Source organism: Mytilus californianus, unplaced genomic scaffold (genome assembly GCF_021869535.1).
Source record: "Mytilus californianus isolate M0D057914Y unplaced genomic scaffold, xbMytCali1.0.p SCAF_23, whole genome shotgun sequence".
In the NCBI taxonomy this organism is placed as follows: Eukaryota; Metazoa; Mollusca; class Bivalvia; order Mytilida; family Mytilidae; genus Mytilus; species Mytilus californianus.
In genome coordinates, this window is record NW_026262672.1 from 3361955 (window position 1) to 3506133 (window position 144179).

At 33.2% G+C, this 144179-nt stretch overlaps 4 long non-coding RNA genes and 1 pseudogene across 5 annotated transcripts; 1 reads left to right on the top strand and 4 right to left on the bottom strand.

The window, feature by feature from the left end:
* Positions 1-10207: 10207 nt before the first annotated feature.
* LOC127732329 (uncharacterized) lies at positions 10208-11547 on the bottom strand. Its single transcript, XR_007996189.1, has 3 exons — positions 10850-11547; positions 10373-10467; positions 10208-10252 (listed from the first exon to the last, which is right to left on the bottom strand). It is a non-coding gene; the product is annotated as an uncharacterized LOC127732329 (long non-coding RNA).
* Positions 11548-16313: 4766 nt separating this feature from the next.
* LOC127732317 (uncharacterized) lies at positions 16314-28732 on the top strand. The gene is made up of 3 exons (XR_007996177.1): positions 16314-16699; positions 27077-27224; positions 28266-28732. It is a non-coding gene; the product is annotated as an uncharacterized LOC127732317 (long non-coding RNA).
* A 24554-nt stretch (positions 28733-53286) lies between these two features.
* LOC127732327 (uncharacterized) lies at positions 53287-61956 on the bottom strand. Its single transcript, XR_007996187.1, has 3 exons — positions 61934-61956; positions 58100-58168; positions 53287-53873 (listed from the first exon to the last, which is right to left on the bottom strand). It is a non-coding gene; the product is annotated as an uncharacterized LOC127732327 (long non-coding RNA).
* A 21-nt stretch (positions 61957-61977) lies between these two features.
* Positions 61978-70243, bottom strand: LOC127732324 (uncharacterized). 2 transcript variants are annotated; one of them, XR_007996184.1, is made up of 4 exons: positions 70129-70243; positions 66365-66574; positions 65020-65111; positions 61978-62210 (listed from the first exon to the last, which is right to left on the bottom strand). It is a non-coding gene; the product is annotated as an uncharacterized LOC127732324 (long non-coding RNA). The 2 variants fall into 2 exon arrangements; XR_007996185.1 differs by lacking the exon at positions 70129-70243 and having other exon boundaries at positions 66365-66591.
* A 23421-nt stretch (positions 70244-93664) lies between these two features.
* Positions 93665-96205, bottom strand: LOC127732264 (uncharacterized; annotated as a pseudogene).
* Positions 96206-144179: the final 47974 nt, after the last annotated feature.

Sequence of the window (144179 nt, forward strand, 5' to 3'; positions counted from 1 at the left end):
TTTGACAAATTATTAAAAATTTCTATGGATTTTAATTAAGACAACTCCCTTCCAATCCACCTTAAAACAATTACAAATTAGAATTTACTACTTAATGCATTTCACAATTATATACAAAATTTAATACAATTGGAGAGATAGTTCTGTATTTTATAAATATAACTGATAAAGTTATATTCAAATTTGTATATTTTTGAAATGTTGAAATAATTAGAATTATTTTTAAATCCATTGGTAATATGTACAATACTAGAAATGCTTTGTTTCATAATTAATCATTTTGTTGTATATGTACCATGTGACCTAATCAGAGTGAGACCACTAAAAAATTTAACAAAATATTAATGTTTCTAATCTGATGTACAGTAGTTGTCGTCTGTTTATGTAGTTCATACGTGTTCTCGTTTTTATATAGATAAGACCGTTGGTTTTCCCGTTTGAATGGTTTTACAATAGTAATTTTTTGGGGCCCTTTATAGCTTACTGTTCCGTGTGAGCCAAGGCTCCGTGTTGAAGACCGTAATGTGACCTATAATGGTTTACTTTTATAAATTTTGACTTGGATGGAGAGTTGTCTCATTGGCACTCATACCACATCTTCTTATATCTCTTTAAGGTGGTTCCTACAGTTGCATATTTTGTATATAATCTACCTATCTACCATTATAAGTTTTAACTTAAGAAATATGTTATTCGAATGTTCTATCAAACTGAAGTGTTTTGATCAAAATTATTTACCCGAAAAGTCATATTTTATGTATCTAAACTAATATTGTGTTGATTGGCAATTAATTTCGACTCATTCACAGTTAGGCAGCAGCAGACTTTAACAGTTGCTCTACTGGTCGACGAAATCCCACAATGCCAGTATTCTAGAAGGACAAAGTTACATTTCCTGACACCTGAAAAAGGAGTTTTCAGGGAAATGAAAAAAGTATTTCTGAAACTCTAATAAGAGATTTGGAAAATATCCTTTACACTGTGAATGAAGATGTCATTGCAATGTAAGTGCTAATGAAGACAAGTTTAGCGAATAAATGTATTGTTATTCCTCTACTGGCAAAGCCGAAAGAGACTAAAGAATAGCACGCTGTCTATCTATCAGTCAATACAAACAGTTAAGAATATAATTGTATTGTGTTATTTTAAAGATATTTTTAAGGTTTAGATGAGTTTCAACACAAACACCCCCAAGGGTGACTGGGGAATAGAAATATGGTCACCATTGGTCTTCCTCCGACCGGCGGTAAAACCCTCGCTAAAGTGGGGCGTCCGTTTGGCTGTGCGGGATGTACAAATTCGCAGTCACGTCCGGTCAGAATGGGGACGTTAAATCCGATGCCTCGTGTAAAGAGAGTGCCACGCTCTTTGCACGTTAAGAACCCTTGCAACAACTCTTTGAGGGGTCCGTAGGTGACCTGTTGCAAGGCTAAATTTCTGTCCCTATCCAATACACCCTCATTTCCCGTGGCAGTCTAAATTTCTCCGACCATAATCCCTTAATCTATTACAGAACCTACCTATTGTATTTATTGTGAACTTGTTCTCGTCCTGAATATGCATGAAATATTTGCCACTGGACGTTAAGCAACCAACAATCAATCAATCAATCAACACAAACATTCACCACTCCTTATTTTCTTTACACGTTTAAAGATGAATGATAATTTATAATGATTTCTAAAGCATTAATTTTAATTTGAAAACAAATTATATCAACTCTTGTGTTCATTCGAAAAAAAATGCATTGACGAAAATATGCCCACACTCACTGTTTTCCATGATTGTTAGAACTCTGATCAAGTATAGTTGGACTGACATGCGACTGTATCAAATCGGATGGAAAATCGTATCGTGTGAACAGAATGCTGGACGATTTACCTGGGCAACATCTACTCGGATGGATTGATTGATAGATTGATTGTTGGTTGCCTAACGTCCAGTGGCAAATATTTCATGCATATTCAGGACAAGAACAAATTAACAATAAATACAATAGGTAGGTTCTGTAATATAGGCGTCCAGGATTAAGGTCGAAGAAATTTGGATTTCCACGGGAAATGAGGGTATATTGGATAGGGACAGAAATTTAGCCTTGCAACAGGTCACCTACGGACCCAACAAAGAGTTGTTGCAAGGGTTCTTAATGTGCAAAGAGCGTGGCACTCTCTTTAATTGAGGCATCGGATTTAACGTCCCCATTCTGACCGCACGTGGCTGCAAATTTGTACATCCCACACAGCCAAACGGACGCCCCACTTTAGCAAGGGTTTTACTGCCGGTCGAAGGAAGACCAATGGTGACCATACTTCTATTCCCCAGTCACCCTTGGGGGATACTCGGATGGAAAATCGTATCGTGTGAACAGAACGCAGAACGATTTACCTGGGCGACTGTATCAAATCGGATTGAAAATATTACCGTGTCAACGCACCTTTGGTGTTAAGTCTCTATTTCTCATATTTGGTATTCAATTAATGAGAAATTCAAAAGCCCAGAAATGACTAATATAAATCAATTCAAACCAAAAAACTAACGACTGGGACCAATATTTGGGTAGGTTTTTGTTTTTTTCACCATTATTTTTATATTCTATTGATATGAAGTGCTGCCACCCACAGGTACACGTTACCTTCATATTAACAGCTTTCAGAAATGCATTGAAATTCAGAATAAATGTCTACATGCTGACAGTCTACCGAATTTAGACAGAATTGTCATTAGTGAAGAGAACTTTTTTTTACTCCTAGTGATTTCAAGGTCAGTATTAGACTGAAAAGGGAAAAAAACATTGCCCTTTTTTTTTGGAACAAGAGGCTCTCAGGATCCTGTGTCGCTCACCTGATTCTACGTTGGTTTTTGGAAATCATGTAAAAATAGATTACAATCATAACAGATACCCAAATAATTTGAGGCCAAATTTGGTTCAATGTTGGTCCTGTAATTTATTAAAAAAAAATCCTGGTGGTCATCTTGAATAGTAAATCGGCAACAAAGTAGCAACACTTCATCAGCACCTCATAAGGAACATTTATGCCATGTTTGGTTTCATTCCATTCAGTGAAACTCTAGAAGAAGCATTTGTATTTATTTCCCATAGGGTCCTTTGTTAAACTAAGTCCCTCGTCAGCACCTCATAAGGAACATTCATGCCATGTTTGGTTTTGAAGAAGTTCTTAACATCTGATGTATTTCACATAGGGTCCTTTGATAAACTAAGTTCCCCGCTGGCAGACATTTTGGAGGATTTATTGGCTACAAAGTAACAACACTTTGTCAGCACTTCATTCTGAACATTCGTGCCATGTTCGGTTTCATTCCATTCAGTGGTTCTCTAAAAGAAGACATTTGCATGTATTGTACACAGTGTCCTATGTTAAACGAAATCCCCTGCTGGCGGTCATCATGGATGATGGATCGGCATCAAAGTAACAACACTGGGTCAGCAGCTCATAAGAAACATTCAAAGCATGTGTGGTTTCAATCCATTAAGCGGTTTTCTAGAAGAATTAATTTGTATATATTTCCCTTAGTGTCCTTTGTTAAACTAAGTTCCCCGCTGGCATCCATTTTGGTTGATGGATTTGCTACAAAGTAACACCACTCGGTCAGCACCTCATAAGGAACATTCATGTCATGTTTGGTTTCATTGCATTCAGTGGTTCTCTAAAAGAAGACATTTGTATGTATTGTCCATAGGGTCCTATGTTAAACGATGTCCCCCGCTGGCGGCCATCTTGGAAAGAATAAACAAAATAAAAACAAATGATTCGTATTTCTGTACCAATACCATTAAGTGTTCATTATATGTTACTTCTGGTAATGAACTCTTTTCTTTGTAGGGTTGTTTCTATTGAAAGAGAAATGAGCATGATAAATATTACTGAAACATGAGCATAATAAATATTACTGAAACAAAGTATGATGCAAAGAAAACAAATAAATGTGTTTATGTTTACGTGTTACAGATCATAAACTTCGTGCTTTTATTGGAAAGGAAATATCGGGAAAAACCTCACTTGATAATCCGTTATTCATGTATACGGTTACCAAAATGTACATGTTGTTTATTTTTATGATCCATTTCTATTTTCTTAATTAATACACAAATCAAATATTCACCTTATTCATGGAAAGGTTGATGTCACTATTTTCTCTTCGCATTTCTAATTTTGTTGGTCATGGTTGTGTTAAATACCACAGCTGACACACTTTCCCAATTGTTTGATTTGAAATTATAATTCATATATTCTCCAATAAAATAGATAAAACACATTAAGATATGTTGATTGGAAAACAACTGCGACTGAACATCTATAATTGTGTTAATGTCCTACCATGCATATAATAGTACATGTACCTGTCTTAAACAAGGAACATTAAATCATATAAAACACGCATTCACTAGAATAAAGAATGGAAACGACATAAGTTACTGATACAAAAAAGGCATTAGTCGATGAAACTCTTAAAACATTGGCCATAAGTATTCTGTCCAGGATTCAACCAATTTTGAAGTCATTGATATGCTTATATCAACAAAAAGGAAAGCACCTTACAGCAAAAGTGCAAAACCATCAATTATTGAATCATAAAATTCCCCAGTCGACACAGTCAAGGAAACTTCAACTTTACAAATCATACCTTATGAGGCAAGTGAACAGTTCTATAACAAGTTAGGAAGGTTAGCAGCACTGGATGAAAGTCGTAAGAAGAATAGAAATTTTAATCCAACTACTCAATACTCAACAAACCAAAATATAAGTGTAAAGAGATCAAAATTATATGAACGTACATTTGTAGAAGCTCTGAAATTCGTAAAGAAACGCATGCTAAGTTAAGTAACAAAGTCAAAGCGCAGTCATCTAGGAGGAGTTATTGCTTGTGGCTAATTTATACTAGACATTGGGACACAGAGCTTATGTAACCCTTTGAATGGAAGTACTGAGGTTCTCAAGTAGCAGCACATAAACAGAAGCTATCGATTGAACTGTTAGAAACACTTTCGAAGTACCTGCATGTTACGCAAATTTACATTAATGGAACTGGGTTCAGAATGGAATCAAGAGAATGTGATGTTCAGGAATTTGTTGAAACCATTGCTATAGCCATAAATCATAAAGAATTTGAAAACAGAAATGTAGAACACGCATTGGAAAATTAGATAGACTACCTCCATTATACAGATACAGAGATAATACATTTTACGAGCAAATCGTATGCAGCAGATTTCTGTGAATGCACTGATTAAGATTGAAGGGTCAAAGTACAAGCAGCCATTTGTAAGAGCTAGAGATGTAATTCCCAGAAAAATGCATGCATTCAAAATTTTAAAACAAAGCTTCTGACGGTTCAGAATGATTTGACAAACAAACAGCAGCAGTTATAAGGCTTTTCAGGAATGTGCTCACGGATTTTCAGATAAACTTTCGTTATTAAAAATTCTTAATTCACTAGATAGTTAAACCCACGAATCGATTCATAAACACTAACTAGAAAATGACTACATTGCCCACAGAGCAATACATGATGTCTTACATTTGGAAAGTTTCATAAACAAGTCTGAAGAGGGGCTACTTTAATTTGTAAATATTCATTCACAACAAAGTCTACATTTCAACAATCAAACTATTCGCTAGAAACAAAGATTGACGACTTTAGACAACTTGAAAAATGGAAAGTTTGCGTCAACAGGAATTATCCACCGGATGGCAGAGTCTGGGTTGAAGTTTCCTCATTTGAAGTTTGCCTTCTTTTTCTAACTATCAAAACAAAACAAATATTTGAACAGAGAAAAACAATAAGGCATATTCAATTGATTGCACCTGTCCTAAGTCAGGAATCTGATGTTCAGTAGTTGTCGTTTTTTGATGTGATTCATAAGTGTTTCTCGTTTTTTATATAGATAAGACCGTTGGTTTTCCCATTTGAATGGTTTTACACTAAATATTGGGGCCCTTTATATCTTACTGTTCGGTGTGAGCCAAGGCTCCGTGCTGAAGACCATTACTTTAACCTATATTGGTTTACTTTTATAAATGCTGACTTGGATGGAGAGTTGTCTCATTGGCATTTATACCACATCTTCTTATATCTATATAGACAGAGCAAATTAGCAATACGAAAGACTAGAATACAATAGAAGCAAACAAAGGAAACACGGCCTAAACTAATACCAGATCTAGTATCTAACCTTACCTCAACTTCAGGAGGAGTATCAGTATTGGTCCCTGTATTTGATGTTACAAATTTTATCCTTTAATTTAGTGTTCCGTCATACACCTAGTTACTCGCCAAGCCTTGACGATGACATAACATTACATTTTTGTCAGAATTGAAGACAAAAAAATCATAGGGGCAAGTATGTCGATTTGGCTCTTCTAATACACAACTCTGTAATTGATTGATTGATTGATTGTTGGTTGATTAACGTCCAGTGACAAATATTTCATGCATATTCAGGACGAGAACAAATTAACAATAAATACAAAAGGTAGGTGCTATAATAGAGGCGTCCGGGATTAGGGTCGGATAAATTAAAACGGCCACGGAAAATGAGGGTATATTGGATAGGGACAGAAATTTTGCCTGGCAACAGGTCACCTACGGACCCCTCAAAGAGTTGTTGCAAGGGTTCTTAACGTGCAAAGAGCGTGGCACTTTCTTCACACGAGGCATCGGATTTAACGTCCCCATTCTGACCGGACGTGGCTGCACATTTGTACATCCCGCACAGCCAAACGGACGCCCCACATTAGCAAGGGTTTTACTGCCGATCGGAGGTAGACCAATGATGACCATACTTCTATTCCCCAGTCACCCTTGGGGGCTGATTAATTGAATGAATGGTCTAATTCTAAGGACCATAACAAAATCATCAGACCGGAACAAAGTTTGAAATTGATCTTAAACATGTCATGATCATACAAAACACAAAATATCAAATCAATATCATCAACCACGAAGAAAAATAGTGTGAAAAACTGATTTGCATGAATGACGGATGGACAGAAGAACGGAGTGCAAACCTTAAGTCCCCTATGACTTCGTCAGTATGGGACCAAAAAGATCAATAACATACAAAACAAAATGAGCCAAGGCTTAGTCTGTTTTATATACGAGAGGTAATTAAATCGAACCTGTGTGATGCAAAACTAGATTACCTGCGTTCTGAGGACAAAAAGTGAATGTTATCAAGTTTTCATAGTTCATAAACACGGAGAGAAGTTTGGCTATGGGCTGCCTGTACCATCAGTAGAAACACACAGAAAAAATGGATCCAATGAAATTAGACAGCTTCTTGGATTTCACAACATAGTCACATATTATCCGAGATCTATCATATGGTAAAAGAATCTGAAATTATCCGATTGAACAGTACAAAATGTGCCAAACGTGATTCGACACATGGGCTCCACACATATTATTCAACAGTTATATTGTGAAGGAAACACTAATAAAGTCAACAAGTTTCAAGTAGCCTCTTCTATAATATTGCGGCATGGTAATTATGGTAATTACCAAAGGTTAAATGCTTATCTCCAAACATGGAATAAGTTTGAGTGTTACTTTAATGATTGATTGCTGGTTGCTTAACGTCCAGTGGCAAATATTTCATGCATATTCAGGACGAGAACAAATTAACAATAAATACAATAGGTAGGTTCTGTTATAGGGTCGTCCGGGGTTAAGGTCGGAGAAATTTAGACTGCCACGGGAAATGAGGGTATATTGGATAGGGACAGAAATTTAGCCTTGCAACAAGTCACCTACGGACCCCTCAAAGAGTTGTTGCAAGAATTCTTAACGTGCAAAGAGCGTGGCACTCTCTCTACACGAGGCATCGGATCTAACGTCCCCATTCTGACCGGACGTGGCTGCAAATTTGATACATCCCGCACAGCCGAACGGACGCCCCTCTTTGGCAAGGGTTCTACTGCCGATCGGAGGAAGACCAATGGTGACCATATTTCTTCCCCTCAGTCACTCTTGGGGACATGTTTCAAATGACCAGTCTCTTAAAATGTTACTGACACACGAATAAAAAGAAGCGCAGGGGTACACATTAAAACCTAGTCCACAACACAAATAGGTAAACAGTCAACAAAAGACTGATGCCATGCTTGTTTTCAATTTTAACTTGATGCATATTTGTTTAGTTCTGTGTATATGAAGTTACGATTATTATTTTTCTCTTCAGAATTAACACAAGTTATTGGCCAGACAGTCTCAAAAGACGATGTTTTGTTATCAACCGCATCTCCGCCGTTATATTTTGTTCATCAAATCGCCAAATCGCTAAGGTACGAGGTTAAAGCATAACATCGAGGTTGATTTCTCATATGCTATACCGAAAATTTTCGAATATGATAAGTTTGGCGATGCAACGCATATGAGTATCGCTGCTCTTGTAAAAGCTGTTACAAACTTTAAGTCTGTTATACACAGAAATTATAAAGTTTCTTATTATAGTCAGTCGTTGCCACCCTCTAAGGTAAATCTAAGGTAAAGATTTGGCACCTATTAAATCGTAAGACAATGGGTGATAATTTATCCTTTCAAACTATACAAAAAAGTATTCCTGTTAAATAAGTTTGTTTCTTGGGAATCATAAGCAATAGGTCAACTAATTATATTTAGTGTATTGAATGATTTAAAGGTGTACATGTATTTCCTATTTGGTTTATCAATCTTCCTAGCTACAATTTAGAAAGATAATGAACATTTGTACAAAGCTTCAGGTTGAAGTGACTTCACCTACACATAACCAACCACCTTGGACTCCAGCTAATTCATAATCAGCTTCTGTACCCTAGAAACAATTTAAAAACATACATGAAACAATTTTACCATACATGATTCAGTATGAAACACTAAATTTTAAATGAAAAAAAGTTATGTACACAATTGATTACAATCATCATTTATCGTTGATACAAATCCGAATTAAGAAACTAAATGGGCATATCAATACCCACGCTACGTCAATTTTTAAAGACCCAAATGTTGCAAAATTTCATAAAAAAGAATGGCGAACGTAGATACAAGTATCTTGTCTTGGGGAGGGATAAATCCTACTTTGAAAAGTATAACTCTGATTCAAACAGAAAATTCTCTGAAACTGACATCAAGATGCTTGATTTCTTGATTGACAACATATTTATTACGTTTGGAGGACGTGTTTTTCAACAGACTGTCGGAATTCCAATTGGAACCAATTGTGTCCCTCTTCTTGCCGACTTGTTTCTTTACTATTATGGGGCTGACTTCATACAGGAACTTCTTAGGAAGAAAGATAAAAAGTTAGCAATATCCTTTAACTCTACGTTCCGCTATATAGATGATGTTCTCTCACTAAATAATACAAAATTTGGTGACTATGTTGAACGAATCTATCCCATCGAACTAGAGATAAAGGATACTACAGATACAGTTAAGTCTGCTTCATATCTTGACTTACATCTATAAATTGACAATGAGAGTCGGTTGAAAACAAATCTTTACGACTAAAGAGATGATTTCAGCTTTCCAATTGTGAACTTTCCATTTCTATATAGCAACATTCCAGCAGCGCCTGCATACGGAGTATATATCTCCCAATTGATACGATATTCCCGGGCTTGTGTTTCCTATCATGATTTCCTTGATAGAAGATTGCTGTTCAAAAGGAAGCTATTAAACCAAGGGTTCCAAATGGTGAAGTTGAAGTCATCCCTTCGTAAATTTTACGGACGCCATCACTAGTTGGTTGACCGTTATGGATTAACCGTTTCACAATATCTTCTTTTTACAGTATTATTTGTATACAAAGAATTATAGTTACATGTAGTAACTTCGCTAAAATAAATAATAAAATTAATTTTCATTACATTACCAACTTTAAATTGTATAAATTTCAAGATTATGCAGGTTCAAATCTTCAATGCATAGTCGCGATATATGATGCCACTACTAGAATAGGCAATAGTACTATAACCATCAAGAATAGCTAGACAATGCCTTTGGGCGAACTCAATTTACAACTTAGCCACAAAAAAGCCTGTTGACAGGTTGATCAAAGATGAATGCTTCCATTTAACAGATCGAGGTGTAGTGACACGTAAGTTTCCATTCTATTCTACGACATGGACTCCATTTGGCACAATGTGTTCCTCCGCTTCTACTTCATCATCTTGTTCATGATTGGTGGTGCTGCTGATGGTGAAACTGGTGCTGGTGCTGATGGAGACAATGGTAGAGTTCCAGCCTGTATCTGGAAAATAAAGAAAGTTATTATTTTTAAGACTTGTTATAATCAATAATCAATCAGTAATAGCTGCATCCATATAGTGTGTGCATGATTTGTGTTTAACTGCGCTAATAATAATGTTACCTGATGGTTTCCTGGAAGATGTAATTGAAACTCCTCTCTCCGTCTGTACACTTGTCGCAGGTGTATGTTGTCTGCTGTGCTTCTTGCCTGAATAACTATAAAACAAGATATACAATTGTGTCAAATTCGCCCAGATGTTAACTGATGACATATTATATAATAGATTAGACGTTTGGTTTGAATTGTTTTACACTAGTCATTTTGGGGCCCTTGATAGCTTGCTGTTCTGTGTGAGCTAATGCTCCTTTTTGAAGGCTGTACATTGTGACTTGGATGGAGAGTTGTCTAATGGCACTCATACCACATATTCTCATTTCTATATAGACTGAGTATACTAGTATGTTGGACAATGTCAAACCATTTAAATAAAAGAAGAATATAAGTGGTAATTGTTTCAGTTGAAATCATCCTTATGAAAGCATTGTCATGACCTAAAACAATGATGTTTTATATATAGAAAATCTGATATTTCCATACCTCTGGATGCAACTTCCTCTTGTGAACCATTAAGGAGTCTGTTCGTTTATACTCCTTTCCACGCACGTCACAAGGATACTTGATGAGTAAATGTGTGCTTCTAACATGCTTCGACAAGCTCCCTGAGCTGGCATACACAAGCAAACAATGTCTTATTCTGGTGCATAGCATCTTGCATTTGTCTTATGCTTATAGTACGTCTTGAAATAATTCCGATTCAAGAAAATAAAAATAATAACAGAGTTAAATTATTCTATAATTACGAGTAAAGCTATTAACAAAAATACACCCCCCCCCTTTTCAAACCTAAAATATGCGTTACCATTTTAATTACACAGCAATACTTTGTTGAAAAAAAGCGAAAAAAGTAGTTTCATTTGAAAAGCCTTACTATTATCTATGAACTTGTCTGCATTTTGAGAGTTGAACTTTAATTCAAGTACATGTGTTACAATTGCCGATCGTCACACTCACTTAGACCCCAAGGGCGACTGGGGTATAGAAGTATGGTCACCATTGGTCTTCCTCCGACCGGCAGTAAAACCCGTGCTAAAGTGGGGCGTCCGTTTGGCTGTGCGGGATGTACAAATTTGCAGCCACGTCCGGTCAGAATGGGGACGTTAAATCCGATGCCTCGTGTAAAGAGAGTGCCACGCTCTTTGCACGTTAAGAACCCTTGCAACAACTCTTTGAGGGGTCCGTAGGTGACCTGTTGCAAGGCTAAATTTCTATTCCTATCCATTATAGCCTCATTTCCCGTGGCAGTCTAAATTTCTCCGACCTTAATCCCTTAATCTATTACAGATCCTACCTATTGTATTTATTGTGAACTTGTTCTCGTCCTGAATATGCATGAAATATTTGCCACTGGACGTTAAGCAACCAACAATCAATCAATTAATCACACTCACTTATTCATATTAGGCCAAAGAGAATATTATTTCTGATGACTTTCAAGGTTGACCAGAATCTACTGCTTATAGGTCAAGGTAGTCATTTGTAACATGAATATCAAGAAGCTATTTCATTTGAGTTCATGAAGTGATTTTGCTTTCAGCAACCATTTTCTTAATACATTTCCCTCCAAGGGTGACTGGGGAAAAGAAGTATGGTCACTATTGGTCTTCCTCCGACCGGCAGTAAAACCCTCGCCAAAGTGGGGCGTCCGTTTGGCTGTGCGAGATGTACAAATTTGCAGCCACGTCCGGTCAGAATGGGGACGTTAAATCCGATGTCTTGTGTAAAGAGAGTGCCACGCTCTTTGCACGTTAAGAACCCTTGCAACAACGCTTGGAGGGGTCCGTTGGTGACCTGTTGCAAGGCTAAACTTCTGTCCCTATCGAATATACCCTCATTTCCCGTGGCAGTCTAAATTTCTTCGACCTTAATCCCAAACGCCTCTATTACAGAACATATCTATTGTATTTATTGTTAAATTGTTCTCGTCCTGAATATGCATGAAATATTTGCCACTGGACGTTAAGCAACCAACAATCAATCAATCTTTATACATTTCGTTATCCTCTCATCAAATGGCTGTATCGGCATACATAAATAAAGAAAAATAAACAATTTGTTGTGCTTTTAATATGTCTTAGTAACTGGTTAGAATATCTAAATGACTGGTTGTGATATTTAAGTTATTGATTAGTTTACATTGTATCTAAGTGGTTTGGATATAACCAATTTTTATTGTCTCGTTTGACGGAGTCGAAAAGCAAGACATAGGTATGCTGTTTCCGGAGTCGGCGGCGGCGTCGACATTGTATTAGTTTGTGATTAGGTCTAGTTTGTGGTGAACCACAAGTGGTAGGTCAATCATATTTGGTATGCAGTTGTATTAGAATTGGCACATCTCATTTCCATGGAGATAATTTTGCCCTGACCCCTCAGTCATGGTCTATTGACTTTAAAACTTTTGCTTATTTTACATGTATTAGTTTGTGATTAGGTCAGTTTATGGGGAATTACTAGTGGTAGGTCAATGATTTTTTGTATGCAGTTGTATAAGCACTGGCATATCTCATTTCCATCGAGATTATTTGACCCCGTCCCCTCAGTCATGGTCTATCGACTTTGATTCTTTTGCTTTGTTTACATGTATTAGTTTGTGATTAGATTAGTTTAAGATGAACTGCTAATGTTAAGTCAGTGATACGGGCATTTACAAGTATCGTTTCCATGGAGATTATATAGCTCCACCGCCTCTTCATTGTTCATTGACTTCAGTTTGAAACTTTTACATAGATTACAAGTTAATATTTGTGTTTAGGTTTGTTTAAAGGGAACGACTTATAATAAGTCAATGACATTTGGTATGCAGTTGTATTCGTATTGGCACATCTCATTTACATGGAGATTGTTTAGCCATGTACCTCAGTCATGGTTCATTGACTTTGAATATTTGCCTTTTTTGTAACATGTATTGCTGTTTTAATTTCAACATTTGCATATTCAAAATTACAAGAAAGTGAGACATATCTCTGTGATAACAGTTTATATTAGACTAAAAAGTAGAAATCCGCAGTAATGAGAAACGATTTTTAACAGAATCATATGACAGACTTTGCAAGCACATTAACTTCTGTTACATTTTGTATTTTCTTTTTGTGAAAGTTGAATGTTCGTCTAAATACATAACAACTAACAAAATCACAGTTATTTTATTATAACTAAAGACGTATGCGAAGAAGGAACGCTTAGAAAAAGACAGTTTTAGAGGTCCTCTATATCTTCTTCGTCACTACTCTCTCCTCAACTGAAAATGATATTTGATCTCCATAAATACAAAAAAAACGGAAACAAACCCTCTTGTGATTGAACAACATTTTGCTGAAATTAAGGCAAATTATTCAGATTTTTCAACTGTTTATACAGATGGATCGAAGGATGGTAACCGAGCTGCATCTGCTGCTGTCTTTGGAGACATAGCAGCGACTCGCCGTTTGTCATCAGCCGCATCCATATTTACTGCTGAAGCAAAGGCAATAATTTTAGCTCTAAAATATTTTGCTACTTCAGACAAATCCGAATTTATAATATGTTCTGATTCACTATCATGCTTACAAGCTATACAACATACTAAAATTTAAAAACCCGATAATTCTCAAGATTTTGTATTTAATGAGGAATTTAAAAATTCTTCATAAAAAAATAATTTTTCTATGGGTTCCGAGTCATGTTGGAATCCATGGAAACACGGTTGTAGACGAAGAAGAAAAAATGCCCTGGATGATCCATTATCTAACTGTGATATACCATATACCGATTTTAGATCTAATATTAGAGAATATGTTTTTAATATATTGGAAAATGAATGGAGTAAATAAGTTGATAATAAATTACATGAAATTAAACCTAAATTAGGTAAAACTTTTAATACTTTTATGTGCAGAAAAGATCAGTGTGTTATTTCTAGATGCCGTATTGGTCATACTAAAATAACACACGAGTATCTTTTGAAAAATGAAGAAGAACCACAGTGTATACATTGCAACTGCAAGTTTACTATTAAACATGTTTTAATTAATTGTATTGACTTTGCTGATATTCGTAGGAAGCATTTCAATGTCAATAATATGTATAGATTATTTGATAGTGTTCCAATTACAAATAGTATTTCATTCTTAAAAGAAGTTGGAATATATTATAAAATATAAAAATGTTGTTTAAATTGCAAATGATTTTAATTTTTATCATCTTATCTTAGTGTTGAATTTTATTTGTAAATAAACATTTTTATTTTAGACTTGAGTTTTAGTATATTGAAGGACCTTTTGTCTGATTTTAAAAATATACTTTAAATTGTTAAATGTTCGAATTAGCTCTCGCCGCGATATAGCCTTTTTGCGCTATTAAACCTAATAATCACCATTTCATAGTACATCTATGTCTTTTATTAAAATGCAGTTTGTCCTGCAGTTGGATGTTCCCCTAGTTTCTCTTTCACAATATTGTACTGATTTTTGGGCCAATAGATGACATACTTCATTTCTTGCTTGAGCAATATTTGTTCTACGACGGATGTATCAATGAGACATTTGAGTTGAACAACTTCCTGTTTTATCGTAATATTTTAGTTTTTAAAGCACTAACAGCAGAATCCCACTTCTTGCTCTTTTTTTGGTGGATCTGTTTCACAATATCGATGTTTTTTCAAAACCTTGACCAGAAAAAAATTTTCAATGGCCCAAAGTTTTCAGTAAATGATAGACAAAACAATGCATATAATGAGTGTCATTGTGTAAATTATAACCAATCTTTAAAAAAAATGTATACAAGAAAAGAAAATCCTTCCATCAACTCACAACATCGTTTCTTGTCTCGTCAGGAATAACACCATCTTTCAGCAATAACTGAACTGGAAGCTGATTTAAAAGTTTAACTTTCTCTGAACCAGACAAACTTGTCCAATCTAAATCACCCGCTTAATCTGTTTTATTGGTCTAAATGAAAATGTCACCCCACATCCCTGTATTAATTATGTTATTTTTTTTTTAATTTGTCTGTGGTAAACGTTTAAGTTTAAAATCAGCATCTAGATCTTTTGCGTTATTGATCAGATTTCTTAGCAAGATATGTTACTCTGAGCATTAAAGGTAGCTCATCAGTGATATACTGCTCGACACTCAAATTAAAAAATTGGGCATGTTTGCAGCCAAATCTCCTTTTATTCTGCTTTGCTTTATGAGCAATTTCTTCAACTGTGCTAGCAATGCTAGGCTCATGGTGAAAGTTCCAATGAAATGGCAAATTGGATCTTTCATTTTTGCTAACCTTACACCAAGGGCAAGCGTATTCCCCAGTAGAGGAACCTAACCCTATAAATAGTTGAATAAACTTCATATCTGAACGACAAAATATTTGACATTAATATCCGTACCAGATAATTTGATTTAAAAACAGGTAAGCAGCATTTTTTCAGACTTTCATGATTTTTTGAACATTTGACAAATGCAAATGTTTGCTTTTGTTGAAAAGATGTAGTTTTTGCTATAGAGGCATTTGGTAATGAAAAATTACAAAGTTGGAAATTCATCAGAAAATTTAAAATAAACCTGGATAACATCATCATGCTTATTTACATGTCTCTCTTACAATTTTTCAATTTCAGAGCTTATATTGATAACAGCACCTGGTACAATATCGGGTAACCTTTCTATTTCAAATTATTAACTTCATTTATACACTGTACCAATAAATAAGATCTTGGCATGTCATTGTGAACCCTTGTTAATTCGTGGTAAGCAGCATCACTAACACAGAACCTATTTATCAAAAATACCAATATCTCGTCTTGATCTTTAAGTGTCATGCAATTAAAATCTGAATAATTCTTTTCTTGAAAATTTAAAGAAATATATTTTCCTTTAGCGCTGGTCATAGTAATGCATTTTGGATTCAAGCTGAAAGTGTTAGAACACCAAAGAGGTATGTGCGCAGTGATGTTAAGGCAATTTCGATTAGATTTGGTCAGGGGGAGGTAACTCCGCAAAGACCTCATTTAATATTCATATATTCATTAATGGCGATGAGCCCGAAAGCTGCGTCTATCGGTAAAAATGTATGATAACAAATCACATACATGCATTTGAATTAAAAACGGGTATCAATATGATTTAATTTATTTACTGAAACGCGAATATTGTATGTTTGTGTCTTAATTATATTGTAAACGGTTACAATAGCTGTTTTTCTTGCGGAGATTGTCCGCTTGCGAGACTCGCCTCCTTTTGAGGATCAACCAATCAGAAGACGATCGCCGTCGTAAAGATGTTTGTGGTTTGCAGAATGGAAAGCACCTTGCTGCGGAAAATATTTTCACTTCTACGTGAAAATCTAACATGAAAAGTAAGTTTAAGACACGAAATATGTAAAATTTATGAAACATACATTGTTTCTTTTGGTGATCATTCCTTTCAGATGGCGAAAAATGGCACAGTATAAGAAAAAAACGAGTTCAGTGTTAGCAAGTATGATATACACGTGGTCAAAACGAAAGTAGACTGCAAAAAATATATGAAATTAGAATAATTTATAGAATCTAGTCAGTAAATGAACAGAATATCGTATGAAATAAGTTTTCTGCATCTTGTCAAAATCCCATTCTCAACACTCGCCCTGTAATTCGTTCCTAATTTACGTTTTGTAGGCAACCTGTCTGGTAAATTTAAACACTGTTTCCACAGTTGCTTCGGAGCCCGGTACCCACATTGCTTGAGCCGGGATCTCTACCTCCAAAGCATGGAGACCGAACACGGGAGCCTTGGGCACACAACCTTCAGTCAGGGGTACTACTTGTACAAGTAATTTTTATTTACTTGAAGAAGTAATTATAATATACTTATATAAGTAAATTTGTAGGATACTTATACAAGTGTATTTTATTTACTTGTATAAGTAAATTTTTTTTTGGCCTAGTTATGTCCCTTAGACATTCAGATTTTTTTACTTATACAAGTAAAAAAGTCATCCTATCTTCCTTTCTTGAATTCTTAGAACTTCTTTGCTCTAACAGAATTTTGAATTGTCTGTCCTTTGCAGATGTCTTTACTATTCATTTAAGTGTAATTTCATGCACAATGAAAATCTCATTTGTATGTTATCTTTAGAACACTGCTCATTTACAAGCCCCCAAGGAGCAATTTTTGAAGGCCTTGCGCAAATACTTAAGATCTTTGCTCAATCAGTTTCTTTGTTGAATTAATGAGATGAAACATTGAACTCTTATCAAAAATTATGAGCTAACCTGAGAAAAATTGTTAAAGGCATGATTTTACATCTCAAAACTTGAGAATTTTTGTGGGATTGTAAAAAAAATTTACTTATACAAGTAAATTTTTCAGAAAATTAAGGGGAGATTATTCAAACATTATAATTAACTTGTATTGTCAACATATATTTGTTCCCCCTAACAGAAGTTCCAGTGGAAACTTTGTTATAAACAATGTCATAATATTTGTTCCTGTTGGAACAAATATTCTATACCATTTATTCCGTTAGGAACATTTACTGTAATATTTATTCCAGTGGAAATAATATTCCAGAATATTGTTTCCATTTGGAACTTATATTATGAAGGAACTTCTATTCCGTGACAGTATAAGTATATTTTATTTACTTCTTCAAGTAAATAAAGATTACTTGTACAAGTAGTACCCCTGACTGACCTTGTTCGAATGAACCATGAGCCCCTTATTTGGAGCCTGGGACACAAGGAACCCTGATCCCTTAATTAATAATTTGGAGCCCACAGACCATGATGGGATCCCCCAATTCCAGCCTCAAGTCCAGATTATAATATTTTTTGCTGAAGGCTTTGGGTATTTTTTAACGCCCTTTTTTTATAGATTCCTACTTGAAGTTGAAAGCTTCGAAAGCAAAACACAGCATGAAATCCTTTCATAATTTAGATGTCATAATTATTTGGACTAATCCCTGACCTTACACCGTTATCTGAAAAATGCCTGCACCTTGGATAAATTATCTTAGAAATAGTATTTTTCACATGTACTCAAAGTCATCAATATGACCAATAGCAAATATATATACTTGTTGAATGAATTGACCAATTTAAAAGCATAGTCCAAATATTATAATATTATGATTTCTTGAAAAACAGATTTGTTGATTTTTTACTGTGAAGCCTTCTGAAGGCATCACAGCAAAAAAATAAAGAAGCCTTTCATGACAATATATAATTGGACTAATAAATATATTATGTAGTTTGTTAATCATGACTACCCACCTTGACATGTTCTTTTAAGATATGGTTATCATCAGTATTTAAATTAAAATAACACTGCATGCATGCAGATCAGATATCTATATACATGTACCTCAGTCATAGCAAACATTGTCAAGGCAGTAAATTGTTTAGTACTGTAAATTCAGAAAGAATTGCGAGGTTTTTATGAATGTGAATAATGCGACTGAATGAGTATCACAATTATAAAAACTCACATTCGGGTATCAGCATAATTAGATATAACACTGTATAAGAAGATGTGGTATGAGTGCCAATGAGACAACTCTCCATCCAAGTCAAAATTTATAAAAGTAAACCATTATAGGTCACAGTACAGTCTTCAACACGGAGCCTTGGCTCACACCGAACAGTAAGCTAAAAATGGCCCCAAAAATGACTAGTGTAAAACCATTCAAACGGTATAAAACAACAGTCTAATCTATATAAAAAATGAGAAACGTAAAACACTTATGAACCACATCAACAAACGACAACTACTGAAAATCTGATTCCTAAATATCTGATATTGAGTTAGAAAAGTAGGGCCTTAAAATTCAGGATTTATGAACAGGAAATATTAAGAGAAAGCTTAATTTTTTACTTTGACAAGTATTGGATATGCATGTACCAACCATTCATCTTTATATTATTTTTTTGGGGGGGAGGGGAGGTTCTATCTAGGTACAATCAATTTTTAGCTGGGTATATATACTGCACAATGTAAATTTCATTTTGGTTGAATCATGAAGCAGAGCTACTGTACATGTACCTGAGCCTGTTAAGTCTTGGCTTAAATACAAACAATGTAGGCTTGCTTTATTTGAGCTTGTTGAGGTACATGTAGTTGTAAATAAACACTAAATCAGTGGCAGATCCAGAAATTTTCATAAGTGGGGGCCCACTGACTGCCTAAGAGGGGGCCCAATCCAGTCATGCTTTAAGTGATTCCCTATATAATCAACCAAATTTTTCCCACAAAAGCCACCCCCCCTAAATCCTTCTCTGTAAATATTGCTTGTATTATTTTCTTAGTGTTATATAGTTCTTGGAACATCCCAAACACTATAGGCCCTAGAGACCAACAAATTACAGAATAAATATATACAAGTACATGATATACAGTGACATATAGTTGCTAACATCTACTTTGTTTGGTCTCAGGTATATAGTTGTCTCATTGGCAAATGATTTGTAATCAAACCACATACATGTTGTATTATTTTTAATGAGGCCTGGAACTATCCATGGATTTTGTATTGCCATATAATAAAACAAAAGTCAGACAAATTTTGACTTTACAATGCAACAGAAAATGTGTGTGTTAATTTTTTGTTAAATGGTTTAAAAAATGTACCGGTAGTACTTTTTTATAAATGTTATAGGTACTTGGGAGTTTTTCATAATCTTAGGAAAGGTTAAAGTTGTTCCCTAAAAACATACAAATTACATTGGACACATGAATTGCTAAAATCTGTGGGTGTTTTTTATGCCCTGCTCTAGGCAACAAGGGTATTTAGTGTTACCCTTGACTATCTGTCAAATTTTAGTTTCCGCAATTACTTTAGTATGTCTCATGAAAAATTTTATGAAACTCATACACAATTGCTAAGAACCACAAAATGCAGACAGACTTTCGGTTGTGATTTATTTACTGTTCTAGAGTTATGCCCCTTTTCATACCTGCAAACTGTCACTATTTGTGGGGGATTTCCCCCATGAAAGCTCTCAAATAGAAATTTTGTAAGAGCAATTTAGTGTTCAATTTTAAACAAAACAGTTAATTTTACAATTGCTATAGCATGTATAGGCTTTTTAAAGTATGGAGAAGTAAAAAAAACAACATTAAAATACATTTGAAGGCCCCCTTGAAGGTTTTATCAGACTATTAGAGCCATCTTTCAGGCAAAACCCCCATGGGCATTTTGATAAGTTGGCAAGTATGCCTTTTTGTCGAGCCTTCGACTTTAGTCGAAAAAGCGAGACATAGCGATCCTACATTCCGTCGGCGTCGTCGGCGGCGTCCACAAATATTCACTCTGTGGTTAATGTTTTTGAAATTTTAATAACTTTCTTAAACTATCCTTGATTTCTACCAAACTTGGACAGAAGCTTGTTTATGATCATAAGATAGTATCCAGAAGTAAATTTTGTAAAAATAAAATTCCATTTTTTCCATATTTTACTTATAAATGGACTTAGTTTTTCTGCCGGTAAATATTACATTCACTCTGTGGTTAAAGTTTTTAAAATTTTAATAACTTTCTTAAACTATCCTGGGTTTGTACCAAACTTGGACAGAAGCTTGTTTAGGATCATAAGATAGTATCCAGAAGTAAATTTTGTAAAAAAATAAATCCATTTTTTCCTTATTTTACTTTTAAATGGACTAAGATTTTCTGCCAGGAAACAACACGTTCACTCTGTGGTTAAAGTTTTTAAAATTTTAATAACTTTCTTATACCATGTATACTATTTTGGATTTGTACCAAACTTGGACAGAAGCTTGTTTATGATCAAAAGCTAGTATCTAGAAGGAAATTTTGTAAAAAAAATAAATCCATTTTTTCCATTTTTAACTTTTAAATGGACTTAGATTTTCTGCCAGGAAACAACACATTCACTCTGTGGTTAAAGTTTTTAAAATTTTAATAACTTTCTTATACTATTTTGGATTTGTACCAAACTTGGACAGAAGCTTGTTTATGATCAAATGCTAGTATCTAGAAGGACATTTTGTTTTCTTCCAGTTAACATTACATTCAGTCTGCAGTTAAAGTTTTTAAACATTTATTAGATTCATAAACTATCCTGGATTTTTACCAAACTTGGACAGAAGCTTCTTACAATCAAAAGATAGTATCAAGAGGAATATTTTTATTGATTTACTTCCTCATTTTTGTTGAGCCTGCGATTAACAGAAAAAGTAGGCGAGACACTGGGTTCCGCGGAACCCTTACGAATTTTTAACTTGCAAAATTGAAAAGGTTGAGCTGGGGCATTCATGTCCACTCTTTTATTGTTGAGTGATTTTTGTTCCAAAAAGATCTATCTAGACATGGTTCCTGTTACGAAATTTTCAATCACTTGACTTTTTATACGCTTGTCGAAGACGGGACATATTAACTGTACCAATGTCCATGATGTCCATTTGTCTGTCAACACTTTGTAAGATATTACTTATGTTTGATGTAATTTGATCACAACAATATCAAGATTTTATTTTAAAACATTTTGGCTGTGTCATTCCAGAGTTACAGGTCTTTAAGAGGGTAAGAATTGGGTACCCCAAATGGCGAATGACGATAAAATATTTGTGTAAATAACGTTAAAGATAAACATTTTACTCCATTTGATACCAAGTAGCTACAAAATGAGATATGAGATAAAAAATCAAGGCTCATTTGATGCTAACGGTAGCGAAAACCATAACCCCCTCCCCTGTAAGGTAAATGGTTGCTCCCTTAGGAAATTATTTATGGTTGCTGTGGTTTTAAATGAAATATATATTTTAACAAAGGTTGGTCATGTTGGTGTACATGGTGTAGGGTTTAATTCTTACAAATAGTATTAAAATACCAGAGTTCTCATAAAGTGGTTGTCCCCAGGTTTTGACTACCAATAATTTTCAAAGGATTGAATGCAAGTTTGGTATTTTGCAATAGAAATAAAGTGAGGACCAGCAGATTTTCCTTAAGGACCACCAGGAAAAAAAAGATATCTAGAACTTTTTTGTCCAGTTGTCAGTGACTAAAATTAAACCATGACAGCCATGAAATCAGATTCTGCCAATTCTTAATGAACAAGTTAGTATTTGAAAGGGATCAATTAGAAACAGAGGCGGATTTAGATGGTTTTTCAGGGGGCCCGGGCCCCCCTTTTTGGGGAAAAATTTGGTTGATTATATAGGGAATCACTGAAGCATGACTGGAGCGGGCCCCCTCTTAGGCAGTCAGTGGGCCCCCACTTATGAAAAATTCTGGATCCGCCACTGAGAAATGTTCAAAATAAAGCCTGCAGTCCTTATACATGAACATGTACATCTGTAAAAAAAAAAGTTCAAAATTTCCACTATACATACATAGAACATCATAATTGACTTTGTGTTTAACCTACTTTATTTAATTTGTAATTTTGTAGCATGTAATTGACAGTAACCGAAAAGTAATGTAATCACTTTTGCTAAAGTAATCGATTGCAATCGATTACATACAAAAATCAGAGTAATTTTTATTAATCGATTACACAAAAATCCTTCAAGTAATCGATTATTAATACATTTGTCAGTAATCGTGCCCATCCCTGGTCGTTTATTGGTATGTCGTTGGTGTTGTCGTCCGAAGACACATTGGTTTTCGCACTCTAACTTTAGTTAAAGTGAAAGGATCTCTATGAAATTTTACCATAAGGTTCAATACCACAAAGGGAAGGTTGGGATTGATTTTGAGGGTTATGGTACCAACAGTTAAGGAATTAGGGGCCAAAAATAAGCATTTTTATACGACCGCAAAAAATTTTTGGGGATCTTATAATGGTATGATCATTGATGATGTCGTCGTTGTTGTCTGCGTCGTCGTCCGAAGACACATTGGTTTCCGGACAATAACTTTAGTTTAAGTAAATGGATCTCTATGAAATTTTTAAAGAAGGTTCAATACCACAAAAGGAAGGTTGGGATTGATTGACCCAACCGTTTAGGAATTAGGGGCCCAAAACAAACATTTTTCTAGTTTCAGGATAATAACTTATGTATAAGTATTTCGATTGCTCTGAAATTGTACGACAATGTTTAATACCACAAGTAGAAGGTTGGGATTTATTTTAGGGGTTATGGGGCCAACAGTTTAGGAATTAAGGGCCAAAAAGAGGCCAAAAACAAGCATTTTTCTAGTTTCCAGACAATAACTTGTGTGTAAGTGAATGGATCTCTCTGACATTGTACCACAAGGTTCCATATCACAAAGGGAAGGCCAGGATTGAGTTTGGGGTTCATTGCCCAAATATGGAGGAATTAGGGGCCAAAAACAAGCATTTTTCTAGATTCCAGACAATAACTTGTGTTTAAGTGTATGGATCATCTGAAATTGTACTACAAGGTTCAATACTACAAAGGAAAGGCTGGGATCGAGTTTTGGGGTTATTGCTCCAAGGTTGGTTTCAAAAAGTTGGGGGGGGGGGGGGGAGGGGGGGGTCCAATTTTTTTAGAGGATTCATATTTTTTTTTCAAAATTTTTCAAATTTTGAATTTTTGAAAAGTTTCAAGAAGAAATCTTCAATTGCACAGTATTGCGCAATAGATTTGTAAGATCTTTGACCACATTTATTTTGTGTCAGAAATCTATGTTTTGTCAAAAATTTGATCACAATCCAAATTCAGACAGTATCAAGCTTGAATCAAATTTGTACCAACTGTTCAGGGTTCGACCTCTGCGGTCGTATCAGGCTGCGCTCAGCGAAGCATTTTATTGTAACTTCCAAACATAACTTGTGTGTTACTGTATGGATCTCTCTGACATTGTACCACAAGGTTGCATATCACAAAGGGAATGCTTGGATTGATTTTGGGGGTAATTGCCTCAAAATTTTAGGAATTAGGGGCCAAAAAAGGGGCAAAAAACAAGCATTTTTCTAGTTTCATTACAATAACTTGTGTGTAAGTGTATGGATCTTTCTGAAATTGTACTACAAGGTTCCATATCACAAATGAAAGCTGGGTTTGAGTTTGGGGTAATTGCCCTACACGTTTAGGAATTTTGGGGCCAAAAAGGGGCCTAAAAACAAGCATTTTTCTAGTTTCCAGACAATAACTTGTGTTCAAGTGTATGGATCTCTCTGAAATTGTACTGCAAGGTACCATACCACAAAGGGAAGGCTGGGATTGAGTTTGGGGGTGATGAATCATAAGGGGGTTCAAAAAATTTGGGGGAGGGATTTATTTTTTCCTTTTTTTCCTTTTTTTTTTTCTTTAAGATTTTCCATTTTAAGGATGTTTGCTCCTCTTGATTTTGATTTTTTGTCAGATATTCGGAATCCTCTGGTTTTATCCATGTTTTCCATTAAGAAATTTTGTCCACTAACCCCTACTTTTCTTTTCATAATTTTATTACATATAGTTTTAAAAGCCATATTTGAAAATCTTATAAAATCCTTGTTATTTTTTCAATGTTTTTGAAAGAAAAAGGGTGCCAATGTTAAATGTATGAAAAATCTAGAGAGAATCATTTCCCGCCAAATTTTCAATGGCTTATATCTCGAAAACAAGCACACGGACCCTTCATTTTTTTCTGCTTTTTTAGTTCCTTCATTAATTTACTATCAATTTATGACAGTCTTTCAAAAAGCTTGTTATTTTGAAACAGAGTAGCGAACATCCTTAAATTGGTTATTTCTGATTTATATATAAAAGCAAATAATAATGACATGGTTTGAATATGTAAATTAAAAAATTTTAAGTTCTTAGACCACATTCATTCTGTGTCAGAAACCTATGCTGTGTCAAAAATATAATCACAATCCAAATTCAGTGCTGTATCAAGCTTGAATGTTGTGTCCATACTTGCCCCAACTGTTCAGGGTTCGACCTCTGCAGTCGTATCAAGCTGCACCCAGCGGAGCATTTAATTGTATATCATATTTGTTTTTATACGCCTGTTAACGGGACGTATTATTGTATACCGCTGTCCGTCTGTCTGTCTGTATGTCTGTCTGTCCGTCCGTCTGTCGTCAATATGTCTGCAATAACTCAAAAACACTTGAACCAATTCACATTAAACTTTGGTGAATTGTTTATATCTATTGACCTAAGCTCCCTTTCCTTTTTTAATGAATTTTAGATTTTAAGTTTCCATGTTTTGGGTTTTTTTCCATTAAAAAAGGGTGGTTTTCCAGTTTTCGGACAATAACTCAAAGACACTTTCACCAATTTGCAAGAAACTTTTGTAAATTGTTTATATCTATTGACTTGAGCTCGCTTTCTATTTTTATAAATTTTAGATTTAACGTTTCTGAGTTATGGGGTTTTATTCATTAAAACAAGGGGGATATTTAGTTATCTGACAATAACTCAAAAATAATTTCAGCAGTTTTCATGAAACTTTGGTGAATTGTTTATATCTGTTGACGTAAGCTCCCTTTTGTTTTTTTATATATTTAAGATTTTACGTTTCAGAGTTATGTGATTTTATTCATAAAAAAGGGGTGATTTTTTCATGAATTTCTGATATGACATTTAAGAAGTTATTGAAATTTATTCTTTGAAATAGCTACGGGCCTATCATGTGCACTCATGGCAAAGCTGTTTATTCATTTATTGTTAATGTTCATGTACATAAATCAGGCTGTACAGTGACCTATATGCATATATGGAGCATTACATTCATATAACAAATAGTTACATAAGAAAATCTATTAATATAAAGATAAGAAGATGTGGTATGACTGCAAATGAGACTACCATCCACCAGAGACCAAATGATGTAGATGTATGCATCTATATATAGGTTTCTGTGCTGTCTTCAACAATAAGCAAAACCAATAAAACATTAAGCTTAAGAACATGTAGAAGGCCCCCCCCTTTTTTTTCTCTAACCTTGAACAGTAGTGTATCATTACAACATAGGAACAAACTGTAAACAATGGTCAAAGATGGTGAAAAAGGCTTGACTAAATCGTCAGATCAACACGTAGTACAAAAAAAAAAGGCACAAATTACTTGCAAATTCTGAAAGCTAGTTCAAATATAATTACAAGTTATGGAAAAGGCATGTTTGTGATACAAAAAAAATCATCAGCTCACATCAATAGATTTGGTTCAAACTTAGGAGTTTATAATTAAATATTATTGAACATTTTACTATACAAATACAGGTATACAGATAATCTAAAGAGAAAGCTATAGTAGGAATATTTAATCTTCTCAGGTATCTGGCTTCTGTTGCTTGGAAACAGTTATGTTTAAACAAACTGTATATATAAAAAAGAAGATGTGGTATGATTGCCAATGAGACAACTCTCTACAAGAGACCAAATGACACAGAAATTAACAACTATAGGTCACCGTACGGCCTTCAACAATGAGCAAAGCCCATACCGCACAGTCAGCTATAAAAGGCCCAAAAATGACAATGTAAAACAATTCAAACGAGAAAACTAACGGCCTAATTTATGTACAAAAAATGAACGAAAAACAAATATGTAACACATAAACAAACGACAACCACTGAATTACAGGCTCCTGACTTGGGACAGAGATATGCATATTTTCCTGAAAGAGCAATAATTAATCTTGCACTTTTTTTCTGTTTTCAATGGTCGCAATAATAAACGCATGCAATAATTTCTGAATTTACATGATTATATATCACATATATATATATATGTCATGTATGTTCTTGTATAAATACTAGTAGATATGCTTAAATCTGGTTTAGGATAATATTTTTTACAGTTATTTGCAATTATCTATAACATTTTTTTTATTTTAGGAAACAGTAATGAATGAATGAAGATTTGTATCCCTTTTCAATTCATCTGAAAACCTGATGATTGAGCGGTCTTGCAAAAAATGTACCTAAGGAGTCAGATGGGCTAATGCATTCATTTCCATAAACTGGACTCAGTAACTGTTCAAGGGTAAGTGGTTGTAAAAAAAAGTTTGATATTATACTTATTTGTTATTTAGTAGAGACAATAAAAGAAGAAGACTTTAAAAAATTTTTGCCTTTTTCAGGGTCGAATTGAGAATTTTTCAGGTCGAATGACATACCCTGTTTCACCACTACTGTACAGTGCATGAGTGTTTTGTTTGACACCCTGCTCTTTTTAATATGTCTGTAAACTGACAGAAAATGAAAAATAATCTTAGTCAGTAAATCTTGTTAACTTTTAATTTTACCAAATTATAAAGAATAAGGCTCTGCATTAATTTCCACTAATTTCTTTTAAGAGTTATGGGACACTAAAATTTGACATAATAAGCAATATTTCATGTTTCGCACATTAACAATTTATGAAGAATGTTTTTCTTATTTACAATTTTGATTCTGCCGTTCTATAGTTCTGATACTTTCATCTTTAAAAATAAGTCTCTGTATGTTATTTTTTTAAATTTTTTTTTACTAGCTATAGCTAGGACAAATGAATATACAGGACTTGTCATTACTGCATTAGGAAAATTACTAGTTCTTGTGGAAAATTAAAGGAACATCAAAATCCTTATTATATACAAACTATTGATCTGCATATGTATTGTTAAAGAACAAACATCCTGCAAAGTAGTAAAGTTCTAATTTAAAAACTGCAAGTGTGTGCTTGAAAAACCATATACAGGTACCTAGCATGAATAATTTCACCAAATTTAAACAAATGACAAAGTTCAAATTCCTGTGATTTGAGGAAAATATAAAGAAAGAAAATGAATCCTGATAAAATGCACAACAGTAATATATTTTCTGATGCCTTTTATAATGTAAAAAGATTTTCCTCATACTTTTCCTTGAATGGGGCATAGCATGAACAGTTTGAGGTTATATTTTGATGCTCTATTGACACATTATTTGTCTTTTACCTACTTTTATGTTAAAACTGCTGTACTTGCATTCTGTTTATTGCTTGTGGGATAATGTTCTGTTTTGGTTAATGTGATTAGTAATTTTTGTATTTTTTCTATTTCAGCTTTACACAATACCTGAGTGTACATTTCCAGTTACTAATTACAATGATTTATGTGTAACCTAAATTTCATATTGTTACACTTCTTCGTCATTGGTCAGATAGAATTAGACACATCTCTGGAGAAGAAAAAAATCTTTGTAAAGTTCAAGACAGAATTAATGAAAAAGATCAAGAACTAATACAACTATATGCTTGTAGTACAGATGTAAACTTTTATGAAATGTTTCAAACTAAAGCTACACTTTAAAGCTTTCTGAAAATATATTAAACCAGGAGACATATTAGCTACAATTTAATTTTAAGATGACACTGGACATTCTTAGTTGTTTATTACTCAATGAATAGTTAGTTTATAGCATAAGGCCATAAGTTATTGTGACCCAATTAATCTGTTATAATGATATTTACTTCATTTTTTAAAAATTGCATTAATATTTGTTTATGATCAATGAATCAGAAAAACAGTGTTTGTTTGTTTTTTTTTTTATTTAGAAAATTTATTACCAAGAGTGGAGGTCTTTGAAATAGAAATCTATGGATTTTCTTTTCTATATGGAGTAAAATGGTATTTCATGTATATGTTGTATAAAAAATATAAATACTAGAAACAAAAAAAAACATGTCTCATATTATGATCTGCATTCCTTATAAAAATAAGAAAATATGGTATCATTGCCATTGAGACAACTCTCCACAAGAGACAAAAGGACACAGAAATTTAAAAACTTCTGCAGTTCACTACGGCCTTCAACAATGTGCAAATCCCATACCAATTATTCATGCTTATAGTACATCCACTTTGTACTTTTTTATTGATATTGGTTGAGCATGAAAATAATAAGGTGATATGATTGCCACTGAAAGAATCTCTAAAAATCTATTTTAAGGACAATGGTGTGATTGTTAAGTTGATCAAGGTGCACAATTGCTAAGTATACATTGTAGATTTTATATATATATATATATATATATACATGGTCTCAAAATAAAATAAAATGATATTTGTACAAGACATAAACACGGGTATAATTTGAATTCTCGCCTGCCTCATTTCTATCCTGTTTGAGCTGAGTAACAAAACAGATTAATGTTTTGTGCTCCATATACTGCAAAGAATGAGAAGTCTTATCATTGCCATTGACTAGAGTTTAAATGACGTAGATGTAAACAAATATACTTAGCCACTGTAAAAAATGAGAAAACCCATACTGTAGTATCGTCTATAAAAGGCCCCAGTCTGGTAAATGTGATATAATTCCATAAGACTGACATTAACCAACGACAACCACTGCAATAGAGGTTTGTGACTTGGAACAGGCACATAAAGAATGTGGTGGGGTTAAACATATTTGTGAGTGCTCAAACTCTAACCTGGAAGAGTAGTGGAACACAGCATAGAACAATTTCATAAATTTCACTTGAATATTGACCACATGATTTCAGTGTGTTATATTAATTCTTGAGCAGTGTAAATTTTGCTGGATCAGTGGAGTAGAAAATATAATTTAAAAAACAACTCAACCAGTTGTGGGAGTGTTATATAGTACAGCAAACAATTTGCATATTCTGAGAGCCTCGCATAGTTGCGGTTTTCTTCCTTATATTCTCTTTTCCATTACCAATTTCTGCCACTTCAAACATTTACCAAAGTACATAATTTTTTCACACTGACTTTGAGAGTGGTGTCTGCTGAAATTTTTGTTGTCTAAAAAATGCAGAATGATATATGAATGCAGGTCAACTGTTATCCGGGCAAATATCCAGACAAATAAGAATTATGACTGGAATCGGGTAGGTGTTGCACAATTAAAAAACAGAGTTTTTACGAAACTTGGGACAATTCGACAGCCAATTTTTGATTTCTTTTTCTATTTCACGAATGAAGAATTTTTTTTTTACAGTTAACATTAAGATAGTCCCCCACCTTCATAGATTATTCTTTTTATTGGGCAGATTAGCTCTTTTCTTTATATGTATGAGATAATATCTAGCAAAATTAAAATTTTTATTTTTGATACCCAACTTTACTGATGAATGTTTTTTCAGTTTACATTTTAATACATGGTGGGAAGGGGGTGCTTCATGAAATGTTGTGATTCTTGGACATTTATAGCTTCTTCATGTTCAAGAAATAGCATTTGTAGAGAACGTTTCAATATCTTAATTTTATATTTTGATAATAGTCATGAGAATCTCGGATGTGCTATAATATTTTGGAAGTCAACATTACACAGATGACCTACACACACACATACACACACACTGATGGCAGCAATCACAGGTGAGACTCAAAGGAGGGGATTCATGAGTCCTTTATACATTTTTTTCTCACAAATTTATCTTGTGTAAACGAACAATATAAAAAAAAAATGCACATCTAAAAGCAAATCTGGGAAAATACTGTTGTTTTAAGGTCTTTTAACACATTATTTTTTTATTCTTACAAGGATAAAAGTTGCAAATATATATATTTAATAAATAAATGAACAATTATATCTCCAGTATTAGTAAATACAAATAAAACATTACTTGAAGTCCGTAGTTAAAAATACGCGGCATTAATACTTTTCCGGAGTTTTGTCCGCTATTGAGTACAGCCGATCACGTCATCAAAGCGTTTGTTGATAATGAACGTAAAATATATAAAACCGTACACGATTAAAAAATTAAAAAGTCCAGCGTGTTACTGACGATGGATTTACTTGATTGGACATGATTTAAAACGACTGATATCTCTTTTAAAAGAAAACTGCTATCCAAACACTGGTATGCGTTCATATCATTGAAATATCATAGAATCAAATGGGGATTTCGTTAAAAAGTCACATTTTTCATCGGATTTACATTAATTTTTACCGTAAGACAGTATAGTTCAATCTTTGGATAGCACTTTTTAGAAAATATACATTCCAACGAATGTCTTGATACTTTGTTTCACATTCAAATATTCCTTGAACACGCTGGACTTTTGAGTTGAAAATGAAATGTACAACCTTCATTGGCAACTCGGGTCACGTGACTACTTTCACTTTCGATATGAAAAACCCATGCAAGATTAAATATAGGTCTTTATGTTTCATTCTACGATCTCTGTTTTCCTGATTTTTTTGCCATTTTCTTATGATATGAACTACCATATAACATGCAATTTTACGCATTTTTCTTGTAAAGTGCCTTAATATCACTGCGTGTGCGTCTGTTTCTAGGTGCAAGTTATCGTCTTTGTATTTTGGAAACTGTTCTAGTTTTGATATTTTGTCCGCTAAATACGAGTTATGTTGCTGCAGTGTAAAAATGTCCAAATTTTGATCACTAAAGATAACTGATCGATTGTCTGTCCCATAATACTAATCATACTAATGATTAAAAGACATTCAATATGATTAAGACATAATGTTACAGAATATATTTATTAAGATAAGCAGAAGAATACAACAAGCACAGTACATGTAGTTAGTTTTTGTTAAAAATGTAATTAGGTAAAGAGGGGGGAAGGGGTGGTCACTTGGCATTACTACAACTATTTATCATTTAAGGAAACATTCCTATGAGAGGATAACTTTTCCATAAATTCTCCGAGTTTCTGGAGTATGAAAATATCTTCAGAAGACATAGGCCAAAATAATTGTGATTTATTAAACTAAACTACTAAAATTTTTAAACCGTTGTTTTATTTCATTTAAAAAGTTGAGACGAATATTTGAAAGTTTATGGCACTGAAGAAGAAAATGAATTTCATCCTCAATCTCAGTACCACACAATTTACAGATACGTTCTGATACTGTCAGATTTTTTTTTACCTTCCCCTCTTAATCTCCAAACCGTGAGCACACATGAATAACATTTCTGAACTTCACTTCAAGTCATTCCATGGTGACAACTGATCGAACATGGTGTTCCAATAGTCGCACTGAATGAAAAAAAATTATCTTTTTCATAATGTACATTTTATTTACAACTTTTCGGTTCACAGGTAAAAAATTGTTAGTAAAATTTACCACTAGTGTGGCTCTTACTGGAAACTTCAGTGCATTCCTTTCGCCATTGTCTCTGTACAATGTGTCCCAGTTGTCACCAAGTTGCAGTTTCTCGAAATCTTCTCACCCCACGGGTGAATTGGGAACAGAAATATGGTCACTTGGTCTTCTTCCGACCGGCAGTAAAACGCTTGCCTAAGTAGGACGTCCGTTTGGCTGTGCGGGGTGTACAAGTTTGCAGCCACGTCCGGTCAGAATGAGGACGTTAAATCCGATGCCTCGTGTAGAGAGAGTGCCACGCTCTTTGCACGTCAAGAACCCTTGAAACAACTCTTTGATGGGCCCGTAGGTAGACAGTTGCAAGGCAAAATTGCTGTTCCTAACCAATATACCCTCATTTTACTGTGGCAGTCAAATTTTCCCCGACCTTCATCCCGGAAGGCCTCTATTAAAATACCAACCTAATGTATGTATTGCTAACTTGTTCTCGTCCTGAACATGCATGAAATATTTGCCACTGGACGTTAAGCAACTTACAATCAATCGAAATCTTCTTTATCTGCGATTTTTTCCTTTGTTGATTTTAATATACAAATATACAGGTCACTTGGAAACATGTCCAGTGTTTGAATAAGCTGTGATTAACTTTTCCTATGCCGTACAAAATATTAAAAAAGAAGTCCGGAAATAAAACATCAAATTTGAAAATGATACTAGCACATTACTTAATTTGATTACCTACAACATTACATAATTTCGTTTACTTTTTTATACGCCTGTATTATGGTAAACCGTTGTCCGCCCGTCGTCAACATGTCGGACAATAACTAAAAAATGCTTGAATCAATTTGCATGATTTTTTTTTGTTTGTTAAAAAAGGGGGGGATTTTCCAGTCTTCGGTCTTACTCAAAATTACTTTCACCAATTTGCAAGAAACTTTGGTGAATTGTATATATCTATTGATGCGAGCTCCCTTACTGTCAGATTGTGGAATGGATCTCGATCGATTTGAGTCCTTAGACATTATTTTAATAGCACTCACAAATTTTATTCGGGTTGACTTATTTAGTTTGTTTTTAACTTTATAATTAAGATTGTGATTGGCCAGTTTTTTCTGCGTCAAAAAGCGAGACATAAGTATGATGTTTCCGGTGGCGTCAACAATGTATTAGTTTGTGGTTAGGTCTAGTTCATGGTGAACCACTAGTGGTAGGTCAATGATATTTGGTATGCATTTCCCTAGTAACTGTATTTATTACTGAAACGGTCATTTTAAACTAAACAACTCTTAAATGCCTGAAATTACCGCAAGGAAAAACGTCAAGATCTTTTTCAGTTGTTTAGTACGTGTTCAGTACACCAACTATCGCGATCGATTAAGTACCAGTCAGTACTGGTTCAGGTAATTAAGAAAAAACGCTTAGCAGTAAATCCAAGTACATTTTAGTACATATCAGTTCATCGATAGAATTTTTGTCCAGTACTTTTCAGTGTATTAAAATTACATGAGGTTTGTTTCCCTTTGAATAGCAGAGGAATCGAAATTATAAGAAAAGAAAAAAAAAAACGCGAAAAAAATAATGAACAACCATAATCGGACTGTGGATACACCTCTTTGTTTTCTTTGTTATAACTTAACATTTGTTTCTCTTCCATAAATAGATAAAAGATAACACAAATAATAACTGTTTAAATATTTGTATGGAATAACTAAGGATTAGTATATAGTAATACTATATTAAATCCTTGCACTAACCAAGGACGTATAACTAACTAATATACGTCCTTGCAATAACCAAATAAAATTCTAATAATTATTCTTAAATGGTTACGCAAATATAAAATATTGATGAACGTAAAATGAGTCTACTATAGTACTATCCAGCTGTACGTATAAAGATTAGAATGGTGAAAACCCCCGATAGCTTTCGAAATTATTTATCCTATAATTTCGCGCCATTTGTCTGCAGTGTCCGATTAAGTATCGTAAGTATATATTTTAAAGACATTTTTACAGTTTTTATTCATATTTATATTCATTCCTCCCTTTACAAGAATTTTTGTTTGATTTGTGAACCTTGAATGATCATTAACTGTTGATATGATCGACCACTTTCATAAAAAAAGGGGTGAGGGGGTTGCTGTTCATTGAAATTCCCGTTCTTCGACATTTACATTTACAAACAAAATAATCTCAAACTAGCAGCTGATCATGGTGTTAAATTTAGCCTTAGCATGAAAATAATCATGGACAGCAAGGGCGGATCCAGCCATATCAAAGAGGGGGTCAAACCCAGGATTAAAAAGGGGGAATGCCCAATTCGATAGTATAATACTTATCGTCAAAAAAAGAGGGTTTCAACCCCTGGGAACCCTCCCCCTGAATCTGCCACTGGGCAGGTCATCGGGGTTACAATATTGACAAGCATGACATGGGAGCTTCCTGTTGGACCTATACTAATATATCTATCATGTCTATAGGTCAGGTGTCATAGTATTAAATCGGATGGATATAATTTAAAATTGTTTTTGTGGAAAAAGGAAAGCATTTGCATGAAATGGTTTTACATCATTTTATTTGTACAATCAGAAGTCAAAGTTAAATCTTTATACACCAGTATCAAGTTGTTTTGTAGGAGGGAGTTATATTACTGCACTTTTGGTTCCTACTGTGACATATTAACATAAGCGTTGACACATGAAATTTACTAGAACGTGCACACAAACTTAAAAGTTGACTATTTTGAGCTAAAAAATGGCACTTAGTTATATAAAAGTGGCACATGTGTCTCTTTCGGTTTCACACATAAACCTTAACATGTTTTTGAAATATATGAATTTTAAGTTTTACTTAACATAAATCTGCTGACTAGCTAATAAAATATAGAACCACTAATTCGGGCCCGCTCTGAAAGAACATACAAGAAAGTAGTACATATTTCAAACAAAATAGTTCCTACGCATAGCTGTAACTTTTAAAACTTGTAAAATATCTGGGTAATTTTGGTATCAAATGAAAGCTGAATGACTGGACCATTGTAGAACCTTTGTGGAATGATTCTGTTTCGACTGATTGCACGTTTCAACTTTGCAACATGACTGCGTCGATATTTGTACATGTATAATTCATACCTATCTCTCTGTTTCAGATTCATGAGTACTTTTGGTGCTGTGATTTTAACACCAAGCTCTTCAGTGAGCATGAGAAGAGAATTTGCAAATCTATGTGCACGTCCTTGCAAATTTCTGGAAAAAGTCACATTCTTCGGATTGCAACGACTTAGTGCACGATTGAATGCTTCACTTTTTTGTGTCGAGGTAAGAAACCGTACAATATTTAAACTATTGGTACCAAGTAAAATTCTTATACAGTTTTCAACTTTGACTTCTGATGTTGGACATATAATTTCAATACCCTTCCCTCTCAACCTAGTAGCAACACTACAGAGTTTATTACCCGTAAATAGTGACACAATTTGTTTGGCCGAAGTATTATTTTCGGACATTGTGCACACAATCTGAGAGTACCAGCTTGAAACGGTGTAGTGCCGCTATTTATGAGAGGGTTTTTATATCGACAGTCCGATTCAACTCTTGCAAGTTTTTCATTAAATAGACCACATAATTTATTTTCCTCAACCAAATTTCTCCTTATGTCTTGCATACTTGCTTTCCTCTACCTATTTTGCAACTTTGTTTGCAGTCTTTTGCATGCCAGATGAGGAAGGTGGAACCATATTAGAAATCATAAGAATGTCTCTAAAGTTTTTATTTGAGATCGGGGAAGTTATCAGACCACACTGAATTTGAATATTCAGCTTTGTTGACTTTGAACCTCTTTTGTTTGTTTCAACAACATCATACAATCTGTAATATTTGCTAAGAAAATTACATTTTTGGCATTTTAGCCTTTCACGCCAAACGCAACCCCACTGTTTTTCATTTTCTACATCAAATTTTAAGTCACCTTCACAATCTGAGTTATAAAGTATATGGTTTCTAATTTCAGAATTGAAAAGTGATTCTACATGTTAAAGAGTGTACAATTTATTGGGACAAGCATCAGAAGAGTTATTAACAGCCTGAAGGTACTTGTCAACTACATCAAGATTTTGGGGCTTTGGCCGAAGGATGACCTGTTCGACAGGAGTTCCATCAACATTTTCAATTGTCAATATACCATTTGAACTTTGTCTTACCATGCGGTTAAAGACACTTTGAGAATGCCGACAAAACTGATTTTTCTTAGATATTTTGATAAATTAAATTTTTTTACCTTTATTCCAAGGGACATAACCCTTTTTGTAAGCATGAATTTTTGACAACTTACTTCTGTTGCGAGTCATTATTCCCCTTAAACCTGCTAGAACTGACTTCTTCTGCTTGTAGTCAAACTATTACTCTCCAATAAAAACCATTAGAATATGTACAATATTTAATTTTTTAACAATTATAGCCTTAAATTAGACCCCTACCTCTGTTCTGATACGCCCCCAAGGGTGACTGGGGAATAGAAGTATGGTCACCATTGGTCTTCCTCCGACCGGCAGTAAAACCCTTGCTAAAGTGGGGCGTCCGTTTGGCTGTGCGGGATGTACAAATTTGCAGCCACGTCCGGTCAGAATGGGGACGTTAAATCCGATGCCTCGTGTACAGAGAGTGCCACGTTCTTTGCACGTTAAGAACCCTTGCAACAACTCTTTGAGGGGTCCGTAGGTGACCTGTTGCAAGGCTAAATTTCTGTCCCTATCCAATATACCCTCATTTCCCGTGGCAGTCTAAATTTCTCCAACCTTTATCCCGGAAGCCCCTTTCACAGAACCTACCTATTATATTTATTGTTAACTTGTTCTCGTCCTGAATATGCATGAAATATTTGCCACTGGACGTTAAGCAAACAATAATCAATCAATCAATCTGTTCTGATACATGGTTTAGAATTTATACCTACTGAGGCAAATACATCCTGAGAGCTGATTATTAATTTGATTTAAAGTGACATATGGTAGTTTAATCTCAAGATAAATTATTCTTTCCATTTAACAACTTTTTATTTAAACAAAGAAATAGGGGACTTATTTTTTTCAATTTTTTTCAGTAACCGTATAATATAAACAAGTGAAATTTAAAAACATACTCAGAAATGATTATGGAACATGACTGATGCATTGAAATCCTGTTATTTGAGCAAAAGTGCTGTTATAGGTATAGAACCACTAATTCGGGCCCGGTCTGAAAGAACATACAAGAAAGTAGTACATATTTCAAACAAAATAGTTCCTACGCATAGCTGTAACTTTTAAAATTTGTAAAATATCTGGGTAATTTTGGTATCAAATGAAAGCTGAATGACTGTGGACCATTGTAAAACCTTTGTGGAATGATTATATCAAATAATAAAAAAGTTTTATGAAATTGAAAAAGGAGGGCATTTATTGCCTGATTCTCAGATCTGAAGTAACTGTTTTTGTACTTCCGAACTTCCGGGAACCAGTGCGGTCTTATATGCAATTAAAGGTATGATGATTTTTCCAGCAAGGGTAACCAGAAAGTATTGTTTTGACATGGAATGAGTGTCACTTTATTTGAACTTAAAACGAAACAGCTGTGAAAGCTTGAAATTTAGGAATTTAACATAGAAAGCAATGGGACCATTAATTAGTGGTTTTATTCCATAAATGATCAGCGTGGACGATAGTCTCATTCGAAGTCATACCACATCTCTTTACTTTTTTAATTATAATAGTGAACCTGAGATAAATTATGATTAATTATAAAATAATCTCAAAGCTCGAGCTTTGCAATTATCAAAGTTAAAAAACTTTAGTAAAAGTGTGGAAAATATGCATCAAGGTACATATGTTTTGACGTCTTTTTGGCATATTACCATTATCATACACTTTATATTTGAGTATATATGAGACTATGCGAAGAATAAACATTATTCCCTAAATGATATTGTTTACACCAAAATGGATATAAAGGCTAAGATATTAAGAAAATATGAAAGACAGTGGAATTTATTTGTATGCCCCTGTCACTAGGTGAAGGTGGTATTAAGTGTAACTATGGTTACCTTTGATCATAACATTTGAAGAAAATTGCAATTTTTAAGATATGATAACAACCACAGTGTAACATGTTCGGATATTTAGGATTTTATTTTTTTTAAAGACGACCCCTGTAATTCAGTGGTGTGAGTTGGTTCATGGCTTTCAAGTGGTTTCCCTAAAAGAAATTAAAGAGAAGGTCGTTTGTTTTCTCATTTAACATTTTTGAACTGTTTCAAATTTTTCATGTTAAACATTTTATAACTGACTATTCATTATGGGAGTTTTCATTGTTGAAGGCCAGATGGTGACCTATTATTGCTTATATTTTTGTCACTTGAACTCTGGTGTATAGTTGTCTCATTGGCACTGAATCATGCCACATCTCCTGATTTTCAAATAAATTAGAACATAACTAATCATGCTAATCATGCTAATGGCATTAGTTTTCTCTTATGACAAGTTCAGCATTTGTCATGCCAGGCATTTTATTCTCACCGACCAAAACTGTATGGGTTATGGTCATTGTTGATTATTGTTCAGTGCCTTATAGTTTTAAACATCCTCGTCCTTTAGTCTTAGGTGGATAGTTTTCATTTACAATGATCATACAACATCTCCTTATCTAGTATTATATCCATGTTTATTACCAGTTGAAGATTTCGGGACCAAAAGCCCATAAACAAAAGGGTACAGGAAAAGTGATCATAAAGTTTTGAGATAAAGTCTTTTATTTACAATATTTATATGTTTCATGGCTGAAAACATTTTTAAGTTATATTTTTTATTTTCTTGAACCATTATCATGATTATATTAATTTTCATATAAACTTAAATGTCATAAAATTCATAATTATCTAGAAAATAAGTTAACTTTTTTTACAACATAAAGTACTATGTCTGTGAGGCCAAATAAAAAGGATGTGTATTTCCCTACCTACCCTATGTTTTAAGCTTAAAGTTAGACAAAGTCTACCTTACATTTTTCTATGTCATTTTTCAATAAGCACTGTTAAAGCCAGAATTAATCTCTCCCATAGACTCAATGTGAAATAAAATTGTAAAATCAAAAAACAATCCCTTCCTACCTACCCTATTTTTTTTTCAAATATGTAATAGGAAACACACATATCATTTTATTTGGCCTTACAATATTAATTTTAAAGTTAATTTGTTCCTCAAAAATATTTTTATTAATAATACATGTATATATTTTTTTACTATTAGTAAAATGTGAAATAGAATATGTAATAATCAGGATGTATTTGTAATAGCCAGAATTTAGAACATGTAGAATATACATGTACATACTATAATGTATACCTATAATGGTTTACTTTTTTTAGATTTTGACTTGGATGGAGAGTTGTCTCATTGGCACTCAAACCACATCTTATATCTATATATAGGTAATATACAGCATTACAACAGATGTCAACAAAACAGTAAATTGTCTTGAGAGCGAATTTCAAAGGGTCATTCATACATTAAGGTATCACACATGTAATTTACTGGATATGCAAAACATTTTTAATAAAATGCTGCGCTGGGCGCAGCTTGATACGACCTCAGAGGTTGAACCCTGAACAGTTGGGGCAAGTATGGACACAACATTCAAGCTTGATACAGCTCTGAATTTGGATTGTGATTAAATTTTTGACACAGAATGAATGTGCTCTAATAACTTTAAAATTTTCAATTTACCTATTATGGTCCAATATCCAAAATCTTAATACATGGTTACCGTAAGATTGAGCATATCAAAGAATCTAAAGAATTCAATTTTTGATGAAATCAAACAAAGCTTAATGTTGGACCCTTTTGACCTCAATGTGGACAAATTTGATAACAATGCCCAAAAATCAAAATACATGGTTAGATTCAGCATATCAAAGAACCCCATATATTCAATTTTTGTTGAAATCAAACAAATTTTAATTTTGGATCCCAATTTTGACCAACTTGAAAACTGGGCCCATAATCAAAAATCTAAACACATGTTTAGATTCAGCATATCAAAGAACCCCAAGAAATCAATTTTTGACAAAATCAAACTAAGTTTAATTTTGGACCCTTTGGACCATAATGTAGACCAATTTGAAAACGGGACCAAAAATTAAGAATCTAAATACACGGTTAGAATCAGCATATCAAAGAAACCCTATATTTTAATTTTTGATGAAATCAAATCATATCATTATTATTTGCTTTTATATATAAATCAAAAATAACCAACTTAAAATGGAAACTTTAAAGAAAAAATAAAGGAGAAAACAAAAGGAAAAAAAATCTCCCGTCCCCCAATTTTTTGAACCCCCTTATGATTCATCACCCCAAACTCAATCCCAGCCTTCCCTTTGTGGTATGGTACCTTGCAGTACAATTTCAGGGAGATCCATATACTTGAACACAAGTTATTGTCTGGAAACTGTAAAAATGCTTGTTTTTTGGCCTCTTTTCCTAAACGTTTAGGGCAATTACCCCCAAACTCAAACCCAGCTTTCCCTTTGTGAAATGGAACCTTGTAGTACAATTTCATAAAGATCCATACACTTACACACAAGTTATTGTCCTGAAACTAGAAAAATGCTTTTTTTTTTGCCCCTATTTCCTACAACTTTGAGGCAATTACCCCCAAACTCAATCCCAGCCTTCCTTTTGTGGTATGGTACCTTTCAGTACAATTTCAGAGAGATCCATACACTTGAACACAAGTTATTGTCTGGAAACTGGAAAAATGCTAATTTTTGGCTCCTTATTCCTAAACGTTTTGATCAATTACCCCCAAACTCAAATCAGCTTTCTGTTTGTGATATGGAACCTTGTAGTACAATTTCAGAAAGATCCATACACTTATCATGCTTACACACAAGTTATTGTCATGAAACTAGAAAAATGCTTCTTTTTTTGCCCCTTTTTTTGCCCCTAATTCCTAAAATTTTGAGGCAATTACCCTCAAAGTCAATCCCAGCATTCCCTTTGTGATATGGAACCTTGTGGTACAATGTCAGAGAGATCTATACACTAACACACAAGTTATTGTTTGGAAGTTACAAAAATGCTTATTTTTGGTCCCTTATTCCTTAACTGTTGGTACCAAAACCCCTAAAATCAATCCAAACCTTCCTTTTGTGATATTGAACCTTATGGTAAAATTTCATAGAGATCCATTCACTTAAACTAAAGTTATTGTGCAAAAACCAATGCGTCTTCGGACGACGCCAACGTCATACCAATATACGACCGCAAAAGTCGTATAAAAAGAAGTATGAAGCAACATGCTATATAATGCTGTTAAGAATTTGCATTTCTAAAGGTTATATTGGGTATTTAATGATCAACTTGAACATTGGTAAAAACTGCAAAACATTTGAATTATTACAAAATGTAATGAGGAAAGAAATTAAAACTCAAATGTCAAATTAAATCCAGGGTTTACTGCTAAACTTTAAAAGGAAATGATACATGTAGCTTTTGTAGTTATAAGTTGCAATATTTGTGTGTACATGGAAATTAAAGAAACAAGTTCATTCTCAATATATACATATATATATATATTTATTGTAGATGATTCCAAGCTTGAAAAAGGAAGTAGTCTACAAATATTAAATGTGCATTGTAACTTGGATGGAGAGTTGTCTCATTGGCACTCATACCACATCTTCCTATATCTACTTATGATTTGTAGGAAATATAAATGTCAATTGCTGATAGTTGCAAGATATGAAAGAGGAGATATGAAAAAATGAATATCTCAAACACCATTGTACAGTACCATGAAGTGATATTGGGATTAAACTGGACAAGAAGGAAATAGCGCATTGAATAAATAGCAAATTCATATTTTTTAAGAAAGATCATTCAACTCTAGAAGGCTGTTAATACCTTGGATAATTACTCACTTGAAATAGAAATTTGAAATTATTGGAATAGGAAGTCTTAGTGCAAATATTTGTAGTGCATCATACATATATCTGAATTTGATGAGTGCATTGGAAAAATATTTGTTTGAAAAAGCAATTGGAATAACAAGATTTCATATATTCAGTGAACATTTACATGTATGTTATAGTTAACTTTAATTTTCAGGATATGTTGCAATTGTTTACTACCAATTGACTGATTACTGTGATTAAAGTCTAAGTGTGACTACAAATGGACTGTTTTTAACAAAACTGACATTTTATTCTTGTCAAGCATATTAAACAATACTTCAAAGTATCATTTTATTTATATGACCATTGAGCTGATTTTGCTTTTAAGAAGAATCAGTTAACAATAAACATTCAATTACATAGATATAGGAAGATGTGGTATGAGTGCCAATGAGACAACTCTCCATCCAAGTTACAATTTATAAATGTACATTTAATTATATATTTAATTACATTCATGATATTGTAGTCTTGTATAATGTCAAATAAGAGATGTGGTATGATTGCCAGTGAGATAACTATCAACTAGAGACTAAATGAGATAGATGTTACATGTAGCAACATACGGTCAATGTACAATCTCTGGTTCAATAATCACAATATACATAAAAACCCTTACAGATTCATAAAAGTGTCAAACTGTCCCTTTTAAATTTGATTTTACAACTTTATAGAAGAAAGGTAAAGGATACCAAAGGGGACATTCAAACTCATACATCATTGTACATGTAAGTCGAAAATAAACTTCCAATGCGATGGCTATAAAAAAAGACAACAGACAACAGCATCAAAATTATGTGACAACTTAAAAGTTTCCAAATAGGGTAAAATTGTTCGTTTGCTGTTTAACAAGATGAATAATATATCGGTATTTCAGCTAGTTCTGCATTTCTGTGGGTTACACGTCAGTATGACAGCAACCGAACGACAAAAAAAAACAATCAAAACATGCAAAAGACATATGATAATAAGAGCAGCAAGTAGTATTCAAAAAAAGACCTGGGATATATAAACATGGTAGAATTTAGCAAGCTCTGAATCGTCCAAAGTTCATAAAAAAAAATTAAAACAACACGTTAATCCTGTAATAATTTCATGTATGATTACGTCATTATCAAATTGTGAATAAGTTAAACAAAAACAATCAAAAATCTGTGACGACGGTCAATTCTTTCTTTGAAACAGGTTTACGTCTATCAAAATCACTCACAAGAGTTTTTGTGTTGGACATATATGTGTATCAATCCAAGAAAGGTATAGGCACATAATAAATATGTGTATCAATCCAAGAAAGGTATAGGCACATAATAAACATGGCATCTTTTATTTACATCGAAATAACAAATAAATGAATGCAGATATAAAAGAATGTGAGCTGTGTGATAAACGTTTTTATGGTATGGAAGTAGCATGCTTTTTCAGCTCTTACCAGGTCACCATATTCATATTTAAATAACTCCTCCCCCCCAAAAAAATGAAGAAAATAAGATAAATATCAAATGGTTTTCCACTTTTAACATGAGTTTAAATTAATGGATTATTGATTGGTTATCTAAAATGCCTAGTGACAAATATTTCATGCGAGTTTAGGATGACCAGAGCTTAAAAGTCAGTCTTTCTATAGTTTGTTCTTATGTTGTACTGTTACAACACTGTCCCAGGTTAGAGCAAGAGTTTGGCTCGCCTAGAAACATGTTTGAGCCTGCCACATTCTGTTAGTGCCTGTCACAAGGCAGAAACATGGAATTAAGTGGTTGTCTATTCTTTTTGCTGTACATCATATTTGTTTTTCATTCATTGTTTTGTACATATATGAGGCCGTTAGTTTTCTCGTTTGAATTGTTTATCATTTGTTGTGTCGAGGCCTTTTATAGCTGACTATTCGGTGTGGTATTTTACTCATTGTTGAATGCCGTACGGTGACCTATAGTTGCTAACTTCTATGTCATTTGGTTTCTGAGGGAAAGTTGTCTTACTGGCAGTCAAACCACATCTTATGTTTATACATAATCCGTTTTAGAGAAATCTAAATAATTTCTGGATTGTTATTTGCTGAACGTCCAGTTGCAATTATGTTATGCATATTCAGGACGGTACACTAAAACCATAGGTAATTCTTGCAAGATAGACAAATCAGTTTGAAGGTCGGGTAAGTTGGACTGCCAATGGTTATTTCAACGTGCAGAAAACATTGACACCCTCTTTACAAAATACATCGGATGTAATGTGTCATTTCCAACTAGACGCGACAAGGTAGTAAAAGATACCACACAGCCGAACGTATGCCAACTGTGGCAAGTCTGACAACCAATCGGAAGAAGACCAAGGACTATTTTTCTATACCCCAGTTATCATTGGACCTCACTATATATCAGTAATATTGCAGTTTAACTATAAGTTACCAAATTACATATTTTTTATGGATGAAGGCATTGATTCAAATAAAAGATATAAAGGCATATTCTTAACGATCATATATTAAGAACAAATTCATAAGTCAACCCTGCAAGTTGGTCAGCTGGTCTGCTGGATATTTGGGATTTCGATAGCAACAAAATGAAGGCAAGTTCCATAGGGTTACTCATTTGGCCTCGAAAAAGGCAACTTACAGATATCAAAAACTGTTTTAATGTTTGCAGAAAGCGTGCCATTATTCTTCGAAAAATCATCATAGTGATATCCAAGTTCTGATCTGAAGTGGATGCGTAATTATACATCTTATATAACCAATTAAATCCCTTTCGAGGCGACACCTTACCCATCAGATTTGTATTAGTTAGTAGGGTAGCTCCCTTGCAAAACATCCTGCCGGCCAGATCTTTGCATTACCAAAATACACCATGTGCTAAGGTGTTCAATATTATTACATTTAATTTCACAAGTTTTAGTCATGACGAATATTTCACGAAACTAGAATTGAAAGCACAAACCGCAGAAGCCTCATGAGGGGTAAGCTCATAAATGATATATTGAATAATTTATTCATACATTGTGTATCAAAGTTAACTTTTTATTTGTTGTATTATTGTATTATTGTTTTTTATTTGTTATTCATTGACCTTTACGAGTGTTAATTTGCAATAAAAATTAAAAGTGTTTTGCTTTACGTCAAGAGACAAATTTTTAATTCATTTGCAAGACGAGAACAAATTAAGAATAAACTTAATAGGTAGGTACTGTATGTGTGGCACAACATAACAGTAGACCCTTTAAAGCTTGGTGCGTTAATCATATTGCTATACCGCAGTTAACCCTATGCACAGCTCATATATTACTGCAATTGTGTATCTCATTCTTAATTCCGTTCTTCCAATTAATGCCTATGGTGTGGTTCTACTTTCATTCATTTATCCAGTGGGTTGTGTTTTTATTAGTTGGTTCCAATGTTTCCGAATTATAAATGAAAAGAGATATAAACATAACACATTTGTTTGGTTTGTTTTTTAACCCGCTGCATTAGTATGTTTAATACATGACTACTAACACATTTCTGTTCCCCCAATCTCTTTCATCTATACACTTTTTCTGTTTTCCTTTTTATTATATGCGGTCTGATCATGCTAATTTCGACTTGGAGCTTTAATGAGTTTTTAAACTTGAAAATAACAAGCAAGTAAATCGATATCATTCGAAAGAGTACAAATAAGAAAGTTTGAGGTCGTGTAAGATTTAAAATTTAGCATACTTGATATTGTGCAAAACAAAATATATGCAACAACATTCAATCCTTTTCTGTAAATGACTTCACTAGAATATTACCAATTATTTTTTCGAATAATAAATTTAATGTATCATTTTCTATTTCAGAAAATATATCGACCACAACAATGTCCATTGCCCAAGCTCATTCACCTGTCAAAAAAGAACTTTCCGTTTCTGTCAATTTGCAACACGAGATAAATATCAAACCGTCAATGAATGCAAGTCAGACCATAACTAAGTGTATCAAAATCGGCAATTAATTGTTGATCGCCGACTATACAAATAAACGACCTACTATTTATAATTCAGACGGTACTGACATGCATCACATTCCTCTGTCCTATAATCCGTATTATATAGCAGAAGTAGATAGAAATACTGTAGCAGTATCATGTTATGACAGTATCATACTGATAATAAATATATCTACAGGTTCTGTGACCCGTACAATTAAAACCAGTGATGACTGCTACGAAATATCATACGATGATAATAACCTGTACGTGGTTATTAATCAGAGGATAATACAAGGCTGGACCTGACAGGTAAAACTATATGTACTATACCTTTACCTTCAGATAATATCCGCGACATTACAGTAGACAGAGACAGGCTGGTCTGTATAAACTATAAATCAATATACTGCTGTTCGTTAGATGGAAAGCTAATTTGGGAGTTTAAAAATGATAAATTTCAAGATTTACAAGGTGTGACAACATATTGTATATGTGACGGATAGATCAAGTACACTGTGGGAGTCCTATATGATGAAAGTAAACATTATAGAGAAATACTTACTAAATCAGAGGAGTTGGACAGACCGTGGGGAATTTAATTCACAAAAACGAAAATATTCTGCTTGTTAGTAATTATTTTGGCGGAACAGTTTTACATTTTGACGTGAAAAAAAACCTCGATTAAATGAAAATGGAATAGTGTATTCGGATTATGATTTGTTTTTGCATTCAGTCATTCTATTTTGTTTGTTTGTGTTTTATCTATCGAATACACATCTAACTTTATCAATTGTGATTTATTTTACAGAATTACTACAATGATATCTTATAAGTTTAATATACAAAATACAAGATATTTTATTGTGCCAATCACGGCGCCCATTACTGAGCAGAATAATGATCGTAATTACTAAACTATATACAATACAATATAAATTAAATAACAAAATGATTGGTTATTTATGATTAGTTTGATTGTTATAAAAACAGGTTTAATACAAATTTAAAGTAGAAAACAAATATAATAATGTATTGATCAAATTGACAAAATTTTGTAAGTAACGCACTGCAACTTTGACCAAATTAGTCATGAATCCATGTGTTATGAGCATTATTATTATTATTATTCTTACATATTATCTATCAGTTTTTGTTTTGTTTAAAATAGTTCTGTAAAAAGAAAGGCGAATGATACCAGAGGAACATTCAAACTCACAAGTCGAAAACAAACTGACAACGCCATGGCTAAAAAAGAAAAAGACAAACAGACAAACAATAGTACACAAAACACAACATAGAAACTAGGGACTTAAGCAACACGAACCCCACAAAAAAAACTGGGGGTGATCTCAGGTGCTCTGGAAGGGTAAGCAGATCCTGCTCCTTATGTATTACCCTTCGTGTTGTTTACGTTAGTACAAACCCGGTAATATGTCTTAATTCGGTAGGTCACATTAAGTGTTACCCTTGTCCTGTCCCGTCTCGTGCGTACGTACGTCCCAAATTGGTTTCGGTTCTCTAACTTTAGTCTGCCTCGACCAAATGTTATAAAACTTATACACAATGCTTATTACCACAAAACACATATCACGTTCGAATATGGGTAGGTAGCATCACTTTTACCGTTCATGAGTTATGCCCCTTGATAAACACAAAAAATGCTGATTTTTTCGTTTCCGTTCTCTAACTTTAGTTTGGCTCAACCAAATGTTTTTAAACTTATACACAATGCGTGTTACCTTATACACAATGCTTATTACCACAATATACAGATGAAGTTCGAAACTGGGTGGCGTCACTTTTACCGTTAATGAGTTACGCCACTTTATAAACATAAAAATTGCTGAAATTTCCGTTTCCGTTCTCTTACTTTAGTTTGCTTCAACCAAATGTTGTTAAACTTATACACGATACTTATAATCACAAAACGGTCTTAACTACGAGATTACTGCATCTGTATGTGTAAGTTGACTCATGCATATTTACAAGCAGGGCATCTTGGGGCCCATAGACATATTCTCCATTTATTTAGAAATATGATTCTAATTTTAAGTATTTAAGAATTTCTCGAATACACCCATACCATGAGTATTATTTTGGGATAAATTATATGCCATTTTTTGGTGTATGCATTGTATTATGGACGATTAACTTTTGTTGTGCGACAACAAACCAACCTTAACAATTTGTTCTAGAAAGATGCTTAGGCCAGAGATGTACTGATTTTTGTTTAATTCCACTAGCTGGTTTGGTATTCATAGTTGGTGCAAAAACTCCAAATATTTTCAAAAGTTGTTTTATGTATATATATCCCTAACTTGACTCGTTTAGAACTATTTTTATGTGTTGTATTTTTCTTATGCACATGTCATGTTTGTATTTGATTGATTGATTGATTGTTGGTTGCTTAACGTCCAGTGGCAAATATTTCATGCATATTCAGGACGAGAACAAATTAACAATAAATACAATAGGTAGGTTCTGTAATAGGGGCTTCCGGGATTAAGGTCGGAGAAATTTAGACTGCCACGGGAAATGAGGGTATATTGAATAGGGACAGAAATTTAGCCTTGCAACAGGTCACCTACGGACCCCACAAAGAGTTGTTGCAAGGGTTCTTAACGTGCTAAAAGCGTGACACTCTCTTTACCCGAGGCATCAGATTTTACGTTCCCATTCTGAACGGACGTGGCTGCAAATTTGTACATCCCGCACAGCCAAACGGACGCCCCACTTTAGCAAGGGTTTTACTGCCGGTCGGAGGAAGACCAATGGTGACCATACTTCTATTCCCCAGTCACCCTTTGGGGTTGTTTGTATTTTATTCCCACCGGGTTTTACTTTTTGCAATAAAGATTATTCTTTTAGTTTTAGTCATATGTATGTCCTTAGTATTAATATGTCCCGAAATAAATAGATTCTATACGGATGTTTAAAAAAAATAGAACAGAGATCTTTGCCACTGCACAATTATAATTTGTCGCTGGACGCTAAGCAACCAACAACCAATCGATCATCATAAATCTCTCAAGCCACAAATAAAAGGTCAGTACAATGAGTTATAACTCCAAACAAAAAATAGGTCATTTGATATTTCTCATCCTAACCAAACTGAAGTCAAAGGAAAGAAAGTTCAAGTGAATGACAAAATACTCCAACGATACAAATAATTATAAAAATATGTGGTATTTACGTCAACGGGACAGTAGACTAACGGCTCAAATAATTTCAAAAATGTGGCACATACGTCAATGAGGCAGTACTCCAAGGACACAAAACATTAAACAAAGATTTGTCACATACGTCATTAACATAGTACTCCAACGACGCAAATAATTAAAAAAAAATAAAGATGTGGCATATGCGTCAATATGATAGAAATCTAACGACTCAAAAAATTAAAAAAATGTGTGGCATATCCGTAAATAAAACAGAACACAGGACGGGAATAGAAAAACAAATGTGGCATATACGTCAATGAGACCATACCCCAACGAAACAAGTACTAACACAATATGTGTACACGTCAATGACACACTACTACTACGCCACGAATCATAAGACAGATGTGGCATATCCTTCAATAAGACCCCTAACGACCCAAATAATAGAAATGATAGACCAAAGACGTTACTCAGACAGAACCACAAAAAAAAGATTTATCAACAAATATGTAACATTTGTCATTAAGTGAGTACCCCAGTTACAAATAATACCCCAAGGGTGACTGGGGAATAGAAGTATGGTCACCATTGGTCTTCCTCCGACCGGCAGTAAAACCCGTGCTAAAGTGGGGCGTCCGTTTGGCTGTGCGGGATGTACAAATTTGCAGCCACGTCCGGTCAGAATGGGGACGTTAAATCCGATGCCTCGTGTAAAGAGAGTGCCACGCTCTTTGCACGTTAAAAACCCTTGCAACAACTCTTTGAGGGGTCCGTAGGTGACCTGTTGCAAGGCTAAATTTCTGTCCCTATCCAATATACCCTCATTTCCCGTGGCAGTCTAAATTTCTCCGACCATAATCCCTTAATCTATTACAGAACCTACCTATTGTATTTATTGTGAACTTGTTCTCGTCCTGAATATGCATGAAATATTTGCCACTGGAAGTTAAGCAACCAACAATCAATCAATCAGTTACAAATAATAAAAATAGTCTTACATATACTCCAACGAGACAGTAACCAAAGAACCCAAATAATGAATTGAAAATGTGTCATATACGTTAATGGCTACAACGACACAAATAATAAAAAAGTTGAGCTACATACGTCAATGAGACGGTATCCTAACGACCGAAATAATAAAAAAAGATTTGGAATATGCCACAATCAGACAGTGCCCTAACGACATAAGTTATTAAAGATATTTCATTTACGTCAATGAGTCTGTGCTCTAACGACACAAATAATAAAAATATGTGTCATACATGTCAATGAGACATTTCTCCAACGACACAAATATTAACATAGGATTTGTTGTATACGTCAATGACAGAATCCCAACGACACAATTAAAAAAAATTGTGGCATTTTATTCATTTTAAAAGTACCCTAATGACCCAAATTAAACAAAAAGATGTGGCTTATTCTTCAATGAGACGATACTCCTACGACACAACTAATAGGAAAGTGGCCTATATTCCAACGACAGAGTGCCCCAACGATTAAAAAATAACGATGTGGCATCAACATCAATACAGTACTTCCAAGACACACATAATCAAAAAGATGTGGCATATACCCAAACGAGCCAATAACGGAATGACATGATCAGAAAAGGTGTGTCATATACGCCAGTGTCACAGTACTTAAACGATACCAATAATAAAATAGATGGGAATAGACGTTAACGAGACACAAACAAATGCATGGCGACAACATGTTGGCTATTATCACAAAAAAAAAAAAATAGAAAAAAAACCTCGTCTATTATTATCAGCACTTCATGGTGTGCCGTTCTTAAGGTTGATCGTACTTGTTCATCACATGCTTTTTGGTATTGTCTTAAATTACTGTTTTACCCATTTTTTTCCGTTTTCTGTAATCATGTCAAAAACTATAATAGACAGATACAAACTGTACACAACAAAATGATCAATAAGACAAAAGATCTATAAATAATTTAGCAAATTGTCTTTGTAAATAATAAAGCTTCTCTTAGGATAACTGTGATTGTCATGTGTTTTAATATAATTCCGACTGGGTCACGCTAAACCTCAATTCTAACAAAAAGGAATTGAGAGTCTGGCCCTTTTCCTTATTTCACGACAGAGTAGGCGCATGTTAATTTCTCTCCAGCTCTGTGTAAAGCCATATAGTATGTACTCTTAATTAGATGCTTTTCTCGCTACCTCAGAGACTTTGATTTCATTTAAAATGTGCAATGGTGCCAGAACGAACATGGAAATTTCACTGAGACTTTTCTCTTTTCACATTTTTATCACCTCCATGCTCGGTTTGCATCTCACAAACTCCATGTTCACGCTTTAATTTACCACCAGGTAAAAGCCAACAAACTCCATGTTCACGCTTTAATTTAACACCCGGAAACTGCCCACAAACTCCATGTTCACGCTTTAATGTAACACCCAGTAAAGGCCTACAAACTCCATGTTCACGCTTTACTTCGAAACATATAAATGAACCAATATTAAAAAAAACATACAAGGTTGATTGATTGTTGGTTGCTTAACGTCCAGTGGCAAATATTTCATGCATATTGAGGACGAAAACAAGTTAACAATAAATACAATAGGTAGGTTCTGTAATAGGGGCGTCCGGGATTAAGGTCGGAGAAATTTAGACTGCCACGGGAAATGAGGGTATATTGGATACGGACAGAAATTTAGCCTTGCAACAGGTCACCTACGGACCCCTCAAAGAGTTGTTGTAAGGGTTCTTAACGTGCAAAGAGCGTGGCAATCTCTTTACACGAGGCATCGGATTTAAGGTCCCCATTCTGACCGGACGTGGCTGCAAATTTGTACATCCCGCACAGCCAAACGGACGCCCCACTTTAGCAAGGGTTTTACTGCCGGTCGGAGGAAGACGAATGGTGACCATACTTCTATTCCCCAGTCACCCTTGGGGGTAAACACACAAGACAAAGGCAAGAGGCTCCTGACTTGGGACAGGCGCAAAAATGCGGCGTGAATACACATGTTTAGTGAGATCTCAACCCTCCTTCTATACCTCTAGCCTTTGTAGAATAAACAAACACACAGCACAGTAAAACTCAGTTTAAAAAGGGGTCCGAGACCGATATCAGAATAGGTAACAGATGAAACTAAGCAAAATCACAATAATACATAAATTAACAAAGGACTACTAGCAGTTTCTGACATGCCAACTCCAGACCTCAGTTAAACTGATTAAAAGGTGTTGTCTTCATCATATAAGAATGTTAAATATTACAGTTGAATGTTGCACAACGACTGTTAAAAACTGCATTTGAATATTGAATATTAAATGTTGGAAATCTAATTAAAAAAAAATTGAATGTTGAAAAACGAGTGTTGAATGTTGAAAGCGAAAATTAAATTTTGAAATCGAAAATTAAATGTTGAATGTTGAAATCGACTGTTGAGTGTTGAAAAACGCATTTTGAATATTAAAATCGAATGTTGAAATGTTGAAAACCGAATGTTCCATGTTGAAAAACAAATGTTGCATGTTGGTAAACAAATGTTGCATGTTGAAAAACGAATATTGAAAGTTCGAATGTTGAATGTTGATTAACAAATGCTGAATATTAAAATCGAATGTTGAATACAGAAAAGCAAATGTTGACTATTGAAATCGAATGTTGATTGAATGTTGAATGTTCAAATTCGAATGATGAATTCAAAATCGAATATTGAATATTAAAATCGAACGATGAATTTTGAAAAACGAATATTGAATGCTAAAAAATGAATGCTGAATATTTAAATCGAATGTTGAATGTTAAAAAAGAAATGTTTAATGTTAAATGCTCAAATGTTGAATGTCGAAAAAGTAATGCTGAATATTAAAATGAATTGTTCGATGTTCAAAAACGAATATTAAATGTCGAAACCGAATGTTGATAGTTGAAAATTGAATGTTAACATCGAAAAATTAAAAAAAAGGGAGAAAAATTTATTCAAAACTTGTATAGACTCGGGAAGATTTAAAGATTGACATATTATGTGGATGAATGTCTATTTTTAAAGTCTGTTTAAAGCCCTATAGATATCTTTTGTTTTCATTTTTGTCAGCCTGGATGGGGTCTTCATTTCTTTATTCATGTATTTTTTAAGCCAGCTTTTCTTTTATCAGTTGTTTTGTTCACTATAATATATTCTTTATATTTCAGCACCCTTATTCTTTCTTTTTTCTTTATTCTTTATTTCTGGGCATCCACTGTATGCGTGTGTTGTCTCTTCTGTATACCCCAACCAAAACCTCGTATAATGTTGTCTCTTTTAGGAATTCCACACATCTCGTTTAATTTGTGCAGATAAAAGATGAAAGATTACAGATTGATAATTATTTAAGTACAAGAAACAAACGTTGGGTACACACAAAATATCTTATTGTCTTTTGCCATAATCACTAGTTGTGGTAGTTGGAGCAGTGGTAGCTGATGCAGCGGTGGTAGGTGCAGCAGTGGTAGCTGATGTAGCGGTGGTAGATGATGCAGCAGTGGTAGATGATGCAGTAGTGGTATCTGCTGCAGTAGCAGCTGAAATATAAAAAATGATAATCTATTTTACATCATTTCAATAATGACAGTGTATGAAAAAAAAAAAATAACAAAAATACAGAACTCCAATAAAAATTCAAAACGGAAAGTCCCTTATCAAATGACAAAATCAAAAGCTCTAACACATCAAACGAATGGAAAACGACTGTCATATTCTGACTTGGTACTGGTATTTTCTTATGTAGAAAATGGTGGATTAAACCTGGCTTTATAGCAAGCTAAACCTCTCACTTGTATGACAGTAGCATATAATTCCGTTATACTGACAACGATGTATGCGCAAAACAAATACACTTTGTAAGTGCCAAATATTGGGGTACAGCAGTCAACGTTGTGTTATAATCTTAAACACTACAAAAAACAAACAACTATGTCAACAAATAAAAAACAAAATGGCACATAGACACTCTATAGGCAAAGCACATAAGGAAACGATAAAGACAAGAACACACAAAAATGTTCATAATGGCGGGATGTATCAATACGGAGTCACGCCAAAAGGATATTACCAAAACTTGAATACTTTTGATTTCAAAATTAAAGTCGTTTCGTTAGTTATGGATTCTGGTAATGAGATGACCGCTTATGTCAAATTGGTGATTCGTGGATTGTAGTGGATTCTTTATTCCCTTTAGTGTTTTAAAAATATGAGTGGACGACTATTTTATTTTCTAGAGGAGAAATAGACTTTTATAATAAATGTATTGACCAGGTAAGAACTGTAAATAAATAATCTAAGACAGTATGAAAATACATATTTTCCCAAAAAAATCCAGGATATATTTGTGTTTATAAATAAATTTTCGAATGAAATGAACAAGTGTGACTAGCAACAGGTGAATTAGAAAATTCCGTCCACGAAAAAATCGTCATACTCTTTGCCCCACAAAATGAAACGAAGGTCACCTAATCGTGATACACATCGTTATGCATTACATTCAGTGTTACATAATGACAATGAAAGTAAAATGAATATTAACATAAATAGGATAAATATCAAAATGTTCCTTGGAACTAATTAAACAGAGAAACGAAGCATTTTAGATGACGACATTGTCGTTTAGATTTATTTCTAATATGCTTTTCTACGCTTTAAACCATTGCCGTGACGTCAGCTTCTTCATTTACCGTGGATTATTTTCCTAGAATCAATGGACTCACGTAATCATATTTAACTGTTTCCTTTGTGTGCCTAATTCCATTAAGTTTAAAATTGGCTAATTTACTGATTTCTGTTAACTAATGAAATTAATTTAAAAACGTACCTTTAACTTTTTTATATACCTTCACTGGGAAGCTAACCTTCCTTGAAATCTGTTGTGTACGACTGACATCAACACATCGACGAAACCTCGCGGCTACCGATGGGTTGCAATTTATATGTCTATTTTATATATATAATTCTAAATTCAAGAGTCTATCCTAAATTGAGGTAAATTATATGGCCTTCCAAATACCGTTTCGATTCCTAACAGCACTAAAGAGACTTAATTGTCGGAATCGGATATATTGTACTAATTTATGCACCTTTTGTTTGCGGTATACCATCTTTTCGGCAGGTTTATTGTTTTCTGTTTGGTATTAAATTAATAGTTAAAATCCATGTTGTTACATCTGGTGATCGGTTTATTTGGCAATCGCTAATGGCAGTCAGCAGGGTTTAAGAACATCCGTTGTTCGACCTGCTAGTCAAATGCGTTTTGTTAAAATATTCTTTTTCACTTTTTTGGTCTTTTGGAAAATGTTGTTTGTGCTGTATTCAGACCCCTCTACCAAGAAATTTGTTTTCCATGCACTTGTATAAAAATTTAGGTTTGAACGTTGTTTTCAATTTAGACTTATTTATAAATGAACATATGATATATATTGGTACAACGGACACACAGGGCTTGTCATTAATATATATATATAATATACAATCGTATAGTATAAGTTGATAGCCGTCAGGTTCAGATCCATGAGTCAAGTTAGAAGTAGAGACTTGTCGGTTTAGGTTCGAATCCCTGTTTTCTCTTTGTTGTCCCTATTGTTTAGTTTTTACGTTTTTCTTATTTTGTAAGTTATTGTGGATGTTTTTGTATGATTACGTTCAATATGTTCATTTTTGTTTTATAAATACTGTATGGTTTCAACATATCTTTATACATGCTTATTCGCAAATCCTTTGGCGAGTAAATCCCGTTTAATCGTAATGTGTCTCGAATAAGGTTTTTGGCTAGAAATGTCGGTAACATACTTATCATATATACTTAGAAAAAAGTTTGAATATGTCTTATTTTGTAAATTACGGATACTATTCAGATGCATAATAATTTAAGGACAGACGTGTTATGTTATATTTGTATTTCTCTAACCAATTAATTGTGAACTTTGATTTCTTAATGCATTGTTGAATATGATAACAGGGTTGTTTAAACTCACTTACAATGCCTTCTAATTAAGAAATAGCTTTAACTGTGAAAAGACATCAGCACATTCGTTCATGTTAGAGACACAATGGATATGAATCAACGCCTAATCATTGTATCTATAATCATAAATTACGCAAATTGAATAGCCTTTAGTTAGATAACTCACTAATATTTTTAGTCAGGTGTTTGTTATAAAAGTCCACGGATTTTTTTTCGTACTTAAAATGTTCATGTCCTGTATTTACTAGGACGATTCATTTTCTGAAATTGTTGTAATATCTAAATATTTTTGTAGGTGTACATTTTGTACAATATTTTTTTAAAGTATGTCCAAAAATATTTGTATTTTAAATATTTACCTCGGACTTATTTTCCTATCAAACTGGATAACAGGACTTTTATTATGTGTGTAAGTTGGAAACTTGAGTTTAATTATTTTACTTTTTATATATAAAAATTAAATAATGAGAACTGTAGAGTAAAATCCATCCTGTACCAAGTCAGGAGTATGACAGCCGTTTTCCATTCGTATGATGTGTTTCAGCTTTTGATTTTGCCGTCTTATAAAGGATTTTCCGTTTTAAATTTTTCTTGGAGATCGGTATTTTTGCATTCTTACATTTTAATCTTTTTTATAAGCTTTTTCATGTTTACCATAAATGAATGCAGATTTCATATAGAAACACAGAATTTTTACAATATTCCATGCTTGTATTTTTATAATTGATTACATTTATATTTAGTCCTGGGAAAATTACCAAAATACATGAAAGTTTGAAAGAATATGTGGTAAATATAGACGTGACAACTTTTTAGTGGGGAAATTCCCGAAATCATTTTCAACATTAGTTAAAACATATGGTAGCAAAGATATGTGCCAAACAGATCTCAACACATTTTGAAAAAAAGTCCCGAAAAAAATAATCTGCATTCAAAATGTTAAACACACAAGTCTTCAAACATTTCGGGAATTATCCCGAAAACCCGACTTATATGTAAGAATTTATGGCAATGAAAAATCGAAAATCAAATCTATAAACAAACACTTGCTGTATAGATGTCTTTACCTTTTTTGGGAAAAATCCCGAAAAACAAATTTACAAACAAAAATTTGGGTTAGAGATTTCTTTAAACAGATCGGTCAAAAATCCCGAAGAGAAAACTTATATGCAAGATTTTACAACACAGAATTCTGATACATATAAAAGCCAAACACGATGTTTTTAAAAGAGACATGAAAAATGCATAGTTTTTTTTTATATCAGTAAGGTAAATTTGTGTTTCAGTAATCATTAAACATAAATTTAAGCAGATTTTCAGGACAAAAAAGTACAAGGACCAATTTCCCCTTGAATTCATTTCACACAAGGTATATTTTCAAACTCTTACTTAAATTCAAAGTCAAATTTGTGTTCCTTGAAATTTTAACATTAATTGGCTTATTTCTAAGCAGGTACTCAAACTATAAAAGCCCGAAGAAATGTACAAAACCGCACTTTGAGAAATGATTCTCCAATTTTTAGGAACTTTATATAATCTGCCTTCAATAGCAACATGTACCATCGAATAACTTTTTTGATTAAACAGAAATATGTTAATTTGGTAAATTTAATTTTAAGTATATGATGTAGACTCTCTTATTCTCAATTTCTTGTGAGATTTGCAAAACTTAGAATTTTGATCCTGAAAGTGAAACAAATACTGAGTGAAATTAGCCTTACTCTTTATAGACTAGGACAACGTGATGACAGAAGGTAGCCGAAGACAAATTGGCTTGTAAAGATTAAAACATACATGTTACGGTTGCAGCCTTAGCAGTAGTTGTACTTGAATTTATAGTTGTACCAAGACTGAATGCCATTACTACAATAAAATATCAATTATTATTGTTAAAACATATTCAAGATGTTTTAATTGCAATAAGAATAGCGACGGAACATTAAACACTTCTGAAGATTTTTTTTTTTTTGGGGGGATAACTTTTATATGTCATACTGGTATATATGGAAAACATTTAAATTTCAAAATCAATAACTGGATAATATTGAAATGTGCCCTCCCAAAAGGGACTTTTAAATCATATTTATCTGTATAGGAAATTTAAAACATGTGTAGTTGATGTCAGATCTTTGCCTGTCAATGATTGATTTTTTTCTAAACGTATTGTGTTAAATTTAATTGTTATTGTAGGATTAGTACCACGCTCTCACCACGTGCACGATACCTTGCTAGAACTTCATTTCTGACGCCTTACAATATATCTTCATTTTATAATAGTATTTCAAATTTCCCAGCCTGCATCCCGGTAGACATACCTTGCAGAACCTACCGTAAACTTTAATTGTTAATTTGTTTTCGTCGTAGTAGAAATAATATTAACATGTGTACCCCCCAAGGGTGACTGGGGAATAGAAATATGGTCACCATTGGTCTTCCTCCGACCGGCGGTAAAACCCTCGCTAAAGTGGGGCGTCCGTTTGGCTGTGCGGGATGTACAAATTCGCAGTCACGTCCGGTCAGAATGGGGACGTTAAATCCGATGCCTCGTGTAAAGAGAGTGCCACGTTCTTTGCACGTTAAGAACCCTTGCAACAACTCTTTGAGGGGTCATAAGGTGGCCTGTTGCAAGGCTAAATTTCTGTCCCTTTCCAATTTATCCTCATTTTCCCGTGGCAGTCCAAATTTCCCCGACCTTCATCCCGGACGGCCTTTATTGCAGGACCTACCTATTGTATTTGTTGTTAATTTGTTCTCGTCCTGAATATGCATGAAATATTTGCCACTGGACGTTAAGCAACCAACAATCAATCAATCAATCAATTAACATGTGTCACCAGATGTACAATGATTTGAAAGAACAGTGGTTGTTTCCTTAAATTAGGGATGGGAGGTAGATGGTTAATATTGATTATGCGACTGTCTTTTTTAACATTTAAATAAATCTGTGCATAATCGGGTATATGTTTCCAAAAAAATAGAAAAGTTCAGGGAAAATGCTTTCGTAGTAGCAATATAATCAAAATATTGAATAGAAACATGTCTAACCCCACTATAAGTGTATACGCCTAAAACAAGAAGCCTACGTCCATTGGTTGTCGTTTATTGCACTCAGTTATTAAGTTTTTAAAAGCATTTGCTGTTGTTGTTATAGTGTATGACCATTTTTTTTATCGTCAAAATAGAGTGCACACGCTTTTTATTCCACAGTTCTTTTAAGATCGAGTAAAAGTATGTGTTTGCTTGATTTTTGTATTGAAAATTAAGTTAATTTGATTAAGCATTCCTCAAATGCAATATTTAAATGGGAGTTTAATAATTAATCCTTTTACTAAGCAATTTTGATCCGCAGAAGGTTAGGTAAGAGGTTTCATTTTCGAAATAAGTGATACAAGAAATTCAGCGGCCTCTATCGTCTACTTTCGATCCGTCTTATTACCAGTTTAAAGCGTACCGACACGGTTAATTTCATTTATTACGAATTAACTTTTACTGATACGAATAAATAGGGTATCTCTTGCATGTTTAAATATCAAAATACTTTTGTTAATTTAATCGGACTATCGAATTGGTTATCCTTACTGTGTTTGCAATTATTTATATGATTTACATGTTCGATTAAATTGATATTATTTGCATTTACAAAACTCTCGTAGATAATGATAACAACCCCCAAGGGTGACTGGGGAATAGAAGTATGGTCACCATTGGTCTTCCTCAGACCGGCAGTAAAACCCGTGCTAAAGTGGGGCGTCCGTTTGGCTGTGCGGGATGTACAAATTTGCAGCCACATCCGGTCAGAATGGGGACGTTAAATCCGATGCCTCGTGTAAAGAGAGTGCCACGCTCTTTGCACGTTAAGAACCCTTGCAACAACTCTTTGAGGGGTCCGTAGGTGACCTGTTGCAAGGCTAAATTTCTGTCCCTATCCAATATACCCTCATTTCCCATGGCAGTCTAAATTTCTCCGACTTTAATCCCTTAATCTATTACAGAACCTACCTATTGTATTTATTGTGAACTTGTTCTCGTCCTGAATATGCATGAAATATTTTCCACTGGACGTTAAGCAACCAACAATCAATCAATCAATAATGATAACAATAATAAAAATAATGGTTAAAGTGGCGATATTTAAATTCCAGAATTAAGGTTGCTATTTTGTCTACCCTACTTGTATATACTTATGTATCTGAACAGTTTGATTGGATAAAATATACAGTGACACATCGTTGTCAATATAATGGAATTTTATGTGAATGTCATACAAGTGATAGGTTTAGTTGGCTATAAAACCAGGTTTAATCAACCGTTTTCTACATAAGAAAATGCATGTATAAAGTCAGGAATATGACAGTTGTTACCCATTAGTTTGATGTGTTTAAGCTTTTAATTTTACCATTTGATTAGGGACTTTCCGTTTTGATTTTTCCTTGGAGTTCGGTATTTTTTGTAATTTCACTTTTTGAACATACTTTCCCAAACTGAGTGATGAATCAGATGTAGAAAAATATGAAACAATTTTACATACAGGTGAAAATGAATTTTTGAGATTTTTTTTAATTTTGTATTTTCTGCATGATAAAAGACTTAAAAGCACTAGTGGCCTAGGTTTATATACATAGCAAAAAAAGTCATCATATATATTCAAATTAATGTTTGCATATTATAATGAAATTACTTCAGTTAACTGTGTATGTAGAGTTTTGGGCAGTGCTAGAAAGTGGTGAAAATTCTAAAGAGGCTATCATTATCCCTGTGGGCCAGGAAATACTACCGTGCCACCTTAAGATAGATTTTCAATCACCCGAACACTCATATATATTTGCATGTTCATAAATAAATCTATCTACCATACATGTAAAATTTGGCGTGTAAATATGTATAAGATATGAGAGGAATATATCTATTTTACATAGAATTTATAAAGTTTCACTTATCTTTTATCTTGATCTAAAAAGAGCAACTAGATTTGATACACCAGTAATATTATCATCATCTCAAATTTGCCAAATACAGTAAGTAACACTTTCCGAAAATGTTTTAATGCTATGCATTTGGAATCAAGCCTTAGTTGCTTATATTTTTATTTCATGAAATTGATACCTTATCACTGTTTTTGTATGGCAATATGAATACTGTTTTTATTTTCTTGTTTTATTGCCAAAACCTGATAATTTTCCTGATAGATAGAGGATGACACCTCTATGTAACTTATATTGTAACTGAACAAACAGTGGACAACTTGATAATCACCATCAGGTACTAAAGAAACCAAGAGTTAGAAAGTCAATAAATTATAGTGTGACTGTATAATCATATCAGAATACAATGGACAGTTTGATGACCTTCATTAGGTACTATAGAAACCAAGAAAGTCAATAAGATAGTGTGACTGTATAATCACGTCAGAATATAATGGACAGTTTGATGACCTTCTAATGAAGAAATCAAGACGTAAAAACGTAGTCAGTATGCAAATTTACCATCTCTTAAACAAAACATACTTTCATGGTCAACTTTTTATGGGGAGTTTCAACGTAAGTTAAAATACAATTGCATATTTTTTCTCAACTAGAAGTGTAGTGACGCAATAAGTAGGTAGTCAATATTCTTTAAAGTAGTACTCACATAGGAGGAGTATCAATAACAGTGGTATTAATGATTCAAGTCCTCCACCAAATACATTATCAAATCCTTCGTCGTGGACCAATAAAACGATCGGTCTTTCATCAGAACGTCCTTTAACAGGAAACGGTTTAGGTACAGGAATAGGCAATAGTCTCATCCCAACGGGTGTTCCTTTTCCCTGTTGTGGTGGAAATTTATGACAGCTAACATGAACAGGAGCATGCGTCACTCCAATGAAAATTGCTACGACACAGATGGTCAGTTTGCAATTCACCATCTATTAACAAAAAAAATCTTATTAACATAAGCCTTTATGCATCGAATTGCAAAATAAACACCTTCAAAATAGATAAATGATTATTGCTTTTTTAATACAAACATTATGTAAGGCACATTCATTAACTCGAGATGTACCGACCAAAAGTAACATATTTGTAAACAAATGGCCATTTAATAGGATGAGAGAATGACAAACTATGAAGTTTCTGAATTGAAAACTGCCATTTCTTCATTTCAAGAAGATAAAAATGGAAGATTAAAATTATAGATATTTGTTTTAAACAATATACTGGTAGATGTTTATAATAAGAAATACTTAATCATTAATCCAATCAAGATTTACATGTTAAAAATAAATAAATCGGATTTCCTTGGGCTAACATTAATATGTGCTAATACTACATGTATATTGCAAGTAGGCATATGAGAAAAATTTGACCGGCCTCTTAAGTACTTAGTATAAAAAAATGGAGGCCCCTTAAATGTTATAGTTATTCGAAAAAATAGTTGATTTGATCATCGCTCAATACTTCAAGAGTACAAGACTACAAACATGGTTATTACAACGTACACTGTTTTCAATGAAGTACTGTCATTCCAAGTCAACTATAAACAGATATTTTAAGTAATCTGTAATTCTGTTATCTCACCTTTGACGTCTTTAATAGCAGAAAAACACAAAGAACATTTCACGCCCCTATTACAGAACCTACCTATTGGATTTATTGTTAATTTGTTCTCGTCCTGAATATGTATGAAATATTTGACACTGGACGTTAAGCAACCAACAATCAATCAATCATAAACATTGGATAAACATGAACACACAAGTACAATTTACTTACATCCCCACCATGATTAAGGTAAAATAAAAATATTTTAACATTTAATAGGACAATCTTTTATTTATTTATTGTTTATTATTAAAAATAACTCTGTTAATATTTCTAGATATTAATTTTATGTATTCTTATTGTATTCTTATTAAATGTTATGGTACTTAGCAAAGGTCTTTTTTTTCTAAAAAACATAAACATGAAAAAAAACCTGTTAAAGTAGCATGTTTGCATTTGCGTTAACGCGGTCAAAACGGAAGTTTCAAATGTCTACTACCCCCAAGGGTGACTAGGGAATAGAAGTATGGTCACCATTGGTCTTCCTCCGACCGGCAGTAAAACCCTTGTTAAAGTGGGCGTCCGCTTGTCTGTGCGGGATGAACAAATTTGCAGACACGTCCGGTAAGAATGGGGACGTAAAATCCGATGCCTCGTGTTAAGAGAGTGCCATGCTCTTTGCACGTTAAGAACCCTTGCAACAACACTTTGAGGGGTCCGTAGGTGACCTGTTGCAAGGCTAAATTTCTGTCCCTATCCAATATTCCCTCATTTCCCGTGGCAGACAAAATTTCTTGATTATTAAGTTGTTCTCGTCCTGAATATGCATGAAATATTTGCCACTGGACGTTAAGCAACCAACAATCAATCAAATGTCTACTCGTGTAAACGTCCGTTCACTCTGTGTACGTTTCGTCAGTAGTAAACGAGCGTTTACTACAGATTTTACATCATTACCTGTACGTGCACTTAGAAAACGCGTTTACTATTCCCGTTAACTTTTTGTTTTGGAAATTATAAATACATCTTTTTTTTCTGGCTTATTCATAAATTGCAAATGCTGAATAATTAAAGTATCGCTAAAAATATATTTTCAGAAATTATTTGGATATGTAAATAATGCAAAACATTAAAAAAAGTTTTATGTGAACAACAATATTCATTACGGTTGATTTAGATAGGCAATGTTTCAAGACTTGAAATAAAACAGACGACATCAAATGGTCTATAATATTTTGTTTTCAGACAATACACTAATTTCAAAATGTTTGCAGTAGTTCATGGTTTTCTGAATTTAAAAATGAATTAGTTGATCAATATTTATATACACGATGTATAATGTCAATCTTATCAAATCTGTTCATCCCTGCAGACATAAGGAATTTGTTTTTTTTATAAAAAAAAATCGTCGAAATAATTCCCTCTCTTTTATGTCACATAATCCATCCCAAAGTATAAAAAGAGAAATATTTGCAATCTTTATTTTTATCGTTATACACATAATTAACCGTAGACTTAAAAAGCTCTTAATCTGTGTAAAAATGTCCCTCATTATGCACCGAAAGAACAGGATTTTAATGCGGTAACATAATATTCTTACAAAAGTTAAAATATTGACACCTTATATTGATGTAACAACAAATTTTTACAATTTTAAACTTTAATTTCTTCACTTTTATGTCTAACAATCCATTCTGAGGTAGAAAAGTACTTAATTTTCAGGCAAGTACATGTAAAAGAATATTAATAAAAAAAAGAAATATTGTCACGTTTTGTGTTTATCGACATAAATATTAATAACAGTAGACTTATAGACCTCTAAATTTGTGTAAAACTATTCTTCTTTAGGGACAAAAAAAAACCAGAATTTTAATGCAGTTGTACAATATTCTAAAATAATGAAAAATATTAGCACCTTTTTTTATGCGACATAAAATTTTGCAATTTTAAACTTAAATTTCTTCACTTGTATGTCTTACTTTAAACTAAGTGAAGTATTGAACTATGTGCCGGAAATTGATGCAAAAGAACTTCAGGTAGACTTGAAACATTTATAGGATATAGGAATACAAACCAAATAAACATAGTAAAAACTTAAAATAATGTCAAATTCTTTAATAATTATGAATAATTGTATAAAAGAATTGAGAAAACGATGATCAGTTGTATAGTGAAGAATAACATTTCATTTACCTTTGTGGTCGTCGGTTGTCCTATCCAAGAAAATATCCTTTCGCTCTTCTTTTATATGCTGAGAAGAATATGTCTTCCGGGTTCTCTACAAGCTGATAAAATCTTGTATATTTTGTTAAAAATTTAATTTTTATTGATGATATAACTTCCATTTCAGCAAGTATGGGAAAATATCATGTTATTTTGTTTAAGAGTACAATTACATGTAATCGTTTATGTAGACAAACAAGTAATTTCTCTTGCTTTCCTACAAAGGTAGATTAGAAATGCTCGGAATAACGAACGAACCTAATAGATTTAGATAGGCAATGTTTCAAGATTTGAAATAAAACAGACGACATCAAATGGTCTATAATATTTTGTTTTCAGACAATACACTAATTTCAAAATGTTTGCAGTAGTTCATGGTTTTCTGAATTTAAAAATGAATTAGTTGATCAATATTTATCTATACGATGTATAATGTCAATCTTATCAAATCTGTTCATCCCTGCAATCATAAGGAATTGGTTTTTTTTTTATAAAAAAAAAATCGTCGAAATAATTCCCTCTCTTTTATGTCAAATTATCCATGCGAAGGTATAAAAAGAGAATTCATCCCGCCAGTACAATGGTACAAGCTTAAATTTAATAAAAGAAATATTTGCAATTTTTATTTCTATCGTTATACACACAATTAACCGTAGACTTAAAAAGCTCTCAATCTGTGTAAAAATGTCCCTCGTTATAACGCACCGAAAGAACAGGATTTTAATGCGGTAACATAATAGTCTTACCAAAGTTAAAATACTGACACCTTATATTGATTTTACAATTTTAAACTTTAATTTCTTCACTTTTATGTCTAACAATCCATTCTGAGGTAGAAAAGTACTTAATTATTAGACCAGTACATGTACAAGAATATTAATAAAAAAAGAAATATTGTCACTTTTTGTGTTTATCGACATAAATATTAATAACAGTAGACTTATAGACCTCTCAATCTGTGTAAAACTATTCATCTTTAGGGAAAAAAAAGCAGAATTTTAATGCAGTTGTATAATATTCTAACATAATGGAAAATATTGGCAACTTTTTTATGCGACATAAAATTTTGCAATTTTAAACTTAAATTTCTTCACTTTTATGTTTTACTTTAAACTAAGTGAAGTATTGGACGGATATGAACTATGTGCCGGAAATTGATGCAAAGGAACTTGAATCATTTATAGGATAAAGGAATACAAACCAAATAAACATAGTAAAAACTTAAACTAATGTCAAATTCTTTAATTGAATAATTGTATAAAAGAATTGAGAAAACGATGATCAATTGTATAGTGAAGAATAACATTTCATTTACCTTTGTACGGTTATGCAGTTGTAAACTTGAATTCTACTGGCTGCCTTGCCATCTGTTAAATAACCATGTTCGCCGTACACAACCCAATCAAATTGCCCCCAAAAAGAAAACTTCTTACAAAACATGTGCCTGTAGCCAACCAGCAATCGCGTTGTAACATGTTGACCTTTAATCATGTGTGCTCAACCTGTTGACCTTAAATCCTGTGTGCTATAAAAAGAAAAGTAAGGAACACGCTGTCTTGTGATAACCTTAGTGTATTGTCCTACATAAGGCAAGTTGACCTGTTAACCGGTCAATGGAAAATTCCACTGTTGACATCCATACATGCATGACGCAATCCAGGGCTTTATCGATCTAGAGCAATTCAAATAAAATATATTTATTATACTTCTCTGTAATATATCATACAAAATTAAAAGTGATAACAGATGTAAAAAAATGTTTTTCGTCCAGAAACCCCTCAAAAACCTAAAAAAAAAACAATATAAGATGGAATGAAATAAAGTGAAATGCTCCCGAGCACATTAAACCAAACTCTTAATAAAAATATGTTCTAAAACAATCAAATCCGTTCTTGTTCTAAAAACGAAGTCATTCTTTTTTATAAACAATAGTTATGGAACAGTTGTTGAAAACTTGTGGACAGAGTGTAGTACGATTTACAGAAGGTTCAGTAAAATCATTGAACAGTTCATTTAGATTCACACCTTGCAATAATTCATTAAATGACTGTTTGTTGTTTCCTTGTTGGGTTGTACTTAAATGTTTTGGCTTAAAAGTATTGCATGGCAAGGGTCCGCTAAATGGTAAAGGCGCCGCTTTGTGTTCCTTAGCAGATGTATATAGAGTATTTTGTCCGACGTTATAAGTAACGGAACTACGTTCTGTACTAATGACAGCGGTGCTTCCTGTTGTAATATTCGGTAGAGGATGAAATGTAGCAGAAGGGCCAATTGGCAAAGTTTTAGGAGGCAATGTACAACTGGAGCTTGGTAAAGCACGAATATTTGATGATGTTTCACCAACAGTTAAAGCTAATGCTTTAGAAGGTTCCGTGATGCTTTCTGTTAACTTCTGTCCCATACGTATCTTATCATTATCAACCCGCTGGTACAAAGAAAGGGATGCTACTGACTACGGCCATGATCTGTGCATTGCAATACGAATTTTTAGCTAGAACAGTAGCCCCGGTAGCTCGGATAGAATGGTTAGTGTAGATTTCAGACAAGTTGCACTTCTTGCTCAGGTATGACATGAAATTGCCAAGCGTTTTTTTGCCCACAGGAATGTTATAATACCATGTAGAATCCTCCTCACAGAACTGATCTTTCGGTCTCCGCCATAGTTTGGCACACTCCGGATTTAATTTATTTACATACTTTTCAAAGGAGGACACGGGGCAAAATTCAGAACCGCAATTTTCTGGCATTATCCCTGAAGTTTTTTCTTTGTCACTGCTGCGATGGTTTTTTGTCAGCTCATCTAAAGTTTTAACAACATATTTTAGCCCCGTCTTCGGATCTTTTTTGACAGAAAACGTGGATTTTGTCATTTGTGGCATATTTTCCATTCCCCGTCGACAAAAATACAAGAGAATATCGAATTGAACTTTATTTTGAAGTCCAAATGGTGTATTTGGTGGGATAGATATATTGAGGTATATAGTTTCCTTCTGTCAGCTTCGTCAATAGACGGATAATGCTCGACGTCTCCTAATCCCATGCGTTTTAGTTCTGCCATTGCCGCTTTGAAATTTTCTCTGGGAAGTGCTAAATCTTTCATCATTCACAATGTCAATTTTTTTATTGTACGGTGGAGCCTTTAAATATCCATTCAATGAGTATCTCAAGCACTGCAGTGAATTTGTTTTATAACGATTCCCATCAGCTTTACGCACATCCATATAGAAATGGCCCAACACTTCATCTAGTTTTAATGTGTCATATTGTTCGAATCCTGGATCCATTTTCTTTTCTTTTAAATACTCCCGGAAAATAGTCTCTGCTGCTATATTCTGCTTTATTGTTTTATCAGCACTAATTTTCACTTGTATCGACAAATCGTCTTTTACCAGGCTCCATCTTTAGTTGGCATAAAAACACATCAACTATGCGCTACATGGAAAATCAATAGATCATCATGTTACACGATCAGTGGGCGGAGCATACACATTAAGAGTGAGGGTCAAGCACGCGGTCAGTGGGCGGAGTAAACATGTGAACTTTGCGAAGTGAAATCTAGGACATTTGTGTGTTTAACGTTTCATTAATTATATACTCAATACGGTAAGCATAACCGCACAAAAATGTTATCATGCTTTGACCAAACTAACATGATTATTTTCGACACTGTCTAAATAATCATGTTACTTGGGTCAAAGCATGATAACTTATATTGTGGTCGTCGGTTGTTCTATCCAAGAAAATATCCCTTCGCTCTCCTTTTATATGCTGAGATGAATATGTCTTCCGGGTTCTCTAAAAGCTGATAAAATCTTGTATATTTTGTTAAAAATTTAATTTTTATTGATGATATAACTTCCATTTTAACAAGTATGGGAAAATATCATGTTAGTTTGTTTAAGAGTACAATTACATGTAATCGTTTATGTAGACATACAAGTAATTTCTCTTGCTTTACTACAAAGGTAGATTAGAAATGCTCGGAATAACGAACGAACCTAATAAAGGTTATCCCGTAACTCGTGTTGTGCACTTAATCTTAAAAGAGTTCCAATGTCCCCCGTGTTGCACATATTTCATATTTCCAAGGGACATAACTCTTTTAAAAAAGTCGGTCGTCCACCAATATAGAACTTGTTCGAGATATTGCTGATATTAACCTATAGTATTAAGTTTTATAAAAATCTGGCAAGAATTGTACCCGTGAGAGCGCTAACGAGGCTATTTTTCATAAATTTAATATTTCCAAGGGGCATAACTCTTTTAAAAAAAGTAGATCGGCCACCATTATAGATCTTGTTCGAGATATTGCTAATATTAACCTATAGTATAAGTTTTATAAATATCTGGCAAGAATTGTATCCGTGAGAGCGCTAATAAGGCCATGTTCCATAAATTTAATATTTCCAAGGGGCAAGAACGCTAACAAGACCCGATGAACGGACGGATTGATTGATTGATTGTTGGTTGTTTAACGTCCAGTGGCAAATATTTCATGCATATTCAGGACGAGAACAAGTTCACAATAAATACAATAGGTAGGTTCTGTAATAGATTAAGGGATTAAGGTCGGAGAAATTTAGACTGCCACGGGAAATGAGGGTATATTGGATAGGGACAGAAATTTAGCCTTGCAACAGGTCACCTACGGACCCCTCAAAGAGTTGTTGCAAAGGTTCTTAACGTGCAAAGAGCGTGGCACTCTCTTTACACGAGGCATCGGATTTAACGTCCCAATTCTGACCGGACGTGGCTGCAAATTTGTACATCCCGCACAGCCAAACGGACGCCCCACTTTAGCACGGGTTTTACTGCCGGTCGGAGGAAGACCAATGGTGACCATACTTCTATTCCCCAGTCACCCTTGGGGGTTGAACGGACGGACACACGGACGCCCGGTATTTCCATGATCCCCGCAACGCGTTACGCGGGGGACAATACGCATTTGTTTCCATTGTCATCATCTCGAAGAAAAGACAAATGGATTCATTACACCGTAACCAAGGAAGCTAGTATTCAAGGAAAGAAAATTCTATGACTTATTTCTCAATCTTATTTCGCTGAAAATTATATCCTTACCTTTTTCTATCTTTCAAATAAAAATTCAGCAAAAAAATTTGGTAAATATCGTCTTTCTTTATTATCATCCATGTAAACATATCGATGCTATTAATATGAGAAAATTTATTCTGAAAGGTCATTTATTTTACACCAAAATAAATACCAAATATTGAAAGTTTAAGAGCATTGAGGACCCGGAATTATGAAAGGCTTCAATAATTACTACTAAGGTAATCTATTCCTGGATTTTAAAATCCAAAGTACTTCAAAGTTTTGTAAACAGTTCATTTACTTTTGGAACCATATCACTGATAACTCGTGGCAATATAGAAGCGCCGACTACTGGGCTGGTGATTCCATCATTGATATTTATTTAAATACTGTTACGAAACCTTAACATATATTTTGGCATTGTACAAGTTCAAGTTTTGTCATACTGTTTATATCGTCTTAACAATAAATCCATTGGATGTGTACTGATTGACTTGAGTCTGGGAACCATCACATAGAAAATCAATCGGGCAGTTTTCTGTTGTCTGAATTGTTTTACATTTTTTCATGTCGTGGCTTAGTATACGGTATTGGATTTACATGATTGTTTACGTCATCACATACCTATAGTTGGTTACATCTACATCATTTAGTCTTTGGTGTATAGTGTCTTGTTGGCAGTCATACCTCATCTGTTTTATTTTTCATAACTCCTTCAATTGATAATTTCGAACATGTTAACTTATTTGTAGAATTTCTATATCTATAACAGTGTTCAATGTAATTTAGAAATTATTGCGTGCATTTATTGTTGTGATATTTAGAGAATGGAAAACGATTCGAGATGCATTATTGCGATTTCGAGAAAAGCTGTATACAGATATACGATTTAAATATCAGAATGGGAATTCTTTTCATTGCGATATTCACCCAGTCGCATCAATAAAAACTTCCAAATAATTTCTGAATTAATAGTAACCTAACAATGAGAAAGTTCGTAACAGAGGACATGTCAGGGACAATAACTCTAACATGGATTGTCAGATTAATCTTAAAACTGAAGATGGACTTGACCAGCAAATAATTTCCACCCTATGTGTAGCTTTTGTTTTAGCTTTTAAGATATAAGCAAAACGTTACAAAATTTTATGAGCCGTACATAATTCACATACATTTTATAATGCAATAGAAGGGTTTTTCATCTGGTACACAATTATATTTTCAATGCAGAATGCCACGAAGAAAACAAGCACAGAACATGCAGAAAAGTAGTCAGAACACTAAATATGACAGGTAACCATATAATAATACCTGCTTCTTTGTACCGTGAAAATTATTCAGTTCAAAATAATTAGCAGGACAGGACTTATGTTTTCACATATTCATGTTAGCCAGGTGAGCAAATGCGGCACCTAAGTAACATTTTCTAGATTTGAACATTGACATGTTTAGAAATGAAAAATGCAGATATCATCTGCACATTATGGTGTCATTGTAAATGACAAAAAATGACATGATTCACAATGTGAAACAAATGTAAATAGAGCAAACAAAAACCTCCTTTATTGCTGTTCTTCATCTTGAAGTTACTGTTTAACTTAATTGTACTATAAATACAAGACATATAACTCCCATTTCAGATTTTACATGTTTTTACTAAAATCTACATTTATGTCTTTCATATTTATTAAATGGGCCAGTTTAACCTGTTTAAAAACCCTTAAATGGCCGGTTCATGTGTTAGAGTTAGAGTTAGACCACTGGTTTATATAAAGTCAGACGTCAGACGATACAAAGTGAGATAACTTTATGTAGATTGCACAAGCAAGTTATACAAAACACAAACATTTGTTTTGCAGAAAATGATTACCAGTATACAAAAGCTAATAAAAAGGTGTTTTGTTGGCAACATACTTAGAACAAAATGCAAAAAAAAAAACATTATCCTACAGAATCAATCATTTTATATATGTTTTAAAAGTTAAAAAGAAAGCTGCATGGAATATATATAGTATATGGTTTGGAATACACCCCCTTCTCTCCAATTTCTAATGCCTGGTAGTCTTTCAAAAAGCTCAAACATAATGATTTCCAACTACAGGCAACACAATTGTGACCAAAGAAATATATTGTTAAACAAGAGGATCTCAAGAGCCTGATTCGCTCACCTGTTTAAATTTTGGTTAAATCTTTCATCAATGATTATTTTTGCTTTTCAATATATATTAATGAGTGGCTTAAAAATGCCACTTAAATGTTCATTGTATCTGTCATATTTTCTTCAAAAGCCAATGAATGCATTTTACCCATATGTTCCATTTTAGCCATAGTTTCTATGTTTCTTGACGTACAAGGAAATAAAATACAAAATTTATACAAGATTCATTTTTTTTTTTAAAGTTAAACTAGAGGCTCTAAAGAGCCTGTGTCGCTCACCTTGGTCTATGTGAATATTAAACAAAGGACGCAGATGGATTCATGACAAAATTGTGTTTTGGTGATGGTGATGTGTTTGTACATCTTAATTTACTGAACATTTTTCCTGCTTACAATTATCTCTATCTATAATTAACTTGGCCCAGTAGTTTCAGAGGAGAAGATTTTTGTAAAAGATTACTAAGATTTACGAAAAAATGGTTAAAATTGACTATAAAGGGCAATAACTCCTAAAGGGGTCAACTGACAATTTCGGTCATGTTGACTTATTTGTAGATCTTACTTTGCCGACATTTATCGTTTTTTACAGTTTATCTCTATCTATAATAATATTCAAGATAATAACCAAAAACAGCAAAATTACCTTAAAATTACCAATTCTGGGGCAGCAACTCAACAACGGGTTGTCCGATTCATCTGAAAATTTCAGGGCAGATAGATCTTGACCTGATAAACAATTTTACTTCATGTCAGATTTGCTTTAAATGCTTTGGTTTTTGAGTTAAAAGCCAAAAACTGAATTTTACCCCTATGTTCTATTTTTAGCCGTGGCGGCCATCTTGGTTGGTTGACCAGGTCACGCCACACATTTTTAAAACTAAATAACCAAATGATGATTGTGGCCAAGTTTGGTTTAATTTGGCCCAGTTGTTTCAGAGGAGAAGATTTTTGTAAAAGATTACTAAGATTTACGAAAAATGGTTAAAAATTGACTATAAAGGGCAATTACTCCTAAAGGGGTCAACTGACCATTTCGGTTATATTGACTTATTTGTAAATCTTACTTTGCTGAACATTATTGCTGTTTACAGTTTATCTCTATCTATAATAATATTCAAGATAATAACCAAAAACAGCAAAATTTCCTTAAAATTACCAATTCAGGGGCAGCAACCCAATAACGGGTTGTCCGATTCATCTGAAAATTTCAGGGCAGATAGATCTTGACCTGATGAACAATTTTACCCCATGTCAGATTTGCTTTAAATGCTTTGGTTTTTGAGTTAAAAGCCAAAAACTGAATTTTACCCCTATGTTCTATTTTTAGCCGTGGCAGCCATCTTGGTTGGTTGACCAGGTCACGCCACACATTTTTAAAACTAGATAACCAAATGATGATTGTTGCCAAGTTTGGTTTAATTTGGCCACGTAGTTTCAGAGGAGAAGATTTTTGTAAAAGATTACTAAGATTTACGAAAAATTGTTAAAAATTGACTATAAAGGGCAATAACTCCTAAAGGGATCAACTGACCATTTCAGTCATGTTGACTTATTTGTTAATCTTACTTTGCTGAACATTATTGCTGTTTACAGTTTATCTCTATCTATAATAATATTCAAGATAATAACCAAAAACAGCAAAATTTCCTTAAAATTACCAATTCAGGGGCAGCAACCCAACAACAGGTTGTTCGATTCATCTGAAAATTTTAGGGCAGATAGATCTTGACCTGATAAACAATTTTACTTCATGTCAGATTTGCTCTAAATGCTTTGGTTTTTGAGTTATAAGCCAAAAACTGCATTTTACCCCTATGTTTTATTTTAGCTGTGGCAGCCATCTTGGTTGGTTGGCCGGGTCACGCCACACATTTTTTAAACTAGATACCCCAATGATGATTGTGGCCAAGTTTGGTTTAATTTGGCCCAGTTGTTTCAGAGGAGAAGATTTTTGTAAAAGATTACTAAGATTTACGAAAAATGGTTAAAAATTGACTATAAAGGGCAATTTCTCCTAAAGGGGTCAACTGACCATTTCGGTTATATTGACTTATTTGTAAATCTTACTTTGCTGAACATTATTGCTGTTTACAGTTTATCTCTATCTATAATAATATTCAAGATAATAACCAAAAACAGCAAAATTTCCTTAAAATTACCAATTCAGGGGCAGCAACCCAATAACGGGTTGTCCGATTCATCTGAAAATTTCAGGGCAGATAGATCTTTACCTGATGAACAATTTTACCCCATGTCAGATTTGCTCTTAATGCTTTGGTTTTTGAGTTATAAGCTAAAAACTGCATTTTACCCCTATGTTCTATTTTTAGCCGTGGCGGCCATCTTGGTTGGTTGACAGGGTCACGCCACACATTTTTAAAACTAGATACCCCAATGATGATTGTGGCCAAGTTTGGTTTAATTTGGCCCAGTAGTTTCAGAGGAGAAGATTTTTGTAAAAGTTTACGGACGACGGACGACGGACGACGGACGCAGGACGACGGACGCAGGACGACGGACGACGGACGCAAAGTGATGAGAAAAGCTCACTTGACCTTTCAGGTCAGGTGAGCTAAAAACAAACAACTTGTGTTAAATTGTCCTTAAAGGGCAATAACTTCTTAAGTGGTCAATTGACAATTTTGGTCATATAAAACTTTTTTGTAGATCTTACTTTGTTGGACATTTTTGCTGTTTACAGTTTATCTTTATCTTCAATAATATTCAAGATAACAACCAAAAACTGCAAAATTTCCTTAAAACTACCAATTTAGTGACAGCAACCCAACAATGGGTTGTTCGGTTTGTCTGAAAATTTCAGGGCTGATAGATCTTGACCTTTTAAACATTTTTACCCCATGTCAGATTTGCTCTAAATGCTTAAGTTTCTGAGAAATAAGCCAAAAACTGCATGGCGGCCATGTTTGTTGATTGATAAAAAATTCCGATATAATTCATAAACTAAATTCCTAAAGAAACATTCATTTAAAGTTAAGAACTATAAGCACAATAGTTTCAGAGGAGAAGATTTTTAAATGTTAGCAAACTTGATGAACAAATTGTGTAAAAATGTCTTTAAAGCTTTAAGGGCAATAACTCCTTAAGCGATCACTTGACAATTTTGGTCATTTAACTTTTTTGTAGATCTTACTTTGCTGAACATTATTGCTGTTTACAGTTTATATCTATCTATAATAATATTCAAGATAATAACAAAAAACTGCAAAATTTCCTTAAAACTACCAATTTATTGGCAGCAACCCAACAATGGGTTGTTCGATTCGTCTGAAAATTTCATGGCTGAAAGTTCTTGACCAATGTCAGATTTGCTCTAAAAGCTTTGGTTTTTGAGATATAAGCCAAAAACTACATTTGACCACTATGTTCTATTTTTAGCCATGGCGGCCATGTTTGTCAATGGATCAAAACTTCGGATACAATTTATTAACTAGTTACCCTAAGGAATATTTAGTTAAAGTTTTAAGGTATTTGACCTGTAGTTTCAGAGGAAAAGATTTTTAAATGTTAAAAAACTTGATGAACAAATTGTGTAAAATTGTCCTTAAAGGGCAATAACTCCTTAAGGGGTCAATTGACAATTTTGGTCATTTTACTTTTTTGTAGATCTTACCTTGCTGAACATTATTGCTGTTTACAGTTTCTATCTATCTATAACAATATTCAAGATAATAATATTTCATGCATATTCAAGACGAGAACAAATTAACAATAAATGCAATAGGTAGGTTCTGTAATATAGAGGCGTCCGGGATTAAGGTCGGAGAAATTTAGACTGCCACGGGAAATGAGGGTATATTGGATAGGGACAGAAATAAAGCCTTGCAACAGGTCCCCTGCGGACCCCTCAAAGAGTTGTTGCAAGGGTTCTTAGCGTGCAAAGAGCGTGGCACTCTCTTTACACGAGGCATCGGATTAACGTCCCCATTTTGACCGGACGTGGCTGCAAATTTGTACATCCCGCACAGCCAAACGGACGCCCCACTTTAGCAAGGGTTTTACTGCCGGTCGGAGGAAGACCAATGGTGACCATACTTCTATTCCCCAGTCACCCTTGGGGGTAATTGTATATAGAAGATATATTGAAAACTTTATTATCGATGAAGCAAATAGCAGGATAATATCAGTAGCACATGACTATCCAACTTTACACATCTCAAAGGATTTATACCCACAGACGATATGTTTTACGACTATGTACATCTCAATGACAGCAGAGGTCTATCTGCAATTGTGAAGTTTTTGAAGCGCCAGATGAACATCCCATTCACTCAAGCTAACACACCTCCAACTATGAGTAACAAACCTAGTGCGTCATGGCGAATTGAAGATCTTTAATTCCAGGCAAAACAATGATGACATCAATAACAACAATCAATGCCCACCGCCACTCAGAAATTCATACAATAATAACAAGCAAAGCCTACCTGCAATTGAAAATTCATAAAGAAATTATAAAACCGAAAAGTCACAGAAGCGATTATGCCAAATCACGATTATCTGATCACGAATCGGACTTGGAGAGATTCGATCCTTTGGACAAGGATTCCGAATTAGTTATGATTGGCAGTATGGCGATGTATGTGCAGAAGTATTTTAGTACTCTCGTAAGTGAAAGTTTCTTGAAGGAAAAGGTTCTTGATGATTCATCCGTCCGTTCAAACGCCTTACTCTCTCCTCCTTCTATCGACGAGTTGAAGACTTGGTAGGAAATCACAAGGCTTGGCGATTCATAAAACTGTCTGACAACAGTTTGAAATTAATTCAAAAGAAAGTAGACCTAGTGATGGGTCCTCTTTTCAAAATGTGGATAGAAATCAATGGAGTAATGTCAAAATCGCGAAGAATTTAGTTATTATAATCAAGGACAGGTTTTAAAGAATGTACAATTGATTTTGCTCGAAGTATTAGCTTGCTTCATCATTTCGATCAAGTTGGACAACTGTATTTTTTATCCGGTAGAAAGGTGAAAGTTTTTGGTGTATCAGACAGTATGTTTAGAAGGGAAACGGAAACAATATAACTATTTAGTTGATGAAGATGAAGAAATTTTAAAAGATTGTGCTAATACGAAGGGTCCGAACTCAACTTCTTCCATGTTTGGCCATGCTGTAGTGTTATGGTCTAAATGATGTTGAATGTGGAATCCATTGTGATAACTGTTCAGGTACGTTCCTTTCACTTTCATTTCAGAGCATTGATGTTTTTTATTGTTATTTAACTCTAACTAATATAAACATAATAAGGAGATGTGGTACGATAACTTATCAGACAACTATCCATCAAAGTACAAATGTAGTGGGTATAAGCAATTATAGGCAACCACACGTCCTTCAACAATGAGAAAACACCATGTCGTGTAGTCGGCTAATCCCGAAAACAAAACCTTTTCTATGAGCTAAATTACTCGTCAGCTCTTAAAATAATTTATAAATTTCATTCACAGAAGTAATTTTAACTATTTCGTTAAATATTTATTTTTCTTTCAAATATCTATAAGACTTATGTATGAAAGTGAAACCGTTCTTTGATTTCAATATATATATATATATTAGTACATTTTCCTGATGTTTACAAAACATCCCAATTTCTACAGTCCGGGTGTTACGTTTAAAGGTTATTATTCGATAATATATTTGTCATTGTATAAGCTACTATAAGCTAGTATTAACATTATTGTGTTGACCAACATGTACTAAATTAGGGATCAACCATTGAACTTCAAAAAGGGGTGTGTCTATCGTCCTAGTCGGGATTTTTTTTTTTCGTGCTAGCGCATAACTTTTGTTTTCGTTTGTCGACGCTTTCAGGCAAATTGTTTTTATCAAAATTTAACACTATAAGGTATGTGGAAAATCGAGATTCAGAATATTTTTTTGTTATTGTCATCTGCTTGACCATAACATTTTCCCTCAACAAATTGGGAAAAACATGGCCCACTTACTGAAGTTCAATTGTTGATTTACAACATCTGTAACACCATATACATTTAACATAATTTTGTCATTAGTAGTACAGCAAGTTGTCCTCTTCTGCCTTTCTAGTGATATGATTATTAGGGGAGCAAGTATATAATGTTTGTAATTAACAGTACTTTTATGTAGCCAGTGTATTCAATGTAAGCATTGCTTCAGATGTCTCTAAACAAGAAACCTATATTCAGGTGCAATTTTGTGCCACATCTAGCATTAACTCCAATCTACTAACAATGACAAGATTATTACTACAGTCTGCTAGCAACCTTGAAAAATCTTCAAAACAATCCACGTCCAAATAATTTACTTAAGTCCTAACAACAACAAACTAAATTCATTTCCCTGTGCGGTAGAGCATGGCTTATATTTTCGCAGCATAAAACTGATTGTTGTAATGTTTAACAAACATATTTGTACCTGCTTGTGTCGAATTTGAAGAGCAAAGTAAAATTATTTCAATGCTTCAGTAGTTGGTTTGGCGTTTTTTTTTTTTGTGTTCTCTGTTGCCGGCCGGAAATTTGCATTTGAACATGTCTAATTAAGAGATGAAGGATTCTGGCAATGGTCAAATTAGCAGTAGGACCCCTGCAATGTCACGCAGGTAAATTATTTTGTCGTTATTAGTGCTCAAATTAATTATTTTGACGTTGTTAGTTCTCAAGTAAATAATTTTGTCGTTGCTAGTCCTCAAGTAAATAGTATTGTCGTTGCTAGATAGTGTAATTGTCGTCGGTTCGAATTAAATTTTTAAAAGGACAAAAAAATCAAACCGATGGTTTTAAACAGACTCTATAGCTAACCAAAATACGCTAACACGGCAAGAAGTGTTTGAGGTAGTTGCAGTTCCGGAAGAAACTCGCACAAGAAAAACTGACTTGGTTGTTATCAGTGTTTCAGTTAAAATGTCGGGAGGCCTAGTCTTTGTCCCTGTTGTGGTGGGCATTGATATTAACAATTCTCAACACGATTTTTTACTAAATTTAATTTTGTCGGTTTTTTTTCTCCGCTTCGAAACCACAATGATCCACAATGTCGTGTCAAAAACATAGCTTCATGTTTATACAACAATTGAAAGTCATTCTATTGTAGCCGGAGGTTACGATGTTACCTTTGGGAATGCGCAGTAACCTGGATTATAACATTTTTTCTTCAGGGATGTATTTTAAAGAGCTGTTGTTTGATAAGAACTGAAGGACAATGCATTATTATATTTTGCTCTAATCTTATCATATAATTGATATTTCATTTAGGGTGCCCTCTTAAAATCTGAAAATACAAACACATATCAGAAAAGTCCGTACAAATTTGACACCCAGAGAGAACTTAACCATAAAGATGTTCCAAAGAATTTTAGATCTGGAGCAACAATGTCATCTGTTGTGCCAAGAATTGCTTTAATAGACTATTTGAATAAAGCTCATGATGCAAGCAATAGTACTCAAAGTTTTAATGAGACAAAAGATGAAATAAGTAGTGCTCCTAAGCAATTTACTTGTTCTTTCATTTACCTAAACTGACATTAACTGTATCCTTAGAATTATTACAAAATTAACTTTAAAAGGACAGTAACTTCTAAGGGGTCAATTGACAATTTTGGTCATTGTATTGATTTATTCGTAGATGTTACTTCACTGAACATTCTTGCTGTTTACAGTTTATCTCTATCTTTAATAATATTGAAGATAATAACCAAAAACTGCAAAATTTTCTTAAAATTACCAATTCAGGGGCAGCAACCCAACAACAGGTTGTCTGATTCGTCTGAAAATTTAAGGGCAGATAGATCTTGACCTGCATATTGTATGTATATTATTTAACATTGTAAAGATATACATTTGAGCTAAATCATGTTTGCATGCACAAACATGAATTCATTCAAAAATATTGATGATAATAATTTCGAATTAGTTTAAATTTTTTTATAAGGGGCCATTATATGATATGACAAAAGTTTTGTCGTCATGATTTTCTGCTTAAGCAGAGGAAGATTATAATCATTAGTTTTCTATATTTATAAAACCTGTTTCTATATGCTCTGTTCTGATTTCCATTGTTTCCTTGAGAGAAAGGTTTATGTTCGTTTCTTCTTCATTTACCTGTTGTTTTTTCTTAAATCGTTGATGTCCACTTATTTAATTTAAGTTCTTCGTTCCCTTTGGTAGTGCCTTAAGGTATCCTATAGTTTTTCAGACTCCATACTCACCAAACATGCATTTGTTTGCATCTTCTTTTTAGAAAAAAAATTTCCTGGTCACAAGTCAGTCCATCAATATTTTTTTCAGTTCATCCGTTTCATGATTTCTTCAAAGCAGGAGCACTATGTTTGTTATTCTCGCTTAACTTATAACGACAAGTGATTCTGATTCAGAAGAGCCACAGTTTGCAGAATGCGGTATAACTCTCTCGTGTTTGACTCGGCCAGGGATTTCAAATGTAAATTTTGCAATGTATTAAGTCGAATCCGTTGATGCTTCTTTCCTAAATGAAGCAGTTTTTTAAGCCCCGTAGATGTCTTGAGACATCTTTTCGTTCATAAAATTCCCGGACTTGTTTACAAGTTCTACTAGATAGACTTGTTTTCCATCTTTTCAACTTCAAAATAGTACCAGCTGCTAGTTTACATGTCCAGACCAAATTGTTTTCATTTAAGTTATGTCTATAGGCATCATGAACAGCTTGCTGCAAAATTTTAAAAAAAACCTTTAACTTCTATTTTCATTGATTAATTGCGTATTAACATTAAATCAACAATCAATAACTAACCATTGACCATATTAAAAGATTAAATTGTAAAGTAATACATTTTCTGACGCATCTTAATCATGTCCATTGTATATAGAATTTATTACCACTGGACTGGAACACGGTCTACAATATTTGGTTGCTGAACTAGTTCGTAATGTGCAATTTCCTTTCAAACTAAGTATATACGGTCAGGTTTTGCCACTTTCCTACAAGAGTGGCCATCTGGAAAATCTGCAAGGTTTATTGTGTCGACCTTTGCAAAGTGTTCAAAGCACACACCACAAATTCGTTCTCACATGGAGACAGTTACTGTAAAGAGATATCCATAATATCAAACTCTACCTCACCAAACATTGCTTCTTCAAGTCGTTTTGCAAGTTTCAAACTTGTGCGTACAAGATTCAAAGTAATGCGGCTCCAATGACGACTGGGGAATAGAAATACGGTCATCATTTGTGTTCCTCCAACCGGCAGCAAAAACCTCGTCAAAGTAAGCCATGCAATAATGCAAGGACAATTAATAAACTAGCAAGACTTTACTATTATGTAACAAACATTTGGTTAATTATTTAATCAACAGCATACCGAGAGATTAATAAATTAAAACCAGAGCTTCATGATACTAATGATGTCCTAAAGGTGTCGTAGGAGACCCATGTGGTATTTTCTCAATCAACTTTGTCTAAAGGTGTCAACAATAAAGACAACAATAACCTTAGACAAAATATCGCCAAATAAAATAACGTACACAGATAAATAAAAATAATTTTGTTGTAAGGTATACATGGAGTACGGAATATCTTTTTTTATTTCTGGATCAGATACATCTTTATTTTAAATTTATAGGCTGCATCTTATGTCCCCTTTTCATTGTCCTCGTGAAATTATATGACAATAACTGAAAGCATGATGATTAGAAATTAATAAGACAATTATATCAGAACTTACAGTATAATACTAGTTCTTGAAATAACATTTGGCTGAGAGGGTTCCCTTGATTACAGTGCTTTCCCCGAGTAACAATATGTTGTATCACCTTCATAGCTATGTCTTAAATATGTACCATTACCTTCGAACATCGTCAAGACGTTTGCCACATTTTTTTTTTCTTTTTCCATTTGCCTCTACCTGACTGATGCCCTCACAGGGTGCACCTTTAATGTGTTAATGAACAAAAAATTGTAAATGTTCGACCTAGGAATATTAAGGATTAAACCCTTTTCTAGACATATTTGATGTTAAAACTGGGTCACAAGTAAACATAAACACATGCAAACATTTTATGAATAACAGGGAAATAAAACAGAACAATAAAAAATTAAGACAGCAATAAAATGCTTAGGAATATGCCTAACCAATCATGTACTCTTACTGGATTACACTAGATTTTTGTCTTCTAAATATGAGAATTTGATTTACCACTAGTATACTTATTTTTTTTAAATTTGCACAGAAGTGCATCTATTCCTAATTAATTACTGTAAACAAGGATTTCAACATTTCTATTATTTATAAATAAAAAAATTGTAATAATTATGGTCTTTTTCATGAAAAGAAGGCTGAAGAGTAAAATATTCTCTTAAAAATTATTGTAATGTGTCCTTTTGCATTAACTGAAAATTAATTGATATTGCTAATCTATATATAGATTAGATAAATTAAGTAAAAATGTCTGTACTGTTTTCAAATAAAAATATTGGTATCTAATTCAACGAGAACTCACATTTCAAGTCAAAAGAAATTTACAATTTTGGTGTTTCACCTAGTTTGTTAACAGATGTGTTATACATATTAAGTTTTTTTTTGAAATTGCAAGATAACAGGTAACTAACTTCAATTTGAAACATGCATTTAATCTATGCCAACATTTTTCATTTACTAGCTCATTTGTGTAAAACTGTTTACACTTTTCTACATAATGTTGCAGTACTCTTTGCATTTCATTAACAGTAAGTCTAGGTGATCCATCTAAATACATATAAAAAGAAACACATAGATGACCTCTACAATTGTTAAAAAAATATCAATGCTGATATAACACTTAAAATTACAGAAAGATACAAGTATATGGATGATAATGTAAAAAATATACGTATAATTCAGTGGTTAAGAACTTTCATTTGTAAATTGATAAAAGCTGGAAAAACTACTCTATATAATATATATTAACATATTAACATACATTTGATTATTAAATATATGAAATATTTCATGTGGATAAAATATCAACACGTTTTTCATAATTTCCAAGCAAGAGTATTTGAGAGTTTCACAATTTAACACCCGAGGGTCTTGAATAGATAACTAAACAGTTTTTATTCATTGTTGAAGGGTGTATGTTGACATGAAATTGTTCATATCTTTGTCATTTGGTCTTAAATGGATAGTACTATACCATCTCCTTATTTTAATATAAATCACATGTCCTAATTTAAAAGAATAATGTTTAATTGAGTAATAGCCATTAGGACCCAACAAAATCATAATGAACTTTATGTCACAATTATTTTCGATGCCTGATATCTTCTAGTACCATTTAATGGAATAAGAGGGATTTCATGCAGGCAGATAGTAAATATTCAATATCAATATTTCTGTATGTACAAAGAGTACACACTAAATTACATTGGAGGTAATGTTTTACGAATCTCTAGCGTGATTAGGTGATTTAAAAGCAACATCTTCTGGCCACCAACAAGGTGCTTTAAAGTTGTTACATACTCTTTTGTCATCTAGAGGTAAACATTGCAACATCTTCTGGCCACCAAAAAAGGTGCTTTAAAGTTGTTCCATACTCTTTTGTCATCTAGAAGTATAAATTGCAACATCTTACTGCTTCAATAGTCATTAATACCGAAATAATGTAAAACAAAATGGGATTATTATACCTTGCAAACAATTTTGACAACTTATATGAAGTAATGTTTGTATTGCTCAAGCTTATGTTTTTCTTACATAATATCTACATGAAATACATAAGAAGTGTACTAATTTATAATTTGGTCTTGTATAAACGATTTTTTGGATCTGCTTACCCTTCCGGTGCACCTGCAGTTTTTGGTGGGGTTCGTGTTGCTTAGTCTTTAGTTTTTTTATGTTGTGTCTTGTGTTCTTTTATTTGTCTGTTTATCTTTTTCTTTTTTAGCCGTGGCGTTGTCAGTTTATTTTCGATCTATGAGTTTGAATGTCCCTCTGGTATCTTTCCTATTTTCTATCAGTAAAAACACTTGAAACAAAACTTTGTGTCATATTTTTTTTTATTTGTGGTTTTTTTCTTTTTCTCTTAATTTAATTATTCAATATAAAAAAAAAAGAAGATGTGGTGTGATTGCCAATGAGACAACTCTTCACAAGAGACCAAATGTCACATAAATTAACATCTATGAGTCACCGTACGGCCTTCAACAATGTCAAGCCTTTTCTTATTATATTCACTTTTATTATATATGTTATATTTTTACATATCCACCAATTTTCTGGTCAAGGGGATTGGTTTTGTGTCTGATTAACACTTTTGTTGTTCAAGAATTTTGTTGCTGAAGGCTGTACAATAACCAATATTTGCTGACATTTGCAACATTTGGTATCTGCTGGAGAGTTGTCTCATTGACAATCATACCAAGTCTTCTTATTTATGGGCATGTCGCTAAGTCAAAGGCCTGAAATTTGTCTGTTGCTGTATATCATAATTATTTTAGCTCATCAATGGTATTGAAGTTTGAACGACAAGAAGATGCTAACTACTATGACATTTACTCTCTGGTGTATAGTTGTCTCAAAGGCAATCATACAACATCTTCAAAAATATCTGCAGCTGTCATCGACCTATAACCTGTTCTGAAGAAATGTTTCACAATCCTTGGCAATATGAGGCAAAGACCATTCCATTCATAATCTTGATGGTTCAAAGATGGTAGCTGTACTGGCTGTCTTTCAATTTCAATTGCTTCCAATTCATCTGAAAAAATTCACATGGTAATTAAGTAAATTTCCTTTTAGATAAAAATTACTGTAAACTTGGTCATTAACGGCTATTATTTATTTTAAAATTTACATCAGGAAAGTGTAGAAATGGAGGTAAACCAGAATTGTGCATCAATTAATTTAATTGTTTGTGTATACCCCATAACAATATATTTAATAGATCTAGAAAGGTTCAACCTAAATACGATATTGTTAACAGAAAATAAAATGTTTTAAAAGTTTCGTCATTTTCACACATGGTATATATTAGCATTTAAATAATTAACATAGGGAAACCAAACATATAGTGGGTAAAGTTAGGTTCTTATTATTATTACTGTTATTTTTTAAAACTGGTCCTTGTTAAGCAGCACTGCATAAATTTTTCCTGGACCACTTTATCCATGTAGAATGCTTCCATGTGAGGCGGTCCTGAAAAATGTCTTCTGATTGTAATACTCAATATTTAAAATATTAAAACAATGAGATTCATAATTGACTTCTCTAAGAATTACAAAAATGGTAAAAATTTACAATGCAATTTGACATTATTATGCAAAGTATGACGTAGTTTTTCGATTCTTGGCTAGTCAATTTGTAAACAATTTTAAGTGTTTTTGTTTTATGTACTATCCTTTTATGTTTGTTTAAAAAAATTATTAGAACATAAGGTAAATTTTTTAATAAGTTAATAAGTTGTAAACTTACATTCGAATCTAGTTTGTTTAAATAATAACGGCCTGTACTTGCTATGGTTGGTATATGAAAACCGTAGCATGCAAAAAACGTCACATCCCAACTAGTCTCTCTTCGTCGTTCTCTTCAGCTGCATCCTCTCGGTACCAATCCACAAGGCCAAACAACAAGAATAATTTATAGTTTTTGTCTTTAACTTCAGTAGACTTAGTGTCCGTCTCTTGCTCTAGGAATTAGTTGACGGCACAGCATGGCAAAAAGAAAACATTGATTGAATAACCGAAGCAGTTTTTTGGTGACCTGGTATTAAAAGCGCTGTATGATATTTTTGTTATCTCGACCAGCGAAAAAATCAACATGGCCAGCTGAATCAAAAACGCCTGGCATCAGACCCTTTAACTTGGTTTTTTCGCCTACAGTTTTTGCAGCAAATTTTTCATTTCTTAATGTCATGTAGAGGTACATTATGTGAAATTTCATATGTTTATAAACTCATGGTTTTGGTTGAGTTCTTGGGTTTTTCATGAGTAATGCAGGAGGTCTTGTAACACCATGCATCAGTTCCGTTAATTCATCTTTCAATGTATTCAAGTGGTGGAAAAGGAACTGGATTTGACCTTGAGCTTTGTGTAGCTACTTTTCCAGATTGCTTTTCTGGTGTTGGACCTATATCTCCTGAAATAAACATGATATAACAAGGTCAGAAAAGACTTCAGAAAAAGTTCATAGTAGCTAACATGATGTAACATGTACAAATCAAATTATCGTAAAGTGACAACGTAAACAAATTAAGGGTTATCCATTGCTTTTTGGTAGCAAGTATGACACTTTATAACATCATGATTTAACTGACCAATGCCATATCATAATAAAAACAGAATATATTCAATCAAGCAAGTTGGCATTTCTTTATAAAAACATTTTATCCTTGCAACCTTCTATTAATTATATATGAAACAAATGTTCTAAGTAAGTTTTTTTCTTTGAAATTGTTTTCCCTTCTCTTTGCTGGGAAGTTTTTTCCTCTTCAGAAATGTCTGCAGTTGTTGTAAAGTCAAATTCTTCACAATCGTCTTTTGAATCTGTATAATAAATGATAAAAAATGTTGCAGCATGCATTTTTATTGCAATATTGATTTGTTTTAGATAACATTCTTTTTCCTATTTAGGATTCGGTGAAGCTATAGCAAGTTTCTATATTTTACTGTTACTCTATTATTATTTATGTAGAAAGCTGTTGAAAAGGACAATCAGTCTCAACTCACAGATATACTATGATAAAAAGCAAACTTGATCGAAACGTGAAATGACAAGTTTCTTACTGCTATTCTTGCACTTTTGAAGAATACTTGTAAAAATAAGATGATGTGATAGAATTGCTACATGTAATGAGACAACCACTGAATTGCAGGCTCCTGACTTTGGACAGGCATATATTGGCGGGGTTAAAAATGTTAGCAGGTTCCTAACTCTCCCCTCCTCTAACCTGGGACAGTACATGTACAACATATGAACAAACTATAAAAATCAGATGTTAACAGTACATGTTCCACATATGAACAAACTATAAAAATCAGGGGTTAAGCCTAGAAAGCACCAACCTTGCTGAGTCTGTATTCAGTTATTTCTAGAACGAAATAGGATGGCAGACTCAATTAATATAATACAGATGGTAAGGCAACACTACAAGAATAAAATTGCAAAGGACAAGACCCATCTCTCCACAGAAATTCCGTAGATAAAAATAAATGACTGACAAGATCTTACATTTTTTTTACAGTACACAAATATACGTACCAGATGTAACTTTAACTTTTACTAGGTCAAATGTATTCCACTTTTCCTCTGGTCGTCTAAGCTCATTCATCGCTCTTATGGCGTTTACACTCTTATACCACCTTACAGTTTATCTGCCATGTTAATCCAAACAGATGGAATTACACACTTCTCTTCATGCTCATCTGGTTCCAACTCGTTCCAAACCACCCTTGACCACGTTTTCAATTTATCCATTTTGACAAAACTGAAGTTAGGAACTATATTTGATGCATTTAAATTTTACCTTTGTTCTTTATGCACCTTTTAAGTACTGACATTATCCAAAGCACCGCTACGCTCTAAGTAATCGAATGCATTATTAGTTTTGGCATACAATTTTGGGGAGCATCCAGTTACTTTAGAGTGTGCGAACCTCAGAAAAGTCGGGTGGGATGGAGGGGAAAACCGGCCGCTATGCATTAACCGCTATGAATATGAGACAAGATAGACCAACTTGCAACTTGGTTAACTATATATCTTCGCTATCAATCACGACGGACAAAGGAAAGCCTTCCTTGGACAATTTATACCTGAACAAAACATCTCATTACAATCGGTCTGATATACATCTAACAACAGTTCGAAAAGTGAAAGGATTAGCGCATTCTCGTTACTTCTCACGTGATGTCGCTTAGGATATGACATTATCCAAAGCGCCACTACGCTCTAAGTAACCGAATGCATTATTAGTTTTGGCATACAATTTTGGTCCGCATAGCACACGTTCGACTGTTTGAATTCGAAAAAACACTGAATCTTAAGCATAAAAAATCATCAACCCAAAAACTTATCCCAACACTCTTTCTATTAGAATACCAAGATGACCGAAAATGTAAAGCCAAAACCATCCAAGGACAGAGCCATATAAGAGGGAGACAAGACATCACCTTTCGAAACTCCTTATTTTCCAAATTATCAATACCGACCATAAATATCTTAAAAATTAGGTATGCTACATATGTATTTCAAAGATAATTGAACTATCCCCATCCAAAGCGAACCTTCTGGTTCATTACCAACCATATAGATAAATGTATTCAAGTATTTCGTGGTGCTCAGTTGTATCATTAAATTAGTTGTCCTTTTGACGCATACCCCATATCCTAACCGGAAAGAAGCATATTTTATACAAGAAGACATTTAAGAATAATATTTATTATTGTATCTTTTTTAATACAGAAAGTATGACAATATACATGCTGCTTGTACAAGAAAACAAAAAAATATCGGCAATTTGCATATTGAAAATTACATAACTACAAAGTTAAAAAGCGATTGGTAATTTGCTAGTATCCCCGAACTTGTCATAAACCGAACTTGCATATGAAGGGTTATCAGAAACTTGCTTAAAAAGATTTCCCACCGTACTTTTATCTGCCATTTTGCCTAACCTTGAATATAAGTCCAAGCTACCTCGAGAAAACCAGCCTACATGATCTATTATGTCTTGGGAATTTCCAAAACCAGAGACGGCCAAAGTAACAGCACAACCCCCTCTTATACTATGAGGAGTCTCGCCTTCATCCATTCCCAACTCCCGTAAATATGACTTGAGGCGACCATACATAACCGAATGACTAACCGGAGCTTCCAATACCCGTTTTTTTTCAACAATCTAATATACGAAACAAATACACTGGGGTAAAGCTGATGACGGTCATCCCAAGATGGCGGACGAAGAATTAGGTGAGAATCGGTATTGTCTGTTTTAGTGTTTCTATGAGATATTCTTTATAAAGCATACATTGGTATGATATAAATTTGTAAAAGATTCACACCGAAATCACAAATTACTAACGAGAAATGTATATGAAACGGGAAATTCTATTTGAAAAATCGCTAAGATGACCGTAATTCATCATCATTATTTGTTCAAGATGACCGTAACTTTTAACAAGGATGACCGTCATTCCATAATCCGAGCGTATTATGTTAAGTTTGTCTTAATAGGAGCTCGGTTAGCGGATATAAATATGTTTAATCAGTGTCTTTTTAGCTTTTTGTCGTAATTTCAGTACATGACATCGATATGATAGCATATTGCTAGTAAACAATGAAATATTGATAACAACATTAAAAGTTGAATACAAATTGACAGAGATACGACAAAAAAGTTAAAAACAAAAAAATTATTAAACATACTTATATCCGCTAAACGACCTCGTGTGCATGTTTAAACAGGAAGCAGATTGAAAGCTAACTTTGTCTTGATGTATGAATTGCATGTTTTATACAATTTGACAAGGTTCTCCCTTGTTATACGCTCTTTGTACAAGACTATTCCAAGGATATAATTAGTAGACTAAATTATAAATTTCTTAATAATTTGCCGGAGCTCACCTTCATTAGTTTGATTGCAGTTTTTTGAAAAACGTTTTCTGTTAATATATAAACATTAACATAGATATAGATATATAGCAAAGAAGTGCAATCAGTGGATGTTTCTATAGGTCTGTTTGGTTTCATATTATCGGTTAAAACAATATGTTAATAATCGCTTTTACCTGCATGTATAAGAATGCGTTTTAGTAGATCGAATCAGTCAACTAAATGGTTTACCCTTGTTTCATTTCCTATGTTGACATTCTTTTCCTTTTCATAACTGACCACGCTTAGTTCATGATCAACCGATCTTTAGCTAAGGGGTTTAATTTAAGTTCACATGAATGCGGATTTAATGAAGTCGAATTATTCACATGCAAGTGACTGAACCAAACTGGCTGCTCAAAGCGAATTATTATTTCACCATTTCACTCTCATTAATGATTGAACAAAAACAAATCATATTTTATTTTATTTCTACATCTCGTTGCTAATGCCCCTTTAATATTTTATTGAAATAATTCTTACATGTTTGATGTACTTTTCAGATGATTTAATTCTCCATAAATCGTTAGAATGCAATGGATCACGACAACTGAACAGCAATCAATTAGTATTCCTTTTAATGAAGAAAACGATTATTTGTTTTTTAAAGATATGTCCTATTTAATTGAGATATCATTACTTTTTAAGGATATATCGTTGAATAGTATTGATGGTATATTGAACAGATATATCATGTTAAGGAGGGGTATTTGCGAAAAATACCAGTCGAGAGAATGTTAAATTTCGCGAGCCGTAATGCGAGGGAAATTCATTCTCAAGACTGGTATTTTCGCAAATACCCCTCAAGAACATGCTATATCTGTTTAATTACACCGAATGTTAACGTACAAAACGCATTGATGATCGTGACATTACAAGCGTCCAGTCGGATAGAGTATTTTTTGGCAAATACCACGGCAGAGAGGGTAAAAAAGGCATATCCTTTTTGCATATACCCCGGCGCTGTTTAAAAATGAACGCTATTCATTTGATAAAAGTAAATTGGTGAAAAATACACTGGCTATCAACCAATCAAAACCCAGGATTCTTACATAAGGTGTAATTAACGGTTAAATAAACCCAAGTTACTAGAATTTTTTTAAACATTTTGTGTCTGGGCACTTACACTTATGAAGACATGAACCATTCATAATTTTAGCAAGTTTAGTTTTGCTATCAATTGTTCAGTATCACTTTGATTTGAGTCATTGCAAAAGTTTAACTCACTCTGTTGGTTTTCTATTATGAACCTTTTTTTCATAAAATTGAGATTGGAAATGGGGAATGTGTCAAAGAGACAACAACCCGAAATACATGTCAAAATGAAAGTTCCCGAGACAGATTCATTTAGGAGTTTATTATTGTTTTATTGGTATTTTCATCTTCGACAATTACATTGTTCTTGCAAAGTACATTTCTTGGTAAAACTCCAGTGGGGACTGGCAGATTTTTCATCAAAATTTTATTACCTCGATAAAGTTGAAAATAAATATTCTGGCTTAACTTCCTAGAAAAATATTCTTGTATATGTATTTTTATAGGAAAAAAAATAAATTGATACTTCTGATTAAACTAAATGATATAAAAAGTAAAATCACAAAAATACAGACCTCAGAGGAAAATTAAAACGGAGAGTCCCTTATCAAACGGCAAAATCAAAAGCTCAAACACATCAAACGAATGGATAACAACTGTAATATTCCTGACTTCAGTGGAACAGGCATTTTCTTGTGTACAAAAAGGTGGGTTAAACCTTGTTTTATAGTTAGCTTCACCTCTCACTTGTATTACAGTCGCATACAATTCCATTATATTGACAACGATGTGTGAACAAAACAAATGTACAACAGTCAACATTGTGTTAATCACTATAAAACCAAACAAATATGTAACAAAGAAACACAAAAGGGCATAAAGACAAAGCATATTAGCAAAAATGAAAGACAAAAAAAAAAACACACAAAAATTTACCATAGCACAATAACACAATGACGGGATGTACAAGTCAAATGGATATCACAAAAAATACACTAAACATTAAAAGTAATATTCAAAAAGACAAATAAAAGAATACCGTAACACGTTATTAAGATGATAAACAACGTCAGTATCAGAATATATATACAACTGATTATTTATAACATTCATTTAAGAAAAATTTCTTTATTTCCTTTATAAATTACGGTGACCGTCATCTTTTACCAATTACGGTCATCCCTGTTTTGAATCGCTGGTACTGTTACGGTCATCTCGATTGTGAATTACGGTCATCTTCGTGATTTTTTCAAATCGAATTTCCTGTTTCATATACATTTCTCGGTAGTAATTTGTGATTTCCGGGTAAACCTTTTATACATTTATATCATACCAAAGTATGCTTTAGATAGAATATATCGTAGAAACACTTTAACAGACAATATAGATTCTGATCTAATTCTGCGTCCGCCATTTTGGGATTACCGTGTATCGAATTACGGTCATCACCTTTACCCCAGTGCAAATACCCAAGTTTTAAATTTATGCCCATTTCACCAGCACCGGACACATATTTTTCAATTCCGAAAACAGGACAAACAGAATGGTCATCAAGTCGCATAACCGAAAATTCATTTTTCTTTCCATTACTTAACGTCTTGCCAACTGTATGTGTAATAACAAATCCTGAATCGTCATGTAAACGCCTTATCTCCTGACTGAGGCATTTTCCAAGATCAGAGGCCCTATCACCTGCAAAAAAACTGGAGCTTCAGAAAAGCCTGGTCCCTTAGTAAAACCAATTTTTCAGGTGTAGTATTTCCCTTCACAATTTTGGAATCTATCAATATTGCTATTTTTCTAAGCTTGTCAAAAAAAAAAGGTTTTGCCTGCTTTACTACACGATGTGATATGGCTTGTTCGCGGGTAATCGCCTCCAAATAACGCTGATTTTTTTTTTACTAGCAATAGGGTTCCCCAAATAAGAATCCTCAGCCCAACTTCTTCCCCTCCCATAATTTTCAAAAATTGACCTAACATGGTTCTTACAGTGCTTGACGCTAACCTTAAAGGACATGGACAGTCAAAAATTCCTGACTTACCCAGATTAGGACAAATTATCTCATGAATTTTGGTTTTGCCCTTGCAATCCTTGACAATTAAAAATTTTCTTACATCATCCGGTGTAGCAAAAACAATTCTCTTAGAATTTTTAGAAAGAAACTCTGAAAATTCTTTTTTACAGTACGGGGTATTCTCCATCAAACTATCCAAATTTCTTATTCTTTCATTGACCATAATATATACTAAATCTACAGGCTCGCCCCCCAAGGGTGACTGGGGAATAGAAGTATGGTCACCATTGGTCTTCCTCCGACCGGCAGTAAAACCCGTGCTAAAGTGGGGCGTCCGTTTGGCTGTGCGGGATGTACAAATTTGCAGCCACGTCCGGTCAGAATGGGGACGTTAAATCCGATGCCTCGTGTGAAGAAAGTGCCACGTTCTTTGCACGTTAAGAACCCTTGCAACAACTCTTTGAGGGGTCCGTAGGTGAGCTGTTGCAAGGCTAAATTTATGTCCCTATCCAATATACCCTCATTTCCCGTGGCAGTCTAAATTTCTCCGACCTCAATCCCTTAATCTATGACAGAACCTACCTATTGTATTTATTGTTAACTTGTTCTCGTCCTGAATATGCATGAAATATTTGCCACTGGACGTTAAGCAACCAACAATCAATCAATCTACAGGCTCGTCGCTCTGAATCTAAATAATAACCACAAGATTTACAAAACTTTGCATCGTCATCGTTTGGGTAAGAGCATGAGCCACAGGGCGAAGCTGGTTTCCTAATTCTTGGGATTCCACAAGGTATCTAAAATTAGAAAATGATTTTCGCTGCATACAAGTCATGCTTCAAAGGCATTGGGTGAAAACCATATTTCGATGGGGCTAACAACACAGAATCATTCCCTTGACGACCTAAGACTAAAACGTCGTCTACCATGGACCAAAGGGTTGGCCACCAACACGACAACGGCGATAAAGCTTGGAAAACAAATGTGCAGCATTTCGGCTTTTGTTCAACAAGAAACCTGAGAACAGGAGAATTAAGACAAAAAGGTGGAAAAACGTATGGGTTCAACTCATCAGTAACATTCTGAGCGAAAGCATTAACTCCATAAGATTTTGGCGTAGAACAAGGGGTAAAATGCCTTAAAGGTTTACCACAATCATCAACCATAGCATTTGAGTCAAGGGCCATTAGATCCACAGTATGTGGTCCAAACCGCTTTTGAACCAAGAGCCAAGCTTGTGGACTGAGCATAGTATCTTGAAAGTTTAAAATTCGAGACTGAATATCTGCAGGATTACATTTTGAAGGAATGTAAATAAAATGGTTTGGCAGACGTGAAAAATTTATTTGAATACATCATTAAGGTCAGAACATCTACTTCCACCCTTTCCCAAGATGCTATAACTACTTGATTATCAACCAACACGTCAACCCTATGATCCTTCGTTTTTCCTGACAATGAAAGTTTTTTCAACAGCCTCAGCCTCTTTCACATGAATCTGCCTATTATCTCACGAAACAAAGAAATCACCCAAAACCTCCTGCTCTTCAACAACAGCATCCCATCTGTACAGCGATGCGTCTGTTGCAAGTTTTATCTGCAAATGCCTTTCTTTCCTCCAAGGGACAAACTCCTCCCATTTGTCTAAAAATGCCCAATGACTAATTTCAGTTTTTAAACGACCCTCAAGAGCAACGGGTCTGCTGTTTTTAATGACCTTGCTTATAGCTAAATTTACTTCTCTGGTATACAATATCGCGGCGGGAACCGCTAACATAGACGATATACATTTCCCTGCAAACCTTTGAAGCGTTTTTAACGAAACCACTTTCTGGGTCAACATGCCTTCCCTAAGTAAGGCAAAGGACACTTTCTTCTTTTCAGGTAACACGAAAGCCTGTTTAACAGAATCTATTAACATACCAAGAAATCCAATAACCTGACAAGGCTCGAAAACTGATTTACCCAATCTAATGAAATACCCTAACCTAACTACTACTTGGCATACGATATACAAGCTCATTAAGGCTTTGAATTTTCCGTTAAAACAAGAAACAGTGAGGAATTCAACAACGAGTCTGTCGTCTATATATTGTAAGCAAGGCACGCCGAGTTTCCTACAAAATCCAGTAGCTACAAGCCCAGTAGTATGGTAGATATACGCGCTGGTCTTAAACCCAAACGGATTGTATTATTAACTAAAAACCAACCCCCAAATTCAACTCCAAAATATGTTCTAGACTCTTCTTGTAGTAAAACATGGTCGTGCCCAGATTAATCATCTATAGAATTTAAGAAGGCATTCCTACGCACTAACCGCGGAACGTCCTTCAAAGTGTCCAAGACAAAAGGTTTGTCCATTATTCAAAGATTAAGGATCCTTTCGTCGTGGCACAGTCTTGGCTTTGTTATCTCTATAGTAAGTGGCATAACTAGATGAGGAGGTTCACATTCCCCTACTTTACCCCACACTGACATTGACCTACTTTTTAGCCTAGTTAAAAGAGTGGATTTAATCAAATCGGTATGATCTTTACACATAGATGAATTAATAAAACATTGTTTAGGCGGGCTGTCTGAATCATAAGATTCCCCTTTGAAATTTCCCCTAAAATGTTTTAAATATTTTGTCATATCAACGCCATGTTCCAACCAATCTAAACTTCCTCACTTGGCTCTATAGTTTTCCATTCATTAAAATGCTTATGCAAATTCCCTGCCTGACAATACTCTGGATCACTAAAGGGCAGAGCTTCGAAATCAAATTGGTCACTAGCGGCAACCTCTTCAGCTAATGTAACGTGAAACGGCGGTCGAAGAACCTTTCCTCTGTAATTGACCCAATTTTCTTGCATTTTAAAATGACTAACTTCCATAGGATTAAAACCAGATTCCGTTCCCAGTCAGGAATGTCTGGATGAAATCTTAATTTCTTAACAGAAGCACCTCAAAAGAGAAAAATAAATTTCAGATTTACAGAGAAAAAATTCTTCGACCTCCATTCCATGTGACAAAAGCCACTAGAGAATTAGATCCTCCGGAATGGAAATAAAAAAATACTAAATGCAGTGAAGGGACAAAAGATAACTAAAATTAAATCGTTCAAAAATGTGGTAACAGTCAAAATGACCCGTACAGGAATACGACAAAATAAATCTATGTTTTCTTCATCTTTGGACAATTGTTAACGAAGTGACCAATTTCCTTGCACAAGAAACAGGCACCTCTTACACGCTGAAATCTGTGCCTTGGACCTGGCCCTCGTAGTCCCATAAACGGTGGCAACACTTGACTTGGATAATTATGACCCATTGGCATCGGAACCGGATATGGAGGGTAAAAGTAAGGCATGTGTTGCTGATTTTGTAACAAATTAACACTCTGGCCAACGCTCGGCTATTTTTCCTTTTCGGCCTTTGAGTCATACTTTTTTTATTTTTTGACCACTCGGCTATAGTGGATGAAATCTTCCTATCTTCACTTGATCCTACAACCTCAGGCACAAATTACAGACATCAGGATTATCCTCATAATGTCTACAGGCCTGGCCCCTAAGGGTGACTGGGGAATAGAAGTATGGTCACCATTGGTCTTCCTCCGACCGGCAGTAAAACCCTTGCTAAAGTGGGGCGTCCGTTTGGCTGTGCGGGATGTACAAATTTGCAGCCACGTCCGGTCAGAATGCGGACGTTGAATCCGATGCCTCATGTAAAGAGAGTGACACGCTCTTTGCACGTTAAGAACCCTTGCAACAACTCTTTGAGGGGTCCGTAGGTGACCTGTTGCAAGGCTAAATTTCGGTCCCTATCCAATATACCATCATTTCCCGTGGCAGTCCAAATTTCTCTGACCTTAATCCCGGACGCCTCTATTACAGAACCTACCTATTGTATTTATTGTTAATTTGTTCTCGTCCTTAGTATTCATGAAATATTTGCCACTGGACGTTAAGCAACCAACAATCAATCAATCAATCTACAGGCCTGTAGCACCTTACTATAGTATTCAGTCTCATTGTGGCCTGCCTTTAAAGCACAATCGACCAGGACTTCCAGATACGCCAGAAGCACACATGCTGAAGTAAGCTTAGGCCTACTTGCCAATACCCTTACACGTTTGAGAGCTTTATCCACCTTATCTGCGTGCTGTTGGATTCGCATACCATCGAGATGCTTCTCCATTTCTTTGACTCTTGCCTCGAAATCTGCACCTCCTGTTGGCGCACTGGAACTTCCCACATTACCGCTTGCAGCTTATGAGCCACTTCCACTGCCACTCCCTAATGCTTGCAGTCCAGAAGGGCCTGCTACAAAATAGAAACCAATATCACAAAAAGTTCTACAATACAATCAAATTAATATCAATAAGTATAACTGTATTCATGTTGTAGAACTAGCATTAGGGGAAACAATTTCCAAAGCCAAAGATCAAGATGAAGTACAGCAACATATTAGGACGTTTTATTTCTAAGTACCCGGTCATTGCACACAAAGAGAAAATATTTGATCACCGTTTTCTTTCGGGTAAAAAAAAATGACCCGTATTTCAATAACAATGAAAAAAGTTGAATCTCACAAGCATCTATACATAAATTAGTTGCAATATTGAACTTTTCTAAGATAGGCTTAAAATGCATTAATAGCCAGAGAAGAATTGCGCGAAATAAATATCTAAGAAGAGAACCAATAAATAACCTAATTTATATAACCCTAATAAAAACTATAAACATGCCAATTTAGACTTAAAACTAACTACCTTGAGCAACAAAGTTGAAGAACCCGTCTGAGGCCTAGGGTCGGTTAAGCTTGAACCTTTAGGTGCTCCAATTAGATTTGCAAAGAGAATGGATTGGTGCAATAACAGCCTCGAATTATCCAAATCAAGGTCTTTACCCGCCAGCAGCATCACATTTTTCAACTCGTCCCCCGTGATCTTTACAAATTCTGCCGCAAGCTCATCTACAGTATACTTAGTCAGAGGATGAGTGCTTTTTAGCCTGGCTAAATTCTCTGGATCAATGTCCTCCGCCAACTTAAACTTGAGAATCATAGGCAAAAGGCTCTTGCCGATCAACGTGTGCTTAGGCTTTAGAACCAGGTAAGACATCTGGAAAGTAATTTAGAAAAAATTAACACATAATTCAAAACCAATAACACATGTAAAATATCTTTATCCTTATAACATTCCAACAACTATTCTTTTTTTTTTCTTTTCATGTTAGATATCAGAAGTTACGACACCAACTCGGTACCAAACTATTAAACAATTCAAATGAACACTCATTAAATATAAAAGATTCCTAATCAAGTCCCCATGCACATTAGCGAAAAACTCATTTCTATTGATACAGAAGTAAAATAAAAGTAAAAGCCTATAAACTATAAAAGGGTGTGTGGAAGTAACCTTCAATTTTCATTATATTCATTTATTTTTTTTTTTCTTCACATGTTTCAATCACCAAAATGCGCACTCTGCCTTTTTATTTCTAATTCCCCCATAAATATCAAATGGTTGCTCCCTAAATTAATTATAAACACCGCCAACACTATTTGGTAGGATCGCCACTGGTCCAACACCATCGTGGTGTTAACTTTGAACACTCATCACATACATACATATAATCGAAATACAATCGGGGAAAAAAAAAATTAAATTGAAAGGCAAAAATACCACTCAAGGTCATTCCTACAATAACCATGAAAGGTGTGCTCGAAAAGTTAACATAGACAATTTGGTAAAATTATGTAGATTTGTCCAGACTTAACCATAGATCATAAGCTACTGCAATTAAAAACCGAGTAAATAATAAATATTATTGTATCGTACGAACAAAACCATTTAAGCGAAATACAACCGAAAAATTAATTAAAAAGGCAAAAATACAACCCAAAGCCATTCCTACAATTACCATGAAAGGTGTGTTCGAAAAGTTTAAAACGTACAAATTTGTAAACTATGTAGATTTGTCCGAACTTAAACATAGAACCTCAGTTACACCAATTAAAAACCCGAGTGTTAAAGGTACCAATAACTCGAACACACCTCGTAAATTAAAACGTTGAATCTTAACTTGTATCGTACATACAAAACACTCAAACATACCCATGTAATTATTCCCACGCTTACAAATTGAGAAAATGTTTAATTTAATAACCTTCCTATTAAAAAACCAGAAAGACAAAATCTTAATATTAACTTAGGCAAATATACCCTTCTGATTTACCAGCCTCAAGTAAAAATAAAGTTAATAAAACGAACAACCTTCCACGGGTGAAAACTTTAACCCTCTTAGGGAAAAGTAAAGGTAAAATTAAAACAAAGAGACCTTCCTCAAGTTGAATGGACCAAATGAACACAATCTCCTCCGATTAAAGTAAACTAAAAAGGAAAACACCCTCCTCGGGTTTAAATTAAAACCAAAAGTAGAGAAAGAAACCCTCCTCGGGATTAATTCAAAACCAAAATTAAAGAAAGAAACCCTTCTCGGGTTCAAATTAAACTAAGCGTAAAGTATACACCCTCCTGGTTCAAATTAAACTAAAAAGAAAATACACCTTCCTCGGGTTCAAATTAAAGACTAAAATAAACAATTAAAATTGAGAAAAACCCTCCTCAGGTTTTATTATACTACTAAAAATCCCACCTCGGGAAAACAAAAACCTTCTATAAACATTAATAAAAATTAAAAAACTTACTTCTGTTGAATTGCCACGTGCTCCAACAAATGACAAGATAGGATAGATAGACGATCTGTCCTGCTCGAAAACAGTTCGAAAAGTGAAAGGATTAGTGCATTCTCGTTACTTCTCACGTGATGTCGCTAAAGATAATTTAAGGATCAACAGTTGACACAAGACCAATGAGATAATCCACATGTCAAGAGTCAATAGAGAGATGTTCACCATGCATATACATTGTACCTGTATCTATGTAATTCTTCAACTTTTAGACAATTTTAGACACAGAACAAATGTGGAAATGCATTAAAAAAACATGCATCATGCAATACATAACGGTTATTGTATATAAAAAAGAAGATGTGGTATGATTGCCAATGAGACAACTCTCCACAAGAGACCAAATGACACAGAAATTAACAACTATAGGTCACCGTACGGCCTTCAACAATAAGCAAATCCCATACCGCATAGTCAGCTATAAAGGCCCCGAAATGACAAAAGTAAAACAATTTAAACGAGAAAACAAACGGCCTAATTTATGTACAAAAAATGAACGAAAAACAAATATGTAACACATCAACAAATGACAACCACTGAATTACAGGCTCCTGACTTGAGACAGGCACATACATACAGAATGTGGCGGGGTTAAACATGTTAGCGGGATCCAAACCCTCCCCCTAACCTGGGACAGTGGTGTAACAGTACAACATAAGAACGAACTATAAAAATCAGTTGAAAAAGGCTTCGGTGTGAGCCAAGGCTCCCTGTTGAAGACCGTACTTTGACCTATATTGGTTTACTTTTATAAATTTTGACTTGGATGGAGAGTTGTCTCATTGGCACTCATACCCCATCTTCTTATATCTATTAACTCATCAGATGGATACAAATAGAAATACATCTAACAAAAACAAGGAATGAGAGTGTCTACTTCACTAATTTATAATTTTTTATCAGTCTTCAAAAGATCACATATTTTTACGACTTAATTAAGACTTTCATAATTTGAAAAAAAACTTTATGGCTTGTACTGTTTGTAAGTACATTTGAATTAAGAAAAAAAATAATTCACACTGATCTTTCTGTTTATGCCTGCTTATCTCCCCAAATTTTTCAATATACATTTTTACATGTACACATTTTATAAACTATAAAATTTTGGTAAATGAAAAAAATCGTTAACTAACAGCTTGTTTAATAAACTCACTTCCATACATACATGTAGTATTCACCATCTCTCCATGCCATGAAGCATTGGCAACAGAAGATAGGTTCTTTCATGTGAAATACACACTACCTTCTTTTGAAAGTCTTCATGGTCCACTAACATGCATTTGTACGGTCTTCTATTTTGCTTTAAAGTGAATATATACAGCAATTTGGAGTCACAAGGGGTTTGAAAAAAAATTTCCAGATGATTTTGTCCAACTACATCACAAAAAGTTTTGTTTTCTCTCTTTTCCTTTACAAAAACAAACTTTCCATTTTTTAGAAGAAAGCAGCTGTCTTTTTTTTCTTTTAGAGACATAAATATGAATTGCCTTAGGAATTCCTCTGCACTTGGCCCTTTTTCATCTCAACAATTCGTTTTGTAACTTGTGCAATCGGATTCTGTGCCTTTCGTACACTTTTTTTCAATCTTTGTAGATGATTTTCATATTAAAAAGCATTTATTTCATTAAGAGATGTCCCAGAATGTTCTATATCATCTGCTAAATGGATTAATGAATGTACATTGTAGGATACAAATATTTCTACATAAACAATTGTTGATGTTTTAAAAAAATATACAAGTAGTTCACGAGCATAATCAAAGTTTGCATTTCTGAAGTTGGTGTCTGATTCTAGCGAAATAGACAATGCAACAGTTAATGTCAAAAAATGTTTGTACAATCTTTCTGTCACTACGGCATGCATGACCAAAGGACCTGTATATAACAGAAATTGTCTAAATTCTGTTGCCTTAATTTGTCTAAATAATAAGAGAACGAGGTTGGCGAGCAAATTCTCTAGGCATATTCTCATTTAAAAAAGAAAGTTTATTTGACAAAATTCTCACTTGCTGTTGAGATATTCTGCATTCTCTTGGTCCTTCCTTCAGGAATTGTAACATTCGTTTAACAATACCAAGGCAAACCAGATGCATGTAGTCTAAATGGATTGCTTGATTGTTGGTTGCTTAACGTCTAGTGGCAAATATTTCATGCATGTTCAGGACGAGAACAAGTTAACAATAAATACAATAGGTAGGTCTTGTAATAATAGAGGCCATCCGGGATGATGGTCTGGGAAATTTTGCCTTGCAACAGGCCACCTACGGACCCCTCAAAGAGTTGTTGCAAGGGTTCTTAACGTGCAAAGAGCGTGGCACTCTCTTTACACGAGGCATCGGATTTAACGTCCCCATTTTAACCGGACGTGGCTGCAAACTTGATACATCCCGCACAGCCAAACGGACGCCCCACTTTGGGAAGCGTTTTACTGCCGGTCGGAAGAAGACCAAGTGACCATATTTCGATTCCCAGTCACCCTTGGGGGTAGTCTAAAGGGAAGGAGTGAATACATGATAATCCTGAGTCAATTAATGGTGACCTTTTAATTTGTTGATCCTTGTACTCAAAGTTTCTAAAAGCCAATTCAGTTCTTAAAAGTGGCAAACCATCACCTACGGCATAAACTACTCGTCTTTGACACCATATATCTTTAATGATGCATCTTTCACATGAATAATACCCATTGCGTGACTTTGTACATTTCAAAAATGACAAAGCAACAAATCATCACGACTAGAATAATTCTCATTTAAAAAAACATTAAAATTCCAATGGTGTTCTGCCCCCAGGAGGCATTGTTTTCTGGAATAGCCATATGTTTCTGCATGAAAAATTCTTTTAAATTTAAATATTTATCTTTGGATTCTTATTGGTACCCTACTAAAATAATCCGGTTATGGCACGATTCTTATATAGAGACCAACTACCTTGACTACCAAATTGAGTTCTAAATTTACAGAATAATTATTTTAAAACTGCAATTGTTTTAGCCCACTAAAACAGATGTCACCCCTTCATACTGGTAATTGATTTATTCAGAAATTTGACCTTGAGGTCAAAGGTCATGATGGTACGTGGCACATCGACTGATGGTGACCTTCCACAATATGCAGTCCACCACTAGTGTTTTGTCGTAGATGAGTATGTACATACATACCAAATATCTAAGGCCTACGTCTAAAGACAAGAAGGTTTTGGTATAAGTTTATATCATGATGTTAAAGGTTCATTGGGATCAGTTGTCATCAAATTAGCCTGTACACAAAGGTATGACAGACAAATGCACAATCCGAAAAACTATATATACCCACCACAATTGACCGGATTTTATTTTAAGCAAGAGCAAGACAGATGTATGTACCATTTCATAGTCATTGTGTAAAAATTATAGTGCCTAACAAAATTCTGTGAGGTAGACGAATTGACATTAAAACGATCGTATTGACTTTTGATGTCCAAAAATCGGCAGATCGGACATATTTTGACTTTATTTAATGACAACTTTAGTTTGGGATTAATTGTAATTAATATATTCCAATGAGACTGAAAAATGCTTTTTTCTTTTGTTAAGATAAACAATAATTTTACCTAGCGTAGCCGTGCGTAAAATGTATCATTTGAAACTTTTTCTTTTTTCTCCGCAATAGGCTTTTAAAAGATAAATTTATCTACTGTGTATTTTGAAAATAGAAGAATAGCAATTCTTAACTTTCATACCTTTACTTTCATTAATATGGACTCGTTCAGTGTACAGCTTGAAGGTCATCTAGGTTACTGTACACATTCATGCACATTCTGATTTAATCAATAGTCATGTATGAAAAGCATAAACCGTTTGAAGGTAAACTAAATAATAACTTAATCCAATCAAATTGCGTAGAATTCAATAACAGTGACCGGTCCACATCATAACAAGTAATAGGGGTAAACTGGGTAGGGAGAAAATGTCAGATATTTTAAGTTCATTATTTTGCAATAACGAATAAAAAATTGTTCACCAGAAGTTTTTCTATAATTTCATAAACATGTCGTTCTGTATTGGTATAGTTTTTGGATCTTTCATTTGCGTATTTAAAAGTTTGGGCTTCAAAAGTCTACATAATTATCGACCTACAGAAAATTCGCACTTTTAAAACATCAAATATTTCACAAATAATACGTGGCTACAAAGTAATCATTTCTTGAAACACTGCAAAAAAATTCATTCTGATTGGTATGGTGGTATTGTCATTAAGTGCGTTGAAATGAACATTGGTATAGCAAACATCGAATTCCCTCACAAAATGTTATCACACACTATTGTAAATATCTACATAGCAACACTGAAATTCTGTAAACTTTTTAATCTAAACACAATTATATACTAACCACATTGAGCGCATGTAATGGATTGAATGATGGTCGTTCCATAGCATTACTGATGCCATCTAATGGATCAACCCTTACTGCATAAACGTAGGTTCTTTTTCATGTTTACTTATCTGTTCATGTAACAAGGATAACACTCTAACAGTTTTGCTATAAAATAAATAACAGTGGCTTGAGGCAATGTCTGAATTTGTATTTAGACATGCTTTGCAATCATATATTGAATGTTTATACTTTTTTTGAAGTGGCAACTTGTCCCATACATACAACCAATAACGAAATTGTTGAAATATTTGTATCTCTGAGCTGAACTGATGGTGGTGTCATATTTGGGAGCAGATGGAGTTTTTAGAGGTTCTTGTGTTTGAGCTTTTGGCTTATCGTCCCATTATTTTAAAAGATTCTTTGTCTTTTGAAGCTCTTGTAAGTATTTTGACAAAATTGCATATATTCATTGGGGGATATGTTGTCTTCTTGTCTGCCATCTTGATTCCAATGAATAGTCATTGAAAGTTTTTACATTTATTAAATATTTTGTAAAAGGAAAATTGTTGTTTTTTAGTGCATAAAATTGTCATGATGTATTTTACATTAAAAACAAATCAAAAAGATTCAAATTTTGTTTTTATGTGAGGTGCACACTGCAGGAAAAAGAAAAGGCAAGTAAACCAATGTTACTAAAAAAAATATAGATTTGAATGTAATCTTCACCATCAACAAATTCTACACCCAACTTAACCTTTTTCATTTAAATTTGGAAAGTCAAAACCATCTCCCTCACACACATCTTTATCCAAACCAACAATAAAAACATAATTGATGGAACACTTGACTTCTGTGTTGACATGAATTATCATTGATATGGTCATAATTATAAATTAACTGTTTACAAAACTTTGAATTTTTGAAATAATAAGGCTTTTCTACCTCAGGAATAGATTACCTTAGCAGTATTTGGCAAAACTTTTAGGAATTTGTTGTCCTCAATGCTCTTCAACATCGTACTTTTTTTGGCTTTTTTATTTGCACCTTCAATATGTTCAACATAAGAATTGAACAGTTCTGAGAATTTTGTTTCAATGAATAGGCATTCCTTCACTGTGCATGTTTTTCTTCTTTCTTTAACATTATTCATTGCATAAGTTAGCAGTACATGTTGATATGCATACAACTTTATGGTCGACATCAATTCTTGTTTAATAAGAAACTGCTCCTGCTTGGCTCTATTTATCACGCAATTCAGCTGGATAGCGTGCCTTGAAACAGCTTATAAATTGTCAGCTTGATCTGTATTTTCCAGTTTCTGCCAAATGTCAACGTCCTGGTTTTTAATATCACCTCAATTCATTTTCAGGGGTATATTTGTGTCTGGCTCTCCAACTATATTGTATTCTAGTAATGCCTGTTTAATCTAGGTCACTATCTTCTAAACTTACTTTGATAAGCGAATAATAATAGCTTGTCCTCCTGGAAAGAGAAAAATGAACAATTAATATTGCATGTAAAAAAAATCTATCAATCCGTGTTATTTTTTATATCCACCAGAAGAGGAATGCTTTTCTTTTGCTTTTTAATTGCAGTTTTACAGTGGTTTGGACAAACTTTTTCAATGTGTATTTTAGGGTACAATTAGTTCGGACACGTTGTTTCTTTGTCCTGTATCTACAAGTAGTTCTCTAGTTAGAAGACCCATTGATAATCTGTAACTATCTACATGTACCTACAAATATTTAAGTGATTACTTTGATTTGTATAAAACAAACTACCTACCTACATGCATACTTATCAAAAATATTAACACTTAAGGCCTTGCCACATAAGTGGAAAGAAATTCTTGTTCATTTATGACCAATTCATAATTATTACCTGGGCCAAAAAGCTGAACAATAGTTCCAATCTCTCCTTTTGTGCCATTCTGAACTCACCAACATAAATTCTTTCTAAAGATGAGTTGATGGCCATCAAAGACTTTTTGTCGGTCTTCTTTGATTCTACTTTGATCTTCAAACAAATTTCTAATCCTTCCAGTTAAATTAGAAGATTGAATGCCAAGACATATTAGTATCAAATTAAAGCTTTATTTTTTTTTTAAATCACAAATGGGGGGGGGGGATATCCCTACATTTGTTCATCTTCTTTTCTAATTGCTTCCTCTGTCTATGCTCTTCCTTCACTGCTTCATACGCCTGTCTTGCCAATTGGGAGGTAAATTTCCTTGGGGCAGCTGGCCGTCCTTATACTAAAGGAGATTCGTCGTCATTATCAGAACTAGACGGATTTGTTTCTGGAACATGTATTGCTTTTCCCAGTGGTCATCATCCTAAATTCTCCTTTACACTAGTTTCTATTTCACTTTTTGTATAGTCCTGTTCTCAAGGCACACCAGACTTTTATACACAGTTATAAACAATCGAAAGATTTACGGATTGATTTAAATTAATCATTCACAAAAAAATCAAACTAAAAAGATAAGCAAATAATCTCTGTCAGCGATGCATCGGATTAAACAACCCCAATCATACCGGACTTGTACTTCACGCACAACCAAACGGATGCCCCACTTTTTTGACGGTCGGATGAAGACTAATAGTGACGTTATTTGTATTCCTCAGTCATCCTTGGGATATGAATTTATAGGACATTATGACAAACATATTCTCCACTGGACATTTTATATGCGGTATAAGCCTGATTGTAACTGTACTGGTTATCTTTTAGGGTTTTAGCTAAATTTTGAGGTACATGGTGGAGAAAAACATTCGAATGATTATCTTGAAACTCGGTTAATTCAAAGTTGATCGGAAAACTTTACAATTTCTTCTGTTCCAACTGCTTAACATTAGAATATTTCAGACGACAATACGATTTGCAACATGGACTTAGTTGCATATTCACGACAAAACGATTACTCCATTGTGCGTAACCCCCAAGGGTGACTGGGGAATAGAAGTATGGTCACCATTGGTCTTCCTCCGACCGGCAGTAAAACCTGTGCTAAAGTGGGGCGTCCGTTTGGCTGTGCGGGATTTACAAATTTGCAGCCACGTCCGGTCAAAATGGGGACGTTAAATCCGATGCCTTGTGTAAAGAGAGTGCCACGCTCTTTGCACATAAAGAACCCTTGCAACAACTCTTTGAGGGGTCCGTAGGTGACCTGTTGCAAGGCTAAATTTCTGTCCCTATCCAATATACCCTCTTTTCCCGTGGCAGTCTAAATTTCTCCGACCTTAATCCCGGACGCCCCTCTTACAGAACCTACCTATTGTATGTATTGTTAATTTGTTCTCGTCCTGAATATGCATGAAATATTTGCCACTGGACGTTAAGCAACCAACAATCAATCAATCAATCCATTGCGTAATAGAAACGAATTGTTTCATGTCCAGAGAGTAGAAGACAAATAGCTAAGTAACGATATCTGATCTGTTACTTAATCTCTTTGATAATACATTAGTTTCATGGGGTAAACAACATTTACCTGAAGGAACATATACCACATCCAGTAATCCGAATCCATTTTACCCTAAGACCCGCTTGGATCTCTTATGTGTTTTCAAGCGGTATTGCGCATCATCATACCTCCAACCGATACCTCCATGACGTCTGACTCCTTTTAGAACAGTTCTTGGAATTTATGGGGATGCACTGAACAATATATGCTCGTTTAAATAAGAAAGGCATCGGACCATATTTTAATGTTTGTGATCTTTATTTGAGGCAAAACTGAATTAATAACAAGTTGCCCTTGTTCATATGTAACTTTTTGCTTGTCATCTTCAATTACAGAGTTGTGCATTAGAAAATACTAATCTACATACTCGCCCCTACGAATTGTTTGTCTTAAACTCTGACTAACATGTATTGTTATGTCATCATTAAGTCTAGGCGAGTAACTAGTTGTTTGCATGCACATTGAATGATATTGACTAATTTCATTACCTGATTTGTAACATCAAATGCAGGGACCATTGCTGATACTCCTGAAGTTGTGGGATGGCTGGATACTGGATCTGGTACTGTTTGTGGCTGAATGTCCTCTTGTCGTGCTGTAGATTCAAAATCTTGAAGTGGCTTTTCGCTTTCTTCTTGACCCTCTTGTATTTATCTTAGATGTAAAACTATATGAATATAATTGAACAAACAATATTGCTTTATACTATAAATAAGGAATTAACTTAATAGCGACCTCAAAAATTCATTCACGCCTATAACCAAGTATCACTTGTGTTAAATTGATCATGGTAACTGCAGTTAGCAGGATACCAGCATGGCGGCGGTGGAAAAAGGCAAAATGGTTTTTCTGCCAATTTCTCTTTGTAAATGTGTTGTTTCAAGAACTACTCAACCACCAGGATAATCGGTACGGTGTTGTGGAAAATCACAAATCCCCACATAAAAGTACAGAGGCAAAAGAAGGTCGTCTTGAGATATTACAACTTCTTAATATTAACGAAACAGTTAAACGAAAAGATGAATGGTATGGAGGAAACACTAGGAAGAAACAAAAGTCCCCAAAAAAACACCAGAAATAGATTCAAAATTCTTCCCATCATATTCAACTGAACAATCACTTCAAGTTGAAGTTATATACATAAATCTGGCTTGGACATATACACTTGGATATTCAATATGTAACAAATTTTTAACCGGATTTTTCGAGGTAAAAATCGGTTATTAATTTGGGGATGTACGGCGGGTGGTCGGGCGGCTGCCAAACAGTGTCCGTTCATTTACATGAAAACGCTTTGAACAATTTATTTTTTTCAAATTTAGATATGTTGTTTCCTGTGACTAAATGAAGGTCAAGTTCGATTTTAGCTTTTCTCGATGTTCAGTTATAGCCCTTTCCCAAGAATTCAATTTTCGAAGAATAAATCCATTTCTGTACAAGGAGAAATAACTCATTTTTTAAAAGATTTCGAAAAGAAATTGTATTAATGATCAATGACATTTTGGATTTTTTTCTTTTCTTTTGTAAATTGTTTAAAGAAATTTGTGGTGTGTTTGTTTGTTATTCTGTATAATTTAATTTTCTGAATGCTATATATATATGATTTTTTTTTAATGAAGTGAACTCCTTTTAATAATAAGATAATAATCTATTTTTATTAAAGAATATAATTCTTTACATGACATTGTGTACATACAGTTGATAGATAAGTTTTAGTTTGTGACATATGAAAGAAAAAATATTGGGAACTATTAACTATATATATAAAGTTTTATTACACGTAGTGTTTTTAAATGATGGTCAACTTTTATCAAGATAACACACCATCTGGTAAATGCCAATCACCCAATTATAATTGGAGTGACAGATTTATTTAAAAACTATTAGTTATATTTGATTATAATTTGAAAATAAATATAACACCATATCTAATTTTAGAGAACTATGGTTAAATCCAATTTTAGATTTACATTATTGGTTCATAAATAAAATTAGCAGTACAGTTAGTGACCGAATAAACGTTACATCTAATAAAAGTATAAAAAAGTGACCGATTTAAGGTTAAATCTAATACAATTATATTAGACAAGTAGTAGAATGTATTGTAAATTATAATGAAATTACCAATTAAGAAGTGACTGCTTTAAGGTTACATCTAATACAATTATCTCATGCAAGTAGTCGAGTGAAGATAAAGTATAACAACAGGTTAACAATCAATAATTGAATAATTTAAGTTTACATCGTCTATTATTTCATAAATAAATAGTTGTTCGAATTTATTGTCAAATATAGTAAAATTATCAATAAAGAAAGTTGCTGATTAAAGGTGATATTTTATAAAATCGTATAGAAATGTGACCGATTTAAAGTTACATTTTATACAAATAACAAGAAAAAGTGACCGATTTAAGGTGACATCTAAAAAAAATTATAAAGAAAAAGTGGCCGATTTAAGGTTACATCTAATACAATTATCTTATACAAGTGGTCGAATTTATTGTAAATGATAATAATTAACAATTAAAATGTGAACAATTTAAATTTTCATCTTATATTATTATCTATATTTTTATCCATAAATAAATGTTTGAATTTAATGTAAAATGTAGTAAAATTATCAATACATAAAGTGCTCGATTGATTGTTACGTTTAAGAAAATTTTCAAAAAAATCTGACCAATTTAAGGTTATACTAATACAATCATGTTTTACAAGTGGTCTAATTTATTGTAAAATTAAATAAAATTCAGAATAAAGAAGTGAACAATTTTAGGTTACGTCTTATACTATTATCTATAAAAAATGTTCGAATTTATGTAAAGTATAGTAAAATTATCAATAAAGAAAGACCCCGATTAAAGGTGACATCTTATAAAATTATCTAGAAATGTGACCGATCTAAAGTTACATCTAATATAATTATCTTATACAAGTATTGGAATTTATTGTAAATTATAAGGAAATTAACAATTAAGAAGTAAACAATTTAAGGTTACATCGTATACTCTTATCTATAAATAACTCTTCGAATTTAATGCAAAATGTAGTAATATCATCAATGCAGAAAGTGGCTGATTTAAGCACACATCTAATAAACTCATCAAAAAAGTGACCTATTTAAGATCACATCTAATACAATTATGTTACACAAGTAGTCGATTTTTTGGTAAATTATAACAAATTTAACGTTTAAGGAATGAACAAATAAGGTAAAATCGTATTCTATTATCTATTGATTAATGTTGGAATTTGATGTTAAAAGTAGTAAAATTATCAATACAAATAGTGGCCGATTAAAGGTGACGTTTAAGAAAATTTTCAAGAAAAACTGACCGATTTAAGGTTTTATGTTTTACAAGTATTGGAATTTATTGTAAATTTTAATGAAATTAACTATTAAGAAATAAACAATTTAAGGTTACATTTAATACAATAAATGTTCGAATTTAATGTAAAATGTAATAAAATTATCAATACAGATCAAAACAGATTTAAGGTAACATCTTATAAAACTATCCAAAAAAATTACCGATTTACTGTTACACCTAATACAATTATCTTATACAAATAGTCGAATTTATTGTAAATTATAACAAAAATTAACAATTAAGAAGTAAGCAGCTTAAGGTTACATCTTATACTATTATTATCTATAAAAAAAGTTCGAATCTATTGTAAAATATAGTAAAACTATCTATGAAGAAAGTTGCCGATTTCGGGTTGCATCTTATAAAATTATCTAGCTATATGACCGATTAAAAGTTATATATATAATACAATTATCTAGGAAAAGTGACCGATTCAAGGTTACATCTAATACAATACATGTCGAATTTTATGTAAAATGTCATGAAATTAAAAATACAGAAAATGGCCGATTTAATGGTAACATCAAATAAAACTATATAAAAAAGTGACCGATTTACGGTTACATCTAAAACAATTATCTTGTACAAGTAGTCGAATTTATTGTAAATTATAACAAAAATTAACAATTAAGACGTAAACAATTTAAGGTTACATCTTATACTATTATCTATAAAAAAAATCGAATTTATTGTAAAATATAGTAAAACTATCTATGAAGAAAGTTGCCGATTTCGGGTTGCATCTTAAAAAAGAAAGTTTTTAATTTCAGGTGACATCTTATAAAATTATCTTTAAATGTGACCGATTTATAGTTACATCTAATACAATTATCTAGAAAAATTGAAGAAGTGAACAATTTAATGTTACATCGTATACTATTATCTATAAATAAATGTTCAAATTTAAAATAAAATATAGCGAAATTATCAATAAAGAAAGTTGCCGATTTTAGGTTATATCTTATAAAGTTATGTAGAAAAGTTCCTTCCAATACAAAAATCTAGAAAATTTATCGATTTAAGGTTACATCTAATACAATTAGCCTATGCAAGTAATGGAATTTATTGTTATTTATAATGAAATTAACAATTAAGAAGTGAACAGTTTAAGGTTACATCTAAGACTATTATCAATGAATAATGTTCGCTTTTAATGTAAAGTGTAATAAAATTATCAATTCAGGAAGTTAAGGTAACATCTAATAAATCATTTAAAAAGTGACTGATTTAAGATTTCATCTTATACAATTACCTTATACAAGTAGTCGAATTTTTTTTTTAAATCATAACAAAAGTTAACATTTAAGAAGTGAACAATTTAAGGTTACATTGTATTCTAGTATCTACAAAAATAATACAATTATCTTTTACAAGTGGTCGAATTTACTGTAAAATATATTAAATTAACAATAAAAAAGTGACAATTTAAGGTTACATCTTATAACATTATCCATAAAAAAAATATTCGAATTCAATTTGAAATAAAGGAAAATTATCAATAAATAAATTGCCAATTTAAGTTGACATCTTATAAAATTATTTTAAAAAACTGACAGATTCAAGGTTACATCTAAGACAATTATCTTTTACAGATAGTGGAATTTATTGTAAATTGTAATGAAATCTACAATTAAGAAGTAAACAATTTAAGGTTACATTGTTCATTATTACATATATAGATAAATGCTCGAGTTTATTGTAACAGATAGTAAAATTATCAATAATGAAAGTTGCTGATTTAAGGTGACATCTTATAAAATTGTGTATAAATGTGACCGATTTAAAGCTACATCTAATACAATTATCTTATACAAGTGGTCGAATTTATTGTAAATTAGAATAAAATTAAAAATTAAGAAGTGAACAATTTAAGGTTACATCTTATACTATTATCTATAAATAAATATTTGAATTTATAAATGTAAAATGTAATAAAATTATCAATACAAAAAGTGGGGGATTTAAGGTAACATCTAATAAAATTATAAAGTACATCTTATACAATTATTTTATATACAAGAGGTCAAATTTATTGTAAAATATAATAAAGAAGTAAACAATTTTAGGTTACATCTTTTACTATTATCTATAAGAAATGTACGAATTTATTGTAAAATATAGTGAAATTAACAATAAAGAAGGTTCCCGATTTAAGGTGACATCTTATAATATTATCTAGAAATGTGACCGATTTAAAGTTACATCTACTACAATTATCTAGAAAAAGTGACCGATTTAAGATTACATCTAATACAACTATCTTATACAAGTAGTCGATTTTTTTTGGTAAATCATAACAAAAGTTAACATTTAAGACGAACAATTTAAGGTAACATTGTATTCTATAATCTAGAAATGAATGTTCGAATTTGATGTGAAATGTAGAAAAAATATCAGTACGGAAAGTGGCCGATTAAAGGTGACATCTAAAATATTTTAAATACAGTAAGTGGCCGATTAAAAGTGACGTTTAAGAAAATTTTCAAGAAAAAATTGACGATTTAAGGTGACATCTAACACAATTATCTTTTACAAGTGGTCGAATTTATTGTAAAATATATTAAATTAACAATTAAGAAGTGATAAATTTAAGCTTACATCTTATACCATTATCCATAAAAAAAATGTTCGAATTTATTGTAAAATTTGGCAAAATTAGCAATAAATAAATTGCCGATTTAAGGTTACATCTTATAAAATTATCTAGAAATGTGAAAGATTAAAAGTTAAATCAAATACAATTACCTAGAAAAAACAATATCGATTTGAGGTGACATCTAAAGAATTATATAGAAAAAGTGACCGATGTAAGGTTACATCTAATACAACAATCTTATTCAAGTGGTAGAATTTATTGTAAATTATAATAAAATTAACAATTAAGAAGTGAACAATTTAAGGTTACATTTAATACTATTATCTATAAATAAGTGTTCGAATTTGATGTGAAATGTTGTAAAATTATCAATACAGAAAGTGGCTGATTTAAGGTAACATCTAATAAAACATCAAAAAGTGACTGATTTAAGGTTACATCTAATACAATTATCTGATACAAGTAGTCGATTTTTTGTAAATTATAACAAAAATTATCAAATAAGTTAAAAATTTAGGATTGCATCGTATACTATTATCTAGGAAAGAGGGGCGAAAGATACCAGAGGGACTGTCAAACTCATAGATCGAAAATAAACTGGCAACGCTATGGCTAAAAAGAGAAAAAGACAAACAGACACGTATAAGTACATAAAACACAACATAGAGAACTCAAGACTAAGCAACACGAACCTCGCCAAAAATTGGGGGTGACCTCAGGTGCTCCGGAAGGGTAGGCAGATCCTGCTCCACATGTGGCACCCGCCGATTTGCTCATGTTATTACAAAACTGGTGAATAGTCTTATTCGGAAGGTCACATTCGTGAAAAGGGAACGGGATTGTAGTTACGACATAATGAACATATCCGATATCATCTGTGAAACGGATATTCCATAACGGTCAACCAACTCGTGATTGCGTCCGTAAAATTTACGAAGGGATGATTTCAAGTTCACCATTTGAAACTCTTGGTTTAATAGCTTCCTTGTGAGCGGCAACCCTCTATCAAGATCATGATAGGATTTAAATAAATGTTCGAATTTAATGTCAAATGTAGTAAAATTATCAATAAAGAAAGTTGCCGATTTAAGGTGACATCTTATAAAATTGTATAGTAATGTGACCGATTTAAAGTTACATCTACAAAATTGTAAAGAAAAAGTGACCGATTTAAGGTTAAATCTTATAAAATTGTATAGAAATGTGACCGATTTAAAGGTGCATCTAAAACATTATAAAGAAAAAAGTGACCTATTTAAGGTTACATCTAATACAATTATCTGTTAATGATGTCGAGTTTATTGAAAAATATAGTAGAATTTTCAATAAAGAGAGTTGCCGATTAAAGGTGACATCTTATAAAATTATCTAGAATGTGACCGATTTAAAGTTACATCTAATACAATTATCTTATACAAGTAGTCGCATTTATTGTAAATTATAACAAAAATTAACAATTAGGAAGTAAACAATTTAAGGTTACATCGTATTTTATTATCTATAAATGAATGTTCTAATTTGATGTAAAATGTAGTAAAATTATCAATGCAGAATGTGGCCGATTGAAGGTGACGTTTAAAATGTTTTTCAAAAAACCCGACCGATATCAGGTTATATCTTATACAATTCTCTTATACAAGTAGTCGAATTTGTAAATTATAACAAAAATTAACAATTAAGAAGTGAACAATATAAGGTTACATCGTATACTAATATCTATATAAAAGAAATGTACGAATTTGTTGTAAAATATAGTTAAATTATCAATAAAGAAAGTTCCCGATTTAAGGTGACATCTTCTAAAATTATCTAGAAATATGACAGATTAAAAGTTAAATCAAATACAATAACCTAGAAAAAGTGACCTATTTAAGGTGACATCTAATATAATAAAAAAAAAAAGTGACCGATTTAAGGTTACATATAGTACTATTATCTATAAATAAATGTTCGAATTTAATGTAAAATGTTGTAAAATTATCAATACAGAAAGTGGCTGATTTAATGTAACATCTAATAAAATCATCAAAAAAGTGACTGATTTAAGGTTACATCTAATACAATTATCTGATACAAGTAGTCGATTTTTTTGTAAATTATAACAAAAATTACCAAATAACAAGTCAAAAATTTAAGATTGTATCGTATACTATTATCTATAATAGAGGGGCGAAAAATACCAGAGGGACAGTCAAACTCATATATCGAAAATAAACTGACAAAGCCATAGCTAAAATAGAAAAAGACAAACAGACAAATATAAGTTCATAAAACACAACATAGAAAACTAAAGACTAAGCAAGACAAACACCACCAAAAACTGGGGGTGATCTCAGGTGCTCGGAAGGGTAAGCAGATCCTGCTCAACATGTGGCACCCGTCGTGTTGCTCATGTTATTACAAACCCGGTAAATATTGATTGATTGTTGGTTACTTAACGTCCAGTGGCAAATATTTCATGCATATTCAGGACGAGAACCAGTTCACAATAAATACAATAGGTAGGTTCTGTAATAGATTAAGGGATTAAGGTCGGAGACATTTAGACTGCCACTAGAAATGAGGGTATATTGGATAGGGACAGAAATTTAGCTTTGCAACAGGTCACCTACGGACCCCTCGAAGAGTTGTTGCAAGGGTTATTAACGTGCAAAGAGCGTGGAACTCTCTTTACATAAGACATCGGATTTAACGTCCCCATTCTGACCGGACGTGGCTGCAAATTTGTACATCCCGCCCAGCCAAACGGACGCCCCACTTTGACACGAGTTTTACTGCCGGTCGGAGGAAGACCAATGGTGACCATACTTCTATTCCCCAGTCACCCTGGGGGTCCCGGTAAATAGTCTTATTCGAGGTCACATTCGTGAAAAGGGAACGGGATTGTAGTTACGACATAAGGAACATATCCGATATCATCTGTAAAACGGATATTCCATAACGGCCAACCAACTCGTGATGGCGTCCGTAAAATTTACGAAGGGATGATTTAAAGTTCACCACTTGGGAATCTTGGTTTAATAGCTTCCTTGTGAGCGGCAACCCTCTATCAAGATCATGATAGGATTGAAATAAATGTTCGAATTTAATGTCAAATGTAGTAAAATTATCAATAAAGAAAGTTGCCGATTTAAAGTGACATCTTATAAAATTGTATAGTAATGTGACCGATTTAAAGTTACATCTAAAAAATTCTAAAGAAAAAGTGACCGATTTAAGGTTACATCTAATACAATTATCTATAAAAGATGTTCGAGTTTATTGTAAAATATAGTATAATTATCAATAAAGTAAGTTGCCGATTGAAGGTGACATCTTTTAAAATTATCTAGAAATGTGACCGATTTAAAATTACATCTAATACAATTATCGTAGTCGAATTTATTGTAAATTATAACAAAAATTAACAATTAAGAAGTGAACAATTTAAGGTTACATTGTATACTATTATTTATAAATAAATGTTGGAATTTAATGTAAAATGTAGTAAAATTATTAAAACAGAAAGTGGCCGATTGAAGATGACGTTTAAGAAAATTTTCATGAAAAACTGACCGATTTAAGTTTACATCTAATACAATTATCTCATACAAGTAGTTGCATTTATTGTAAATTATAACAAAAATTAACAATTAGGAAGTAAACAATTTAAGGTTACATCGTATTCTATAATCTATAAATAAATGTTCTAATTTGATGTAAAATGTAGTAAAATTATCAATGCAGTATGGCCGATTGAAGGTGACGTTTAAGAAAATTTATAAAAAAAAACCGACCGATATCAGGTTACATCTAATAAAATTCTCTTATACAAGTAGTCGAATTTATTGTAAATTGTAACAAAAATTAACAATTAAGAAGTGAACAATATAAGGTTACATCGTATACTAATATCTATATAAAAGAAATGTACGAATTTATTGTAAAATAGTTAAATTATCATTAAAGAAAGTTCCCGATTTAAGGTGACATCTTATACAATTATCTAGAAATGTGACAGATTAAAAGTTAAATCAAATATAATTACTTAGAAAAAGTGACTGATTTAAGGTGACCGCTAAAAAATTATAAAGAAAAAGTGACCAATTTAAGGTTACATCTAATACAATAATTTAATTCAACTGGTCGAATTTATTGTAAATTATAATAAAATTAACACTTAAGTAGTGAACAATTCAAGGTAACAGCTAATACAACTATCTTATACAAGAAGTCTTTGTTTTTTTTTAAATTATAACAAAAATTAACAATTAAGAGGTGAACAATATAAGTTTACATCGTATACTAATATCTATAAAAACAATGTACGAATTTATTGTAAAATATAGTTAGATTATCAATACAATAAGTGGCCGATTGATGATGACGTTTAAGAAATTTTCAAGAAAAACTGACCGATTTAAGGTTATTCTATTACAATTATGTTTTACAAGTAGTGGAATTTATTCAGATGATGACAGAGCAGATTCCTCACAGAAACAGGAATCTGAAATTAGTAAACTGGCCAAGTCATTACCACCTACATCCCGGACAACATTACCACAGAATTTCGTAAAAGACAAATTGTCATTAGTTCAATGTCATCTTACCAGAATTTCTGCATTCCTCCTACCAAGTGAAAATGTATGGTGGCACTTTGACGGTGAATGGGTAGTTTTCCATGACAGTGTACAGGATGCGGCTTACCGTCCAGAAGGTCCAAATCTTTTCCATATAAGGTCTACTTCCCTGCAAAATGAGTTCATAAAAAATGAGGAACTTTGGCAAAATTGCATAGCATTATTTAAAAAAAAAAGGTTTTGCCTATTCAAAAACTTTAAATCAGAAGTAAAGATGAAAAAATCAGTTTTTTGACAAACAAGAGAAAACAAGGTATGAATATTCAAAATAAGAAAATAATCATGTTACCAGTACTCAAATATAATATGTGAAGTTTCTGTCTCATTGACGGTTATCCTGATAGATAGAATCAATATCTTGTTTTTCTGGAAAAATAAAATCACTAATAGTTGGTGTTAACAGCTTTGTTGTATTTTAAGGTCGCTGTCTTACTGATAATTTATATAATAACACGAGTTCCTAATAATTTCAATTGTAGGACAAGAGTGCACATTAATTTCTATGTCATTTGGTCTTTTGTAGAGTTGTCTCATTTGACCACATCTTATTTTTATATTCACACATGATGTCTTACCTACTTTACTGATTACAATAGAATTTTTGGATGAAAAGTATCATTATCAATGATCCAAGACAATGAGGATAAGGTTACATAGACCCTACAAGACTAATATGTACACCTTATAATTATTCCATTAACCAAAAAGAATTCACCTATATTTTCTAGTATGAACCATGAAAATGAGGCCAAGGACAGATGATACATGCTACACAGACATGTACAACCTTCAATCATAATGAAAACCTGATATAGATGACCCACTGCTTGTAGGATCTGAGAAACGAACCTAATCACTAAATGAAACCTAGATCACCAAACCATGCCACAAGGTTAGGGTCAGGTGAATTCGGTCTGACCGACATGTAGACCTTTCAATGAAGCCATATACCAAATATAGTTATCCTTTTACTCATAATAAGTGAGAAATTTATATGACAATTGAAACAATATTGTAAGCAGTCTCTAAACCATACAAATGAAGTCTAAGAACAATGGACATATGACAAGACGGGAACTTTGTAAGAAAGGCATTTTATATAGATTAGACCGTTGGTTTTCCCGTTTGAATGGTTTTACACTAGTCATTTTTGAGGACCTTTATAGCTTGCTGTTCGGTGTGACCCAATGCTCCGTGTTGAAGACCGTAGTTTGACCTATAATGGTTTACTTTTATAAATTGTGACTTGGATGGAAAGTTGTCTCATTGGCACTCATACCACATCTTCTTATATCTATGACAATGAAAATAACCATATATCAGATTTCTTTCAGATTTGACACCAATACACACAAGGCATTCCAGCAATGACATTGAAGCCAATCAAGGTAAGAAATATTGACGAAGATATAAAGAATAGGATTCATATGCACTCGTTTGGTCTTATAGAAAAAAAAAATTAAAAGGAAAATATATTTTCCCTGCTTCTGTTGTGTTGTTGTGCTGCTGTCTCACTTACATTTTTACTCATTCTTTTTTTTCAAATAGAATATTAATTTAAATATACATAATTTAAAATATTCAAAAAAAAAAATGTCGTTCACCTCAATAAATATAAGCAAACAAAAGACAATTTCTTACATCTGTTTAGACTTTACAACACTACCAACCAATCAGTCCAGCAATAAAAACAGCATTATGGGATCAGATGAGCTAATAATGTCCAACAAAGAAACCAACAATGGTAAGAAAAAATAAATAACAGTAGAAGAATCCATTTGCTCTTCAAGTCAAAATATTAAAAACAAAGTATATTTGACTACCAAAAGGCATGTTACTACTACAACATAACCAAAAACAATCATTTCATTTCAATGATTATGTTTACCCTAACAAGTCAATGGGATATTGTTGTGTTGATCGGTTACTATTCTACTGTCATTTGAACATTGATTTCATACCCTCCCGCCCTCCCCCCCCCCCCCATTATTTCTTAAAGGAAAAAAATAAATATGGTTTTATAAACTTGGCATATAACAATATCTTACTGTTCGAATGACATTTGCACATGAATTTTTGTTTTTCCTGATTTCTAGGAAAATAATTCTAATAGATGTAACCTTTTATCGACCATTTTTTGTATAGATAATTGTAGTAGATGAACCCTTAAATCGACCACTTTGTTATTGATACCTTTACTATAATTTAGATTAAATTTGCCACTTCTTATTGTTAATTGTATCAGATGTAACCTTAAACCAGCCACTACTTTATTGATAATTTATTTTACAGTAAAATTGGCCACTTTTGTATAGTTGTATAAGATGTAACATTAAATCGACCACATTTTATAGATAATTCTACTACATTTTACACGATTCGACCACTTTTTACAGATAATTGTATTACATGTAACCTTAAATCGACAAAAAAAGTACACGCCATTGGGAACTTTACACGTAAGTAAAAACTTCAAAGTTTTATTTGTTTTTTTGAACATTTTTTCAATGAAAATAGCAGTAAAATAATTCCGTTTTTCTCTCTGAGTATGCAGCTCTACTTACATTGAATTCAGGAGATTAGTTTGTTGTTTACAAATGAAAAGAAATATATGGGCCGCCAAGTGGGCACTTGTCACTGAAATGTACCTAAAATGAATTTTATGATGAATAGTTCCCTTTGATTGACTGTGCCGCAATACCTTGCTACCAACGGAGGAAAACAAAGTGAATAGTAAATACAAGATTCCGAAAAAGGGGGAGGGGAGGTGTTAAAACATCCCCTCATTACCTTCTAAATTGACTCTAATAGAGTCTTCCTCCCTATCCATATCTTTGCCATAATTTTGTTAACAAATTACTAGTTTTATACCTTTAATTTGATTCGTAAAAAATATTTCGTATCCTACAGGGCACTTAAAGATGATCGAGATAGGTTAACAACTCTCAACAACAACCTTCTAAAACGATGGGAGACGGGCTAGAGAGAGAACTAGCTTGCCAATTACTCAATTGAAGAAAGATAGTAATGAAATTTTGAAAAAGTAAGTGATTTTCCAGGGGGTGTCTTATTTACATTTTGTACATTGGTACATTTTTAATAAAAATAAAAATAATTTTTTTCCAGAAAATGAGCAACCCCCTAAAATCAATTGCCTTTGACTTAAGAACAGAAATGAAACAGATTTATGAATATTGGTAAAAAAGTTTAAAAAGAGTCATTAAAATTATTAGCTTTCAAATCAAATACAAGCTCTTTTGGTTTTGTTTTTGATTTAGTTTCAAATATAAAGCCTTCCAATGGAGTATAATTGAATTAATTCTGCTTGGTTTATAATTTTACACTATATGTTTTAGATCAGGTATAAATGAGGAATATAGCTAAATAGAAAGTTTACTGGAGGTGATAGGGTTGATGGAGGAAGAAGAGAGGAAAAAGTATGAAGAAAAAGAAAAAAACAGCTTCCCTAGAAAAGGCTTCCCTTGACATTAGAAAAAAAATGCATTTGAAACCCTGACACCCACAAAAGGTAAGTTAAAATGCTTATTTTAGTTTATTTTTGGTGTTCTATATTTACAATACAATTTGTATAAAATTACTCGGCTATGTCAGTTTGAAAAATAAAATGGTTGTGGTTATGTTTGGTTCTGCTGTAAACCATCTTTTTATTACTATCTTCATTTGTTAGAGATGCCAGTTTAACGTTATTTGGCCGCCATTTTGTTTTCCGGTGACTGATATCACTGGAAAATGACCATTGTTGTTGTCAGATTTCCCCCTTTTGCTTATCTTTTATCTTTCCTATGTAGCATTTCTTTTTGTAATAAATTATTTTTATTTCTTTTACTATCTTTGTTTTTACTGAACATCGTTTCGTTTTTATTTTATCGAGTCGAAAGAAAACTTACGTGAACGACTTTTTGAACTGCGCGGCACGGTTTTTTTTTCTGGGGATGTCTAGTTTGGAGTCAAAAATAAATATGTTCCTGACGTCATACGTTTATATAATTATTATCCAATGAAAGCGGAGATTCCCATCTACTGCGAAATCGAGGTCGCTTTCCGGTTCCTGTTTACGCTCACCAGCAAAAGAATTTAACAAAACTTCAAAGATAATTTTCAAGTAGAAATATTGATATTTTTTTAAAACTACGATTTTTAAATTCCTCGATGGCATTTTAGTCTAGTTAAAGTGATTTTAAAACGATTTATGACCAGGAACATATTTATTTTCAGGCATTTTTAACTGCCCCTCACCATGACAGAGTAGCGTCAACAGACATCGTTCGAAATCAGCGATCGTGTAAATATCGGTTAGTATAAATATTATTACCGTATATCCGAGATTATTTTAATTGAAATTTAAGGTTTTTTTTTATATGTTTCTATTGTTTTACTTGCATACAATTGTAGATGTACGTGACATTCATGAATTGTAAGAACCCCACCTTTTATTTGATAAAAGCAAGTCAAAATTGTCATAAATTACATAAAATTAATGAGAAATAGTAAATGTGGCCAAACCGTTGTAAGTACAGAAAAACAGATTTGAAACATAAGTATCAACTTCTTTTTATGTCATTTAAATTACACCCCTGACTCTGATGGGTTAAATCGCAATATTGAATTAGTTTACAAAAAATTGTCAAAGATTTCTTTACATAATAGGCAAAATGTCAGTGCATACTTGACAGAATAATATATCCCCCTCAAAAAAGAAATACCTTGTGTAATTCTGACTCAAATGAAAAAAGGAATAGTTCAGAAAAGGTTGACAATAAAAGGTTTCAAGACTACATCAATAACGCTTCTCATAAGTTTGCCGAACAAAAAAATAATATTATTGACCTAGAAAAAAAACTGGAAAAAACAAGACAACAGAAATTTAGTGCAAACTTGAAGTTATTCAAAATTAGAAAAGAACATAAAAAAGTAACAGCTAAATACACTGATAGTCTATCAAAAATGTCTGAATTATCAACAAGAAATGTAAACAAAAGACTGAAACGTAAGCAAACAAGTTTTTCACAACTAACATCCGAAAAAACAAACATGAAAAAGAAATGAAATATTTAAGACAAAGAAACATAAACATAAAAAGAAAGTATAAAGGACAATCAGCACTTCTGAGATATTACCGGAACAAAAACCTCAAAAAAGAAAATAGTAATGAAACTGTTGACTCAATAAAAAAATCAGATATAAGGATGGATTCAGATATGGAAAACAGAATGAAATATTTGGAAAATGAAAATGAAATATTAAAAGAAAATATTGAAGACTTAATGAAATCACAAATAGTTCAAACATTTCATGGGGGAAAATATAATGACACTATAAGGGAGGTATATGCTTCACTTCTATCCATGAATGTTGGAGTATGTAATGTCAAAAAAATTGTTCGCACTGTTTTAGAAAAAATGGGGGGGGGAGGGGAGGGTTAAAAGTTGAACGTTTACCAAAAAAAAACATTTGCAGAAACTATGCTAATAGAAGCAAAAATGATAGCACAATTGCAGGCAACAGAAGCAATGCTAAATAGCAAAAATAACACTCTACACACAGATGGCACAAAAAGGGATGGTCGTGAATTTGGGGGGCTGCAAATAGGAACTGATAGTGGTCAGTACAGTATCGGTTTGGTTGAAATGTTGCGTGGGGATACAGAAAACAGATATGGCAAAACTTTTACATGAAAATTACACTGAAAAAAAAATGAATTATTGTTGTCAATAAAAAATACAATGACAGACAGACACATAGTTAATACATGTCTTAAAACATCACTGGAAAAAATTAAACTAGAATGTATACCAAACAGCTCTGACAATTCTGAAGAAATACGTAAAAAAATATCAAAATTAAATGGTTTTAAATGTAACCTGCACATTCTAGTAAATTTAGCGTCACAGGCTGAATCTGGCTTAAAGTTATAGGAACAGAGTGTACTTGAATCTAAAAGTTTTCATCAGTTCACATACAACCAGAACACTTCTGATTTTATTCGTGCAAGTACAAAGCTGTGTGTGCCAGGTGCTGATGAAAAATCTGGGTAAGGTCTTAACTTTTTTTAACCTTTTTAAAACAGCTTGAAAGTCCAGTTGATTTAAAAATGAGTACTTTTCATGGTCACAGAATAAATTTATTATTTTCCATGGGAGCAGCAGTTTTTTTTCATAGAGAACACATCAAAGAATTTATTGATTCATTTTTCAGCATAACAGAAAGGAATTCATTAATAACTTCAGTCTATTACTATGTAGATAATCCAGTCTATCTTGCTGGTTGTAGGGCATTTGGAATAGTTGACAAAATTTTAACAGGTCCTATTTGGCGTATAATTGAAAGCACCTCACATATTTTAGATTTGAATAAAGTATGGTTTGATTTTAAAAAGATTTTAGAAAAATATTCAGTAGATGCCACAGCACTTGTTGAAGGGAAAGTCATATATCCTGAATATACTGTTCAAGATAAAGTTTTGAAAGTTTATTTTTAATTGATAATGAAGAATTAAACATTTTAACCACAGAAGCTTTACAAATTGTTTTGTTAAATTTTTGTATTATAATAGAAAGGCAACTATTTGATAATTTGCCAATCGGCAGTTTAAATGAAGAAACAGAAGGGGTTAATGGGAAAGAACTTAGAGACGAATCGACGACTGTTAAACCGACAAATATAGTTTCAGAGCGAGATTTTGCAAATTTAGACAGATTAAAAAGGGAAAAACCCAATGCTAACATAATAGCATTGGAAGGTTTAATTTTATTTACCAACAACAAAACATTACATTGGCTTGATCAAATGGAGACAGAAAAGAAAACACAAATTTTTAAACTAGCAAGAGAAAGGGCACCTGCAATGTTAAAACAATTTAAACTGAGAAAAGAACATATTAAAAATCAACACATTTTATTATTGAAAAACAAAAGAGAGGAAAAACTCAGAAAAGAAAATTCAAAGCAACAAGAACTTCAATCTTTAACCAAGGACATTGAAAAAATAGGAGGTTTATGGGTAACTTCACAAGACATAAATAAACACTTAAAAAAACTTAATGAAACTGAAAAAATAGAAGCAGTAAAATTACAGTTAAAATTTAGAAAAAAAGTATTAAAATGCAATCCAGAAGACAAATTTTTATTGCAATTTTCTGCCAATGGTATTCAGTTTCCCTTGCATGAACTTGTTTCCCATCTTAAAGTTGTGTTGGCAGCTGACTATACACAATCAGTCCCCGCTAACAGTATGGTGTCTTTTGTTATTAAATCCAAAAATGAAAGAGATGAAATTATGCAAAAACAGAGGGAAATTGTATTGAAAAAAATAGAAAATATTAAATTAAAAAAATGTATTGAAGCTAACAAAGTTTTCAAAGAACCAGTTCCTAAAAGGAAGAAAACTGTGTCTGTAGTTGAAAACACTTCAAAGAATACTGTTGAAAATAACTCTGATATTATTATGAATGTTGAAAGTTCTCAGTCTTTTGATCATGATAATGACTGGATTAAATGAATGTCCAGTTGGTAAAAATGTTGGTGTGGCCTATATGGATACATGGTATCCTGGACAAGTTATAGCCCAGGAAAACACTATTATCAAAGTAAAATTTTTGCATCCTGCAAAATCTGTACAGAATCTTTTTAAATGGCCTGAAAAAGAGGTTGTTAGTGAAATTGATGAAATGATTATTTTTTATTTAGATTTTGAAATTTTATCAAAGGACTCTGGTGGTAGAACTTGGTATTTAACCAATTATCACAAAATTCAATATGAGTACGAACAGTACTGTAGAAAATATTTTGACTAATTACTAATAAATTAGTCTAAAAGCAGCATAGCAGTATTTAACAATGCATGTATAAACATCTAAATCTTCACTTGGTATTCGTCGTTTCCTGCAAGAATAAGTTATCCAGACCAAGAATCAACCTTTGACTTTTCAAGTTCATATTTTATTAAATATTGGTAAAAATGTTCGCATCTACATGTGCTTTTACAAATTAAAGAAAGATGCTCATAATTTGTATAAATCTTTAATGATGTCCTCTATAAATTGCATAAACCTGTAGCTGAGCGCTACAAATAATGCTTGTTGCATGATTTTTGTGGTGATGGTACCCATAACTTCATATCTACTTGTTGCACTTTTTATGTGGTGATGGTACTCATAACTTTGTGTTTAACTGCTGTATGTTTTATGTGGTGATTGTACTCATTTGTATTTACTTGTATGTTTTTTGTGGTGATAGTACTCATAACTTTTTATTTTATTGTTGCAGTTTTATGTGGTGATGGTACTCATAACTTTGTATTTACTTGTATGTTTTATGTGTTGATGGTACTCATAACTTTTGATTTGCTTGGTTTTTTTATGTGGTGGTATGGTACTCATAACTTTGTATTTACTTGTTGCATGTTTTATGTGGTGATGGTACTCATAACTTTGTATTTACTTGTTGTATGTTTTATGTGTTGAATGTATTCATAACTTTGGATTTGCTTGGTTTTTTGATGTGGTGGTATGGTACTCATAACTTTGTATTTACTTGTTGCATGTTTTATGTGGTGATGGTACTCATAACTTTGTATTTACTTGTTGTATGTTTTATGTGTTGAATGTATTCATAACTTTGGATTTGCTTGGTTTTTTTATGTGGTGATATGGTACTAATAACTTTGTATTTACTTGTTGCATGTTTTGTGGTGATGGTACTCGTGACTTTGTTTCTACTTGTTGCAAGTTTTATGTGGTAATTGTACTCAACTTTGTATTATGTGGTTGCATGTTATGATGTACACGTATTGTGTAAAGTCTTACTTGGTGATGGTTTCTTGTTAATAAAAATATGAAGCAAGATTCAGGAATTAGTTTTATTTTTTATTTATTTGTGAATACAAATAAGGTGTCCATCTTGGAAATCTCATTGATTGTCCTTATCACAAGTGCAAGATGTCTTTGGTTGTATCAAAAAGACAGGTCAAATCTTAGACTTGAAAATTGGTATAAGTTTTTCTACAATAAGATTTACTTTGAACACTGTATTCAATATTAAGAGCAACGGATTTTTGAGCCAGTCAGATACTGATGTACTGCCAGAGAAGAGTGTCTTAAAGTTGTGTGAAGTGTTATCTTGTGAATTAACATATTAATAAGATCAGGTTATTATGTCTTGGTACAACATATAATCATATCGCAACAAAATGATCTATTTCAACAAATGTACCCGAAAATTAAATACACAGCTGTAAATAACTATCCTTGCTACAAATAAATCAGTGAGAGCTCTAAACTCACAGAATACAATCAATAAAATGAAAAAGTGGATGCAAGACAAACATTTTGGTACCAAGATTTTTAAAATCGGTTGAGAATTGAGCAAGCAGTGAGTGAAAATGAGATTTTACGAGGAAAAAAATGTCAAAATGTCGGCCATTTTGATTCAAAATGGCGGCCATTTTTCCCTTCAAACATATACATTTATCAAAATCATATCTAGTGATATTTCACAATGTTGTATCTCAATTTTCATCTTGATACCTTGCTCAATTTTAAAGAAATGACAGATTTTGTTGTTTTTTGGTACAAAAAAAGCTAATTCAGGTCTTAGTTAATTGGTGCCATTCAGATTTCTTAGCAAAAATTAGTGCGACAGCATATTTAGAGACCAAGAACTTGATTTTTTTCTACTTTATTATACCAAGATTGCAGATTTAAACAGACCAGGCAAAATAATATAGTGAATTTAGTACAGTTCTATACTTGTGTGGGTCATTTAGTAGAAAATTATGCTTCAACATGGCTATCAATACCTTTCGGTAATATCAGAATGGACGATTCAAGGTTGTTTGATGCTGATAAAAATTCTTTTAATAACATATGTTGCTGAATATTAATGGTTTTCCCTAAAGAGTGTAGTGTGTTCTGATAGATTAGAGTATTTTAGGGCACAGTGCTTGTAACTTGCCTCAAAATATGCCTATAAAATCTCAAATCAACACAATTTTAGTGGCGGCCATCTTGGAGAAAAAAGGGGACCGAATGACAACTTTAAATTGTTCATAACTTTGTAACCCTACATTGGATTTTAAAAAACAAGGGCTTAAAATGTTCGTCTTGACAAGATCTTTCAAAAAAATGCAAATAATACAATATATTCCCTGTAATAATATAGGCCTGGCATCTCTACATTTGTCCCTAAAACAGAGATGGTAAGAACATTTTTTAATTTTTCCGTTGATTTGAAACATGTTATGATCTTTCAGAATTGTTTGCTGAATAAGTTTTTAACCCCAACTTTACGGTTCAAAGAAAAATGATAGTGTAAAAACAGTACATTTTCATGTTACATTTTCTGTCAAGGTAGTTCATGATGAAGATGGAGTCACATCAACTTGAAACTAAGTACAAAAGTTCATATGGGGAAATTTCCTATTATTTCAAAAGGGGAATCATAAAACTTTATTTTTCCCTTTTTCTGTTTTTTTTTCAAGAGGAAGATTTAGTATTTTTTATCCAAATTAAATCAGTGCTGAGAAGGCTGGTACAAATTGATAAAATATACGCCTTTAAGGAATTTCTTGCAACATATTTATGTGAAATGTATAGTGATATTAAAAATTACACCCTTTCAATTTTATTTAGACGTGCCATATGGTCTGGATCTTGAATTAGACATTTAAGATTTAATATTTTCAACAATATTTCATTTTATTTCAAGACAAAGTGCACATCAACTGTACAACAGAAACGAATTACACGTAGTGTAAATAGCTTCATCCAGACAAATAATTTTTCAAACTTGGTGGATCATTGTCAAAACAAGAGGCTGTCAGAGAGACAGCAAACCGGATTTTCCTGCAGAGGTCGAACCTTGAATAGTTGAGCAAGTATGGACACAACATTTGAGCTTAAAACAACTCTGAATTTCGGATTGTGATTGAATATTTGATACAGCATGGTTTTGTGACACATAATAAATGTGGTCAAAGAACTGAAAAATTTGAAATTGGACATTTACCTATTATGGCCCAATATCCAAAATCTAAGTACATTGCTAGAATCAACATATCAAAGAACTCCAAGAATTCTATTTTTGATTAAATACTTTTAGTTAAACCATTTCTGTTCAAAAGAAAATAACTCAAAATTTATTTCCATGAACCAATAATGTAAATCTAAAATTAGATATGATTTAACCATAGACTCTAAAATTAGATATGATGTTATTAGATAGATGTTATATTTATTTTTAAATTATAATCAAATATAATTAATAGTTTTCAAATAAATCTGTCACTCCAATATAATTAAGTGATTGACAATTATCAGATGGTGTGCTATCTTGACAAAAGGTGAAAATCATTTTTAAATCACTAAGTGTAATCAAACTTTATATATATAGTTGATAGTTCCTAATATGTTTTCTATCATTTGTAACAAACTAATATAGATCTGCAACTTACCTTAACTTTAAAAGTGATAAAAATAGATTATTATCTAGTGAATTTGCAAACAGGATCAAGTAAAAATTAAATTTAACACACACACACACACATACACAAATTATATATACAGCACTCAGAAAACTAGTTTGTTATACAGAATAACAAACACACCTACCACAAAAGTCTTCAAACAATTTAACAAAGAAAAGAAAAATCAAAATGTATAATAAAACAAGAAATAATTGTAAAAGGATGCTGTTACGAAGTCTCCCAAACAAGTCTCTCATAATTCGTCATTCCCATGGTCACCTGACATTGTACAAAGTCCAGTACAAATTGGTTTGGTCTAGTATAGTGACATGCATAAGTGACGCCTAGGGTTTAACCCTGTATGTCATTCAAATCTTCTTGAATGACGAACAGGAATATATATGGTTTAGGGGTGGCGATCTCGACCGTTTACAAGTTCTCAAAAAGAGGGGGGGGGTTGATCTCCAGGTAACTCGCCCTTAATTGCATTTCATTTGTTTTTTGGCCCATACAAGAATATATATGGTTTAGGAGTGGGGATCTCTACCGTTTACAAGTACCTCCCGAAGTTAGTTTCCTTCCTCCAACTTTAGTTTGCCTCAACCAAATGTTATAAAACTTATACACAATGCTTATTACCACATAATACAGTTTAAATTAGAAATTGGGTGGTGTCACTTTAACCGTTCTGGAGTTATGCCTCTTTATAATCATAAAAATTGCAGAATTTTTCGTTTCTGTTCTCTAACTTTAGTTTGCCGCAACCAAATGTTATCAAACTTATACGCTATGCCTATGACCACAAAATACAGATCAAGTTAGAATTTTGGTGGTGTCACTTTTACCGTTCTCGAGTTATGTCTGTTTACAAATGGAAAAAATTGCTGAATTTTTCGTTTCTGTTCTCTAACTTAAGTTGGCCTCAACTAAATGTTATGAGACTTATACCCAATACTTATTACCACAAAACTCAGATCAAGTACAAATTTGGGAAGCGTCAATTTTACTGTTCTTCAGTTATGTCCCTTTATAACTTTATATGATATGCAAGCGGGGGCATCATCTGTTTCCGATGGAGACATTCCCCATTTATTTAAATACAAAATCTTCATTGGTTTTTTTTCTTCTTGAATTTTACTTTACACCAACACATAATACCAAATTACTTTGTAAATACCAATTAGCATGTACACAACTTGAGCAAAACAGATTGTGCGGAAAATTTATCAAAGTCAGATCGAAGAACTGATAAAACACAATATGCTGCTGAATTACTAAATTTCTATGATGTTTATATCAACAATAAGGAAACAGGTGAATGGCAAGATGTAATTGATGAAAACATTGCAGAGGAAGAGCTTATATTGGTATTTTCATCCTCGGCAATTAACATTGTTTTTGGAAAGTACATTTCTTAGTTAAACTCAAGTGTGGGCGTGCATGAAAATTGTTTAACCTCGATAAAGTTGAAAATAAATATTCTGGCTTAACTTCCTAGAAAATTTTTTCTTACCGCATGTAAATTGTTAGTAAAAAAGATAAATATTCTGACCCGATCAAATCTATCCGGCCCTTACTTCAGGATTAAATCTCAAATGATCGTTCCCTTACCTGAAAAAGATTGCAAAATTTCTATATTTAATTGTTCTGGAAATTCATGCATCAACCCTGAACAGAACACATCTTTGCTATTTAGCCAGACTATAATTTGAAATCATCTAGATTTTATATAAAAATGAACATTAAGTAGTCCAAGGGTATAACATTTGCAACATGATCAGTGATAAAGCTTCTGAATACCTTAAAATGTTTTTTCGTTCATTATTCACGAGTTTGCATTTTTTTCGTTTGTTTAGAAAAAAATTTCCATAATTGATATTTCTGATGAAACTAAATAATAAAATTAAATATTTATAACATTCATTTAGGACAATGTCAATTCAAATTAGTAGTTTTCTTTTTTTTCCCCTGTATTAATTACGGTCATCTTTTATCAATTATGGACATCCGTAAATCGCTGGTACTGTTACGGTCATCTCGATTGTGAATTACGGTCATCTTCGCGATTTTTTCAAATCGAATTTCCTGTTTCATATACATTTCTCGGTAGTAATTTGTGATTTCCGTGTTAATCTTGAATAAATTTATATCATACCAATGTATGCTTTATATAGAATATATCATAGTAACACTTTAACAGACAATACCGATTCGGACCTAATTCTTCGACCGCCATCTTGGGATGACCTTGAATCGAATTACGGTCATCAGCTTAACCCCACTTTTGTATTAATATATTGAATAAACTACAATGTTTATGAATATGAATCACAGATTACAATAATATATTACACAATAACAATTAACTATTAAAAAGCATCTCACTTTATTTTGAGTGAAAATAAAGGTCTGGCTGGCAAAACTTACTACCCTGTATGCCCCAATGTCCGACAGAAAAACAACTGTTTGTGTGTGGGATTACTGCAGCTTCAGTACAGACATTCAGTCATAAAAGCACCCCCAAGGGTGACTGGGGAATAGAAGTATGGTCACCATTGGTCTTCCTCCGACCGGCAGTAAAACCCGTGCTAAAGTGGGGCGTCCGTTTGGCTGTGCGGGATGTACAAATTTGCAGCCACGTCCGGTCAGAATGGGGACGTTAAATCCGATGCCTCGTGTAAAGAGAGTGCCACGCTCTTTGCACGTTAAGAACCCTTGCAACAACTCTTTGAGGGGTCCGTAGGTGGCCTGTTTCAAGGCAAAATTTCTGTCCCTATCCAATATACCCTCATTTTCCAGTGGCAGTCCAAATTGCCCCGACTATCATCCCGGATGGCCTCTATTACAAGACCTACCTATTGTATTTATTGTTAACTTGTTCTCGTCCTGAACATGCATGAATTATTTGCCACTGGACGTTTACCAATCAACAATCAATCAATCACTGCATGCAGTTTAAATAACATAACTCTACTTAATGTAATAGTATTCCTCCGAAGTAAGGATAAACAGAAGGTTTGACCGAACGTGTTGATGACTTATTTCCGACGAAATAACACAACCTTAATATTACAGTGATGATATTTACTGTGCCCCGACATTTTTATACGATCAGGGTGGAGTTTTCGATCCTTTAAATAACGTATCTTAAAGATTACCAATTCAACACTGAAATTAAATGTTTGAATATCGTTTCGATTTGTATAAATATTGATTTAGTCAACAGAAAATTAAAACCATACTAAATAGTATTGTTATCCACATGTGCACTTTCACGGTATTGCATAATCTGTCGATACCTCTATTTTGGCATTGCACAAGGTCATATCCCTAAGGGTGACTGGGGAATAGAAATATGGTAGTTGTATTCTTTGTCATATGTTAACGCAGAGTAACTTCATTTACTCTCTCTGGGAAAAAAGACACGGAAGGATTGTATGCCGTGGTTGTAATAGCTTTTATGACTGATTGATTGATTGTTGGTTGCTTAACGTCCAGTGGCAAATATTTCATGCATATTCAGGACGAGAACAAGTTCACAATAAATACAATAGGTAGGTTCTGTAATAGATTAAGGGATTAAGGTCGGAGAAATTTAGACTGCCACGGGAAATGAGGGTATATTGGATAAGGACAGACATTTAGGCTTGCAACAGGTCACCTACGGACCCCTCAAAGAGTTGGTGCAAGGGTTCTTAACGTGCAAAGAGCGTGGCACTCTCTTTACACGAGGCAACGGATTTAACGTCCCCATTCTGACCGGACGTGGCTGCAAATTTGTACATCCCGCACAGCCAAACGGACGCCCCACTTTAGCACGGGTTTTACTGCCGGTCGGAGGAAGACCAATGGTGACCATACTTCTATTCCCCAGTCACCCTTGGGGGTGCTTTTATGACTGAATGTCTGTATTTCAGTGAATTCGTTGATTTTTAAACGCTCGTTTGACTATGATAATTAAGATGAGACGGTAATGACATTTTGTCTTAATTAAGTCGATACATTTTCAACTGTTTGTATTGACTTCTGTGAATATTTAAATCATAAGATGTACTGGAGCTGCAGTAATCCCACACACAAACAGTTGTTTTTCTGTCGGACATTGGGGCATACAGGGTAGTAAGTTTTGCCAGCCAGACCTTTTTTTTCACTCAAAATAAAGTGAGATGCTTTTTAATAGTTAATTGTTATTGTGTAATATATTATTGTAATCTGTGATTCATATTCATAAACATTGTAGTTTATTCAATATATTAATACAAAAGTGATTATCAAAGAGTTATTCCTCACAGGAGTACTTTGACACCAGATAATCATTGGCTGCTTCATTTTGGTCGGATTCGAAACCAGACTCGTAGCCTGAATCATTATTATTACCAGAATCACTATCAGACAAGTCTTTCTGACTGGCATTTATTTGGCATTTACTTATCTAATGATCTGTTGTTGTGCTCAACTTGAAGTTGGCAATCCTGTCAAAAAGAGATGTTTAATTTTTAGATTGTCACTTGTACTACGTTTTCCATCTGATATGCAAATTGTGCAGGTCATCATGTTGTCCGTGTTGTAAACCAATTTTGGATTAAATGACCTATCGGACCTCTTCTCCTTTTCATAAAAGGACCGTTTTATGGCTTTGTTAGATTGAAGTGGTGACTGATTTGGCCTTTAACTAGGTTTAGACCCACTCACAAGTTTAATCGGTCATAACATATTTATTTAAGATGATCACGAATTTAAAACAAAAAACTGCCGCAACTGTAATCTGATTTTTTAAGGGCCTCTTTCACGATGCATATTTTTATGTTATTGCATTATCTTCTTGGTCACCCATTTTTTTCTAAATAAAGTAGGCTGGGATATTTTATCCAGGGCTAGATTATATTTTTAGAAGTGTAAAATGTTATCATGTGGGCACTTTCTTCGTACAAATTTATATCTATTGCCTCAAATGGTCCTTTCTTTGCCTTGCCGGTACTCTGTGAACAATTTGTAGTTTTAATAAATGCACCTACTGTCCTATAACAAAAGTTTTGTAGATTACTATTATTGTATTAAACTTCTGTAAACTTTTACATTTTGATCTTTTCCTCTGAAACCCCTGGCAGTCTAGGCAAAGTTCTTCAAATCCTTTCATCATTTTAACTTCATTTATTAGTACATGATACACTCAGATAGATAACATTGAAGACAACCAAAGACCCTCTTACAATACTGAAATTGACTATTGAATTTCAAACCGACATTTCTAACACTTCCAGGAGAGCCAATGTTTAGCTTAGCCCGACTTGTGGTTATTTTGGTAGGTTGGCAGATTGTCACCCAAGTAACCCCATTTAACAAAGACATACTGAAACTCAATACAGGACTGTTTCTTGTGAGTTTGTTATCACGTGTTGTTACTTTGTGTAAATAGTAGTTTATTTTCAATGTAATTAGGGCAGATGGATACATGGTGAGCTATACCATGGTCCTAGGAGCCTCTTGTTCCTGAGCATGTAATTTGAGTAAATAAACATATTTTAGATAAAAACAACACAAGTTGATATTTTACACATACAGTGGAAGTTATAGCTTTTAATCTAGACTAAAACATATGTCTGTATCAGGTAACACATGTTTCTGATTTAAAGAATAAATAGACTAAAATGCCCCAATTTGTGAATGCATCTACAGGATGGATGCATTATGATTTTGCAGACAGAAAGAACAAGCAAGTGAGAAGTAGTACCTCGCAACAATAACCAAAATCTTATCCAACAATACAACCCACCAGGTTCAAGTTTGGTCGAAACACTGAAAATTATGGAAAATCTTTACTTCCCGAATGGTAGAAACGTTAGAGGAAAACTATTATCCATGGTAACCAAACTTGTTAATAGTCATGGTGAAGAGATACCAAACTTTACTAATATTTATTAGTATGGAGTAAGTTGTTTTACACAAAAGTTCAGGATTTATCTATTAACCAGGTAGAAGGTAGGTCTTTAAGAAACATGAACGATTATATACCATAAACTGCGTCCACGTCACATGTAAATCAGTGTAGTTTTGTGACATATTAAATTAAAAGAGGAGGTGCACATCTTCAACGTGTCCACAATCATGTCGCAAAATTTCAGAAAAGTCAAGCTTACTAGTAATGAGTTTTACCGTGTCTCCACTTTCCATGTTTCATTCTCATCTACTTCCTGCAAACCTTTGCATAATGCGAACTTTTGTAATATATGTTTTCAGCTTCTACTGGAAGACATTATTACGAATGATTTAACATTTAGTATATGGGTTTTGGCTTAATTAATTATGCCAAGTCTTCTCTTCCCAGGTTTCCAGTATATGTACTTGTTTACTGTGCAACTAAGTGGAGTGGGGGTATTCTTAGCATGACGAAGTATGCAATCTCTAACAAACATTGCAATAGTGAGACATAGTATTTTCTAGATTCAAATTTTGTGCCAATAACATGTTGGTAGAGTCTGGTTGAAGTTATTAAGTAGTTCTGTACAGTCAGGCACTCAGATTCAAGCCAATTTGTTCCAACACAGAAACAACAAAAAAAGGTCTGAATGATGTATGTTAGGGGTTCCGCAACTTAATGGTTTCTAAAAGTTTAACTTGCATAGAAAGTGTGATTTTGAATGAGGCCTGTTTGGCGCCATTTATTAGCCAAGTGAGCATTAAATTTTCCTTGTAGCCTATCCAGTCTATTAATTTTCTTATTTTCTTTGATTGGGAATATCTACACATGGAGGAATAGATGGTCATAGTCGGCTTATGACATTTGTGAAAACAGATATAAATAATAAGGCAACGACAGTATTGAGCCAGTTTGTTGGTGCTTGTATGCAGGATGGAGTACCTTCTAGGGTTAGATCTGAGCATGGTGGAGAAAATGTCATGATTGGCCTATTTATGAAATTGATAAATGCTCAGGAGACTCAGTCATATCACTGTCAGATATGCTCATTATCAAAGGATCGAAAGGTTAGGAGGAATATATTTTAGGAGATTATACAAAAATTCTATGACCTTTTCTATCTGATTGGGGATAGAGGCCTGTTGGATGTAGACAAACATTTCACATTTTAGCGTTACAAACTATTTATGTGTCAATAATAAATGAAGCTTTGCAAGTTTGCAGGCAAGAATGGAAAAGCCGTAACAGAACTCCAAAGCAAATATGGAAAAGTGGAATTTTACAAAATGTTAATAAGGAAGCAACACATATTACCAATGTGTATGGGGAAAATATTCTAATCATGTGCTAAAAAAACCATTGGTGATAAAAATCAAATTAAGGGTTCTGACGCTAGGCATTTTCCGATACAACTAGCACAATATGTATTAAATGAACAACAGCATGATAAAATCTCTGAAGATACAGTTGACTTGATTCAAGTACTACTTGAAATTATCAACATTGCATACAGCTCAGAGGAGAAAAGATCAGATACTACGGTTGTATAACCTTACTTTTTTATTTGGAGTATTAACAAAATCTGTTATAGGAACACCAGTGAAAATAACCACCAGAAAACTGTATGGTTGCCATTTCCACAGTTTAGTTGTACATCTACCAGAAGATTACAGGATTGTAAATACAAAATCAATTTTATGTGAACAAGAAGAAAGATCATTTGGAAGCTTACGGAGAATTGCTGAAACTACAACAAATAGGAAACCAGGTTGGATTATAGATAATACAATCATTCGATATAATGCTCAACAGAATAGTGATGACAGAAGTGACTCATTTGCAAAGCAAGACTCAACCATCAGTCGCCAAGCTAAGCGTCTACCACACAGGAAAAATACCATCTTCACAAAGAAACTGTTATCTGGAAAATCATCAGTTGTGCTATCTCATTTAGCAAGAATCGCAGATTGATTTCATTATCCCTGGTGATCAAATCTGGTGGCATTATGATGGTGAAAATGTTGTTTTTCATGACAGCATTGATGAACCAAACTTCAGATTGGAGGGTCCTCCACTGTCAAATTACCGTTCAACTTCACTGAAAAAAAGAAATCACTAATGTAAATAGCATCTGGGAAAGCTGTATTTCTTTGGTCAAATTACAGAAACTCATTGTGCAAATACTTAGTCTTAAAACTAAGGAGAATGGAAAGCCTGTTTTCCTCTACACACAGATCAGATCAGGTGTGTATAATCTAAAATAAAATATAGAGTGCTTTAAACACCAATTATTTATTAAGTAAATTTGACAGAAAATTTCAGGCTATGAAAAAATTGTTACATAAATGCATTAAACTTGCTACATAATCGTCAAAAATTAAAAATAACAATAAAGTGTGTACACATTACACCGATGGCCTGATCACACCATCATTTCATCATTTCCCATGTTCAGAAAACCATGAGATATGAATACTGTAATTTGACATATAATTTAGAAAGATCACATCTGAATGAACATATGTACTATAAAGCATCAAGCTGATATGGCTAAAATTTAAATATTACCTTAACCAAATACTTTAAACTGATACAGGACTGAGAGGCAAACAAGAGCAGAGACTGGAAAACTTAACAAAATTTTACCATATATACTCGAGGAAAATTATCACTTTTAAAGTTAGAAACCTCTGAGAAACATGCTAATTAATTGGGTCATTACTAGTAATATTTTGCAAAAAACAGAACATCTTTCTATTGAAAGTAGATTTTTAAAAACATGAATTCTCATTTATTTTTCAGCAACATTACCAAAGAAAAAGCAATACCACCAAAAAAAACATAATGGTAAGCAAGTTATACAAGTGAAATGATCAAAATGCTTAAAAACTTTACAAAAATGTGACTGCAACTTTCTTAATATACAAACCCTACATCAAATACTATAATATTTACCGATGTAAAGGTTGAAGAATTGACTGATGAAAAAAACATGTAAACCATTTAATTCATACCATTAATTATTCTAATATTATCCCCTTCTTATTAAAAGTTCTGCATTCTTAATGTCACACCAATACACCGACACTAGTCACTACATATGTCCTCTGAAACATAAAGGTAAGCATTAGTAATTATAAAAACATATTTGGTAAAGTCCTTCAACACTGAACTAAGTAGTAAACATGTCCATTCTTTTTATATCATGATTGCTTGTGTTATTTTTTAAGTGAAAAGATATTTGATCTGCTTCCATTTTTTCAGGTGACATATTGGATGACCTCTCCACAACAGAGGAACCAATCATGCAAGGTAATTTATAAACATAAGAATAAAATATAACCATTCACTTTAATGAAATGCTCAGAGACAAGATACTGAAGTGAATTGAAACAATGATTCAAGTCAACACCTTGCCCTTAGTTTTTTTTTTCATATTACTGGTAGTTTGCAAAAAGAAAACACTAACATTTAGATACTTAAAATACGGAACATCTGTACTAAAACAGTAGTCTACATTTCTCTCTGTAAACATTTTCATTTTGATACATCATCACGTTTACGTTCTGTACAGTAATGATAATTGAAATTTTGCTATATTCCAAATGCTATTGCACTCTATGTGTAAGGAAACATGACAGTGAGATAAAACCCAGGTAGTTTACAAAGCTCATATATAAATGAATATGTTTATAAAATTTCTTAGTTAATGGGACTACAAATTCAACAACTTGACTAAGACAGATGCATGGAAAATTGCGATTATAGGCGTGTTCATGGCTGATACACCTGAATGGAATTCAGTGGTAAAAAAAGTTAACATTAAAAACATAAATAAAAATGTTTCAGTTTACAATTATAATTATTAAATAGATTTTTGATTGATGTGTAAACTAGGTTGCTGATTCACAAACTAAACAAAATTATTTTTACCAATTTTAAGTTGTTTTTTCCCCCAGATAATGAGCAGGAAGTTTGAAGAACCTGCATTAGTTCTGTATGACAAGGAAAGCTGCAGCAATCACGAGGAACAAACATCAATTCTCAGTGATATTTTGACAGGTATCTACTGAAATAGATATTTGATAAGAATGCATGTATGCATTTATTGCCAGGGAAACATAATATCAGCAGAATGTTGGTGTGATTTGAGATTTTTTCTACTATTTCAGTAATTTAACTTAATCAACCAAATCTAGAATAAAGTAGTTATACAATTAATTGTACAAAATCAGACTCAATACTTCTTTCTTTAGTTTTTTTAGAAAAACAGGAGCTGTTAGTAAAAAGTAAACAGATTTTTTTTACATTTATTGGAATTTATTTAAATTGCATCAAATTTCAATCTTTCAAATACATGTACCATGCACAACTCCAGAACAGGAAAAGTGAAAATTGCCAATACTACCTTGACCTTCATCATTTAGTCATCAATCACAACATATTTAAATTTGAAAAGAATTTGTTGAACCATTCTTATGTTGGCAACTGCCCACACACCCACTGTACTTTACAAGTTTAATAACCAAATTTTTCCATTGGAAACCCAGCAACAAGAATTTAAAATAGATGCATTAACATTTCAGAGCAGAACAAATACCCACCTATGCAAGAAAGTGGCAATATGGTCACACTGACAGCTGAAGTTCATTATGCCTTTGGTAAGTTTTGCATAAACTATTTCAGTTAACAAACATTGTTTCAATCCTATACATACAAATTTTTACTGATAGCAAATATACTGCAGCAATGGACGAGGATAAATACTAGGCCAGGATTTGAACCTGGAACCTCCTCAATCTTGTTGAGTTGCTCTTCCATCTGAGCTACCTTGTGTTATATTAGGAACAAGTTTACCCATTTTTACAACTGATGTAGCTTATAAGAAGTATGGTATTTAAATTCAAAACAAAGTTACAATGTATACTCCAAATGTTTTTCTTAAACACATTTTTTTTTGTATATTCATCATCATTTAAAGCATGTGAAGAGATTGCAAATCCGACTATCTAATACAATACTTTTGTAATTTCTAATTTGATTGGATAACAATATTATTATTTGAGCGTCGCAGAGGAGTCTAATGTATGTCTGGTGTGCAAAATGTAAGCTAGATTATGATATCTTTGATTTATATTTTTTTACTTATTTCAAACCTTAACAGAGGTAAGGATTAATCTACTTCTATTGTTATTAATAAACCTTTAAAAATACTTATCTCCATTTCAGCAACTGATCCATTTTCGACAAAGAGGTCAGAACAGGGAATTCAGATTCTTTCTTCTTGTGGAGACCATGGCAAGTTTTAATACACTACAACAAAGATTCTTTATAGATATGTCAAATACTTTTCATATTGAACAATTAAGATACTCTTTCTTTCACATTAAAATGATTTTGGACATTGAAATGATGATGTATGTCTTAATTGCTTTCTGAAATTTTCTTAGTAAGATTATTTTCTATGTTAAAAAAATAAATTCAATAATCAATGCTATACTTATGTTCATTTCACCAATTTAACCAATATCATTGAACAGTACACTCGGGAAGATCTTTGCATCCTGACTCCATCATACAAGTGTTTGAAGCAGAACCAGTTATAGAATACACTCGAGCTGGTGTACAAGGCAAGTTATTCTGTTGAAATCTGTGATATAAATTGCATCATTTGTATATTAAGGAAGATTGAATTGGACAATGGGAAATGGATAAGGGAGATAATGTTTTTGTTTTAAGAGTTTTAACATCACAGTTGAATAATTAATTTTCAACTGAATGAATGAATCTTTTTATTTTATTTCATTTAATTATGAAGTAAATTTTAAGACACATTGTAATGGTCTGTTTCAGATGCAAAACTATCTAACAAAGAGCAGAAAGGAAGCATAGATAAAGAAACTAGGAGATTATACTTTATCAATGTCAAAGAGGAAGCTGAAAACAGAAGGGGAAAATTAGCCTTTAACATTTCAGAACCTGTAAAAGGCATAACATTTATTTACTATCATGCACTTTTTGCTAGAATAAATAAACAGCCACTTCTAACAATCATGATAATATTTTAAGTGTTTTATGCTTTAGAATTAAAGCACCTAGGAATTGTTTGCTTTAACGGAAGTGTTATTTATAATACATGTAATAATTATGTTTTACCCTATCCAATATACCCTCATTTTCCCGTGGCAGTCCAAATTTTCCCGACCTGCAACCCAGTTGACCTGTATTACCGGACCTACCTATTGTATTTATTGTTAATTTGTTCTCGTCCTGAACATGCATGAAATATTTGCCACTGGACGTTAAGTAACCAACAATCAAACAATCTATCCAAAGTAATTGTTTATTTTCCTACTGGTAAAGTGGTGATTTAAGGCAGGAAACGGCAACATTTCTGTGATGACGTTTTTGACAAATATCTATAACAACAAGATCTTTCTTAAATCTTGGATTAAAATGCCTGCTAGTTGACTTTGGTAAGTTTTCGTTCCCAAACAGGTCTTTAACAAAGATCTTAACATGCCTCTCCATCTCATATCTTAATTAATTTGCCGCTGGATGTTAACCATTTTCCATCCATCATCATCCTAAAATGATGCTATATTTATCCCTCGTGGATTTGAATAAAAATGTTAACTTCAGATTCGGCGCACATTTTTTTTATTGAAAAAATTTATCAAATCAAGGTATAAAATAGTAATTTTAGAGACCAGAAACAGTGCAGACACGAGTTCAACTGACCTCATTTTAAAAAAGATTCAGATGAAATCGATGTACACGTAAACAATATAAAATACTTTGTACCCAGTCAAATACAAAAACATGAAACGACAAAAAAGTAGTTCAGGAGCAACTATACCTTTGGAAAAATTGTCATTATATAGAGATAAAGCTACTTGCACCTGCTTTTTAACTTCCGAAAAACAATATACTATTGGATATTAAACCTGGCCTCAATAATATGGGTCAAATCAAGCGAAACATATGCTATTGTTAGGATAGGTGGAAAGGTTAACAAGAACGATAATATTAGTCTAACAGAATTAATAATTGATTAGCAATCAAATATTAAGGACAACAGAAATGATTCTCTGTCCAAAGTAATTGTTTATTTAATTACTGGTAAAGTGATGATTCAAGGCAAGGAACGGCAACATTTCTGTGATGACGGTTTTGACAAGTATCTATAACAATAAACATCTTTAATGAAAGGTCTTTCAACACCGTTAAAAAGTTTAAAGTTTAAAAGACAATTAAGGTCAGGAAATCGATTGATTGATTGATTGTTGGCTGCTTAACGTCCAGTGGCAAATATTTCATGCATAATCAGGACGAAAACAAATTAACAATAAATACAGTAGGTAGGTTCTGTAATAGAGGCGTCCGGGGTTAAGGTCGGAGAAATTTCGACTGCCACGGGAAATGAGGGTATATTGAATAGGGACAGCAATTTAGCCTTGCAACAGGTCACCTACGGACCCCTCAAAGAGTTGTTGCAAGGGTTCTTAACGTGCAGAGAACGTGACACTCTCTCTACACGAGGCATCGGATTTAACGTCCCCATTCTTACCGGACGTGGCTGTGTACTTGATACATCCCGCACAGCCAAACGGACGCCCCACTTTGTCAAGGGTTTTACTGTCGTTTGGAAGAAGACCTGTAGTGACCATATTTCTATTCCCCAGTCGCCCTTGGGGACTCATTTTTCTTTAAATGTCTTGTAGCAAGTCACTTATATGGCAGTTGTTAACAAATAGTTCGTTTCTATTTGTTGCACTTCGGCCCCCCAAGGGTGACTGGGGAATAGAAGTATGGTCACCGTTGGTCTTCCTCCGACCGGCAGTAAAACCCTTGCTAAAGTGGGGCGTCCGTTTGGCTGTGCGGGATGTATCAAGTACGCAGCCACGTCCGGTCAGAATGGGGACGTTAAATTCGATGCCTCGTGTAAAGAGAGTGCCACGCTCTTTGAACGTTAGGAACTGCAACAACTCTTTGAGGGGTCCGTAGGTGACCTATTGCAAGGCTAAATTTTTATCCCTATCCAATATTCCCTCATTTCCCGTGGCAGTCTAAATTTCGCCGACCTTAACCCTGGACGCCCCTATTACAGAACCTACCTAGTGTATTTATTGTTAATTTGTTCTCGTCATGAATATGCATGAAATATTTGCCACTGGACGTTAAGCAACCTACAATCAATCAATTGTTGCACTTCGGTGTTTCTGTTGTTTATTTGTTTTCCTCTTGTGGTTGATGTGCTTCCCTAGGTTTTAGTTTATAACCCAGATTTGGTTTATCTTCAAAGCCTATTCATACATTTCGCTCATTTGTGAGTGTGTTACTAGCAAACTATTTTAAGATACAAAACGTTGTATTAAATTACATTTAATCTTGTACAAAAAAATAGATACAAAGACACATTTACATGTTTTCTCTTGTACCTTGACCTTAAAGACTAAGACCATCTAAGGACATTTCACTTTTAATCGATACTTAAATATTACCAATATGAGAATATATGAGAAATAAATTATTTGATAAACCCACGTTTGCATTTGCCAAACTGCTTGTATCTTATTTTCATCTTGGAAAAGCTTTCAATTATTCAGGAGTGTTTATTTTAGCAAATTAACCTTATTTGACGATAAATCATGATATCCGATTACATTTTATGGTATCACGATATAAATATTTATATCGTTGAAAGAATATCATTATGCAACCGCTCTATTTTGGCACATTTTGGC